The sequence below is a fragment of the Panthera tigris genome, chromosome B3, assembly GCF_018350195.1.
Source record: "Panthera tigris isolate Pti1 chromosome B3, P.tigris_Pti1_mat1.1, whole genome shotgun sequence".
Classification (NCBI taxonomy): Eukaryota; Metazoa; Chordata; class Mammalia; order Carnivora; family Felidae; genus Panthera; species Panthera tigris.
The window spans coordinates 114,510,456-114,653,169 of record NC_056665.1 but is presented as its reverse complement, the minus strand read 5'-3'; the positions used below and the strand labels follow the sequence as shown (position 1 = coordinate 114,653,169).

Genomic DNA, 142,714 nt, shown 5'->3' with positions numbered 1-142,714 from the left:
GCCAAAACCACTCCAAATGGAAAAAAGGTGGGGAGGAGGTGTCTCAAAATAACACCCATTAAACAGCGCTAACTGGTTCTAATGTGTATTATCTGGAACCAGGAAGTCCCCTAAATTTGCATTAAACACTGGTCACACATCTGCTTGCCTCAAAACAATCTGAGCGTGCTTAGTTTTTCTTAAAAAGTAACATTAATAATTTGGATTAGGAACCATATTTCTACTCAATTAGTTACTATCAAGTTTATATGTTTCTCAGGGTTCCCTTGAGAAGCAAGCCAAGCTATTCCTTCATTCTACCCAGTGAAGGTGCTTAAAGATTAGTTTCTCAGTGGACATATGCTCCAAGTAAGTGTGTGTGTATTCACCTATATATATGTGTGTGTGTGTGTGTGTGTGTATATGTGTATATATGTGTGTATATGTGTGTATATATATATATATATGTATATATTTGGGATGATGAATATATATTTGGGATATGAATATATATTTGGGAATATATTTATTTGGGGGAATATGTATTTGGGGGAATATGTATTCCCCCAAATATATATATATATATATATATATATATATATACACACACATATGTATGTATATATGTGTATGTATATATGTATATGTATATATATGTATATATATGTATATACATCCATCTCTACCAAATATACATATATATTTATATTTCATATAGAAAATATATTTCATATATTTTTACATATGTATATATTTATATTTCATATATAAAAACATATTTCATATGTATATATAATTTCTCTTCGCCCTCTAAGCAAACAAACCAACATTGAATGTCCACCAGGAGGCGCTGAGGGCGTCGCCAGACCTGCGGTACCTTCCCGGTTGGAGAGGCAGCGAGGGATGCAGCAGCGATGGAACCCGGCTTCCTTTTTTAAAAGAATCAGCGTGAGGGAAGGGAGCAGCGCTGCGTTATTTTAGGGAGGCCTTGTCGCACTCCCCCTCCCGCGTGTAGGTAGCGTCTGGGATGTGTGCGGGCCCCATGGAGAGACGCTGGCGGTGGCTGCGGTGGCAGCTGGGGCTCCTACCGCGGCTGCAGCCGTTAGTAACCCGACCCCGCCGGCGCGGGGATTGAAGACGCGCAGGGGAGAGCGGCGAGCTGCGAACAAAAGCCCTCCGCGCGGGGCCGGAGCCCGGAACGTGTGGTGAGTGAACCGGCCGGGAGACCCGGGAGCAGCGGGCACTGGCGTGGCTGGGCAGGCAGAGTTCCCGGAGCCCACCTCACTGAGATACGGTAGGGGGACTCGGAAGGATATCCAGGGGCAGGTGTCCGAGCCTAGACTGGGGTGGATTGGTGCCTTTAGCACATTCAGACTTGGAGGGCATCGGGTGCATTTGAGAGGACCCAGGCGCCTTCCCCATCCCCAGCAAACACCCGCGAGGGGTGGGGGTGGGGGCGGGCACAGCTCCTAGCAAGCCCTGCCCAAAAGGCAGAGCCAGGATCGAACACCCCTCCCGGGGAGGCCTTTTGTAATTGAGGCATTTCGCTTTGCCCTTCCATCAGCTCCGGACCCGGGTCTCCTTTGGCAGGGGGAAATCGTATGGTATATCTCATGTAAATTTATCATACAAATCACAGGGCTTCTGGGCCTAATCCCAAATAAACTTCTTCCCTAGGCAAATGGGGTCCTCGCAGCAATGAGCTCTGAGGATGAACAGGCCTCTTCTTTTTTTTTTTTTGTTCCTGCAAAGCTGCGTCCCCGGTCCCCGCCTAAGCTACAAACAAATACACTAATCCTCCCGGGAATCCTCCACTGCCTCCTTGGCCGGCCACTGGCTGCACCGCGATCTTTTCATTTTAACTTGCAGCAGGAAGGAGATGCATCCAGCGGGCCAGATGTCCTGGGGAGCCGGGCCCCAGGACCCTGCCCTGCACACCGGGGCTGACGGAGGTTGAGGCTTTTCTCCTTGCACCAGTACCCGCCCCCTCCCACCCCCCGCCTGGGTTTTCAGGACAGCGGTATTATGATTTACGTTCCCCGGGGCCTCTGAGCCTAATCCCAAAGCGGATTAAGTTGGGAGGGGGTGTATATGAATGGGGCAGACGGAACCGCTCTCATGTATTCCTCGGTGTCCCTACCTTGTCATCCGCAGAGACTCCACAAAAGGACAGGGCTCAGCCATGGTGGACCCTGTGCCGGAAGAGGAGAAGGAGGGAGCCGAGCCTGAAGGTTCAGGAGGGGACGGCGCCGCCGCGTCAGTGCCCCCTGACGCCCAGGGCGCCCAGCAGCCCGCCGCCTCCTCGGCCTCGGCCTCCGCGGCGGCGCCCCGCAAGGCTGAAGTCCCGAGCGTAGCGGAAGAAGGCGGGAGGCGGGAGCAGTCTCCACTGCTGCATCTCGACCTCTTCAACTTCGACTGTCCGGAGGCCGAGGGCAGCCGCTACGTGCTGACCAGCCCTCGCTCGCTGGAGGCCTGCGCTCGCTGCGCCGTCAAGCCAGTGGAGCTGCTGCCAAGGGCCCTGGCCGACCTGGTGCGCGAGGCCCCGGGCCGCTCCATGAGAGTGGCCACCGGCCTGTACGAGGCCTACGAAGCGGAGCGACGCGCCAAGCTGCAGCAGTGCCGGGCCGAGCGCGAGCGCATCGTGCGCGAGGAGAAACGGCGCCTCTTCACGCCACTGGGCCAGGCGGCCGCCGCCGCCTCGGGCGCCAGCGCGGGCGGCAGCAGCAGCAGTTGCAGCAGCGCCAGCCTCCCGGCCTCGCCCGCGCCGCGTGCCGCCCGCAAGGCCTCCTCCAGCCCGTCCCCTGCTCGGACGCAACCTCCGCCCGCGGGTTCGCGGGCAGGTAGGAAGAGCCACTCGCTAGACTCGCTGTCCCGCCGGCGCGAGGGCGCCCTCAGCTCCGAGTCCGGCGCGTCGTCGTCGTCCTACAGCGGGGAGAGCCTGCGGGAGCTGCGCTGGCCTCCGCGGGCCTCGGCCAGGAACAGCTGCCCAGCGGGCTCCGCGTCCTCCGCCCCCAACCCTCTGGGCCGCCCATCTGCCCTGGCCCTGGTGCCGCTCACCGGCCGCAGCTTCAGCCTGGGCGACCTGAGCCACTCGCCGCAGACGGCTCAGCACGTGGAGCGCATAGTGCGCCAAGTGCGCGCCGAGCGGGGCCTGCGGGGAGTGCCGGAGCGCGACCGCAAGATCGCGGCGCTGATGCTGGCGCGCCACCAGGAGGAGCGCCTGCTGCTGGAGCAGCGCGCCGCGGCCCACGGCCAATGGGAGCAGCAGCGCGTGCGCGCCGAGCAGCGGCGGGAACGCGAGGAGCGGGAGAAGCAGCGCGCGCTGGAGCAGGGCCGCCGGGCCTGGGCGGCGCAGGTGGAGGAGCGGCGCGGCCGCCGGGGGCGCGAGGAGCTCGAGGCGGCGCGACGACGGCAGCGGCAGTGCGAGCGCAGCGAGGAGCGGCGGCGGGAGCTGGCGGAGCGTCAGGGCCTGCTGCGGCGGGAGCGGGCGGAGCGCGCGGCCCGGGAGGATAGGCTGCGCAAGCTGCAGCAGGAACAGAACCTGAAGCAGCGGGAGGAGGGCCTGCAGGAAGGGCGCGAGCGGGCCGAACAGGCCCGCCGGGAGCGCGCCCAGCGCGCGGCCCGCACCAAGCAGCGGCAGGAGGGCCAGCTGCAGCGGGAGAAGCGGGAGCTGAGCCGGGCCGAGCGGGCGCGCCACGAGGCGCTGCTGCAAGGCCGGGTCCGGCAGGAGCGCGCGGAGCGAGAGGGCCTGCGGAGCTCGCTGGAGGCCAGCTTGGGCCGCGCGCAGGAGAACTACGAGCAGCTGGTGGAGCAGCGCGCCCGCGAGCTGCGGGAGCGGGCCCGGCGGGAGGAGCTGCAGGGCCGGCGGGCCAAGGAGACGGCCGAGCGCAAAGAGCGCGAGCACCAGGCGCACCTGGAGGCGCTGGCCCGGGCCGGAGAGCGGCGGCTGCAACACGCGGCGCAGGCGGCCGAGGAAGCGGTGCAGCAGAAGGCGCGGCGTGTGGGCCAGAGTCGGTTGGAAAAGGAGCGGGCCCAGCGCGCCAATAAGGAGAAGGTGGAGAGGGACGAAGACTGCCGCCGGCGGGAGCTACTGCAGGCCATCGGGCGCAAGCTGGAGCGCAGCGAGCAGCTGTCTCGGGAGCGGAGGAGCGCGCTGGAGAGCGCCCGCTCCACAGCCCGGGCCTCCTTCCACGTGCGGGAGAAGGTGCGAGAGGAAACCAACACGCGCTCCTTTGACCGCATGGTGCGGGAAGCCCAGCTGCACGCCAACCTGGACCGCAAATGACCGCCACCCCTGGCTGGCCAGCCTGCCACGCTCAGCCCTGGGCGGCCTCCCTTGGCCTTTATGACCAGACCGTGGAAGTCCCCCGTCGGGGCTCAGCACAGTGGCCTCGCCAGGCTTCCGATCAGAGAGGCATTGAGAGGACAGATAGGAGACCTGACAGCCCCACCGCCTTTTTAAAAACGGACTTTGTTTGGAAATGACAGAGCACAATCTTTGACCACATCCACCCTTGGTGGCTCCCGCAGCTACCCTTGCCAAGCTTCCCCATGTGTCTTTGGGATTGGAATAGAAAAAGAGTTGGGGAGAAAGAGGCTGGGTCGGGCCTGCAGGGAGGGCCCCCCTGGGAGTGACCGCCCCTTCTGCAGCAGTGAGCCCAGGCACCTGTCGCACATTGGTGTCTGAGGTGACAGCGGAGGAGGCATCCCCTCGGCTCGCCTCCATCTTTTTAAATCTGGCAAGTTGCACAAAGCGTGGAGGCCACGCAGAAAAGCACAGCTCTTCCAGCGTGTTAGGCCACACCAAGTGACCCCAAAAGCAATGGGTTCTTTGTATGCTTGACTTTTAATCTGCCACTTGAGCAAACTCTGATCTTAGTTCTGATAGTTTTTTGGTTGATTCCCCTCGGCTTTCTAGTTAGACAATCATCTGCAAATTTATGATTCATTTGTGTCTTCTTTTTTCTCTCTCTCTCTCTCTCTCTCTGTCTCTCTCTCTCTTCTTATTCTTCCAAGGGACACAAGAAATGTGTTGTTGGTTGGCTTGGTGACGCTGTTTTGGCTTTAGTGGAAGCCCCCAGCCCCGGGGGAGATGAGTTCCCTAGGCAGCAGTGTTCCACCAAATGATTCTTTCTTGCAGGGTAGTTTCAGGGGAGGCAGCGGTCTGACGCCCACCTCCCAACGTGGATGTGAGCCCATTCCTCGAAAGACAGCAGCCATGCCTTAAGAAGCAGAGCTACCTTATGTGCCTGCCCAGGCCAATCCTGCCTCAATCTCCAGCCCTGGATGCAGCCCCGAGGGTGGGCGCAGCGAGTCTGGAGCTAGGATTTCCTCTGCGGAGGAATCCTCACAGCTGCTCAGAGGGTGATCTCCTGGGGTGGCTGGGATCCTGCCGCTTTGCTGTTGAGAGTTGTGTTTGCTATTGTTGGTGGTATGTTTCCCCCTCGTCCTCCCCCACAGAAGAAAAAGAGAATGTCCCCCTCACCCCCCCCCCTTAAGTTCCTGGTTCTCTCTCACTTGTGACTTAAAGTGTTTAATCAGTCTCTCCGTGCCTCACCTTTCCCATTGGCCAGATGGGGCCATCAGTACTCTTTTCCAGGTACCTCAAGGTCTTCCGGATCCAAAGCACCGCCTCAGTATTATTTGTTGGTCTTCTTTGTGCCTTTCTTGACCTGGAGTAGGGAGGCAGGAGGGCTGCTGTTGGCCTAGCTGGTTTCTGGGAATATGGATTCCTAGTGTTGGAGGGGGCCGGGCGTGTCAGGACAGATGATCATTTAGCTTCTGGGGGAAAATACTTGCAAGTCTAACAAATTCCCATTCAGTTGTCTTCAGGCTACTTTAACCCTTCGAGTGCTTCCTTTCCATGAAGCCGAAATCAGCCGCCGCCCATATCTACCCATTGACTCTTGCCTTCATCACAGAAAACATTACTTTTTTCATTAAATCGGGACCAGGAAATAAAAGTTACCAAAAAACCAAAAACAAACAAAAGCAAGAATCAGGGTAGAGAACTACTATATTGGACATATTTCATGTATATTCTGCTGCGCAGAATTGTCCCTAAAATGTCTGATATTACACACACACATATACACACACTCCATCTGTACCCCACCCCACCCCCAACTGCATGCCAGCAGATACAAAAGCATTGTGTAGAAGGGAGCAGTATTTGCGTGTTACACTTCAGGTGTAACACCGGGAAGAGAGCTGTGCCAAGGTTTATTTCTGGAAGGGGTGGATTTTTCCCTCAAATTTTCTTGTCGGTAACCAGGTTATCAGTAGCTAGCTATAACAATTGGCATTGTCTGTGAGTCAGGGGCATTTAACTAAAGGGTTAACTGGATACTTACTGGTTCTTACCTTGTGGCCCCTGATTTCCTAGAGAGCCTTTGAAACCTTAATAGAAAGTTCCACCTAAAACTCCTTTCTTCTCAAGTATGTACATTCACTCGAGAAGGACACAGTCTGGTTTTGTGGATGAGACACTGAAAGGTACACAGGCGATCTTACCTCGCCCTTTGTTCAGTTTGTTTTCCGACTTACTGAGTGACTTTGGGTAGATCATCTCTCTGTGCCTTGGTTTCCCCACCTGTGGAGAGAGGGTCGTGTCTTTGGCCCTCCTCAGCACTGTGAAGATGAATCAGAGTCAAAGCGGTCTCTCAGTTCTATGACTTTAGAAGTGCAGGTGCAATTGCCATAAACAGAAAGGATCCTCTGATGTACCGTGCCCAGAGAGTACAATGTACTGTTGCGATCTGGGGCAGAAAAGAATGGTCTCAAAAGCCCCATTACAGCTAACTGGAATTTAAATAAAAACTTTAAGAAAATAAAGAGTCCTTCAAGAAAAACAAAAAAAAAAAAGCACATTGCAGCTCATAGTGTCGCATGTGATGCAAAGGCCCAGGTCTGAATGTCACCAAATTAGAGGTTTGCACTTAGAGAAAAACACTGTGTAAAGGAGAAAAAAACCCTTTGGATTAAAAAAAAAAATCCATAAAGCTAAATAAAATTAAATCAAAAACAGAAGCCAAACCTAGTAATGGTAAAGAATGGTTCTTCCAAATTTCAGACCACTCTGTCTGTAGAATATAGATCCATCTCTGTATTCTAGAATAAGTGGTCCTGTTGCCCTTTGAGGAGGAGTGATTTCCAGAATCCTTTGTTGGGCCCTTTATTTATATTCTTCTCTTTGAAGTGACACCAGAGAGAAGTGTCTTTTTTTCTGAAATACAGCAAGGGAAAATTGGAGGAGTGTGGGGCAGTGGGGCTGGTAGGTGAAGAAAGGCTTACTTCTCTTGATGTAAACATTCCTAACAAGTGCCCGGAATTCACCTCAGAGTGTCATGCTGGACGTTTTCCTACCATCTGGAAGATTGCAGCCCTGAAGTGGCCTCAGACCTTCACATTTGCCCTCTTGGAGCATCCTCCAGCTCTGAAAAGAGAGAACGTGAAGTGGAGTAAGGAGGAATGAGAAGGGTTGGAAGAAACTTTGGTTTGGTCCATTACCAAGGAAGCAAGCAAGACAAAACTGTTTTGGACGGAATCATCAGTGAAGCTAGCCCAGTGTCCTGCTCAGGCAGTGACCAATGCCTTCACATCTGGACAGGAAGATGGAAGTTTCCCTTCAGAAGCTCACAGACTGAACCTTCAAGGGAGCAGTAACCAGGATTCGCCAAAGGTGAAGAGTGTATGGAGTAGGGCTGGCATATGAGAATGCGGTTTATGTTCAGGCCACTCTATGAAGTCCACCAGTTATCGTTCCCTCTCCTTTAAAAAGTCCATTGAAACAAAGGGGTGCCTGACTTTGTATCAGGGGCTGTATATTGTTTACTGTCAAATCCCCTATAGCTTACGGTTTAGCACTTCACGTATAGTAAGCACATAAATACTAGATGGAGAGAGGGATAGACAGTGGGTGGGTGGTAGATCAATCAACACTTCACAGTTCTAAGGAAATCTATGAAGAATAGATCGGGTGGGCAGGCCTCCATACTTTTGATGAATTTGTATCGAACATCTGCTGTGTGCCAGGCACTTCTTTTGATACTGGGAAGACAAAGTCTGGTCATTGACCTTGGGGACCATTTTTGCTTCATTGTCCTGAGCAGACATCTATATTTACCCATTGGGCTTACCTTCCTTCCCACCCTGATATCCATCCACAGGCAGGTCTTGCCTTGAAGCACTAACTTCAAGCCTTCCAGTTTTCTAGGGAGACACCATCTGCCAACCAATCATCATTCAGTCACTGTTGTTCTCTTTCCCTTGATTAATCAGGAGCCTTGATTAATCAGGTCAAATGCATAAGGTCATGTACTTAATCAGCTTTAAATTCCAGTAAAAAGAGAGACTATACCTTCAAGGGTGTTGTTTGTCGCGATGTTAACAGAGACAGAATAAATAGTGACCGTTGAAAAAATGGTCATTATCGTCAACCTAGAGAATGAGCCTCAGGCTATGCAGAGTCCCAGATCACTAAAACAGGGTACCAGCTTCATCGTTCAAGACAAGAAACTCAACCTTCCAGAAGCGCTTCCAGTTTCAATGTTCCAACAAGATTTCTGATCAATACTAAATTGATGAGAAAGCTTAGTGAAGCAAATATCCTATTTCTTAAGACTTCCGGGTGATTGAGGTTCCCCACAGGTTGCTACGTGGACCTGAACGGCAGCTCCACTCTGCACGTCCCAGGGAAACATTTGGCAGGTGAGCATAAAGAAACCTGGCATTTCTTGACAGAACCTGGGACGCGACTTTCAGGGACCCAGTGGATAACTCTCAGGGACCCAGCGGATAACTCTCAGTTCTAGAAATGTTGTTGAGGTCTCATATGTGGTACACTTGGCTTCGGGTGTCTGGTGCGGCACCTGCAGGATTACGACCCATCACGTGCTTTAATTACATGACACTGTAGAAGGGCACCTGGCCTGCTCACCTATGTACTCTGTTCCATGGAGCTCTGGTGCTCTATGTATATGCACCTCCTCCCAGCCCCGTACATCCCTTCACATGCCCCTTCATACTGGGCCCTGGTGCTTTGGCTTCCCCTAAGTCAGGGCTGGGACAGAGGGTGGAGTGGAGTCAGTATCACACGTTAGTGTATAGAAGGGGAGGGTGGTTTCCTTTTGAGGAACAGTAGTGATCGTTGTTACTTCCTGACTCATCAAATACTGTCACGTCCCACATGAGCACAAACATAGTGTGAAGTGATTTTTAAATTACCTGCCATTTTGAAGTGTTCATGCCTTTCTTCCTCTCCACTAGCACAGTATTGATGGCATGTTTTTGTGTCAGACATGTGCACACTTCACAGGACTGTCAGAAAGACAGTAGGTCCATATCTGCTCCTGGGTTTGAGTGTGTGTATGCACACACACACACACACACACACACTCCTACAGATGTGGCTACCATACCTTCAAGGCAAAGAGTTTGGCAAAGAAGCAAGTATCTTGACTTTTTCCAGCTGTTACCTACTACTCCATGGGCCCCTCTTGCCATCTATAAAAGGAGGACAATAGATCCCACATGGTAGGCAGTTGTTAAATGAGTTGATGCTTGGAAAGCAGCACAGTCCCTGGGAAATAGCACTCAATTCGTGGATATTGTTATTCTGAACTTGGGAGGGTAGAGAAGGAAGGAATGAGGTAGACTGCACATCAGCCAGGTCGTTCTGGTGGACGCCAGGCTTTGATGGTAGCCCTTTGCAGTTGTCTGTATCCCTTGCTGTTTGGCAATCCCCCAAACGATCCAAAGGAAGGGGCTCTGGGATAATTGTTCCCCCGTAATGTGCTGTAGCCTGGGGTCGGGGTGGGAGGGATTACCTTGTTTACCAAACGTTTGGCAATAAAATTGACATCTGATGGTAATTCTCAAAATTTTATTTTAAGGCTTCCTAAATGATGGCTAAGATGACAGAATGTTTTAAAATGGGGGAAAAGGATGTTCCTGTCGTGGTGCCAAATTCTACAGTCGTATCTTTAGCAGAACCACATGGAAGAGGTTGTGGGAGGCACACTGGTACTGGCAGAAATTCTGGGATACGCCACTGTCTCTGCTGCGGTCACATGGGAATGAGAGACAGGGTCTGGGACAAGCCCAGCCTGGGGAAGTGCTGATGGGCTCATTGTAGGAACAGATGTGGGAGCAGAAGGAAAGAGCTGGGTGCGTTAGCATTGCATCATCCTCAACAAATGACTTTTCCTAAGAAGGCCCAGAAAACGCTATCCTTCCCTGCCCCACTGGCCCTGCAGACAGCCACCTGGAGGACAGCTGCAGGACTGGGCTTGTACAAGTTGAGTCCCTGTCCTGGACGTATATCAGGGCACTGACTGAGTGGCCCTTGCTGGCTCTCACTTGTGCATCAGGAACTGGGGTGCCCTCCTGCTTTGTCACATTTCTTCTGCCCTTGGACACCCTAGAGGGAGACCCCTGTGGGCCTTAGAGTCCTCCCGAGCCCTCAGAAAAATAGTAGAGCAGGCACAGCGTGCCTCCCAGGAACATCTGCTTGTTTGGCAAGTACTTGCAGGGTGAGCAAAATGCATAGCCGACGTGAACAATTTGCAAATGCCAGGATTACAGGTAGTGATAACTAAAGCATACCGAGCACTTACACTGTGCAACTGTTTTAAGCACCTAGTCCTTGCCAGGTCTCTATGAGGTAGGTACTATTATTTTCCCCATTTTACAGATGAGAAAACTGAGGTACCGAGTTTCAGTGACTTGCCCAAGGTCACACAGCTAGTATCGGGCATAATCGGACCTGGACTGAGTCTGACTTTATAGCAAATGCTCCTAACCAGTATGTTCTGTCACTTCTTAGGAATCAGTGGGAAAGATTTTTTAAAAATATTTTTATTTCATTTATTTTTTTAATAAAGTTTATTTATTTTGAGAGAGAACCAGTGGGGGAGGGACAGAGAGATAGGGAGACAGAGGATCCAAAGCAGGTTCTGTGCTGACAGCAGACAGCCCGATATGGGGCTCGAACTCACAAACCAAGAGATCATAACCTGAGCCGAAGTTGGACACTTAAACCGACTGAGCCACCCAGGTGCCCGGGAAAGATTTTTGTTTTTAATTTTTAAAATTTACTTATTTTCCCAGCACAGAGCTTGACATGGTACTCAAACTCACAAATCGTGAGATCATGACCTAAGCCAAAATCAAGAGTTGGATGCTTAACTGACTGAGCCACCCAGGTGCCCAGGAAAAGATATATTTAAAAAAATTTTTTTAAATGCTTATTTATTTTTGAGAGAGAGAGAGAGAGAGAGAGAGAGAGAGAGAGAGAGAGAGCATGAGCAGGGGAGGAGCAATGCGAGAGGGAGACACAGCATCTGAAACAGGTTCCAGACTCTGAGCTGTCAGCACAGAGTCCGACGTGGGGCTTGAAATCACAAACACCTGAACTGAAATGAAGAGTCAGATGCTTAACTAACTGAGCCACCCAGATGCCCCCAGAAAAGATATTTTTTAAAAGGGGACCCTCCTGGGGGAGGAGGCTGCTTGGGATTCTCTCTCTTCCTCTCTCTCTCCATAGCCCTTCCTCCTGCCTCTCAAAAATAAAATAAATAAACATTTAAAAAGGCAGTGCCCTCCTGGAGCCTTCCAATGCCAGCCATTTGAATCACCACCCACTTTGCCCAGATGTAAGGCCTGCAGGGAGAAAACTCAGACGTCATCCGGACTTGGTGGGTCGTGCTGGGACTGAGGGTGAGCCTGAGGCTCACTGCCTAGAGAAAAGATGAGGTTCTTATACAGATCCTAAAGCTACCACAGCTGGGTTGGTGCCTGTTCTAGAACAGAAGTTCTCCAAGGGTGGTCACAGGTCAGCAGGATCAGCATCAGCTATGCTAGGGGTGGGACCTGGCAATCTGTGATTTAACGAGCCCTGCAGGTGATTCCAATGTGCCCCTAAGCTTGAGGGCGCTGCTCAAGACCTGTGCTTTCAGGAATCACTAACCACATAAGCCTGTTTCAATTTAAATTAGTCAAATTTAAAGGAAACTAAACATTCAAGCTCTTCCGTCACACCAGCCACCTTTCTAATGTTCAGTGGCTACCCAATTGGACAGCATAGATCTAGAACATGGCCATCATCACAGAAAGTTCGATCGGGTTGTGATACTCTAGAACCTTGCTACTTCCTGTGGTCCACAGACATCAGCATTGGCATCACCTAGAAGTTGCTTAGAAATGCAGAACTCAGGCTCCATCCCAGAACTTCTGATTCAGAGTCTGCTTTTTTGCCAGAAACCCAGGTAATGCGTGCTGCTCTTTAAAGTTAGAAAACCACTGCTCTGCAAGGCAAGCCTAAATGTTCATTTTACATGTGTGGTTAACTCCCATTGGTAAATTCTCCCTACCACCTTATCTTCTTGTTTCTTGGCAACTCTTTCCTTCCTGACAAATGTGTATCATTTGGGGCTAGGCTGCCTCTTCCTAGGCCACCAGATCATATTTCACAACTCAAAGGGAAATTAGACACCTCCCATCCCTCTCTCCATTTGAATGATATGAATAAGTGCCCTCCCCTGGCCAGACATTATCCTGGGGGTTCCCACACTCCACTCATTCTGATCTTATTGGGACGGTTGCAGGTGTCAAGGACTTGGCTTCCTAACTAACCCTAAGTATGTGGTTTTATGAAAGCCGGGGGGGGGGGGGGGGGAAGCTACCCGCTAGAGCAGTTTAACAAAAATCTCTCCTTTGCTCTTTCCATCTCTGGCCTGCCAGCTGCAAGTTTTATTTTCCAGGTATTGCCTATGCTTAGAATTCCCAATTATAACTGGCTACTCCTTCATGCATAGACAAGTGCTTGTTTTCACTATCTTGTGAAGCCAGGGGATTGAGTCAGAAAGTCTGGTGGTTCACCTGCTTCTTTCCTGCAAAGGGGAATCCAGTAGGGTGGGCTTAACCTCACCTGATACACCCATATCATCCGCCAGACCAGCCCTTCCTGCGTCTTGAGATTCACAACAAAAGTATATTAGGAGTAAAGCAGTTTAATTATTTGGTACGGCCCCAGCCAAAAGCTCTGGCCTTAGTTTCCATAGCCTGCCTCTGTTGCCATAGGTGAGTCGAGAATTCTGTGTGGACCCCCGTTCCCGGCAGCCACTAGAAGAAATGGAAACAAATGACAGGGAGGGAGAGAAGTGAGCTGCTTTGGGAAGAGAAAAGGCTGATTTACGAAGGATTATTAAGTAAAAGCATCGCTACGTTCAAGAAAGGAGAAAAGGCAGTGAGAGCCTAGATATAAAAGACAAGAATAAAAAGAAGGGAGCAGAGGCCAGAGAACTCTAAAATGAAGCTGTAGGCAGAACAATTCAGGCAGGATATATATCTTGTGAGTCTGGGCATGGCTAAATAAGTCAATGTTTCAGCGAAGGGAATAGAGGCCCCTCACTGGGACCCTCTTAAAACAGCCGAAATGAGACCCAGGAGGAGAAAGGAGAGAGCAGGTGCTTTAGAAACTGATCATTTACTATTGGGGTCCCGACTCAAAATGTGTTCATAGTCCACAGACGTCAGGTCTACATAGATGAGGGTAGGCAAGCTGACTCTACGGGATTTTCCACACGTTGCCAAAACTTCTAGCAAAAAAAGAATGTACAAGGAATGAAAACATCGTATAGTTTCTTCTGCCAGTGAGTACACCAGTTAACAAATCTTGGGAATCTGTTAGAAAGTACTTTTGAGATGTGTCTTCTCTGTGTGGGCACCACAACTGATCTAGTTCCTACCTCAAGTAGCAGAAGAAAAAGTATACCAAGCTCAAGAGCAAGCCTTGAAGGGAAAGTATACTTGGGAACTTTGTGCACGTGTCGGGTAGCAGGTACATCGTTTGGTAGGTGAAGTCCTGAGATGTACCCGAAGTGCTAGAGTTTAGAATGATTTAGAAAGTAACCAATTATATTTGTTGGGCAAGAGAAAGCTGCTACTGACTTTCCTTACTGTTCTTATTGTCTAATCCTGATGACAGGTGCCAGATTGCCCCTGCAGCTTTCAGTTTGGCTGAACGATACAAAATTGTTGATAATTCAACTGTTTTTTGACCTATAAAGCCGCAAACAGCAAGGTGACTGGTGGCCTAAATGGGCTGTCCGAAGCCCCTCAGGGACTGGGCGTGGGGCGGGAGGAAGATGCCCAGATGGTTGGGGTGTCCGGGTCTCATGCAAGAATAGATGTCCCTTAAGGAGCTGTCCCAGACGGTCAAGGGCAGCCTGCTGGTGTGCACAGGCAAAGGGCACTGTGCCTGCAGGAAGCATAAATTTACATCGGCGTATCTAAATGGGAGCTCAGGTGGCCCCCCTCACCACAGACTGGGCAGCACAGGCAGTTCATTCCCTTAGAATCTGCAAAGTTTTCTGCAGAGTCGGTGGCCTTCTGTCTGATGCGCGCTCCCAGGAGTCCTGTCGAAGCAAGCTGATCAGCATGCCGCTGCCTGTCCAGAATACCAAACAGCAATGCGGGCTCCCGTCCCTCTGCCACAGCCCGCTACGCTGGCACCGGCTCTGCCCTCCAAGAGCCCTTTCCCTCCCTCCACCGTGGCTTTTCTACAAACCCACTTGTTTCCAGGTGGCAGAAATGCACCCCGCAATCCAACAATATGTTTCTAAAACCTTCTCCATGACAACGCAGGGCCATAAGCAGACTGCCGGCTCAGAGTTAGCCAGAGAAGGGCCGTGGGGGGAGATCGCTGTGGGGGAGACGGCACAGAGACAGCACAGGGCAGCCGGGGATGCCCAAAGTCAGCCTGAGCAGTCTGGGGCTTAATGTCCCAAACTCTGGGAAAGGGGTCTGGGGAAGCCGTGAGCAAATGTCTCCAGATGCCTAGCAGTGACCATTCACAAACCTTGACTTTAGTCCAGGGCAGCGTGGACTTCCTCTCTTCCTGTTACAGGTGAACAAGAGGAGAGAAATCGTGAGAATCCAGCAGAGAAGGACCTGGTTTTTTAAATGGGCTGCCACTGCTTTGTGATTGGACAAATTCTTTTTTTTTTAATATAATTTATTGTTAAATTGGTTTCCATACGACACTCAGTGCTCATCCCAACAAGTGCCCTCCTCCCTGCCCATCACCCACTTTCCCCTCTCCCCCACCCCCCCATCTACCCTTAGTTTGTTCTCAGTCCTCAAGAATCTCTTATGGGTTGCCTCCCTCCCTCCCTCCTTCTCTGTAACTTTTTTTTTTTTTTTTTGGACAAATTCTTTATAAATCTCCAATGTTCTCCAAATGATGTGTCTCACAGAGGTCGCCTCCCCAGCCGGCCCATTTCATCCCCATTTCCAGCTGATGGCATGGTGGCCAGAGCCTAAGGACCAGGATCTCAGCTTCCCCTCTCGAATATTTAATGACAACACTGACCTGGGGGCAGGATAGGGATGATGGCTCCTTAAGGCCCAGCATCCACAGAGCAGCTTTCTAGAAGACATCTTACTGTTGGCAGTTGTGTGTGTGTGTGTGTGGGGGGGGGTCAGGGCATCAGGAAAAATTGTAAACAAGTGAGAAAGCCAAACGAGCAAGGCAGGGGTGTATCTGTGAGTTGGAACTGGGGGTGAAGACGGAAATGAAACCAGATGGCATCAGTTCTCCTTTGCAACTCTGCCTGTCGATTTTGGCCTCTCTATGGCTAAACCAGGGGCAGGACCTCCAGACCTCTTGGCAGCCTTTGGCGAGGAGCCAGGTGCTTCCCCTGCCGGTGTGTACTGTGCCCCGCCCCAGCCTCCCCCACCTGTTTAAGCAGAGCCTTTACAAAGGTTTAGCTTCAAAACACGGGGTACCAAAGGCTTCCAACTGCTACTTGAGATCAGAACATACTCGTGTCAGAGGTATTGAAATCGGACCATTTGCCATCAATGAGGGCATCGGTCAAACCCAAACTCGGGGAACCCCGAGCCCTCTCTCCCCATTCTCCTGGGATTTTCAGATAGGATCAGGGTTCCCCCCCTTCTCAATTCCCCTCTACTCTTGTGAAGGCCCACCTGCTCTGCTGTTAACACCAGTTCTTGCTGCAGGGCAGGGGAGTGGACCTTTCCCTTGTGTGGCTTCCGGTGGTCACTTACTCTCCACACAAAGAGGGAGTTGACAAGGGAGTGCCCAAGGCATGTCAGCTCTGGCCGCAGCTGCTCCATGTCAAACGCATGGCCTCTCATTTACAAATTATTAACAATTTAGGGGCGCCCGGGTGGCTCAGTCGGTTGAGTGTCAGACTTCAGTTCAGGTCATGATCTCACAGTTTGCGGGTTCAAGCCCCACGTTGGGCTCTGTGCTGACAGCTCAGAGCCTGGAGCCTGTTTCAGATTTTGTGTTTCCTCTCTCTCTGCCCCTCTCCTGCTTGTGCTCTGTCTCTCAGAAGCAAAAAATAAACATTAAAAAAAATTAAAAATTATTAACAATTTCAAGACGGCCAAAGCAGAACATTGAACCATACATGGGCCTTTCTAAGCTCAGGGCCCTGTGTGACCCCATGAGTTGTTCCCCCATGAAGCCAGCTCTGCTGAATTCTTATACCTTATAGAAGACGCTGTAGCCAAACACTGGGAGATAAAGTTTCTGAAGTTTTTAAAAAAATTTTATTTACTTATTTTGAGAAAGAGAAAGAGCGTGAGTGGGGGAGGGACAGAGAGAAGAAGAGAGAGAATCCCAAGCAGGCTCCATGCTGTCAGTGCAGAGCCTGATGTGGACTCGAACTCAAGAACCATGAGATCATGACCTGAGCCAAAATCAAGAGTCAGACACTTAACTGACTGAGCCACCCAGGTGCCTCAAAATTTCTGAAGTTTTTAACATAGAGGATGATTAGGATTTTCAGAGCTGCAAAACCAGACTTGTATTAGACCAAAGAAAGAAATTCAGACATCCTATTTTGTGGTCTTTCTTTAATTCCCATTCAGATCCTTCCCAAAACAGGAGTAGAAGAAGTGGGAGTGTTTTTCTAGGACCATCAGATATAGGTGATAAGACTCAGCCTGATAAGGTGATAAGACGCCTGAACACCTTTCAGTAAGGTGAACATGAACTTTGGAATGGTGACCTTATGCCAGGTACTGTGAAACCTTGAGGGTGTGCCCAGGGGATTAATGATGCCAGAGGACTCCCCTGATTGATGGCTTATTTGAAGGTGGCCTCCCCTCCCGCCTCACTCCAAGCTCCGCTAGGGAGGAAAGGAAAGCATAGCCCCTCAGGGAGCTCAGCCCTTTATAGCCCTCCGCAAATGTGTGGGATTCTGGCTCAAACACTAGGGACAGTAAACCACTATAATCTCCTTGTCACAGTAGGGGACATGCCTGAGACAAATGTGGGGTCTGTTGCCCCACTCTGAGCTTCTCTCTTTCTTCTCAAAAGTACCATTCTTACTCCTCTTTGGCTCAAGGATACATTCCTCTGCTCTGGGAAGGAAGGAAGGAAGGAAGGAAGGAAGGAAGGAAGGAAGGGGAGGGGGACAGACATTCAGACATCTTATTTTGTCTGAATGAGACAAAAAGAGAGGGAGAAAGAAAGAAAGAAAGAAAGAAAGAAAGAAAGAAAGAAAAGAAAGAGGGGGAAGGGGGGAGAGAAAGGGAGAAAGAAAAAAAGAAAGAAAGAGGAAGGGAGGGAGGGAGGAAGGAAGAAAGAGAGAGAGGGATAGAGGAAGAAAGAAAGAAAGAAAGAAAGAGGAGGGGGAGAGAGAGGGAGAAAGAAAGAGAGAGGAAGGAAGAGAGAGAGGAAGGGAGAGAGGGAGGAAGGAAGAAAGAGGGAGAGAGGGAGGGAGGAAGAAAGAAAGGAAGGAAGGAAGAGAGAGAAAGGAAGGGAGGGAGGGAGGAAGGAAGAGAGAGGGATGGAGGGAGGGAGGCAGGGAGAGAGGAAGGAAGGAAGGCAGAAGGAAGGAAGGAAGGAAGGAAGGAAGGAAGGAAGGAAGAAAGAAAGAAAGAGAGGGGGAGAGAGAGAGGGAGAAAGAAAGAGAGAGGAAGGAAGAGAGAGAGGAAGGGAGAGAGGGAGGAAGGAAGAAAGAGGGAGAGAGGGAGGGAGGAAGAAAGAAAGGAAGGAAGGAAGAGAGAGAAAGGAAGGGAGGGAGGGAGGAAGGAAGAAAGAGAGAGGGATAGAGGGAGGGAGGCAGGGAGAGAGGAAGGAAGGAAGACAGAAGGAAGGAAGGAAGGAAGAAAGAAAGAAAGAAAGAAAGAAAGAAAGGGAGGGGGAGAGAGAGAGGGAGAAAGAAAGAGAGAGGAAGGAAGAGAGAAAGAAAGAAAGAAAGAAAGAAAGAAAGAGAAAGAGAAAGAAAGAGAGAGAGAAAGGAAGGGAGGGAGGGAGGAAGGAAGGAAGGAAGAAAAGAAAGCACTAATAAAAGCAGCAGCTTCTAAGTGCTGCCAAGGCCAATGCTCTTGGGAAGTGTCTTCAAGGAAAGGCTGGCTGGAGGCCACAACCCCAGCTTTCAGAGCAGCTGCCGAAGGCTTCGTCTGTTGGACAGTGCATGCTTCCGTCTACACAGTGACCAGAGAAATCCACCAGGGCTGCCCCGCTCCCACCAGACTTGTAAACAGACCACCATAACTGTATGGAAATTGAAAATAAATTATAAAAGAATTTGCACACTTTCCCAATTAAATTCGATGTGTAGATTTCTACAACCCCCTACCCCTTTTGCCCAGGTTTTCAAAGTAAAGGTAATCCAGGAAGGGTAACTCCTGCTATACCTCACAGACCTACCCAAAACACCACCACATCTCATGTTTGGGTGAAGGTCACCTGACGACAGGGGCCACGGACTGGGATCTAGCACTGGGCTGCACTTTGGGAAGTACTTCTTCCTGGGGCCTGGCTTGGCTCACTGGACAAGGAAGAAAGTACTACTTGTGTTTGAAGATGGAGAGAATGGGGATTGTTCTTCAGTTTTGGTTGGGATGAAGCATGAAGACGAGCTTAAAATCCCTGTAGGTGAGAACCAGGGCCGAATGAAAGTGTATGACACCACCGTTGATCTAGTCAACATTTACCAAGCGCCTACTGTATTTTAGATGATGCAAAAAAGGAGCAGGTAAGATTGTGGTCCCTGCTTCAAAGCGCTCCTAGGCTGGACCGGGTGGGGTGTGTGTGTTGCAGGCAAGTCAACAAGTTTTCATAGGATTCTTGGATGTGGGCTCCAGTGAGAGCATGGGTGAAAGCTCACAGGAAGTGCTGGTCCAGGGAGAATCACAGACAGCTTCCTAGGGAAGTGACATCTAAGCCAAGGTCTTAGAGCGGAGCACAAGGCTGAGAAGAGGCTTATTTTCTTTCTCTTATGTCATAATGCATAAGCAGCCAGGTGGTCCAGGCTGGGTAGATGGTCCCGTGGCACAGGTTTTCCAGGGCCTTGCTGCCCTGGTAGACAAAAATTCTACCTTACCTTGCCATCTTCTAGGATGTTTTCATCACTTGCATGATCAAAGTTAACTCACCAGCACTACCTCCACATCCCAGGGAATAAGAAGACACAGAAGGCTGGGAATGCAAGCTGGTGCAGCCACGCTGGAAAACAGTGTGGAGGTTCCTCAAAAAACTAAAAATAGAACTACCCAGCAAGTGCACTACTAGGCATTTATCCACGGGATACAGGGGTGCTGTTTCGAAGGGACACATGCACCCCCATGTTTATAGCAGCACTATCGGCAATAGCCAAAGTACAGAAAGAGCCCAAATGTCCATCAATGGATGACTGGATAAAGAAGATGTGGTATATCTATACCATGGAGTACTACTCAGCAATCAAAAAGAATGAAACCTTGCCATCTGCAACCACGTGGATGGAACTGGAGGGGATTATGCTAAGTGAAATTAGTCAGAGAAAGACAAAAATCCTACGACTTCACTCATATGAGGACTTTAAGAGACAAAACAGATGAACCTAAGGGAAGGGAAGCAAAAATAATATAAAAACAAGGAGGGGGACAAAACAGGAGACTCATAAGTATGGAGAACAAACTGAGGGTTGCTGGAGGGGTTGTGGGAGGGGGGATGGGCTAAAGGAATCTACTCCTGAAATCATTGTTGCATTATATGCTAATTAATTTGGATGTAAATTTTAAAAAATTAAAAATTAAAAAAATGAAGGTTATTCACTTCCAAATTAAAAAAAAAAAAGAAGACACAGAAGGCAATCAAATCCCTCTTGTAGACGTTGCATACATCACTTTTGCTTCCACCTTACTAGCACCTAGCACTAGCACTCAGTCATATGACCACTCCTAACTGTAAGGGAGCCTGGAGAATATAGTCTCTAAATTGCCATCTGTCAAGCTAAAACTAAGAGGAAAAAGAAGAGAATGGACACTAGTGGATAATTAGAAGCTTCTGTCACAGCGTAGAGAGAATGGTCTATGCATATACCACAGTCAAGGGCAAGAGGCAAAAGAGGGCACAATGGACTTGGGGAGGGATGTGCCATGCACTATAGTAAGTACCTTATCAACATTATTTCATTTAAACTTCACAGTCTCCGGGCGCCTGGGTGTCTCAGTCAGTTAGGTGGCCGACTTCGGCTCAGGTCATGATCTCGCGGTCCGTGAGTTCAAGCCCCGCGTTGGGCTCTGTGCTGACAGCTCAGAGCCTGGAGCCTGTTTCAGATTCTGTGTCTCCCTCTCGCTGACCCTCCCCTGTTCATGCTCTGTCTCTCTCTGTCTCAAAAATAAATAAAAAACGTTAAAAAAAATTAAAAAAAAATAAACTTCACAGTCTTACTGAAAAGAGTGTTGCCATTTTTATTTTACAGAAGAGGAAAACGAAGGTCGGAGTGGGTAGGGGATTTTCCTAGAGTCATGCAGCTGTAAGGGTGAAGCCAAGATATTAATCTAAGTCCACCTAGCTCCAGACCTTCTGGTTTCTCCCTGAGGCTATATTTCCTCTCTGTAAAGCTACCTAGTAGGTAGCAGAGGCTATGGAAGACTCCAGGAGTCACTGGCAGAATATTGCCAACGGTGGGGCCCTGTAGGGAGTGAATGAAGACCAGGGGGCAGGGAGGGGATTGACAACAGTTGGCAGGTGAATCCAAGAAGCAACATCTGATGAAGCCAACCTTTTTTGAGTCTAAGGGAATCAGTGTTCAGATTCTGCTTTGAGATCAAATTATCCTGAGTAGTTGAACCCTAGAATCAAGAAGCCCAGATACGAGGATGATCTCTATCCCAACATTGGATGATAATCCACAGACATCTAGTCCAATTTCCCCAAAGCAGGATCCCTGCTACGGCATGCTTAATGGCTGTGCATCATTACCAACTCAAATATTTTGAGTTTGGTAGGGAGCTCACAACCTCCAGTCAGCGCATCTGTCAGGAAAACCTGGTCCCCTTCTGAACGGTCCAGCCAATAGGAAGATGGATTCCACACAGGTGCAGAGGTTGGGTGAGGCCCATCTAGCTGTTGGTATGTTTAATCCATCAATCCACAGAAGAACTCAGGGAGAACAGGGTTCCATCCACCCAAGGCCAAGGTTGTGTGAATTCCTACACAGAGCATTTCTGTTCACTGTCCTTGTCCTAGGGCCTCATGAGATAGAGACTGTGAACTGATGTCTGGTAGTGTTTCTAACCCCCAGGAAAGTTAGGCATGTTCATTAATCCTTTCACCCGTAGCCTCACAACCTCAACCTTGAATAAAAATCACTCTGAAATTTGCAATAGATTTGGTCTATGAATAATTCAGCAAGGCTCTCAACTCAGGAAGTATTCGGTTTCTGATGCTTTTTAACCTACAGGAGACAGTAGATAGCACGCCTTGGGGAAGCATCTGCTTAAATTTGAGTGAGTAGATGGGAGGAAGGAGGGAAGGAAGGAAGGAAGGATAAAAGGAAGGTGGACAGGGAGGGAAGGAGAGGAGGGGGAAAGAAAGTTAGATATAGAACAGATTTCCTCCTTTGAGTAATCTTAGACCAAGGACTTTAGCTCATGCCCGGTATCAGGCTCTGGGGGAAAAGCTGTAGTCAGGTTGTGGGAGCTCTTGGGTGACAGGCACCCTGCCTCCCAGGGCAGCTGCAGAAGTATAATGCCTGAGTATGGAGCTTATCCATCATGGAGTGGTGACCCCAAGCAGGAACCCAGAACCAATGTGCAAAACTCCTCCTGGAATGCCCAAGGCTACAGGACCATCTCCCCTTTTGGCTTGGCATTGTCCCAAGACTAGAAAGGATGGAAGGAAAGAGATGGGGACTTGGGTCCAAAGGCTGAGCTCCAGTCCCAGTTCTACCTTTCATGGCAGTAGGACCTTGGGTGATTCACTGGTGTGTGATATGAAAGGATAATGGGATCTGGCTAGAGATCTCATATCCTCCAACCCCAAACCATCAGAAGACAGACAAAATGCAAACTATTACTGAAGTGTACCTGCTCTGGTGGACCAGGCTGCCCCGTGTAAGGGGGCCCTTAATGTAGGCTGAGGGCTCACTTAAGGAGCCGTTTTTCTTTTCTCCTAAATCCCAGAATGACTTAGCATTCCCATAGTAAAGAAAGGTGAGTTCCACAAAAAGCATGCCAAGGAAAAGTGAGCTAGAATTTCTGTCCAAGATTCATGCAAAGGAGGTTCCTTCTCCATCCTTCATGTTTACCCAAGGAGGAAAGTCTCTGGGCATGAAGAGGAGTCCAAGGAGGCACCCCTCCCTGTCATGTAGGCCTAGAGCATTACCTCCTTCCCTGGATACCCAACCAGGCCTACCATCACCCTATTCCTTAGGGAAGGGAGAGGAGAGTAGACAGGGCTAGGCAGAGTGGGGTTTCAAGTTTCTCTTGAAACCAGCATTCTCTGACCACTGTTTCTTCATCTTTAAAATGAAAATTGTAGGGTGCCTGGGTGGCTCAGTTGGTTAAGCATCTGACTTTGGCTCAGGTCATGATCTCATGGTTGGTGAATCTGAGTCCTGCTTCAGGTGAGCCCCGCTTCTCTCTGTTTCTCTCTCTCTCTCACCCTCTCTCTCTGCCCCTCACTCACTTGCACCCTTTCTCTTTCAAAAATAATAAATGAAATGAAATGAAATGAAATGAAATGAAAATTGTAAAGGCACCAGCCCTATTCCTCATGGCTCAATAGCTGAGCCAATGGAGGTAGACATCAATGGCAAGGAGTCTCATTAATAGGGGTTATCTTCGTTGAGGCAGCCAGTCTCCACTTCGGCAAGCCCTTGCTGGACTGGAGATGGACAGTGAGCCGATCCAGGGAGCAGCGGGCTCCCTGGAGGGGCACACTGTGTTTGAAATCAGTCCCTGTCTGCAAGCTGCCTAAATGCTTGTTGGGAACGAAACACCCTCTTGGGACCCCTTGAGGAGCAACACTCCATGATAGACAATCTGGTACAGGTTCCGGTAGGTGGTTGCAGGGAGGTGGTTGTATGTGTGTTTCAGAAGAGTCCCATAGCCTCCTCCTCCTCCTGGCCTCCTCCTTCATCTCGAGCCCGGAAACTCAAACTTGACCCCACCTGTACTTTTGCCAACCATGACCCCACCTGTACTTTTGCCAACCACTCCGCTGGGGCTGAAATGACCCAAAAAGCTGGGCTTTGTCTTTCTGTGGCTCTTGGCAAGAGAGGGCTCATTTATAGGCGAATATTCAAAACATTCCAGCCTCAATGTTTTCCTTAAGAGCCTCCCGGCAGCCCGTTGCCATGACAACCGTTGCTGACCCGCCTTCAGGAAGCCACGGGAGCCGAGGAAGGATGTAGTCCTCCTGCCCCTGCTGCTCCTCGACATTGCTCACCCCATGATGCCACAGTCCTGGCAGGTAGCACTTCACACACACACACACACACACACACACACAAGCAAAGACAAGCAGAGAGAGGACCAACATCCCGGTGGCAGGGTCTCCAGTTCTAAGCCCCGAGACCCGGTCCCTGTGGCTAATAACTCTGATTCAGAGTCTTTTCCAGCCTCATGAGAGCCGATACGTTCTGTCATGGCAACAAGAAGGGTCCTGATGGGCCCTCCCTCTTTGCCGCTGAATTCTTCTCAGCTGCCTCCCGTCCTCTTTTCCAGCCCCATCTGAAGAAACGCCTTTCCCTCTCTATCTGGATCTGCAGAGCTCTAAAATGGAGAGAATGTACGTTGCTCCCAAATTCTGTTCATCTAGGAAACGTTAGAGAAGCAAGAGACAGTGGGGGTTCAAGGCATACCAGGAAGTCAGGAATACCTCACAGAACTCCGACAGACATGGTTCACATGGAAGAGAGGTAGCGAGACAGAAAGGAGCCGGCCCACAAAGGTGGCCAGAGAGGGGAGACAAAGTGGGGTGCTGTGCCAAACTGGGCATCAGGGCTCCTCCCGGCACTCACAGCCACCCCCGGGGCTGCTGCCAACAAAAAATGCATTCAGTTTCCCCTCAGGTGAGAGGCAGGCATGGACCTAGAGTCCCTCCCTTTCCTAAGGATTTCCCTCCAATATTAGGCCTCGGTTCCTTAGCCCTGACTTACAGGCTTTACCCTGAATACCAAATAGAACAAGCTGTGTGTGTGTGTGTGTGTGTGTGTGTGTGTGCGCGCGCGCGCACACACACATGTGCACGTGTTTGGAAGGAGAGGGAGAGGCTTTCAAACAAGTGGCTTAGAAATGTCCCATCAGACACAGTGAGCGCAGTGAGCATGAGCACAACCACTGTCACTCACTCAGGGAGCATTCACGCAGCGCAGACCCTGTGCCCTCTTCATCAACACGATATAGTGTTTGTACGAAGCTTTAGAGTTCACAGAGCTCTTCCTTACTTCTGCTCTCTGGGTCCTCCCCACAACCTGTGAGGTCGCAAGGACAAGCATGACGGCTACGTTTACATTTGAGGCGTGTACATTTACAACGGAGAGATCCAATGCCCAGAAATGTTAAGTAATCTGCCCAAGTCACACAGCCTGTAATTTGGTAAAACCCAAACTCCTGCACAGGACTTCAACTGCCCCCGCACCATTGCTCTGTTCTGTACCCTGGAGGCTGGAGCTGTGCATTCCTCATCACTAGCATAGTCTACTGAGCCAACAAGCCCGTCCCCATCCCCCACCCCACCCCCGCCCCAGCAGGCAGAGAGGCAGAATCGGCAGTGCTGAGTGATCGGGCTTTATAGGCACTCCTGAAAAATCTCTTCTTCCCAAAAAGATCTCAAGTTGAAATTCACGGTTTAGGATAAGCACCACAACTCCTTTAACTTATTAGCGCCCATGGGTCACTTGGTCTACCAAACACTGATTCCCAGGGGGGCTAATATTCTGAGTCATGAAGCATCTTCCTATCCTGTGATGGGCCTGATGTTCAGGTCAGCATCCCCAGAGACATGATGGCAGGACAGGCAGGTTGGTGTTTTTGTTTTCTTTGGGGAGGCTGTGGGCTGCTGGGACTCTCCCCCATTTCTACAGGGTTGCTCATCATGTATAGCAAGACTACTGGTTGCTCCTTAGTGTTCATATTCACCTCTCACCCTGGGTGCTCAGCCAGACGACATGTCCCTCCCCTGCAGGGGATGAGGCCATGTGACTGAGTTTCCACCAACTAAATGAGAACAGAGGTGCTCTGGGCTACTTCCAGGCACAATGGAAATTCGTATGGATTGATGGAGACTGTAACCCCAGGGCAACCTTGGAAGCCTCCGGTTGGTAGCGAAAGGTGACTGTCATAGAGATCCCTGAATGACATCTAAAGGACTCTCCACAACGAAGCTGAACAACCAGGCTCTGGACTCTTATTCCCTGTCATCTCCCTGGCACAGGACAGAGCTGGGCACATAGTACATATTATCCAATTTACGACATCATGGAGTATAAGGCATACCATTATTTTATACACCACTAAGAAATGAAAAGTGCTGCCAATCAAACGATGACGCTATGCTTTCACTCAGACTTTTTATTTTACACTTCTTGAAAAAGTCCTTTTAGATTGGATGAGTCATAGATTTTCATCGTAAATCACTCTTGTGCATAAAAAATGAGAAACAGCAGTGAAAAAATGGGCTAAGGTATTTCTAGAGTTCCTTCTCATTCCAAATCTGACACCTCGTTGACTGAAAATCACAATGACCATCTTTTCTCACATGCTGCTATCTTCTGAGGCTTCAAGAGTCTTGATGATGCAGCATTTCTCAAAAGAATCCATAAAAGAACTAAGTGTCATGTGTACTGGGCCCTGCGGCCAGCTTTATAAATTCTGTGGATCCAGCTGTATCACAAGTGCCCCCAAACATGTCAGATTCACCACTTTCCCGACAACCATGTGACTCTTACTTACTAAAAGCACACTCTGCGGGGCGCCTGGGTGGCTCAGTCGGTTGAGCATCTGACTTCATTCAGCTCAGGTCGCGATCTCACGGTTCGTGAGTTCGAGCCCCGCATCGGGCTCTGTGCTCACTGCAGCTCAGAGCCCGGAGCCCGCTTCGGATTCTGTGTCTCCCTCTCTCTCTGCCCCTCCCCAGCTCATGGTCTGTCTCTCTCTGTCTCTCAAAAATGAATAAACGCTAACAAAAAAATGTTTTTTAAAAAAAGCATGCTCTGGGGCACCTGGGTGGCTCAGTCAGTTAAGCTGCCAAGTGTTGATTTATGCTCTGGTCACGATCTCACAGTTTGTGAGATCTCTCTCTCTCAAAATAGATAAAATAAACATTTTTCTTTTAAAAAGCCATGCTCCATGAGTATTTTGGAATTTTTTTTTCACCAAACTATTGGCATACAGTCTACACATTTTGATGATGGGATGTCTGATGTCTGCAAAGGCAATGACAACCTCACTGAGATTGTCTTGTGGTCAGCAGCAATCACGAGATGCTATCAATTTAAAATATATCCCAGGGCGCCTGGGTGGCAAAGTCAGGTAAGTGTCTGACTTTGGCTCAGGCCATGATCTCATGGTTGGTGGGTTCGAGCCCCGTATCAGGCTCTGTGCTCACAGCTCAGAGCCTGGAGCCTGCTTTGGAGTCTGTCTGTCTGTCTGTCTCTCTCTCTCTCTCTCTTTGCCCCTCCCCAGCTCACACTCTGTCTCTGTTTCTCAAAAATGAATAAACGTCAAAAAAAAATTAAAAAATAAAATAAAATATATCCCAATTTCAGGGGCACCTGAGTGGCTCAGTCAGTTGAGCATCTGACTCTTGATTTTGGCTCAGGTCATGATCCTGGGGTCGTGGGATCAAGCCCCACCTCAGGTTCCATGCTAAGCATGGAGCCTGCTTAAGATTCTCTCCCTCTCTCCTTGTGTCCCCCTCCCCTACTCGTGATCTCTCTCTCTCAAATTAAAAAAAAAAAGTCCTAAATAATAATGTAACATAAAATAAATTAGAACACATAATAAGGAGTCCTGAAATAGGACAGATCTAGCATTGGTTAACTCAGTGACGACTCAGTAAGGACCAAGTCTCCCTGCCATGTTTCTAGAGGCACAGCTGCCATCATGGTCACAAATTGGCTGCCTTATTTCTCAATTTCATATCTAGACATCAAATGTCCAGTGGACAAAAAAGGATTACATCTTCTCTATGACTCTAAAGGTAGAAAAGCCTGTATCAGAAGTCCTCCAGCAAATTTCTCATCTCATCAGCCACCCTGGGTCACATGTCCACGCCTAACGCAATCCCCCACAGAGAAGTGTGATCCCCAGAATTACAGAAGGGTTTTGAGAGCATCTAATTCCACGCCTCATTGTACAAAGCTTGCCCCTCTATTAGGATGAATCACTGTTTCTATAGCATCATCCTGGCCTCTAGAATCCCAGCCCAGGGGCTTCCCATTGGCTGCCTCTGCATCCCAGGGAGGATGCTTCTGTTCCAGAGGACACTGTACTGGGGAGCGTGGGGGAGGGCAAAGGAGAATGAAGGGCAAGAGACTGCCGGCCTAGAAGCGGTTGGAGGCGGCAAGCAAAGGCCTGGTTACTTTTCAAAGTTCTTAGGATGAGAAGCTCCAACCCTCAGGCCCTGCTATCTTTGACTAGCCAGCCCTTCAGAATGGAAAAATCCTCGGGAAACTGTCCATTACCAAGCAGCTGAGTCAATCCCTTAAGAACCTATAAAAGAAAAGATCTGAGTGCAGACTCTGGGGTCTAGAACAGAGAGGAGCTCAATATATTTGCTGAAGAAAAGAAGGAAGAGGGGCACCTGGGTGGCTCAGTCAGTTAAACATTCGACTCTTGGTTTTGGTTCAGGTCATGATCTCATGATTCATGGGTTCAAGCCTCACATCGGGGTCCTCACTGACAGTGGAGAGCCTGCTTGGGTCTCTCTCTCTCCCTCTATCTTCCCCTGCCCCGCTCACTCTCTCAAAATAAATAAATAGACTAAAAAAAAAAATTAAAAAAAAAGAAGAGAGAAAGAAATGGAAGGAAGGAGGGAGGGGGAAAAGAAGGAAGAAAGAAAGAAACCCACTAAAAATAAGTTACATGTGATTATTTACATATTTACCTTTAATATTTTACATCTCCATATATGCTAGAAAGAATACTGGCCATGAACTCAAATGCCTAAACTTCCACTTAGAAGCTGTGTGACCTTGGGCAAAACTCCCTTAACCTCTGTGGGTTGCAAGGAGAGGGATGTTGTGAGGACAAAAAGGAGAAATCAGTGTGAAAGCACGTGATGTATTACAGGTTTAATAAATGACGGCTCAAGCGGAGACTTTTGTTTCCTATCTTAAAGGGGAGAACAACCAGGAGATTCATCACCAGTAATGCCCTCCCCCTTCTCAGGGAGGCTTAGCTCACTTTCCCACCAGATTTTGCAGGCCCAGCACAGAGCATGCTGCCACCTGCTGGGAAGACAGGGGAAGTGAATTCCAAAGCGTCTTGTCCTACCAGGCCATTCTGAGGAACAACCTGGAAAAAAAAAAGGGAAGCACAGGGACTCAACCTCCCCTCAGCTGCGACTCTCTTATCCTTTATGACAGTCAGGGCCCTCATCGTTGGCCAACAGTTTCTCAGAAAAGTAAGATTTCAATCCATTTTTTTTCTTTTTAAAAGTGAGTCTTAGGATATAATGCAGCCTTAAAAAGGAATGACATCTGATATATGTTACACTGTGAATGAATCTGGAGGACAGTTATGCTAAGTGAGATAAGATGGTCACAAATCGATAAATACTGTATGATTCCACTTTTATGAGGTATCTAAAGTAGTCAAATTCATAGAGACAAAGTAGAATGGTGGTCGCAGGGGCTGGGGGGAGGAGCAAACAGGGAGTTGTTTAAGGCACAGAGTTTCAGCTTTGCAAGATGAAAAGTTCTGCAGATTGGGTGCACAGCTATGCGAATACACTTAACACTTATGAACTCTACACTTAAAGATGGTCAAAATGGGGGGGCGGCGCCTGGGTGGCTCAGTTGGTTGAGTGACCGACTCTTGATTTCAGCTCAGGTCATGATCTCCTGGTTCGTGAGTTCAAGCCCCGCATCAGGCTCCTTGCTGACAGTGCAGAGCCTGCCTGGGATTCTCTCTCTCTCCCTCTTTCTCTGCCCCTTCAGCATGCTTTCTCTCTCTCTCTCAAAATAAATAAACTTTTTTTTAAAAAATGGTGAAAATAGTAACTTTTATGTTATGTACATTTTACCACAATGAAAAAAATAACAGTAAGTAACAGAGATAATAAGCGCACAAGGTAAGTGCTTGACTTCACACAACGGAACCACAACAAGTATTTGTTGAATGAAGATGGAAAGAAGTGATGCTGACAGATGGTCTCAGACACCAGGATAAGCATGAGAATAGACATCTTTCCTTTCCCAGGGTGGCCTTCCCAGCGACTAATTAGTCACAATTGCCTTTTCTTTGGGATGATAAATTAGCTGTCTTTCCTGTTCTCATCTCAACACTAAAAGCTTCTGACAATGGCACTGCATCAAGTGCAACATGAGCCAGAACATCCTTCCTTCCTGCGAACTGTGTTTTTGTGATCAGTGCTGGTGGCGGCAGCAGCCATATTTCTGTTGATTCTGAGGCTGCAAGTTCCCAGTTCGTAGAGCTTGAGAACTGCGAGGGCTCTGAGCAGCCTCGTGAGATTTCTCTCCTACCTAATAAAAATATATACATATTAAAAACGTTTTAAATAGTGACTTATTCAAAGCTACAGAGCTGAGACCTGACCTTTCACCATTGGAGACCCCCATCCCCAACCCCCCACAGCAAGCAGCCTGTGGGACAAGTCCCTAGAGGAAAGTTTCTCCTGTGGTCAGTGACATTCCAAGGCCCATCAGCCACAGTTCTTGCCAGGATAACAGGACAGGTTGAGTCTGTTCATAGCAGGACCCTCAGCCTAGAGGCAAGGATTAGATCCTCCTTTCGGGAAAGTAAGACAGAGCGCAGAGAATGAGCCCCCAAATGCGCTATCAGCTGGCTCTGTGTGGCTCTGCATTCTCCTGGAACCTGAGGTGGAGCCTCCTGCCTTTTAATTTTTTTTTAATGTTTATTTAACATAAAATAAGTTTTTGATGTTTATTTAACATTAAGACAGAGTGCGAGCAGGGGACGGGCAGAGAGAGAGGGAGACCCAGAATCCGAAGCAGGCTCTGAGCTGTCAGCACAGAGCCCAACGCCCTCCTCACATACCCTGCGATCATGACCCTAGGCGAAGTCAGATACTTAACTGATTGAGTCACCCAGGCGCCTCGGGCCTCTTGCCTTTGAGCAACCTGTCTTGACTCACCTTCTCCACCTGATCACAGAGTCTCACCCAGAAGCAAAGACAGAACACCCCCTGCTCCTTGCTCTCCAGGGGTGAGGGAAGTAAAAGAAGTCAGTAGCTTCCCCACCAAGAGTCAAAGCCATAAGGTTTCTGAATTTGGGGAGCCCTTTGCAGCAGCCTGGGGGTCTGAGCAGCCCCATCCTGGCTCACCACAGAAGCAGAAGATCCCCCAGGGATGCTGGCCTTTATCTGAGGGCTCCAGAGCAGCCCCCTTTGTCTGGTGGGTTTAATGACTATCTTCCAGTTAGACCAAATCTGACACAGGCTGGCTCCCTGAGACTTGAGCAAGTCAGTTCCACCATCATCATTTACTGTGTGCTCCAAATTTTACTCAGATGGTACCTGGATCACCCACAAGCTGCCCAGGTCATGGTGAGGTGGGTGGAATAGGATGGTGGGGGGGGGGGGGGGGGAGGAGGCAACAGTTACATCTCTCCAGAGACAAATACAGGCAGTAGATCCTTCTCAGGAGCTGGGAGCTGGGAGCTGGGAGCTGGGCAGTGGGTCAGGACCTGAGTATTTAACAGATCTCTTACCCCGTCCATTAACATACTGTTGGGGAACAGCATTACAACCAGGATGACCACAGAACTATCACACAAACTGGGACATCAGGGACAACAGAAAGGGGAGTCATTAATAATTATGCTGGGAAACAATACAAACCAGGACACTCCTGGGCATGATGACAAATAACCATCCCCAGTGAGGAAATATACCAAATAGGAGGAGAATCTTGTCATTACCATTTCTTGCTCTCTCTTACATGATTACAAAACAAAACATTAACCTCTCCTCTTCAGAGGAGGCATGATGTCAATTTCCAGTGGGGGTACTGATACCAGCAAGTCATAAAACTAGGTGTGCTTTGTCTCCCTGAAGTCATTCCCATCCATGTGGTTTACTCCCTTTGGTCAGTGCTCAAATCAGAACCAAATCCAGCTGATAGTCCTCGTTACATGGGAACAGCCAGGACCTCGGGGTGGGAAGACAGATTTTTCAGTTAATTAAGAAGCCACTTCCAGGAGGTGCAGCAGTGGGGAGTATTTCCCTCTATGTAGGGGAAACGTGCTTGCTTATTAAGACTACACGCAGGGAATTGCACAATTCCACGTTTGGCCTGCAGGGGGCAACATCTCTCTAGCAATGACCAGACTACAAGCCCTCCTGCAGGAAACACATTTAATTGGCCAAGGAATAAGAGTTTTATTAAAAAAAAAAAAAAAAAAAAAAAATCAGATCAATACATTTCCAATAAGTAATTCCCACTGTGATATATTTTCATACAGAGATGTTTCTCTTTTTCTATTTACAGTGTTAGGTACAAATAAATACTTATGGACTGATCAGTTTGTTGACAATAACCCAGACTTGCCCAAGGCATGGAAAGTACAGGGTGAGATGGTAGGAAAGAAACTAGGGATAGGTAAATGTGCGTGGAACAGCACTTGCCTTCCTGGTTAATAGCCTGCCTGGGAGCAAAAATGCATTTGAAAATTTCCAAAAGGTCTTTCTCCAAGAGCAAACCATTATTAAACTAATTCCTTTACAAACAAAAAATAAAATGGTAATCTGGATTTTATACATCTTCCTCATTTCAAAGTCCACCCTATATACATGTCAGATAAATGAGTTCCAAGTTTATGCAGGTTCCTACGTGTTTAAAGTTGTTTTTTTTTTTTTATTTTTAAACTCATCTTTTTCAGATGCATTGTTTCTAAGTGCCTCTGTCCCTGTCTCCACCCAGATTCCACAGACTGGCTGAAGCCATCACAGTCCACCCAGGACTTGAGTTGGGTCTCCCTTAGCTTCACCAGGCAGCCTTGAGCACCGAGCAGGGCACCCCGGGCCGGCCTGGGCTAGATGGCCAGTAGACACGCATGTATTTTGAGGGGGAGGCCAGCACCTCTGCCGGAGTTTGCCCTGCAGCCATCTGTGCACCACTCCAGACTGGGCACCTCGCTCTGTTTGCCAAGCAGCAGAGAATCAATGCCTTTAATACCACCAGCATCTATGAGCACCCTGATCCCAGGCAGACCTCCTTTTCTGGAGGGACGAATGGATTTAGGCAGCTTTGGAGGATGTGGCTAGGAGGAGAAGAGCAGAGCAGACTATGGGTGAGGGACACACCCCACAGACGACCCACAGTGTGTTTCAGCTTCACCCTAGATGACACAGGGCCAACCAATGGCTACTGGCATTATTGCAGGGCCAGGCCCCCATCTTCCAGGGTCACATTGCTTCACTGGATGAAGCCTCTGCAGGGAGAGGAGGCAGCAAGGTGGCTAAAGCGGGGGCGGCTCAGAGGGAGACACGTGTGATCCCACGGACCAAGGGCCACCACAGCCCGAGGCAGCTGTCTTCCTACCCAACCAGGAGCGGACAATGCAGTAGCCAGGGCCACCCTGTCCCACACCCTGAGCTTACTCCTTGTCCTCCGAGAGAGCCCTCAAAATGGCTGCTGGCTGCAAGATCCCAGCCAGGGCCCTAGGCACACATGCAGGAGGGATATGGGAGTGAGTGGGTAGCCCGTCAGCCAGGGCCCAACCTCAGGAGAGGAGACACCGTGGCAAATGTAGTATGCACAAACCCAAACGTCACTGTGTTAGGTCCCTCTCTTCCCTGCCCCACGATGTGGTAAAAGTAAGGGGCCTTGGCTGAGGGATGTCTATGGGTCTCAGAAGCAAAGAAAGGGTTAGGAACCTCAGGGGGAAGCAGGTATCAAGGTGGGGAGGGGAGTCCTTTATACACAAAGACAGGGAGGCAGCATCACAGGGAGTTGGAGTGGGCACAAGTGACAGCTATGGGCCCTGCCCACCCCAGTCCCCAACCAAAATGTCTCCACGTGCAGCCAGGCCAGGCCCCGCCTCGCCTCACCAGATAAGCACCAGGTGACAAGCAGGCAGCACCCAATTTGGGCCTGATTGGGCCTGACGTAAACCCAAGAGTAGGTTTCCGGGTGGGGGTGAGGGAGGTGCCATCCCTGTCCTATGAAGGTGAGGCCGGCCCCCAGGTGGGAGCGCAGAGGGGAGCAGAGAGGTGCCAGGTAGAGTCCGACCTCCCCCTGCCACCTCCTCCCGCCCCTATCCACTGAGAAAAGACCTGGGAGGCAGGGGTGGAGCGCCCATCACTTTCCACCCCGGGGAACCACCGAGGGCGCTCCTGGCTGGTTTGCCATGATGTGATAGATGGATTCTCGGAAGCGCTGGTCCCGGCTGAGCCTCTTGGCCACCTCCTTTAGTTCCTCCATGTTGTTGGCATCCAGCTGGGAGGTCATGAAAGACTGGGACGGCTTCACTGGGGAGACGGTGGCCGTGAGGCTGGGCCCAGGCCCCAACCCCAGCCCGCCTCCCTCGCGCCCCAGGCCCCCGTCCGGCGGGCTGCTGCAGCCAGTTCCAGGCCGCACTGCCGGCCTCTGAGCTGGACCAGCCCTTCCCAGTGCCCACCTTCCTGCCTTGTCACCCTCGGCCTCTGACCACCCCCACCCCGGGAGGGCACGCGGACGGCCACACTCACTGTCATTCCAGGACGTGCTGGACCGGCGCCGGTGGAAGCGGCAGCTCTTGATGCGGCGAGTGGCCGCCTTGTGGATGTAGACGGAGTTCTTCATGATGACCGGCATCTTGGCCTCCAGCTCCGCGTTCCGGATGCACTCCTCGAAGAACCCTGTGCGCGCAGTCTGGCTGCGTCCTTCCCGCCCGCCGCGCGGCCCCGCCCCGACCCCGACCCCGCCCCCGTGGGAAATACGCCCACCCGGCACAGCCCCTGCCAAAGGGGCGGGACTTCGAGCCACGCCCCCACCGGAGGCTACAGCCCAGAGGGAGCCGAGCGCCGGGGACGTGCCGGCGGCGGGGGTCTGGGCAAGTAACTCCAACCCTATCTATGGGTCACCTAATGCACACCAGACCCCGTTCCGGGCTCCCCGGGGCCTGCACTCCCGCAGGGGACGAGCCCTAGGGCTGGGGGCGGGCACCCGGGGCCGGGGCTTACTTTTCAGATGGCTCACGTCAGCCCGCATCCTCTCCTCCTTCTCCTTGTTCCGCACCTTGGAGTTAAGCCCTTGTTCCAGACTCCGCAAGGCCCCCTCTGCCTCCCGCAGACGCCTCTCCAGGTCCATGCGGACCTTCACCTCAGCCTGAGGGGGGAGAGAAGAGAGAGAGAAGTGGGGTCCTGGGGGGCAGCTGCCGTCTCCCTGGAAGCCTTCCCTGATCACCCCTGGCTCAAGCGGGCTTTCTGGCCTGCGGACTCGGATGGAAGTTAAGCACATCCTGCCCCGTGTCTTGCGCCCATGACCAGGTGGCCTGGACTCAGTCCCTGCACCCGGCAGGTGTGTACCAATGATGCCCCCCACCCAAGCAGCAGGCTCACTGCTTCCCCAAATGGTGGCTCCATCGCCTGCCCCTGGCGGGTCAGGCTGGCACAGATCATTCAGGTAGCTGCCCGGTAAGGGATGTGTGGGAAGGTCCACCCGCACAGGCTGCTCCCAGCAGGCCCAGGCCAACCTTGAGCTCCCGCTCTGCCTGCTGCTTCTCTGCCGTCAGCTCCTGCAGCGAGTTCTGCAGCGCCTGGGACTGGCTCGAATAGAACTCGCGCTCCTCCTCCAGGGCCCGAGAGCGCTCTTCGTTCTCCTTCATCCTGCCCGGGGCAGAAGTGGTGCTCAGTGCTCACTCGCCAACGGGCCTTTCCAGTGGGAGGGCAGCCCCTCCTAGAGACCCGGCTGGAGAAACCCCGAGACCCAGAACTTTCTGGGGATGCGAGGGGTGGTGTGGTTAAGCGAGGAGAGCCCCCGCCTGAAGACTGGAGTCTTGGGTCCAGGTCTTGCTAGTTCTGTGACCTCAAGAAAGTCCTACAAATCCTCGGAGGCTCAGTTTCCTCATTTGTGCAAAGGGGCTTGGAGGACCTGCCCCGCCTGCCACAAAGCATTGTTAGACCGACCTAATGTCTGTCTGTATGGTTCATACCAGTCCAAGAGACCATGATCAGGTCGGCTCTAGGTAGTGAAAGTTTTCTTCCCATTTGCCTGGTGGGGAAACTGAGTCCTAGGCAAAAGGAACTAAGTGACCTATCTGGTCAAAGCCAGCTAGAACCCAAGAGTCTGGATGTGCAGTTCAAGGGATGTTATCAAAACGGGACTCAGGGGTTGAAGGCCCCCTTACCGCTTCTCAGCCAGGAGCTTCTCCTCCAAAAGCTGCTGCATCTTTTCTTCTATCTGCCTCAGGTTGCTATGGAGACCCCCATTGGGAGGGGGCTGCTCACTCTGATTGGCCAGTGTCTGCAGCTGGTTCTCATTCTCCTCCAGCATAGCCAGGGTTTTCTTCTTCTCTATGGAGAGTTCCTGGCATGGATGGGGGGAGGGAAGAAGGGAAATAACCTAGTTTAGGTTTTCCAACATGGCTGCCCTCACCTGCCTTTCAGTTTCAGGGAGGGATGTCCTTATCACTCAATCTTCTATAAGAGACACCGTTGGGGGTTGGGGGGGGGCACCTGGGTGGCTTAGTCAGTTGAGCATCCAGCTTCAGCTCAGGTCATGATCTCGCGGTCTGTGAGTTTGAGCCCCGCGTCGGGCTCTGTGCTGACAGCTCAGAGCCTGGAGCCTGCTTTGGATTCTGTGTCTCCCTCTCTCTGCCCCTCCCCCACTCATGCTCTGTCTTTCTCTGTCTCAGAAATAAACATTAAAAAAAAAGAGAGAGACACCCGTGGAATGCAAGCAGGTGCAACAACTCTGGAAAACAGTATGGAGGGTCCTCAAAAAACTAAAAATAGAACTACCCTATGACCCAGCAATTGTACTACTAGGCATTTATCCAAGGGATACAGGGGTGCTGTTTCGAAGAGATACATGCACCCCCATGTTTATAGCAGCACTATCAACAATAGCCAAAGTATGGAAAGAGCCCACATGTCCATGGATGGATGAATGGATAAAGAAGATGTGGTATATCTATACAATGGAGTATTATCGGCAATCAAAAAGAATGAAATCTTGCCATTTGCAACTACGTGGATGGAACTGCAGGGTATTATGCTAAGTGGAATTTGTCAGAGAAAGATAAAAATGATATAACTTCACTCATATGAGGAATTTAAGAGACAAAACAGATGAACATAAGGGAAGGGAAACAAAAATAATATAAAAACAGGGAGGGGGACAACACAGAAGAGACTCATAAACATGGAGAACAAACTGAGGGTTACGGGAGGGGTTGTGGGGGGGGATGGGCTAAATGGGTAAGGGACAGTAAGGAATCTACTCCTGAAATCATTGTTGCACCATATGCTAACTAATTTGGATGTAAATTAAAAAAAAAATAAGTTAAAATAAAAAAATAGAAATAAAATATCCACCAAAAAAAAAAAAAAAAAAGACACCCCAAATATCTTCCTTCTTCCATGGAGGTAAAAGGCCAAAACCAAGATCTCCTTCCTCACAAAGAGGCAAGGTTACTCCTCCACAGAGGGACTCAGGGAGGAGCTCAATGCAGCTTCCAGTGGAAGTGGCACCTACTGAAACCGGCATCCAAGGGCACCGTGACCTTCTGGGGTCTTTATTCCCCAAGGGCTGAGTGAGGGCATGTGTTGGGCTCATATGAAAAACACTCAAAAGGAGCCAGCCCTAGAACAGATTTAGATGTCCTCGTCATTTATCAGGCTGGGGTCTTGCACTACCCAGAAATTCTAGAGTTGAAACTCTCCATGAGAACCATCTCTCATGATGTGAACTGAAAAGAAAAACAAATAAAGGCACCACAGACTAAGCCTCTAGTCAGTGGAGAGAGAATAGAAACCCTTGCAGCCCTCAAGGCAATTCATGAATTCAGAGTAAACATTAGCGCTGTGCCAGGCTGCCGCTAGGTGCTGGGCTGGGAGACACTTTAAGACACAGTCTAGCAAAGTTCACCGCTTAGAAGACACAACCTAGTGTCCCATAACAAGACGTGCAAAGTGCTGCCGGAGCCTGGAGCTCACAGCAAAACCTTGCCTAGAAGAGTCAGGGAAGCTTGGCTACAGTTCTGTTGGAGTTGAGTCTTAGTAGGATGGATGAGTTCTCCAGGCAGAGAAGAGGTGAAAGAACATTCTGTGTAGAAGGAATAGCATGGCGGGGCGCCTGGGTGGCTCAGTCGGTTAAGTGTCCAACTTCGGCTCTGGTCATGAACTCGCGGTTCGTGGGTTCGAGCCCTGCATCGGGCTCTGTGCTGACAGCTTGGAGCCTGCTTCGGATTCTGTGTCTCCCTCTCTCTCTGCCCCTCCCCTGCTCATGCTCTGTCTCTCAAAAATAAATAAATGTTAAAAAAAAATTAAAAAAAAAGAAGGAATAGCATGGGCAAAAATGTTGAGTCTGAAAGGGGTTGGCCTCATCAGGACAGACGAGCTCAGTGGTTTGGAGTAGGGGTCAGGGTGTCTTTGTGCAAGGTGCAGAGGGGCAACTCAGGAGGAGCCGGGAAAGAGGGGCTGGGAACAGTCTGTACTTTGTCCTTGACACATGCCACTGCCTCTCTCCCCCTCACAGTTTCTGTGGTATCAGAGGCAGGTGACATACAGTTAATTTCCCTTCATGCTCAATTTCACCCAGTAGCAGCTAAGTGAATGAGCCACAAGAAGGAAGAGGTGGGTGGTCCCGCCGCCCACCCTAATCAACCCTCCATGTGGTATAAAGATATAAACTCTGAAGAAGATGGATTTCCCAAGGGCACAGTCACAGCAAGGCAAAACTTGAGTTTGCTTCCATGGGTCCTGCTTTAGGCCTCCCGTGCTCTCTGGTCCACAGAGAAGAGACCTTTTAGATCATCACTCCATCGGGCCCCGTTCCCCTTGTGGAGAACCCTCTGGGGGAAAAACAGTATCACGTGGTCCAACCAAGCAGCCTGCCTCCAGGCCCACCAGCCCACCAGTGGCCCCTCACCTCCAGCGTCTGCTGCAAGGACTCTGTAAGGTGCCTCAGCTCCTTCTTCTCTTGCTCCACACCCTTGAGGCATCTTGCGGTCAGTTCTAGCTCCCTGCAGGGACAGAAGGCTGGGTATGGCAGGGCCCACCCCTCCCAATCCCCTCTGCACACAGAAATGCTTCTGCTTCACCTCCCGACATGGCTCACAGGGGGCCTTGGAAGGCCAGCCCCTCTCTGCATGGCGGGGTCCTGACAGCAGCTGTAGGAACCTGGGGCTGAAAGGAGGAGATCCCGGCCAAGTGGGGTTGACGTCACTTGCTCCAGGGACACATGCATCTGTCAGGTGGGATAAACCCAGGACCCCACAGGCAGAGGGAAGCAGTGGAGAAACAAAGGGAGGGGGCCTGGCCCCACCTCCTTTCTTCCCTGGACAGACCCTGCCAGTATCCCTACTCCTCTCACATGGGTCATGGCTGAGGCCCTTCTCTGGGGTGACAACCCCTTTGCTGCTTTCTTAACCAGCCTGGGCCACCTCACGCCTTTACCCCTGGTTTCCCTTCCTCCTGCTTGAAATGCCTTTCCCTTTTCTCCTGCCCAGTTTCCTAATCCTACCCATCCTTCAAGGCCCCGCTCAATTGAACCCCTCTTCATGCCCACAAGGATCACATGTATACCTTAATTCCTAGGACACAGGGAGTCTGCACTGTGGTCCCTAGTACCTGACTATATATTATCGTGTGGATGTTTCCTGGGTGTTAGTCTGATTTTCCCAACAAGAGTGTAAGATCCTGCATGGTAAGATAAGGGGACTTATCCTCTATTCCAGTATCTGGCACAATTCTGGAGATAAGCAGGTGCTTGGCTATTTACTTGGTAAGATCCTCAGTATTTCTCCCTCCCCAAAGTGCTTGTCTAATTGACTTCCTTTTATAAGGCTGCTGCAAGAAAAACCTTTGTGGGCTAACACTGATTATCAGTAGTGATGAGGAGGAGGATGCCGACGACGAGGACAACCACCGCCATCAACAGCACCCAGAGCACTGGTCTCCAAATTCCTGGATCGGCTGAATCAGAATGACCCAAAGAGCTTTTGTAAAATATAGATCTCTGGGCCCTACTTTCCAGAGATTCTAATCCTGGTGTATGATTATAATGTGCAACTGGTTTGCAAAGCATACACAGGACTAAAGATCCCGAGGGACATCGTTAGCCAGAACGTGACGGGACTGTGCAGGCGATGCTGGGGGGTCTTGGCTAACAGCACCTCCAGGCCGGCTTGTTCCCCTCTGCCTCTGGGTAAGGAAGGCTTGACAGAGGCAAGAGGGGCTTGTTGCTTGCGGGGGACGCCTGTCGGCACCTGCTGGTGCCTCACCTCCAGTTCTCCAGTTCGTGTGGGGTCTACAGCTCCTTCTGGGCTGCCCCGAGGCCTGGAGCACTGGGAAGATAGACCCAAACCAAGTCATCAAGTAACGAGACTCTCCTGGGCGAGACCTCTCCAGGCCCGATGGGAAATGCGGGTCCTAATGCCCTGCCCCAGGCGCACCTTCCTCCCGCCCCCACCACCTTTTGATCTGCTCCTGCTCCATTTTCAGCTCCTGCACCACCTCCTCGAACTGCTGCTTCTCGGCCTCCAGCACCTGGTTCAGGCGCTCAAGCTCCTGAAGAGAACCAGAGGGGAAGAGAAGAGTCATGGGCAGCAAAGGGCTCCTGAGGTCAGGAAGCGTCCCTCTAGTCCAGGGGCCCCTATGTGATGTGGTACAGTCTGGGCCATAGGCTGTCACAGACTTGGAGTTAAGTCCTAAGGAGCCCTGGTCCCACTAGTCGATACACAGTCTCAACAAATCCCCAGTCTGCGATGGGTGTGGCCTTCTCAAACACACTGAGCATGCTCAACACCGTGGCGTGTGCCTGGAGGTGATGATAATTCTAGGTGTCTACTCTGCTGGGCAACTCCAGTCACTAACCCCCTCAGGTAGGCTGGCTGGCTCTCAAGCCCTGGAGGAAAACGTGGTGGGTGTGTATTTCCATTAAAGAGTCCTATGGGGCGCCTGGGTGGCTCAGTCGGTTAAGCAAGCGTCTGACTTCGGCCCGGGTCATGATCTCACGGTCCGTGAGTTCAAGCCCCGCATCAGGCTTTGTGCTGACAGCTCGGAGCCTAGAGCCTGTTTCAGATTCTGTGTCTTCCTCTCTCTCTGACCCTCCCCCGTTCATGCTCTGTCTCTCTCTGTCTCAAAAATAAACGTTAAATAAAAATTAAAAAACAAAAAGATCCCTAGAGTGACATCTGTCAAAGGTGGCAAAGAAAAGCCAGTCCCGACCCAAACAATCAGAAAATTTTATTCTCAAGGCTCTAGGAAGCAGCCAGCCTAGGTGCCTGCAGCTTCCCTTATACTCAGCCCTAAGGGAACAGGAGAGCCAGAAAGCCCAGGGCGGGGCCCCAGGGCCAGACTAGTTTTGTCAGGAGGGCTGGTAAGCACAGGTATGTGCCCTCCGAGGGTCCGGTTTTCCTGGGCTGCAATGGCAGCTGGGGTTGCAGGGCACCCTTCAGGCGAAGCTTAGCTGGCAGCATTTTTGTGACACCCGCTTTGCTCCTCCACATTACACACTGTGGGAGGATATTATTCCCAGCACCTCAGGTGCCGGCAGGCCCTTGCTATGCCTCCAAGAACCAGACAGCGAAACGGACGCTCCTAAAAATAACACGACAAAACAATCAATTGGCTTTTCCTCTCCTTCCTCCCCATGTCCGGCCCAGGTATGTGTGATGAAATGCTTTTCCCACCTAAGTCAATAACTGCATGTGTCTGGGCAACACATATGCTGTGTGGCAGTAAGAGAACAGACATCCATGAATCAGAGCCGTCTATGGTCAAAGGGGCCTGAAAGCACTTCAGTCTTCATCAGACACTTGAATCCTGGGATCAGTTTTCCTGCCAAGAGATGGCCTGGGCTCTGCCTGAATGGCTGTCATGACGGGGAATTCACCCCCTCTTAAGACAGCCCATTTCATTCCAGAACAACCTGATCAAAACTCTTCCTTCCGGGTCCGACCTCAGATGAGCCCTCCCTGAAAGCAACAAAGACAAAAACATGGATGAAGGACCGCAGATTTTGCCGAAAGTTTTGTGGGGCTCAGATGAGAGGGCTGAATCTCATTTATGGAGCAAAACTTCCGTTCAAAACCCCCGTAGCCACCTCCGTCCTTTGCACAGACTCTCCCTTTGGCAGCTGCCTTGCTGCCTGGAACTTGCTGTCCTTGGTCATAGTGTCCCCTTAAGCTCTTCTCCTCAGCCACGAAGACTGAATACCCCTAGCCAGCAAAGTAAGAGCCAGTGAACAGCTCTTAGCAAAACAGACGACTGGCAAAGCCAAGGACAGGCGAAGCCTGAGTGTCCCAGGTCCACCTAGGGGAGGGGGTGGCCCGTTTCATCCACCTGTTCCATCTGAGCCCAAATCTGCCTCCTTATAACCTCCGTCAGTGGGCTGACCTTCTGCCCTTGGAGCCACAGAACAAGACTGATCCTTTTTCCCTTCATGTGTTGGGGACAGTTTTCTGTCCCCAAGTCTCCTCTCCTCTGAGCCAAATAATCCCTGTTCGCCATGCTTCACTGCATTATTTCTAAGTTCCCAATAAAAGCAATTATGCTTTTGAAAAGAATGCAGGCTCCTGAATGATTGGAAGACTAAATACAGTGGAGGTTCTTCCCAATTAATTTACAGGCTCATGTGATCCCAATAAAAACCCCAATGGGATTTTTAAAAAATAGTCTCATTCATTCACACATGCCACACATAGTTATTGAGTGTTTAATAGGCACCAAGGACCTGCCAGGCTCTGCATTGAGGATGTGAGAATGAGCAAACCCAGGCACGTCTCAGTTCTCATGGAGCTTACAGCTCAGTGCAAGAATCAAAAACTAATAAAATAATCACACACAAGAGTATCATTACAAACCAAAGTATGTGAAGTGCAGGATGGGAACACGGTTCTTTGTAAAGCTGTCTTGGACAAGAAGTAGGGAACGATTGGGGGGTGGGGTGGGGAGCAGATTTTTGAGCCAACATGTGAAGGTGCATAAATAGCGGGAAGAGGAAACAGCATTCCAGGAACAAGGATCAGTATGTGCAAAGGCCCTTCAGAAACCTGCAGAACCTGAAAGAACCAAGATATTTCCACACCGCTGGGCCCACAGTGAGGGTGAACAGCAGGAGGGAAGCTTGACCACACAGCGCCTTGGGCTATGCTGCGGATTTTGTGGTTTTCCTGAGCCAGAACAAACAATGAAGGTTTTGAGCAGAAAGTAGGGGATGAAGACGGGCAACGCAATCCGATTTCCATTTTAAACCATGACTCCAGGGGCGCCTGGGTGGCGCAGTCGGTTAAGCGTCCGACTTCAGCCAGGTCACGATTTCACGGTCTGTGAGTTCGAGCCCCGCGTCAGGCTCTGGGCTGATGGCTCGGAGCCTGGAGCCTGTTTCCGATTCTGTGTCTCCCTCTCTCTCTGCCCCTCCCCCGTTCATGCTATGTCTCTCTCTGTCCCAAAAATAAATTAAAAAACGTTGAAAAAAAAAAATTAAAAAAAAAAAAACACCATGACTCCAGCTGCAGTGAGGAGAAAAAGGATGAAAAGGGGCCAGGAGGGATACAGGGAATCCGGCAGGGGGTGGGGGGAAGCCACTGCATTAGTTCAGCAAGACCTAATAGTACTGTGAACTTGAGCGAGGCGGTGAGATGGAGAGAAGTGGCCAGACAGCTTCTAGAGATTTGGGGGTAGCTAGCAGAACTTGGGGGTGGAGTGGGAAAGGGTGAGATGGGGAGGACAGGATGAGGCACAACTCTCAGGTTTCCAATCTGCACAAACAATGGGAGGAGGTGAATTCCCTGAGATAGGGAGCGCTAGACCATCAGCTCTTCTGGGGAAGATCGTAAGTGGCCTTGGACGTGTTAAGTTTGCAGTACCTTTGAGACATTGGCTGGAGATGTGAAGCCAACGGTTGGATAGAAGGGGCTGGAGCTCAGCAGAGAGAAGGGACTGCACCTGTCAAGGGGGAGACATTTGCACATACATAGTAAATGAAACTGGGGGTGTGGTCTAGATGGCCTTTGGATCCAATGCAGGAAGAAGGAGGGGTATGGGGGGGTACTCTCTGGGATGGGCAATACCACCTTGTAGGGTTCATGGGAGGATAATCTGGGCTAATCCACGCAAACTGTCTGCCGCATAGTAAGTGCTTAATAAACGATGGATAGTATTATAAATTGAAGCTGTGTAGTATCCATTCAAGAATAGACAGCAATTCAAAGGAATGGAAAAGAGAATTCTGAAACAGATTTGGTATATGATGATAATGACAATGATAGCACTCGCTGTGAGTTTCCTGTTCTAAGTACTTTACATGTATTAATTCGTGTAATCCTTACAACAGCTCTGAAAGTGAATAATATTTTTGTCCTCATTTTATAGATGAGACAAGCAGAGGTACACAAGGGTCAAGGAACTTGCTCAAAGTTACACATGTCTTCATCCCTCTTCCCCACGCTGTAGCTAGTCGGTGATGGAGGGACTCAAACATGGGCAGTGGGGTAGAGCGAGATGGAAATGTCCACGCACAGCGGCTGAGAGTGGAAACTGGTACAAAATTTCTGGAAAGAAATTTGTCAATATGCATCAGGAGTCTTAAAAGTTCTTGCCCAGACTCCATGATTTTGCCCATAGGAAGGAACCTCTCCTAAACAATTAGATAGTAGGCCACGATTCATGTGTGCAGAGGTGCTCACTGTGGCATAATTTATAATAGTGAAGACAGCCTAGGGTTGCCTGGCTGGCTCAGTCAGTAAAGTATCTGACTTCAGCTGAGGTCATGATATCACGGTTTGTGGGTTTGAGCCCCACATCGGGCTCTATGCTGACAATGCAGAGTCTGCTTGGGATTCTCTCTCTCTCCTTCTCTCTCTGCACCTCCCCCACTTGTGCTTTCTCTCTCTCAAAATAAAGAAATAAACTTATACAAATAAAATTATAATAATAAGAAGAAAAGAAAACAGCCTAGATGTCCAAAAACAGAAGGTGAGTTAAATGAAACATCACGTAGGATGTATCAGTACATGGTCATCAAAACTGATGTTTTCAAAGAATGTTGAATGACATGAAAAATTGCTGAAGGTACAAATGTTAATGAAGGTATAATGAAAAAGCAGGCCATAAAATGGAATATCTGCTGTGATCCTATTTTGTTTAAAATATAGGGGCGCCTGGGTGGCTTAGTTGGTTAAGCGGCCGACTTCGGCTCAGGTCATGATCTTGCAGTTTGTGAGTTCAAGCCCCGCATCGGGCTCTGTGCTGACAGCTCAGAGCCTGGAGCCTGCTTCGGATTCTGTCTGTCTGTCTGTCTGTCTCTCTCTCCCTCTGCCCCTCCCCTGCTTGTGCTCTGTCTCTGTCTCTCTCTCTCTCTCTCTCAAAAATAAGCAAACACAAAAATAAAAAAAATATATATATATATTAGAATATATATAGAGAAATATATATATATATTTCTCTAAAGACTGAAGAAAAACACCAAAATGTTGGCAGCAGTTGTGTCAATTGTGGGATTAAGAATAAAGTTTGTTTTCCAGGTGTTCTGCAAAGAGCATGATTTCTACCATTAACAATAATAAAAAAAGCTACACATGGATGAGGGCAAAGAAAGAGAACCTTCTTTCCAGTCGCTCACTTCTTTTCTACCTTTCGATTTCCCTGTGTGACTCTTAGCTAACACTGATGTCCAGGTGGAGCCTTAGAAGACTGATGATAGCCGGACCTGAAAACCTGAAGCGGCCAGAACCTTCTGTTCCTGTGGCCAAGACGGTACGAGAGCTTGCGGCAACCCCGTCATAGGTTGAGGTCAGCCAGGACCCGCTGCAGCTAAAGCCTCTTCCACCATCTAGTGCTTGTTCTTCTGACTCCTGGGCCTGACTTAAGTTGCAGGAGTACGGGGTTGGGAAGAAGTCACTAGAAGGCAGATTCCTGCTCAAGGAAAGGAAGAGTCTTCGAGCCACAGAGCAACAAGGTGAAGAATCCCGCCAGAGGTCGTGAGTTGCCCATCACAGAAGCAAGATAACATCCATCAGGGAGGTGAGCAAAGAGCCTCCCCTTGAAGTGACAGGTTCTTCCCAACACCAAGGGTCTATGTTCTGACCGGGAGCAGCCTGGGGGGCAAGATGCCTGCCTAATGGGCCCTGGGCATTTCGATTTCCTAGGTGCCTACCCACATACAAGGCTGAGCTCTCTGAGTTCGGCGAGAGAAGGAAAGGTAGTCGGGCTGCCCTCCTCCAGGGATGAGAGATGAGGTCACAAGGAGCCAGGGACACTTGAGGAAGGGCTCAAGGAAGGGCATGGCCTTCTGGCCCCGGGGCAGATGACCCCAGGCTGGCTCACCCCGTGCTCTCTGCTCATGCCTCCAGAGTCCCAGGCCCTCCCTTCCACATGGAGGAGGTCGGGGCCGCATCACCGCACAGTGCACATCTGCACGGGCCCTGCCCGTCCACAAAGCACTCTGCTGCCTTTGATTTCATCGAGCCTCACAGCGACCCAGGAACTAGGCAGCCACAGCCATCAACTCTTATCAGAGCATCACAGATAGAGCAACTGAGGCTCAGAGAGGTTAACTTACCCAAGGCCACACAGTCAGTGATGGAGCTGAGACTCCAATATGAGTCTCCGGGATCCAGACCCTGAGTCTTTCTTTAGGCCAGACTGCCTCTTAAAGATCAGAGAATCTTCATCTTATCACTGGGCTGTTGTACCCGAGGCCTTTCTAAGCGGCCCAACGCACACCCAGACAACCTCTGAGCCTCGCAGTGGAGATGGGAAAGATGCAGGGGACAGGAAGACCCATCATATGGATGAGCAAGTCAGGGAAGCAGTGATTTCTGTTCCCGATCTGCAGCGCGCAGCTGACGCGGGAATACGGACCTGGGCACGGCCCTCTCCCTTTCCGCCCGCTCACAGCAGCCTTCACGGGGGATCGGCTGGGCCCGAGTGAGTCTCGCTCAGATCTTGTAGCACCAGACCAGGGAGCTCACAGCTGACAGGCCTCGCTCCTTCAACGTGCTACGGCTTTAAGTGAGGCCTGCGTGCGGTGGGTCTCCGCTGGCCTCATTTCCTGGCTAAAGACCTAGATAGAGTGTCTAAATTTTCCTCCGGCTGACCGCTGCCCCAGATTTAGCCTCTCTGATGGATAAGTCTGTCTCTCTCCCTGCCGGTGGCTGTGTCTGTCACTCCATCCCACCCCCTGGCTTCCTCAATTACCTGTCTTTAGGTTGCTGACAAGCCACCAGAAGGCTCCCTTGTCAAAATGGCAGAACCGTGTGAAGAAAATGCCAAGACTTTAATGCGGGACCCAGATGAGAGCGTGGAGGCACAGACGCCCAGACGGCACGGCTGTGAGAAGGCTCAGTGCTGTCACCACGCCAAGCCTCAAATCCATGGAATCCTAACGCAAAGCCTCCATGGCTTTGGGGGTGTGTTTCTTGTTTGTTTGGGTTTGGTTTTTCCTGTTGTCGTCAAATGACGAAATGAGTCTGAAGTCCAGCTGGGAGAATACACGGGCAAGAAGATCTGGTAAAAGTCTGAAGAAGGAAAATGAGGCCAGATCGTCCTACTAGATTCAAATCAAGATGTGATGTGAAATGACAAGAATCAAAAATGTTCGCTCCGTGAATCATTCCACAAACATTTGTCAAGCACTCATCCTGGGCCAGGTACGGTCTTGGGTCCTGGGGATATTCGGGGTGCTGCAGGGACAGGATGCTTCTTGACAGTAGGGCCTGTCTCAGAGCCCAGTGAAGGGTGGTTGGGAAAGGTGGTTCGCAAGAGAAAAGTCACAGAGGGAGGCACTGAGCCCAGGCAGATGGGCCCAGCCCTACGGGCACAAGAAAAAGCCGACTGGGTGAAGAGAAGTGGGCTGAATCAGGCTCTCCTATGGGAAAGGCACTTTGCAGCTTCAGGCCTCAGGCAGTTGACACGTAGAATGGGCCCATAATGAGTAATAACATGATTGTGACGCTAACAAACACAGATACTCACTGAGCACATACTATGTGCCAAGTGCTTTATATATAACATCTCACTTAATCTTCACATCTTAATAAGACGGGTTCCATTGTCTCCACTTTTCATGTAAGAATATTGATGTTCAGGGGTGCTTGGGTGGCTCAGTCGATTAAGCAGCCGACTCTTGGTTTTGGCTCAGGTCACGATCTCACAGTTCATGAGTTCGAGCCCTGCGTCGGGTTCTGTGCCGACAGCGTGGAGCCTGCTTGGGATTCTCTTTCTCCCTCTTTCTCTGCCCCGCCCCTGCTCTTGTTCTGTCTCTCTCAAAATAAATAAATAAATAAACTTAAAAAAAAAGAAAGACTATTGATGTCCGGAGAGGTTAGGTAACTTGTCCAAGGTCACACAGCTAGAAGCGTTGAAGGTCAAATACAAACATAGGCGGCCTGGCTCCCAAGTCTGCCGTGCTATCCCCTACCTTACTGTGCCCTTTCAGGGGTGCTGATGACACTTCAGAAACAGGCAAGGCCCAAGGCCGCTCGGAGATTCCAGATGAAGTGGACTTCAGTGGCTCCCCAGTGCAGGCTGCCTCTGGCTAATGCTTGGCTTTTTTGGAACTTACGTTGTGTCATTTAGAGGAAGAAGGAACCCCTGAGTTCATCCAACCCAATCACCCTCGTGGTGCAGAAGTCCCTCTACGGAGGCCATCCCAGCTTCCTGTGAAGATCACCGGTGATCGGCAGCTCACTACTTACCGATACAGCTTATACAATTTTGGGATGGCTTTCTCGAGAACGTGGTCACCTACCCTTTTTACTTTTGTCTCTGGCGACTGGCAAGAACAAATGCTCTCTGACAAGAAGCCACAGCAAGTCCCAAGCACGGTCACCTCACGGTGCCCCTGCTCTGCCCGTCTGACTTCCTGGAGAGTTCTCTGGGTGCCTTGCTCCCCTACATGCATCCCTAATGCCAGGAACACAAGCCAGTACACCTTGGCTGTTAAGGGGCCCCCGGAGCAGGGGCCGCGGGGGAGGGGCAGCAATTCTGAGCGGCCTCGGCCTCCGTGTGCCTACCTCTCTCTGCTCCCTCTGAAGGCAGAGCTCTTCGGTCTCCTCCATCAGTTTGTCTGCAAAGCAAGTGCGCACGCTCTCACGGAAAGCTCAGTCCGGCTCCGGCCTGGAGGGGGCCAGGGCCTTCCAGTAACCTCCTTCACTTCCAGGATCTCCCAGGGAAACGGTTTGTCATGTCCAGGCCAGCCAGCAGGCAGAGCCAGCTCCTGAGGATAGAAGCTGACATGCCGGCCGCAGCCACTACCTTCCTCTCTGGTCCCTGTCCCCGCACAGGGACGGCTTCATCTTCAGAAGCTCGGGGGGGGGGGTGTCTGCACCCCTAGAAGTGCTGTTAATTGTGCTGCTCCCCTGCACTAGTGTCTGGCAGGTGGGGGGTGCAGGTTCTGGGGCTATAGGGGGGTTCTGAAGCAGGCAGAGGGGACCCAGAGCCGAGGCCCTGGGTGTCTAAGGAGGTAGCAGGGGAAAAGATCCCAGGCAAAGGATCAAAGCCCCAGTCTCACCTTCTTCTTTCCCAAACAGAGCATACTTGTCAGCCAGTCAGGGGCACAGGGTCAGGTTGAAAGTGGGCCAAGGGGGTGGAAGTTTGGGGCAAATCCAGGACCCGGGAACCCAGGGCAGGATAACATCAACTCCATTCATGGGGCCCTTACTGTGTGCCTGAAACAAATGCTTACCGGCACGTTCTCATTTCCCCTGATCCCCAGGTCCCACCTCCCAAACCTAGGGACTATTCTCGTGACCCTTTTCAGGATGAGGAAATTAAGGCTTACAGAGGCTACCCTGTCTGGAGACACGCAGCTGATAGACAAGTGACAAAGCTGGCCCAGAGGTCCTCCTGCCACGCTGGCCAAGAGGACACAGGTTACACCATACAAGCCTCTACCTACGGCTCCTGGTAGCCTGCTAAGCCCTGCCCCAGCTCCCCTCCTCCGTCCTCCACCGAGCCCCAGCTATAACCCCGGCCCTGAAGTGCTACCTAGGGAGCCTCAGCTTCCAGTCCATCCCTCCAGCCAACCTAAATACTCCTGCTTCTCCTTGGCCAACTGCAGCCCCTGGGCCTCCAGGCTTTTGATCATGGCTTCTCCCAGCTGGGCATTCTTCCAAGTCCTGGGGAGGGAGGGCAGATGGGACAGAGGAGAGAAGAAACACAAAATCGTTACAACAGAAGGGGAGAGGAGAGGGAGACCGTGCATGGCGTGTACTCGCCCATCCTGTCTCCTCCAGAATCGCAGCCCCGTTCACTCTGGCTCCCGTGGCTCTGGCCGTGCCACCAGCATCGATCAGTTACAGTCCCCGGAGGCCAGCCCAGGCCGCAAAGTGGGCCACCGAGGACTGGGCCAGCAGCTTCGGAGCAGGGAAGAGATTGCTTCCCAGGCTGCTTTCTCTACCACCACAGGCCACTACCTGGCACCAGGCCTCGTATGGGGCATGCGCAGTGTTATTTGTTGAGCTAAAAGCATGACCCAGCAGGTGCCGGGACAGGGGTTCACATGTAAATGGACCGTGTTGGGCCGGAGGTTTCTATGATCTGGACTCTGATTTACAAAGCACCCGCTCCAATCTATGCTAGGATTCACTGTGGACCTGGGGAGGTGAGATGGGTGTCAGGAGGCAGCCAAACCCTCCTAGCGGTGCTGGATTTGCTCCCAAGAGTCGGAGACAAGTGGTCTACGTCTGCCACCTGTGACTCCAGACAAGCAAAGGTCACTGGGCTCCAAGCCCACCTGGCAGACCTCTCAACCTGGCCTGTTCTTTCTTGCCCACTCTAACCAACTCCCACAGCCCATCCCTCCAGCCAACCTAAATACTCCTGCTTTTCCTTGGCCTTTTGTGTTTCTTCTCTCCTCTGTCCCATCTGCCCTCCCTCCCCAGGACTTGGAAGAATGCCCAGCTGGGAGAAGCCATGATCAAAAGCCTGGAGGCCCAGGGGCTGCAGTTGGCCAAGGAGAAGCAGGAGTATTTAGGTTGGCTGGAGGGATGGACTGTTTCCAAGACGGCCCAGACAGTTTTCTCCCTCACCCTGCCCTTTTCTGGGGTCCTCAGTTCCCACTAGGTGATCAGGGTGGGCCCAGCCCATAACCATTCACTTCCTGGACGTGCCCCCCCGCCTATGAGTACTTACACCTTCCCGGACTCCTGTAGCATCTCCAGCCACTGGGTCTGCTCAAACTCGGACTCAGCAGCCAGCAAGATGTTCCCCTGCCAGGAAGAGGAACCACGGGTGTACCTGAGAGGAGCCCACTCTTGGGATGCCAGAGGCTGCCTGCAGTCTGCTCCTCCATCTCCTCCTCCATCCACCGTCCCGCATCTCTATGACCCTGACACCCTCCCAGGCCAGGCCACCGGAGCGGTTGCCCCCAGGGAGCCTGGAGGTTCCCAGGGAAGCCGGTCTGCCCTGCTCAGTCCAGGCTGAGAGGAGAGCTTTACTCACATGGAAGTCCTGGTGGGAGATTTTCATGGCATAGGGCATGCTGGGCTCTTCCTTGGCCTCCACCAGGCAGCCTCCCAGGGGGATGACTCCCTGAGAAAGAATGAGAACAGGCAGCCCCCCCCCCACCCCCCACACATCACTTAAGGCCTCTGGGAGCCCTCAGCCAAATCCAGGTCCTGCCAAGGGCCCCAGGCTGGGAGCCAGACCAGAACTGACTCCTAGAAGGAAGAGGAAGGACTGGGGCAGGCTCGGGGCCCAGGAAGAGTCGTAGGGGGCAAGAGTCCTGTGCCCCAAGAAGGATTCATTCTCCAGACTCTCTGCTAGACCACAGCAAGAAAAGAGACTGTCTTCCACCCTTGCAGGACACCCTCCCTCATTGTCCCCATGGGGTCCTACCCACTGTGGCCCTGGGGAGAGGCTGCCTCACCTTAGGGTGTATATTGAAGTATTTATTGGTTTCGAAGTTCTTTTTCTCGCTTTCAGAGTAGTAAAGAAGAAAGCTCTCTTTGATGATGAAAAACCTACAGTGGGTGGTGGGGAAGAAGGGGCAATAAGGAGGAAAAGGGTGAGGTGTCTTGGGACAGAAAGGCCTCGGGGGGCCCAGCACTCACGTAGAGAGCCCGTGGGCTCACCAGCTCAGGCTCATCCTCACCAGCTCGTGTTCCACATCTGCGCAGAGGCCCTTGCCGGCCAGCCACCCGCCGCCATCGGCAGCCTGACCCTCACACCGGTGGGCAGCTGGACTGGGAAGCCCACACTGCCTCCGTCCTGCCGCACCACCACCCTTGGCACAGGAGGGCATCTGTAGTCCTTCCCCTCGGGTACCTTCATCCCCTGAGCCATCACCTCCAGTCCCTTAGGGTCCACCCCAGGAGAAGGGGGAGAAGGGAGAGAAGAAAGCTCTCCCACCGCATCTGCCCTTCAGCCTCTCTGCCCTAGGAGAACAGAGCCTAGAAGCCGCCCCCACCCCCACCTCACTAAGAGATTGTGCATAACTCCAGGATGGGTCTTCTGACAAGGAATCGTGAAACTGACACTTGAACCCAACGTGTGGACCAGGCTGGCGAGGGCAGGCCTGCAGCCTCCATGTGACGCCAGCACTCCCTTTTGTCCGCGTGCTTCATGGCCTCCTTCTGGGACTCACGTCTAACTTAGGACTTCTGGGACCTGGTGCTTTCTGACTGTTGTGGAGGCGACCGCCTGATGCCAACGTGCAGAGCACTTGGACCCAGCCTGGAGGCTCTCCTAGGACTGATGATCGGAGCTGACCGGAATGAAACACCAAGTACAATTCCAGGAAAAGATCCAACCAGGTCTCAAAACCCTGAGGCTCAGGGACAACCACGGCGACTGGCCCCTTGCTCCCAGGGCCCCCGGGAACACTGCTGTTATCGAGGCAGGATCAGGGGAAGGGGTGGCCACCAGAGCCACTCAGAAGGGCTGACAGGAGCCGGCAGGGTGACTCTCTCCCCTGCTCCGCATTCAGTAACATCGCGTCGGTAGCTTAATATCAGTCACAATGGGAGCAGTTACACCAGGAAAATCATCAAATGATACAAACAGGGCTCCCCCCACCCCCGAGAGAGCCAGTTGTCAGCCATTTACCGGCACACTACTGGTTGGAGGCCCCCTCTTGTCAGGGGCCAGAAAAATTGCCGGAGGTAACAGAAAGCCGGTTTATCTCCGGAAGTCCATCAGCCCCGGGATCTTTCCTGAGGCCACAGCTGCTGGGGGAGGGTCCCCGGGACAGCTGCCACCTCACCTCCCCCAGGAAAGAGAAGCTCAGCTTTGTCCTTTGGCGCGAGCCTCAAGCCAACCCTTGTTCTTTATTTGCACCGACCCTCTCGGCCCAGCCGGATACCGGAGGGAGCTGCGGACTTCTGCTCATGCCAGCTCTTCCCCCAGGTCTCTCTGTCCCCCAGGGAGAAAGGACACATAGATACCACCCTCTGCAGAGCTGCGGGGACAGTCTGGGCCGGCCAGCACCTGACCCCCGCCCATCCTCTCAGCTTTCCCACCACTTCTGCCCTTCAGCTTCTCTGTCCCGAGCCAATACCAAACTCACCACCCCCATCTCACTACTTTTTGCATTGCAGTTGTCCCTGGAAAGCCCTCCCTGTCGCTTTTCATCTGGCTGAGCCCTTCCTTGGTGACCAGTCCAGCCTACAGTGCCGTCTGAGCTCTTCCTGAACTTGCTGACCGGGCGGTGCACTTGGCACCCAGCACCAACATATCCAGGTGTTCTTCTTGTCCTGAGGAGATGCTGGGTTCCCGGGGGGCAGGGCCACGCCCCCTGTGACCCATGGGCCAAGGGAGATGCCCCCTGCCTGTTTCAAAGAACTTCACAAAGTAGTTAAGAGCATAGGCTTCGGCATCAGACCGACCTGCCATTTCTTGGCTGAGGGGCATTAGGCGGGTAAGCTCACCTCTCCGAGCCTCAGTTTATTTACCTATGGAATGGGGATGAGAACACCTATCTCGTCTGTTATTTTGAGGACGAAATGAGGTTCTGCTCATCATTCTGCCAATTCCCAGAGGGCCCAGGACAGGGCTGAGTGATGCCTTCCCATGCTCTGAATATGCATCGCCCTAGGAAAGCGTGAGACAGACCAGCACAGGGTTGCCTCCTAGGGCCCTCCTCCCCTCCTTTCAATGGCTTCTGAAATACTGTGATGGACTGAACTGTGTTCCTTAAAACTCATATGTTGAAACCCTAACCCACGATGTGACTGTATCTGGAGAGGAGATCTCCAGGAGGTAATTAAGGTTAAGTGAGGCCCAAAGAGTGGGGCCATAATGCAATAGGACTGCGGCCTTGTAAGAAGAGGGGGCTTGCATTCGCTCTGCCACATGCGGACGTAGGGGGAAGGCAGCCATCTGCAAGCCAGGAAGAGAGTCCTTACCAGAATCTGACTGTGCTGGCACCTTGATCTCCAGCCTCCAGAACAGTGAGAACACACATTTCTGTAGTTTAACAGAACAGTTGAACAGTTTAAGAGACTGTTTATCCCCATCTATGGTATTTTGTTATGGGAACCCAATAAAGACAAATACCTTCTTGCCTTCCTGACGCTTCTGGAGACCCCTCCCCACTGAGGGTGAAGCATTGTGCCAGGGACTTGGTTGGGGAAGGGAAGGATGTGACCGGTAGGTGATCACATGACTCACAGGCAGGGAGAGAACAGGGGCTCTGGAGTCAAACAATCCCCATCCTTCAAGCCATGGTCTCAGGCAAGCTCCCAGTCTTGCTGAGCCTCCCTTTCAAAGCTTCTCTATAAAATAAGGAATGCATGTATATGTCTCTTGGGGGCTGCTGTGAAGATTTATCGCTGAGTTCCTACTCTGTAGCAGGCAATGTCCTTGGTGCTAGTGATAGAATTGTGGGCAAGAGAGACACAAATCCCTGTCCCCATAGAGCTTATACCTGAGTATGTGTGGTGGGGAAGCAGGCAGTAAATAAATAAGAGAGAGAGGCCATTTACCAGATGCTAATAAATGCTATAGAGAAAAATAAAGCAGGGTTAAGTAAGTAATGGGGTAAGGGGTGGCGGGGTCGGGGGTAGGTTTCAGGTTTCAATATTAAACAGGGTGGTCAGGGAAAGCCTAATTAGGAAGGTGACATTTGAGGAGAAGAAAGATGTTCCAGGCAGAAGAGCCACAGGTGCAAAGGTTCTGGGGTGGGAAGTGTGTCAGGCCCTGGAAGGAACTGCGAGGCTATGGTGTTGCTGCAGCAGGAGCCAGGCAGAAGGCGGCAGGATCAGGTCACCGGGAACACCAAGGGCCCACACACCATGCATGCCAGCCCAGCCTCATTCCAGCTGTTCTCAGCTTGGTTTGGGTGGGGGTTAGGGTCAAGGGAGAGGAGCTGGCATGAACCTGGAGGAAGAGGGTGACTCCCCGGCTGGCAGGGATGAGTATCGCCCAACAAAGGGCACATTTGGCAGGCAGCCTTCCAGGTCCCAAAGAGCCACCTTTCCTCATAAACCTGTCTCAGTGACAGCTCACTGCTCCAGGATTCTCAGCTTCCTCTCAGCAGGTGGGGGCCCAGGACCCGAGTGCCCCTGCACAGAAGGGCACCTCGTCTTCCTGTCCCTTTCGTCAAAGTCCCCTTGCTCCCAGACAATCTCATTCTGACTGCAAGCCAGAAGCCATCTCCTTCTGTGCCCTACAAGTTGGCCGGCTGTGCAAGGGCTGCAGGTAATCCCCACTTATTCAGCTGTTCTCCTATGTTGGCTCCCCTGCGAAGTGTTCTACATGTACCGGAGTATTTGATCTATGTAACAATCCTGGAAGGCAGGACTCTTGTTCCCATTTTACAGATGAGGAAACTGAGGTGAAGTAATGTGTACAAGGTCACCCAACTAGGGCAGAGGTGGGGCTGGGATTGGAACCCACAGACCACAGTCCCTGCTCCTATTCTGCATGTGGAGCCGCTTCCCCGTTCGTTCGTGCCGGCACCCGGGCAGCAAACCAGTGGGCCAGGGGCCATGGTACCATGGCGGGGCTAGCCAAGAGTCAGTGCTCTGCCACATAGCAGCTGTGTGATCGGGGCAGGTCACCTGATCGCGACACCTCAGGTCCAGGTGTGACTGAGGATAATAATAGTAGCTATATCTCTTAGGGTTGTTGGGATCATTAAATCAGTTTGGTCTCACAAAGACTTAGAATATTGTGTGACATGTGGTAAGTATTCAGTGAACATTTACTTTTATTACTGCTATTATTTATTATTACGTTTGGTGTCTGCAGCCACCTCCCCTGGCCTCCTTTCCCATTTGCACTCACAAGGCTCCTACCGGCTGGCCTGCTCCTGTCCTGCAGGCACCGGGCACTTTCCTGCATCTGCCGCTCCCTCCTGTCTGAAGCCGGCCCTTCCGTCCAGGGCCACCTACAGTCCTGGGTGCAGCTTTGTCTCCAGCCCTAGGCCCCTCCTCGGCAGCCCCACGAGGCTGAAGTGCAGCCCAGAGAGTGTGAGCGTGGGCAGGGGTCTGCAGGGCCGGCTGCCTTCTCTCTCAGGCCCTAAAGAATAGTATTTTCACGTCCAGCTTAAGGGGCGTTTGCAAGGTGCCAAGACGCTCACTTTGCTAAGTGTTTCATTGTCATTTTTTTTTTTAAGTTAACTTATTTAAGAGAGAGCATGAGTGGGGGAAGGGCAGAGAGAGAGGAGAGAGCGAGAATCCCAAGCAGGCTCCCTCCCCACCATCAGCGAGGAGCCCGAAGCGGGGCTTGAACTCGGGGACCGAACCTGAGCCGAAAGTCCAACCAACCGAGCCACCCAGGCGCTCCTGCGTTATCTTTTTAAATCTCTCACAGCCACTCTAAGAGATGGGGGTATTTGTGTTTCTGTAGCCTGAGGAAATGGAGGCACAGGGAGATTAAGCAGCTAGTAAGAGGCAGACTTGGAACTCAGTTCGGTCCACAGACGCAGCTTGTGTTCTCAACTGCGGTGCTCTGGACGCCCGGCCCTGCTCTCCACTCCATATGGCCCCTCCCGGTCACTCATCACCTGAAATTGTTGGTCCTCCTGGAGCCCTTCCCCGTGGAGAGACTGCAAGCCGCTGGTCAACTCAGTGGGGCGAACATTCACGAATCACCTGGTAAGGCCAGGCGGGGCCCTGGGGCTGGATGACTCCCTGCCCTCGAGTTGCTTAAAGTCAAATGCAGGCGAGAGAGGATAGAAATCAATAATTAAAACGAACAGCTAATGGAGCTCCTCCTTTGTGCCAGGCACCGTTGTGTGTGTTAACTCATTCACTCCTCGCATCAGCTAGGTGAGGTAACTGTAGCCTAGAGACGTTAAGTAATATGTGCCCCAGATCACACAGCTGGTAAATGGGGGAGCTGGGATAATTACAAAGTACCAGGATGCAATGCACCACTGTAAAGCACCGAGTACCCTGTGACACTGTAAAGCACCAGGATCCCTGGGACACTGTAAGCACCAGAGGAAGCTACAGCATTGGAAAGCACTGGAATACCCTGAGACATTGTAAAGCACCAGGATACCCTGGGACACCATAAAGCACCGGGAGACACAGTGACTTGCAAGTTTGTATGGGGTACAGGAAGGGTGCGGACCAGGGAGGAATGAAATGGTTTAGGTGTCCAGCCAAGGGCATTCTCGGAGAGGAGGTGACAGCTTGAGCAGGGTCTTGAAGAATGAATAGGAGTGTGTTAGGAATCTGGGAGGAAGCCAAAGGGGGAGGGGGGCATTCCAGGCAGAAGGAACAGCATATGTAAAGAACAGTGTGTTCAAGGTTATCAAAATATGTCTGGGATTACCGGCAGGTAAGTGCAAACAGGGTGGGCAGTGGTGTGGGGGGAGGGGCAGTAAGGGGACCAGAGCAGGGTGGGGCTGCTTCTTGCTGATGAGGGGAGCTGCCAGCTTAGGTGGACAAGGTGGAGACAGGTGCCACCCAACACAGACAAGGGGACCCTGGAGGGATTTCCTAAGCTTTGCCTCTACCTTTTACTCCCCTCCTCGGTGCTCTGAAAGTGACAAAGGCTCAGCCAGAGCTGGATGGTCAACACCGGCCTCGCGATCAATCCAGCTGAAAGTGAGAGAACATGCCGCTTAGGCCCACGGGTCCTTCCTGAGTTGGGCAGGTCCTGTTTAAGACAGAAAGGGATCTACTTTGCTGAACTTATTCTTTGGAGATGCAGAAGCCAAGCATGGGAGTGGGGACTGGAAAGGGTCTTGGAGCACAGAGAGCAATTTGGAGTCAGGGGAAATCCTGGAGGGCTGTGGGGAGGAGGGCTTATGGGAGAGCGCAGAGGAGAGAGGACCCAGAGAAGATGTGGGAGTCTGGGTCCTACAGTGTCTAGAGACAGTGGTGAACAATCCCATCTCCGCTGATGGCAAGATGGGGTGCCTGGAAAGCTTGAGAAAACAGGGCGCCAGCACTCAATGAGACAGCGTTCACACTTCGGTGATTTAAATGCCTCTTCCGCCTTTCTCACTGCCAAACCTTCTCTTCAGCATAGTCCACCAGACTCACAGATACCTTGTGTGAGAGGCGGGTGTGGCCATGTGGCCACGGGGTAGGGTGGGGGAGAGAGAGGGACCAGCTGAGTTCGTGCAACAAGGACTGCCTACAGTGGACGGCACGTTCCTCCATAAACAAGGAAACAAGAGTTTAGAGCCTCGTGAGGAACACAGAAGCCCGGGTGCTGGTTTGGAGTTCCTCGGGATAAAGTTAACTCACTCTCCGGATGGCAGCGAGAGTCCAGTAAACGTGAGAGCCACCCATGGGTTACATTTCTCAGGAAGGTGGCTATCTAGCGTGGCTGCCCCTTCTTCCCCAGATACAACCTTCCGGAAGAGGACCAGCACCCAGTCTCCCTTATCCCTCAGCCTTTCAGGCATTGAGAACAAGTGTGGGTTTGGAGCCAGGTGAATCCTGGAGCTGGGAAAGGACAGCTTATCAGAAGTCCTTTTCAGAATTGATAGAAGGGTCGTAGAAATGACACAGCCCTCCCCCCCCCCCCCCCGTGTGTGTCCCTTTTTGTTCATTCCGGGTGGCCTGGTATGCTCAGGGAGTGCTCATCCTGGCCTCGGCCACTTGTGTGGCATTAGGTCTGAGGTGGTAGGACAACAGGAATCCTACCTGTGAAGGGCACGAGTGATGACAAGTTAGGGTTTATGCAGAGCATCAAGCCCAAGGGACTTTTAAAAAATGCTAGTGCAATTCTTCAGACAATACAGTAAAGACAGGGTTAATCTATAAAACAGATCCTAGTGCAGAGGCACTGGGTGAAATGGGCGGAGCCTTGGAGCCCCTCCCTGTGCTCCCCACTCCCTTGTGCTAAAGTCAAGGCATCTCTAGAGTCATCCATGGAACACAGTTGAGAAACCTCAGTGTGATCCACCCCCATTTTGTAGAAGATACACTGCCGGCCAGTGAGGGGAGATGTTGTCATCCCTCAGCCTGGCCCATGAAGCTGGTCACTGGCAGAGCTGGGACTGGAACTCAGAGCTCCTGCTGCCAAGCCTCGGTTTACTTTCCGGCACAGCCCCATCTGCTCTCAAAGGAAATTACTTTGTTATTTCCAAGTTCTTGACATAAGTTAGCTGAAGTGTCCTGCTTGAGGCCTGACCCCTATGCAGGTGGGACTCATTTTCAAACAGGACATCAACAGCCACTAGGGACTGGTCCTGGGGTTGGGGATGGGGGATATATGACTTGTTTGTATGAACTCGCTTAACTTTGGGAGGCTTAGTCCCAGCGAATCATTAATTCAGTGAAGCCTGAATTAATATAGTTTCACTGTACAGCTGTGAGATTGTGCCCATCTCCTTAGCCTAAGGACTCAGTGGAACCTCGATGTCACCCCCTCAAAAGGGGCAAGCGTCGTGGACAGAAGGATCTGGGGAGATCCCGCAGCTGCCAGCTTGCCCCCTCCCACCATGCTGTCGCACTGGAAGAAGTGTGGAGAACACAAACTGATTATAAAAAGAGGAGTCTGCGGGCACCTTCCAGCTGTGATAAAACAAGCAGAAATGCTACAGCTGTGTTCGTGGGACACCTCCCACGGCTGTGCAGAATTCCATGTGCGCCAGAAAGCGAGCGCAAATCCCAGCGTCACTAGAGGCTGAGGCTGGTGCGTGGAGGTGACACACAAGGCTCTTCCCCTCAGCCCTTGGGGACAGCTCGGTATTGCCACGTCACCTCTACAAAACGGTATCTTGGAACCACGGATGAAACTCCCAGATCCCAATTCCCCGTGGGAAGAAAGTCTCCCTGGATCTTTTTGGCATGATGACCACCATCTGCACAGATGATCTTTCTACATCCGGGCTGGTTATAACCTGAGATGTGGGAAATGTAGCACTTAGTGGACACTAAGTGAGTCTTAGCTCCCTGAGACGCAGACCCACCAATGTTCCAGGAGCGTGAGCATTTGGTCTGGTAGGACAGCGTGCACGTGAGCTGCTGCTGGGCCGGGTTCGGGACCCGCTGGCCACCTTACATGGGGGAAAGCAGGAACAGGGAGGAGCGCAGAAGCTGCAGGAATTGGCTGGGCCTTCCTCATCAGGGTCTCTGGCCCTGGCATTTGTTCAGGGGGCACTGGGGGGAGGGACAGAGGCCAGGGAGAGATTGCACCCTGGGAAGGCTGGCCTGCCTGAGGGACTGGCCCCACTTCGAGCTGATGCTGGCTGAGGCTGAGATGCCCTCCATGCCTTTCCTCCCTGTCACTGAGCGGCCAGGCCTCTGCATCTCCCCCACTCACAAACTAAGGAGGACAGAGTCATCAATCAATCTTACCCTCTAGACACCTCTCCCAGCTTCTTATCTCTTCTAACTAGTGTTTTGATTCCTTTCCCCTTTTGATCCCCACGGTGTGTTGGGGCGGGGAGGGAGGGGGAAAGCTGATCCTTTAGCTCAAGGGCATCTTCCCACCCCAGGAAGGGCAAGGCTGCTCAGGCAGTAGGGTTTGAAGGCACAGGTCCCGAGATGGGCCCTGAGCCTGAGCGGAAGAGGTTTTACAGAACCCAGCTGGCCACAGCCGGTTCCATCTTGCCCATCCGTTATTTATGCAGCTCGGGAGACTTTCCAGGCCCCCTCCCCTTAGCTGCCCAGCTAGGGCATCGATCGCCCTAATGGCAAGGCTCTGCAGTGGCAGGGCTGGGCTGCCCCCTCCCCAAGCCTTCCTGTGGCCGCTAATTAGCTGAAGTCCAGAGACTCCATTTCACAAATGGGGAGGCAGGGCCCAGGGGGCCCTGTTGGAAAGTGGGAGGGGACTAAGTTTAGCATCATGCCTCCCCCACCCCAAATGACTGTTAGTTTTTTCCTGAGCCCCAGGGGAGGGGGAGCCTGTCCAGTGGCAGCTCCAGAATTACAGAAGGGGGAAAGGTGACAGTCTCCTCAGAAGGGGGCTGGAGTACTTGACCTGAAGCTGGCTTTGCAGAGCATGTACACTGTTCTGACTTAGACTGGATGGTTTTTGAGTGGCTTTGGGGGCTGCTGATGGAGAGTATGGAGTGGAGGTGGGGGGCGGGGGGCTAAAACCTCCCAAGCCTCCTTTGGCTCCACTACCCTGCTTTGAGCTGGGAGCCTTTGCCCCTGACTCCTCCCAGCCCTGGAATCAACTGTGGGTACAGGGCCTAGGTCCCCACCACTGTGGGTGAGGAGGGCTAGGAGACATATCCTGGAGTTCACAGGCCCCTAGCATGTACTAGGGATGCGATCCGGTGCAATTGGCTGGCAAGAAGAATCCTGGAGGACAAGACCCAGACTCAGTGTAGCCACCAGACCCAATGGAGAAGGAGCAGTGGCTGCCTGGAGGCTGGAGAGGGGAGCTTCGTGCTAATGGTACTTGAATTTACAAGCAGCCTTCCCACCCCACCCACCCTACTAGGCTGTGCGGGTAGAGACAAGGCTGCTCCTGGCACTCAGGAAGTGTGTCTTAGCACAGCCCTGGAAGCCCCTCATAAGATGCCCTCCGAGCTCCCCCAGGCCTCCTTTTAGGAGAGGAGACATAAGTTTAACTTTGGAGGAATGCAAGTAACCTATATCTCATTAAATCCCAGAAAGAAACCTGGCAGAACCAACAAAGGTATGTGAAACTAGCTATGGAAAACGTGGAACACACCCCCCCCCCCCACACACACACCTCCTTTCGTTCTATGTATGGTCTTGTAGAAATATTAAATTATTAATCCAAATAGAACATCAGAACCAACCACATCTCTGTGATCTGTGATCTGTAGTTCTGGAAACATCTAAGGCTCTGCTTCAGGACAGACTCGTAGTGGGATGGGAAAGAGAATCTAGACACACTCCTAGTTTCCTGGAGGGGTCATGCCTTCAGGGAGAGGCTGGATCAGGATTTGAGTTCTACAAACCATTCTAATAGCAAGTCTCAGAACTCAGATTGATTGGCTTGAGGGTGGAGACAGTCCAGAAGGTAGCCCATTGCTCCTGCAACCAGCATTGGGAGCCTCCTGCAAGTTTAGGGCTGTGAGCCATTCCCTCAGTACCTTCCTCCAATAAGGAGCCCCTTCTTCCTCCAGTACCTTCTAGGCCCATTTATAAGTGGAAAGTGGCTACTGACTGACATCTGGTGAGTCCCCTCTGAGTTGGGGACTGGGAAGCTGGTCTGAAAGACAGGGCTGGGGCTGCTCTGACCCTCTCCACCACCCCTTCCAACAGATCAATCCCCTCCCCTCCCCCCCTCAGTCTCTGTGCCTCTCTACCGCAGCTCAGTCCCTCCTTTCAGGCCCCTGTGTCTGAAGCACTGGGCACTCTTTTCCCTGGGCCCAGATTTTTAAAAATTAGCTCAAGGGACAGTCGGAGGGGTTGCCAAAATTATGCCACCACCAGTACGTACAGACCCTTCCTGGCCCTTCCTCTCTCCCCTGGCCTGAGCCTTTCCGCAGGACCATAGGTGGAGCTAGCAGTGTGCACAGGTGAAGTAGGGGAGAGGGGTAGGACACAGGAACCCCACCTCTAAGCCGGATGCTAGATGCCTGGTGGGGGGTGGGGGGGAGGTTGTGGAGATGGAATTGTCAGTGGGGATCCCAAGAGGATATCTTTGGCTGGAGACAGGGCTTCTCCCTCCCCAGGAGAATCTAGCCCACCTTGACACAGATGGTCTCCTACCATGGCCATGATCTCTTCCGCCCACACCCTACGTGCCCACTGGGGCTTATATCCATTCCACGGAGAATTCCCCACCGCCCCCAGGCCAGCTCGACCATTAACCGACAGAATGACCCCAACCCCGACCGAGATCAGTATCTTCCAGGGAGAGCCAGGATTGAGTGAAATGGGGCGAGGCCAAGGTCACAAAGGAAGTCAGAAGCAGGATGGTAATATAGAGGCCGGTACGGGGTCCTTAGGCCCTGGGCTCCCTCCCCAGGCGGTCCTCACCCGGCGCGGAAGGCGCACTCACCGCCGGGACCACTTGGCCGACGGCCTCCCGAAGGGCCGCTTCCACAGCACACCGTAGAGCTGCACTTTGGTGCTGATGTCCAGCGCGTCCGAGTCAGTCTGCTCCAGAGACGGCGAGGGCGACACCGAGTTGGACTTGGACGTGAACATCCTGCCTCGGCAGGACTGCCCCGGGCCCGGCCCACCCTCTCCCCCGGGCCGGCACAGACGCTGGGGCTCCGGGCGAGGGCGGGCGCGCGGCAGAAGGCTGCGGGGAGGCGGCGTCGGCCGGTGGCTCCGGGCTCCGGGCGCCGTCGGGGCGCGTCCCGGCCAGCGGAGACGCGGAGCTGCGGGGGCCGGGACCCGCCGCCGGAAAGCGCGCGGGGGGGGGGGGGAGCGCGGCGCGGAGGGGGCGCGGGGAGCGCAGCCTGCCGCTCGGCCTCGAGATTGGGGCGGGCCCGGCGGGAACCCGGCGGGGAGGGCCGCTCAGCCTCCAGCAGGCAGCATCTCCCCCGGCTCCCCGCGACAGCCCCAATTCTGGTGGCCCCGATTGGCTGGGAGGGGCAGGTGAGCTAGCTGGAGGCCGGCCGCAAGCGCCAATCAGGGCGGGCGCCGGCTGGAGGGCCGGGCTCCGCGCGTCCGGAAGGTCCCGGCGGGTCGTTCGGCCCGGGATGCGGCCGCAGCCTTTCCCCACCCCCACCCCTCGCGCCCGGCTCTCCCCCCCCCCCCCCCCATCTCCACCCCCGTTGTCTCTGGCGTGCAGACAGGGCCTACACAGAAACTGGGAACTCGTGTGCTTTGTGATGGGCTTGGAGTCTCTCTTGGAGACACCTACTCGGTGTCTGGGTAGAGGAGAGCAAAGAGCAAGGGTTTGGTGTCAGACAAGCGGGCTCCGAATCCCAACTCAGTCCTGCGGCCCCGAGAAGCTGCGGAGAGCCTTGCTTCCCGCACCTGTAAAGCAGGGATGCCAGTGCCTCCTCGGGCAGGGCGCTGGCCAGGAAAGACTTCAGTAAGTGCCCGAAGCGCCCGCCCGGAGAGCAGGTTCCCTGCCTTCCCCGCCCCATCAGGTGGGTTCCGCTCGGCACCGCCGCCTCCGCCTTGCCGGGATCAGATTCCTTTTCCCAGAACTTGGTCGTCTGCGTCGGCATTTGGAATTCAGTGCCAGTCCCGAGCGTCAGTGCAGTTTGTGTCCGTGATTAATCTGCGCGCCGGGCGGGTGTTCCCGGGCGCCGGCGCTCCAATCACATCCGCTCCTCTCTGTCTCCGCTCTGGGCCACCGGCTCGCCTTCACGCAGAGGCAGACGGCAGCCCAGCCCCTGGGGACCGCGGGCGGAAAGGCAGCGCTCGGGAGGCGGGGGAGTGAGTTTGCGCAGTCGGCCCACTGGACAGCCCTGCGGTCACCCTTCCCCAAGGCCGACGAGCCACCTCCGCGCCCTGGAGAAGACCACTCTCCCCCCTCAGGGGGCTCTGATTCCTCCTTTGTTAGAGAAAGAAGTCGGTTTGGAACGGAAGTTTGCGAATGGGTGGCCTCAGAGCCACGCTGGTTTATGGATATACTTTATTAATTTGCCCAAGTAAAAAATTATCTTTCGTCTTTATCTGAGGAAGTTTCCTTGTTAACTGTGTACGCAGAGTAACCAGCGCCCAAAGTAAGATGCAGAACATTTTCCTCACTCCAGAAGGATCCCTCCTGCACCTTGCCCAGGCAACTGCCATCTCTCGCCCCCTCCCAGGCAACTACTTTCTCTTGCCAACATTTCTACACCTTAAAAAAAAATTTTTTTTTTTTTAAATTTTACCACCTAAAATGCTTTTCTCCACAGACCCACCGCCCCCTATTGTCCTTTGCTCACTCGCTTTTCTCATTCGTTACCTGCCTGGCTCCTCCCTGTAGCCATTTGACTTTCTGATCCTCAGTAGATGCTCCCCAAGGCCTTCCCAGGTCTAGCAGTCCATGAGTCCACTTAAGAAGGGGCCTCGCAAAGGGCGCCCACACCCTCCCCCTAATGAACTCTGGAGTTCCCAAGCCAAGGCAGCACCCCCTGGTGCTGGCTGTCAGAAGGGGCCCATCCGGATTCCCTTGGGCCCCTCATGGCTCACATGCCCCTGCAGAACATCTCAGGTCCAGGCTTAATACAGGGCTCAGGGCCTGGGTCCACCAGGTGGAGTGGGACAGGACCAAGCAGATGACAGAAGCCCGTGGAGAGTGCAGAGTGGATATCTCGCACGCTTTGGGGCTCTTTGGGACACTTGTGCTATTGCACGAAAAATTTCTGACTTTGGGAGTCCTGCTTTTTCCCAGACGGAATCAAGAAAACTTGTGTTAGGAGCCCGTGGGGTGGAATTCATGGGTCAGGGGTACTAGGACAGGACTTCGAGAATGCAGGTGACAAGCAGGAAGAAAAAAGCTTGCGTAGGCATCGGTTTCTCAAGGGAAGGTGGTACCAAGGGCATGTGACTTTGGGGGCGAGCTGCGGCTGGGAGACTGCGTTTGCCGTGCAGCTAGCAGTATCCACACTGGCTGCAGTGGCCGTGGCGGGAAGGGGGCACACAGACAGCAGCGGCAAGGGCTCTGCGGCCCCAGCTAGCTCTCTCATCAGCGTGCTTCCTCAGCATGGTTTTGGGCGGCATTCCTGGTGGCTTTACCTCCGGGCAGGCCTAGTTCTCTAGCCCTGCCAATATCCTTTTAATATATTAATTCCTTTTCTGCTTAATCAGGTCAGGACCAGCTTTGGCTGCTCATGAAGGACCAGTGATGAGCTCATGAGCCATAGGAGGGAGAAAGGCAGGGTACCTGGAATCATCCTTAAAGGAAACCCTTCCCCAGGAGAAGGGCAGCGTGAGCCCAGATGGTGTCCGGGAAAGATTTGGTGTTTTTACTGGAAGAAAGAGAGCACAAGTGTCTTCAGTGGTGAAGAGAAGGCAGTCTTTGCCCATGCCCTCTACACACAGGACACCTGAACAGACCTTAGCTAATGGTGGTTGAGGCCGGGGGCTTGAACTCGTGAACCATGATATCATGACCTGAGCTGAAATTGGACGCTTAACTCACTGAGCCACCCAGGCGCCCCAACATGATTTTTATTATTATTTTTAATGTTTATTTATTTTTGAGAGAGAGACACACACACACACACAGAATCTGAAGCACAGAGCCCAGCTGACGCAGGGCTCGAACTCATGAACCGTGAGATCATGACCTGAGCCGAAGTCGGACGCTTAAACAACTGAGCCACCCAGGCGCCCCAACATGTTTTTTTAAGAAGTACAACATGATTTAATACATGTATATATTGGAAAATGCTTACCATTGGGGGGGGGTATCAGCTGTGGCTGTGAGATTATGTTCCCCATGCAGTGTTATTAACTATAGTCATTATGCTGTACGTCAGATCTCCAGAACTTACTAATTTTATAAGTTAAAGTTTGTACCATTTGACCACTACCTCCCCATTTCCCCCACCCCCAGTCCCTGATAATCATCATTCTACTCTTCGGTTCTATGAATTTGACTTTTGTTTTTTTTTTAAGTTTATTTATTTTGAGAGAGGGAGAGTGGGGGAGGGGCAGAGAGAGAGGGAGAATCACAAGCAGGTCCGCACTGTCAGCGTAGAGCCCGATGCAGGGCTTGAACCCACAAAACTGCGAGATCGTGACCTGAGCTGAAACCAAGAGTCGGACACCCAACCGACTGAGCCACCCTATGAATTTGACTTTTTAAGACTCTACACATAAGTGAGATGGTAGAGTATTTGTCTTCCTGTGTCTGGTTTATTTCACTTATCATAGGGTCCTCCAAGTTCACCCATGTTGTTGCAAATGGCAGGATTTCCTTCTTTTTACGGTTGAATAATATCGTGTCTACATGCACTGCATTGTCTTCATCCATTCATCCTCCTTCCACGGTCACTTGTGTTGTTTCCATATCTTGGCTGTTGTGAATAATGCCACGTCTTCAAGATACTTATTTCCTTTGGATGTATATCCAGAAGTGCGGATTGGATTATACTTTTTTGCTATCAAGTTTTATGTGTTCTTTGGATTTTAATCCCTCATCAGACCAACGATTTACAGATAGTCCTTTCCCATTCCACACGTTGCCTTTTCGTTTTGTTGATGGTTCGCTTGCCAGGGTTTTGGTTCGAGGTAGTCCCACGTGTTTATTTTTGCTTTCGTCGCCTTTGGTTTTGGTATCTTTCGGTGAATCTTCATTTCGTAACGACACAGTGGTGGTTTGGTCCTCGCGAGACAATACCACTCCTGGCTTAGGTATCTTCCCTGAGGGATGATACCATATATTTTGCCCCTTAAAAATCACCAGAGGGTGTGTTTATATTGTACGTAAGCACCTCAGCTGGCACCTGGACTAACAGCCCTACCTCAGTACCGTTATGTCTATTTCAGTCCCTGGCCCATTTTCTGATCAAGTTATATTGAGTTATGTGAGTTCCTTATATATTTTGGATATTAACTTATCAGATATATGGTTTGCAAACATTTTCCCCCTTTCCTTAGGTTGCCTTTTCATTTTATTTCCTTTGCTGTATGAAAGAACATACATTATCATAATGCGTTGCTTTTATCCACAGTCTGCAGGCTCATAGGATAGTCACCATTGTTCCACGAGACAGGTGTACCCATCACACATGGCTAGCCCATGGTAAGGAAATGTGTGAATATTGACTGGGATCCAGCTCTCTGATCTTACACTTCAGCCAGAGTGAGCCAGCCACAGTCTTCCTTAACCCACTCTAGTCAGGAATGGGCAGGCATTCTCACATGGGAAACGGCGACAGGGGCCTCCCTGGAATCACATCCTGATTGGGCCCCCAAAGCTCCCAGCAACCCGGACAAGAGCGAATCTTCCCATGGCGCCACCCCCTCAGTTCCCAGCCCTCTTTGTCCCCGACCCCACTCTCAGGCAGGCAGGCCAGGCAGGTGCCAGGGGAAGGACCCAGGAATGTTCCTATTTTAGGTTCCCTGAGCTGCCCTGACACCGGTGTCAGCCTGATGGCTGGACCCAGCACAAGTATCCCTAAGGGGCCAAGAGGCAGAAGAGGCAGAAAGATCTGGGCTCCAGGCCAGGCCCTGCTGTAGCATCAAGTCTCTCTCATGGAATCTCTTTCCCTCCTCCAACCCTAATTCCATCCCTCGGGCTCCTGTCCTGGATTCCACAGGTTATGGCACTAATTCAGCCTAAACGACACCACCATCCCTCGGGTTATCTTGGCCTGACTCCTGTGGACCTTTGCCTCTCCTCCCGTTCTAGCGCTGTCTGCCTGCCTTGTTTGGAGTTGTCCTCTGTGTGTGTGTGTGTGTGTGTGTCCCTTCCGGGCTGTGAGCTCCTTGAGGACAGAGTCCAGGGCATGTAGAAGGTGCTCAACAAATGCTTACTGAAGCGATTTGTCTTCCCTCGGCCCCATTCAGGTGCTGTGATTTCTTGTTTGTTTGCAAACCAAATGGAGCCCCAACCCCTCAGGGCCTCAGTTTTCCCTCGTGAGAACAAAACAGAATCTGTGGTGTGGTTGACAATGTCTGAGAAAGCAATCTTTAGATGGCAGGCTTGTTGCCTGCTTTTAGTGTGAAGACGGGTTTAAATCCAGGCCCTGCCATCCGTTGTGTGAACTGAGGGCAATCACGGGGCATCTCTGGGCCTCAGTGTTCTCTCAGTCCCACTGGATGTCTATCCCTTCATCCCAACCTGCTGTCCGGGCTCCCGCTTCTCTTCCCCCCACATTCGGCCCCAGTGCCCTCACGCCCATTCTGATATTCTGAGAAGCCACCAAATTTTCACAGCTCCTTTTCACTTGCCGTTCCCTCAGTCCAGAATGCTTTTCTTCTCCTCTTCCCCCAACTCCTGCTTTAAGATTCAGCTCAGATGACTCATCTTTAGGGATGCCGCATGAATCGTGTTCCACTTGGACTGCATTTTCTAAGGCCAGGCATGAGTCCTAGGCTCCTTTACCTGCCTGGGGCTTGGCTACCCCTCCCCCTGCCCCCAAGGGAACCCAGGAAGGGGGAGGTGGGGTACAGGGCGCCACACGCATGTTTGAAGCCAGTAGGCCAAAGGTCTAAGGGGGTGGGGAGCCAAAGGAGAGTCTGTGCGGGCGCAGACCAACCGCCCTGTGTCCAGGCACCCCGCACTTGAGATGCCTCAGCTGGGAGTTTCTTACATTGACCAGATAGTTCTGTTCTCATCAGCGGTTGTTAGGCTTTGGCCCTCTCTCTGCCTAACAACTGCTCACACCCAGGGTTGCCAACGTAGAAGTGTTTCTGGGGGTGGCCCAAAGGCCTTGCTGCCCTGCCAGCCTGCCAGCTGCTTCACAGCACTAACAAGGTCCCCTGGCATCCAAAGGCATCGCACACTGCTCAGGAACATTGAAGGTATTCAATGCTCCCCCTCGTGGGTGCTGTGTGGATTAAAATGTATACATTAAGTTGGCTTCCAAGAGGAAGTTCATTTCATTGGAGGAGAGGGGATGTGTTCAGTCTGGCCAATAGGCCTAAGGCCATTTATTGTTAGAATCGCACACACTCTCCCAGAACGTGTGAGCAAGAGCCAGCGTGCCGGCTTTTCATCTGGAAGAGAATTAGCAGTTCATTGGGTCAGAGGCTTGGGCCCCAGCATTAGCTCCATTTTACTTGATGAAAGCCCTTGGGCAAGTGACTTAGAAACCCCCGAGGCTTCGTATATCAAAAAGGGGTCCTGCCAACTCTCAGCATCGTGCTACCCTCGGAATGTTTTCTCCAGGTCCAAGAGCTTATGTTCTTTTCTGGTTTCTCCAAATACCAAGCGAGAGAACAGAAGGGAGGGTCTACTCACATGCCTGCCCCTCCTGCTCCTACCTGCCCCCTCGGGACAGGGGAACACCTGATTCACCCAGGGGCTGGAGGGCTGGAAGAGGTGGAGGGTGACGACAGAGGTTCCGTGTTCCGTGATATGTCCCCTTGAGTCAACTGGGGAGCAGAGGGGACAGGGCTCTGGGGGAGGGAGAACCACAGGCTAGAAGGAAGACTGAGCACTTACCTGGTCCTCTGTATGTAACTGTAACTAACACAGATGTGTGGAAATGGGGGTGGGGTCTTTGAGCCCCAGCCAGGAAGTGGGGGAGACAAGCAGGGATGAGGGAGGAAAAGTCGCCAAGCCCCACCTTGAGATGCCGGAGGAACCTCTGGACCACCGTGCCCGTGAACCCTCCGCCTGGTGATAGGAAGTCAGAGGCCAGCCGGGACTGCGCCTGGGAAGGTTGGAGGGGAGGCTGCAATCACAAAGACCCCGGCTGGGCCCCGTTATCTGTGGGACTTTAAATCTGGAAGCACAGATGTCAACTAGGGGACCGACAGGTCCCGCGCACCACCCGCGGCTGCCTCCCGTTTGTCAGCCAGCGGCACCTTCTGTGAAGAGTCCACGTTCTCTGTCGTGTGCCACCAGGCCTTTGCCACGAAGGTCCTCCTGCCCCGAGAACCGTTCCCAACGCTTCACGGCTCATTCTGCTCCACCTGTGAGTTCAGCGCAGGCCTCGTCTCCCCCTGGCTGTTGTCCCAAAGCCTCCCTCTGGGTTCCTCGCCCCCCGTTCTCGCAGCCTCCCAGTACCCACCTCATTCTTGGCAACCGTGTTTCCTTGTCTGAATCCCTCTCTGAATCACACGCTCTTTAAGGACCGGGAGCCATCCCTCCTCCCTTTTGAACACTCGGCACTCGTGAGGGCCCCCGTCTGTAGGAAGGGTTCACTTGACGCTGCTGAATGAAGAGGTAAGGCTCAGCTTACAACCCGTTCCACCTTCTGGAGAATATAGGATCTATGCCCTCCTACACATGACAGCCCTTGAAGTCTGACAGTGGCTATCAAGTTCTGCCCCCGAGAACATTCCAGACGAAGGCAAACATCCAGTTCCTTCGACACCTCCTCACATGCCCTGGCTTTCCATCCTGTCTCCACTGGGCTCCCTCCTCTCATGGCTCTTGTATTTGTCGGGATCCCTCTATAAATAAGGCAGTCAGAATGGGACACACGTTGTCCCTCATGTTCTGACCCAAATTTACAAACTGGGGAAGCAATGGCTAACATCGCAACAGAAATCAGTAGCTGAGCCAGAAGTGGGATCCAGATGTTCCGGTCCCCCATCCGTCACACAGTACCTTACTAACATTAGCTGGTCGTGGATTAGGAACCCAAACCCAGTTAACTTCCCACCTGTACACTCAGCCCCATGCACTGACTCCTCACCTCTTTGCTGACTCCCAAACCCTCACCTCCGTGTGAGCAAGGGCAGAGCTGCAAGTAAGGCCAGCAGCTGGTCCTGCCACCGATTAGGGAGACAGCTGGTGCCAGGGAAATGGGGGGCGGGGGGACCACAGATTAGAAAGAAAGTGCCTCCTTGGCACACCGATTCATTTAACAACACGTATCTACTGAGAACCTAGCTTCCTGGAGCTTGTATTTTGGCAGGGAAGGACACAGTAAGGATATATATTATAAAGCAGATTAAGAGATGACCAGTGCTACAGGAAAGGAAATAATAGAATAGGGTAAAAAGTACTGGGACACGGTGGGCAGATTAGTTTTAAGCAGGGTGGTCACAAGAGGCCTAACTGAAGGAGGCTTTAGACCCAGACTGGAAGGATGCGAGAGAGCTAGGGGAAAGGGCATTTTAGACATAGGGACGGGACACAAGGTTGCTTATTTCTGACATTATAAAAACTACACCGTAGGATGCTGCCCTAGCTTGTGAAGAACTAGAAATGAATTTACAAATTGCACTTCCATTAAAATCTCTATTTCCAGGGCCAGTTGGTCTCAGCCTCTGTATTCTCATAGAGCAGCTCTGCCCTTTGAAATGAACCCACTGCGATTGAGATCTGTTGCCTGCTTCTCTTTTCTGGGAGCAGGCAGCTACCTTCCTAAGTAATATTTACTAACAACCACGGCAAAGCAAAAATAAAAGTCAATGAATTAGTATGTCTGGGGGCACCTGGTGTATTGAGTCCTTCATCTCCCTTCCCCCTTTCCTTAAGGATATCATATAGTGGGCACATCTTTCTCTGGCCTTCAAAGATTTTCATTACCTTTTCTGATGTTCAGATGTGGGTCAAGTCTAGCCATCAAACAGAGAAGCAAACTGCCAAGAGAGGAAGTAATGAGCCACTCACATAAGGTATGCACTAATAAAAATTTAATATCATAAAACAAATCAGAAAACAGCAAAAAAAAAAAAAATTTTTTTTTTTAACCATTCACAATTAACGTGGAAAGAGACAAAATTATAAGGCAGCCATCCATGGAATGATTTCATGTTTACAAAGGATCCAGAAAAGGGGACATTTAAAATCACTCTTCAGGCTACTGAACCAGGGGAACTGCAGTTTTATCCCATGAGACTTCCAACTTGCTAGAAGACGCTATCAGAAAAAAGACCAAAGCCAAGTTCCTTGTGTTTAGGCTGAGCATATCTAGAGAATTCCCAATGGTTGTCTCCTTTCCTACAAGTCACAAATTTCCCTCAAGTCTCCTGAGGCGATCGATCTAGATGTCTCAGCTACAAAGGGGGCTACATCGTTGGCTTTAAGTTCATGGCATCTCCCAACAGTGCTCTCGGGATCATTCTGTTTTGACCAGAAATCTTCGACGGTTCCCCCGTAGATCACCTTGCGCTGCAGTGGTTTTAGAAGAATCTGGTCATTATTCTCAATCTCCCAAGGGGCCCAGGAGCCATGTAGGCAAGAACATTCTCTGGGGGCTTGTGCTGTTGGCAGACAGCTCCCGTGTTTAGTACCTGGCTACCATGTGTCTGAGGGGCATAATATACTCCGATGTGGGGGTGTCCTCGTGGCTCTAATCCTCCAACAAGAGAAACACCAGGAAGTGACCCTTAGAAGTAGGCTGGTAAGAAACACACTTCCATGGTCTCCTCTTTACAAAGAACTGACCCCTCCAAATGACCACCTCTCTCCGTTTTCTAATAATTCATTATACAGGAACACAGCTGACTCGGCTGTTTTGAATAAGGAAGTAAAAAGGTAATGGGGGGAAGAGAGAACACAGAGCCTCTGCAGGTGGTACCGTTTCCAACTCGCTACACTCCGGTGCAGGAAAGCCACCAGACCCAGAACATCGCCGCTTCGGGGAAATGGGGACTGATATGCAATTCACTGGGAAACAAGTGAGGGGAATGGATCAGTAGTGTTTTTCAATTTAATTTGCCATTTAAGAGTGCATCTGGAATCTGAATAAATTGATCCCTACCAAGGAAATGGAGTCAAATTGCAATTAAGATTAGCTTTGGTTATGAGGAAGGACCATGCTTTTCATCAACTGCATCTCTCTGGTAGCCAATAATTCCATCTGTAATCATGGCAGCAGCTTAAGTATTGCCAACGTTTTCAAATGTGTGAGAGCGTTAAGGCATCTACATCTAAAGCGGGAGGCAGTTTTAAACAAGAGGAAAACAGAACTGAAGTGTGCCAGTAAGCGACCACTGCTGTGGCCTCTTCTGGGACACTGCCCACCACGAGCAAGTTCTTCCCCCGGTGAAGAAGGCCTCTGCCATGCTGCTTGGTCCCCTGCTGCCTGAAGATGCATTTGAGCCCTGTAAGGTTAGTATGGCTATTTCTGCCTGCTGACCAGGAGACACAGGAGTAGTTCCTGAGGCAGCAGCTTTAAAATCTGGGGAAGCCCATAGCTTCTGAGAGCTGACAGGCCTTGAAAGGTTTGCTTGTTACTGTGAGGTCCAGAGGGGAAGGCAAATTTGGAAGTCTGATGGTTCGATCCTTGCCAGAGTTCAAGGCCCCACCTACCCAGCAAGCTATTCTAGCCACACTTTTAGTGATGGCAGGGCACTGCTGCAAGAGGCTTTGGCCAGCAGAACGAATTTCTCATCATTTCTCATACAACAGTATGGCAGAGAGTGCTGCCATCCACACCAGGCCAGACACTAAAATGTACTATTTATTTAACAAAGTAAATGTCCAGGGAGAATCAAGGCAACCATGACATCTTGAAGGACCACATGAAGCCCCAAGACTCTTCATAAGTCAGAGATGCTATCAGGAAAAGTCACTCAGACTTTCCATGCTGTACCTTCTGCTGGTTTTAAGCGCATATGCAATGGCTGCAGCCACTATACGAAACCGCCTCCTATTTATGCTACTTTGGTCTACAGCCAGCAGGGGGCTCTCGAGGTCTATTTCCATAGCTGCTGACCCACTGACAAATCTAGGAAGGAAATAAAGAAATTACAGGCATGCTGGCATATACGTCATATAAAACATTTTACGGACTCCTAAACCCACTGCCCTGAAGAACACGGTCTTGGTTCCCTCTTTCTATAATGTGTTTTTGAAATGGTACAGAAAATCAAAATAAATTAATGACACAGTATTATACACTGAGTTGATAACACAAAGTTTTACAGGGACTTTGGCAAACACGGAAAAATCATCCTAGTTTGTTAAACGCTTTTACTATCTCAATTGTTTAAATTACCAGAATATTAGTGACCGCATCATCTCACGTATGAGGAAGTGACATTTTAAGGGCTTAGCAGAGTTGCATTTGACACAAAAGTGACTTCATTGAAGGGAATAAAGTAAAGAGACAATGTCATCTTCATCATCACCGTTCAAGAAGTGGTTGTCCTGATGAGAGTTCAAGTCACACAAATCCTAACGTCGCTGTCAGCAGTGAGCAGCACATTAGAGGGAGGGGGTGCTGGAGGGGAAAGTCAGGAGGAAAGCACGGAAAAGATGAAGAGACAAGAGACAAGAGACATGATTTCAATAAGCTTTAAATCAAGAGGCAAACAGTTCCCACTTGTGATACATCGTGACCGTCTTCATTGCTGCAGGTGCTTATGTGACGCTGACCTAGCACTTCCCACGGGACACCGAGTATTCTGCCGGAGGGACTGCCGGTCTGCTAAGATAAATACTTAAAAAGAAAAAAAAAAAAAAAGGGACAACATAGGTTTTGGTAATCTCAATTTTAAAAAGATTACTACAAAGATGTCAGTCACTATCCAAATTCACTTAAAATGAATACCCCTCAATTTCAAAAGGTACTTTGGGATCTGACTGCTCTTGAAGGAATGGCTGGGGGGCGGGGCCCTGAACCTACCAGAACTTGGCTCCTCTGTATGAATGCATTATAGGCAGGTATGCTGCAAAAGAGAACTTAAGAAGAAATACTAGTCACCTCCTCCGATGCTAGTCCATCTCTGTGGCTCCATTTGATGGAAGGGCGGGCCCTCTTTAAAGAGGCAGATGTGAAAGGAGGTGTTAAGTCTCTCCAGACACCCCCTTTTCAATGGACAGCTCTCGAGTAAAAAGTCAGCTTTTAAGGTGTCTTGCCGTCATTTTCCTGACTCTTGCCCCAGGTAGATGACAATTCTCTTTAGCATCTAAGACAGTGGACATTATGACCTTGATCAAGGCATGTGGCAGAGATGCTAAAGCACCAGTCTTACACGGTGAGAACCATGTTAAAAATCAATGGATAAAGTAAGCGGCGGAGCCTCTAAACTAACAAAGAGATTTAGCTTAATTACAGAACACTGTACTTTCGTAATTACTATTTCATCGTGAGTATGAAGTTCTCCACTTTTCCTTAAAATGAAATTCCATCTTCCCTGAGAATAGGGGTTAAGAGAAACATCAAAACTCAAAACGCCAAGGGCCCTTTAAAAAACAACACAACGGAATGTCCACATCCAGCCGCGGTGTGTCGTTTCTCGTCTAAAAGCTTTCCGTTACTCCAGGTTTTAATCTCACCTCCCTCCGGACTCTAGGAACACAGGTGGAGATGGGCAAGGTGAGACAAGACACCGAGGAAGTGAGCAGCTGTCACGCGCTGGCTGTTCTCACCGGATGCTGGACAGCCACGGACTGAGGCTGGAACCTGACGTTTAATGCTGGTGTCCTACTGACAGGATGAGTGGGATGAGGCAACCGAGAACCAGGGCTGCCACCTCCAGGCGGCTGAGGCCCCTCCCGCCAGTGGGGTCAGGTTTGTGACTGTGCCCCATTCCGCCCACCTCCGGGAGGACATGTACTGTGGCAACATAAAGAAATGTCCCGGCAGAGAAAAGCATGGCCACTCCAGTGGCATTGACCTCTGAAAGGGCTTCTTTACTGCTCTGTGAATCGAGAGAAACAGAAAGAGACAGAGAGACAGAGAGACAGAGACAGAGAGAGAGAGAGAGAGAGAGAGAGAGAGAGAGGAGAAGAAGGAGAAGAACAATTAAAATTCAGAGTCAGGAAGAAGTTCCAATTAAAAAAACACTCTATTCACAACTGGTGCACTATGGGACACTGGGGACATCTTGAGATCAGAGCAATTTTGTGATTGATGAGAAGCTTCCAAATAAGGGTTTAAGACTATTGATACTGTACACAATTGTTTCTTCAAGCAAACATCAAGTCTGGATGAACAGGTCTGGCACGTATTATTCTTACAATGGAATCAACGGCATTATTAATGCAGATATTAAATTTCGTACATTCACTCATTTATTCTACTAATAGTTAACAAACATCCCCTATACACCAGGCTCCAGGCCAGCTGTTGAGATACAGTGGTAATCAACATCGAGCACCTGCCATCAGAGCACATCTTATAAGCTAATCTTGACACAATTAATTTCAACTTTTTCTATTAAAAAAGTGGACCCATGGACTACAACAATTAAAAATTTAAGAAAGGAGCACGCCATAATGTAACATGTAACCCCATGCCTCCAGAATTACACCTTTCTGTCTAAAGTTCTAAAGTCTTTGATCGATGATCAATGAAGTGATATATAGGGTAATACTTAAAAGGAACTATATACTGACTGAAAGAAGAAAAGCCTCTTCAAACGATCAGAGAGGGTTTTTATGACACCTCATTTGTTAGCAATCCAGATCAACAAACTTGATTAACATGAACTTAACCATGTTTTGACCACCTCGTTTCTCATATGTTCCTTTTAATATAGTTTTCTTGGGGGGTGCCTGGGTGGCTCAGTTGGTTGAGCGTCCGGCTTTGGCTCAGGTCATGATCTCGAGGTCGGTGAGTTCGAGCCCATGTCAGGCTCTGTGCCGACAGCTCCACAGCTGCTGTGGAGCCTGCTTCGGATTCTGTGTCTCCCTCTCTGTCTGCCCCTCCCCCACTCCTGCTCTCGCTCTCTGTCAACAATAAATAAACATTAAAAAAGAATTTAATATAAGTTTTGCGGTATCAGCTATGAACTGAGTGACACTCAGAAGAATCAGTGACCTTCAGAGAGAGTATGGGAAAGCAGTTCCATGAACGAGCCCTAAGTCAGTCTGGTGCTAAGATTCTCCTCCTGTCACCTGCCAGCTGACACTGAAATACAACAGGTCAATGAGACCCGCAGCCCCAGTGGACGGAACTGGAAGACAGGGAAAGGTCCAACTTGAACAGCAGGGGAAGAATACCCAGGCTCAGAACTGACAAGCGACAGACACGTTACTTCAAGTCTGACGTTATGTTCAGCGCAATGGTAACTGGATATTTAGTATGCGGTGATATGAGAATATAGACATCTCTGCTCATCCCCTATTCTCCTCAAAGCTGCCATTTGCTTGTCCCTCACTCTTCACGTGCCTGCTTAAACATTAAATATGTACCGTGGCTTATTATACATCTGTCAAATAAAATTAGTGGGTCTGGTTAGGCTTAAGTTACGTTATTTGAAAGATCACGTATATGTGCAAATGTTTTCGGAATTGAAGGGGAAGACATTTTCAAATTAAATGAACAGGAAGATGTAAATTTATGAAGGGAATGCCTTGGAATTGAGATGTTTACCTTGTACTGGTTTTTACTCGTAATTTCATTTTTATTTATCATTTTATTTTTGAGACAGAGAGCGAGCAGGGGAGGGGCAGAGAGAGGGGGAGAGAGAGAGAATCCCAAGCAGGCTCCGCATGGTTAGCGAGGAGCCTGACCTGGGGCTTGAACTCACTAACCGTGAGATCGTGACCTGAGCCGAAGTTGGATGCTCAACCAACTGAGGCACCCAGGAGCCCCAATTTCATTTTTAGTTTGAGAGAGTAACTTAACTGAGAAACTCAACATAAAAGACCATAGATTCTGGTAGATCACAAAAAAATTGGATATGTCTAGATAAACTAGAAATGAATAAGACGTACCTTACTTAGTCCTAAGTATGTCACCATGGCCATGACTGGTGCTGCAAGCGCAAACACCAGTAAATGTTTTCTGATTCGATTCCGTTCTAGGCCAGCGTGCATTAAGAAGGAAACCAGCCCAAAAGCAGCTGGTGCCTGGAAAAAAAAAATTAGTCCTAAATACTCTTAAAGTATGGATTGCTTCTATATTATGAAGTATATGTCATTGGACTGAATTCTCACCGAAAAAAAGAGGCATGGTACCAAGACTGAACTCTGCCTTTTAGGAACTAATGTTCTAAGCTAAGAAAATATCCTATGCGTGTGTGTGTGTGTGTGTGTGTGTGTGTGTGTGTTTTAGACAGTAGGAAGAGAGAAATAGTCAAGAAAAGAGTATAAAAAAACAAGAATATTTACCAACAAAAATTATTATAAAATACAGAAATCTGTAGAGAATTTAATAATTTGTGTATAGGACCATAAAAAAAAATCCCTTCCATCTAGTCAACTGTCTCAAACGAAGGGCAATTATGAAAATAGCTAAAAATATTTCCCCATTCCAGGAAAATGTTAATGACCAAAGAGAAATTTTAATTGTGAATATATTCAATATCAAATCTTTCACTAGGATTCCCCTTACCTTATGTAGCATTATTGCCACAAACACAATCAATTGGACGCTAGTCTGGGAAGTAGAGGCTGCCGCTCCTAAGGCAACACCGTCGGCTAAATTTGGAAAAAACGAAACATAAAACATTATAAATACAACAACAACAGCATTTATACTAGTGTCCTAGTCTTATATGAGTTTTAGAGTCAAGTAGACCTGCATTTGATTCTGGGAAGTTTCTCTGACCTTTCTCAACCTTAGTCTTCTCATCTCTAAAATGGGTTCAGTGAAGTATGTGTTCTTTGGGTTTTCATGAGGGTTAAATGAGATAACATTTGTAAGCTGCTTAGCACCTGGCCCCAAATATTCAATGTATCAGCTGTTATTAGAAAAGTATGATGCCAGAAAGTATATAAAGTATGTAAGTATATAAAGTATAAAGTATCATAAGGTATAATCCACTGATTAATCAAACTGTAATAGCAGAAATAGCAAAGATTATAAAGAAAGCAACTCTGCATCTTGTAGATGAAAAAACACAACATAAGAACACTACAACTTTACAGAGATGATTTATACGTCAAAAGTAAACACTGGCTGGCTGGCTGGCTAAAGTTTTGTCAGATAGGCATGTTCTGTTAGCAGGTCCAAGTAATAGCATGCCACATTTCACATGCCTTTGTCCTTTCCAGAATCCCACTACTGGGACTGGTCTTTGGTGATCATTCTAAGGCATGCCCAATTAGCAATGCTGAGCCTTCTGCATTCTACGGCCCACCTCTGCCTCAACTGGCGCTTTAGGTATACACTAAGCAAGAGGGCTATTCAGTATAAAAGTGTCAAAACTCTTTTCCAGATGAGGTTCTAGGGCAGAGGTCAGCAAATTTTTTTCTTAAAGGGCCAACGAGGAAATATTTCAGGTTTTGCAAGCCATTTGCTCTCTTGCAGCACTCTGCCATTACTGTGCAAAGAGCCACAGGTAAGATGTAAACAAGTGGGCATGGTTGTGTTCCCAAAAAGACTATTTACAGGCACTAAACTTTATTTTTTTTATTTTTTTATTTTTTTGGATTTTATTTTATTTTTTTTTCAATACAGGCACTAAACTTTAAACTTCATGTAATTTTCAGGTGCCACAAAATATTTTCAACCATTAAACAATATAAAAACCATTCTTAGCTCGCAAAACCCTGACACTGAGTATGCCAGGGTTTATACTTGGGTTGGAGAACTTCATCATGAGACCCTCTCCCTGAAGGCCAGCCCAAGAGCTTTCATGGGGGTGGTCCCTGGGATGTAAACACTAAACTCCCCATGGTGCACCAGAAGAGAAAGGGCTCTCTTTGCAGTCCCACCCTACCTGCAGCATGGACGACCAGACCCAGCGTGGTGGTGATTTTGGAATTGCTGGGCCTTGCTGTTTCTGGATCTGAAGTAAAAATAAGCGAGTCAGTCATTAAGCAATGTGAAACAGAAACTGTTAGAACACTGTCCTGGAGGTGGAAGAATTCTTTGAAAGCTCTTAAAGTAGATTGTTTTCCTCCTGTCTTTCCTCACGACTGGCTTCAAACACTTAGAAGTTTCTCCTGTCCTGAAAGAAGTGGGCAGGAGGGAACTCTTCATCTGCCCCAGCCTTCCCTGAACAGACAATACGTAACCCCTAACTGCCTCAGCTGCCTTGCACCGCTGAGCGCTCCGGCTCTCCCTGGAAAGTACTCTGTGGCCTCTCCTCACTTCTCTCCAGACCAACTGAATTGTCACTGCCTACCTGCTCCTCTCCCCGGCCTCCTGAAACTTTAGCTTTATTCCAAGACCAAAATGTCTATCATGCTTGCCCTTCTCCACTTAATCGCCATCATCCTAACCTAAACTTTCATCAACTTGAACCTGACTTAGCAACAGGCTCCCAGCTGGTCTCCCCTAGCTCTCATTTCTCCCTCATCTGATTCATCTTACACATCCTTGTCGGAATGCTCATCTCTGAATCACCACCCTTCTGGCGTGCCAGTTAACTAGCTAAGAATCTGCTGTTTATCAAACTCAGTCCAAACTGCTCCATTCATAGGTTCTTAAGCTCTTTATTAACTGGTGTCATCTTATTTCTCACTATTCAGTCCAGTTAAACCAGCTTCCTTAACACCTTCTAACAAAACATTCTCATTCTCCCTTCCTCAAATCTCTCGTCTTTAATTCTTGGCATGTGCATAACTTCTCAGCTCCTCAGTCCAAAACATAGCCATTGTTCAAAGTCAATTCTAGGACTACTTCCCTTAAGAAAGAATTAAAGATCAATTCCAGCTCAAAAGGCTCCCCTTGCCTAGAAACCAAGAGCTCTAAGTGCACATACTACTTCAGTTTCTTCTATATCACCACCTGAGATACGCAAAACTGTTTTCACTCAGATAGGTCTGATGTCCCCAGACTGACTGTAAACTGCACAGAAGTGAATTTTCCACTTCTCTCCATTCCCTTTTCACATGTCTTACAGAATGTCGCACAGCAATGGAAACCCAATAGCTGCTTAATAAATCCTTACTAGAGAGGGAAGAAAAACATTTCTCTGTATGAATGTTACTGCTATAATAGGAAATATACCAGCAAGTCAATAATGTCCAAACAATGTAAAGTTAAAGATGAGGACATCAAAATGCCAGATGAAATGACAGATGGACATTGGCCAAATAAATTCCAAGGGATTTAATTTTCTGGGGGAACCCAGCACATAGGAAGAATGGTTTACAGTGGGAAAAAACACATACAAGTAAGGTAACATGTTATCTTTTTACTAAAAATAAAATTATCTTTTAATTAAAATACTACAAGGAAGGGAAGCTAAAGCCCCAGATGGTCTGAGACAACAAATATTTCAATATCGCCCCAAAATGTGAAGAATATCATATTATACTGTGTGACAAGTTTGCTTTGACTTTTCTAGTTATAAATAGCATCTTAAATAAAAATTAGAGGCTTTACAATTAAAACGCAGTTTTTATAAATCTATAGGAAAAGACTGCTTTAGCATAAATTTAATAAATGAATTTTTACTGAGATTTAACAATAGATAAAACCCTGCAGATAATTGGTAAAACCAGATTACTAGATACATGAAAGCCAGCAAAAACAGTGACTTCAAAGATAAAACAGGAAGAAGAATAAAGGAACACATGCTATTTTTAATTCTTTGTATAGTATCATAGGGCACTAGTGGGCCTTTAAGTGCATTTAAAATCGAAACTGACAAGAATCGCAAAAATGTCACCGAGGCCACTGTGGGCAACTATGTAACGTAGATGGAATCAGATCCCATCCAACCAGAGGGTGTTTCTCATTTGCTATTTGGTAAAAAAGCACACAAATAAAAGCATTTACTTCTAAATCAACTTCCCAATACATATAAGACCATTAAAAAAAAGTGCTGAAAAATACTGAAAAGAAACAGTAAATGCAAGATTAACAAATGAAACAAAAAATATCCTTGGACTAAAAAGGCTAAATTCAATTCCATGAATTTTGAAAAAAAACCTTTTATTTGGAAATAATTTCAAATCTTCAGAAAGTTTTGACATGTTAAAAAAAACACTCACACACTCCTTTCTCAGAACGACCTACTAACATTTTGCCCCATTTGCTTCATTATTTGTGTTCATGTTCTTTTTCTATCCATACTACACACACACACACACACACACACACACACACACACACACACACAACTTGTTTTCTGTACCATTTCAAAGTAAGTTGCATACATCGTAACTCTTTATCCCTAGATATTTCAAAGTATATTTCCTTAAGAGAAAGGACATTTTCTCATATAATCACAGCACAGTTATCAACTTCAGTAAATCTAATATTGATACTTTTTTCTAATCTCTCTTGCATATTCTAATTTGTTAGCTGTCCAGGAAGGTCTTTCAGAGCATTTTTCCCTCCCAGGAAGGATCCAGTCTGGGATCATATATGCACTTACTTGTTTCTCTGTAGTTCCCTTTAATCTGAACCATTTTCTCTGCCTTTGACTTTTGCGACATTGGTATCTTTGAAGAATACACGTCCCTTCCCTCAGCCTTTCTTGTTTTTTAACAGACTGATCCTTCCTTTTTGGGTTTGTCTGATGTGTCCTTAGATTATGCATTCTGAATACAGGCTGAATATGCACGCTGAATACTCTACAGATGCTGCCTCTCAGGATGTCACATCTAGACGCACAGAATGTACATCTGCTGCTTACTAGTGGAGTGAATTTTGGATTATATCCTGGACACTGTGAACGTTATCTTGTGGACACTCTGAATTCTATTATATTCCTCCAAAGAGTGTTGCTTTTGTGTTGTGCTTTAAGTAACTTGGTTTAGCTCAAACTGCAAAGTCTGTCTTCTGGGCAGCTGCTCAAATCCTGGTTTAGTTCTCTCATCTTTAGCTGAGTCTGCCCACAAAAGAATGGTTCAGGGCCTTGCCAGACTTGGGTAGAATTTATACATAAAATGTGGGGTTGTACCTTCCAGTGGCTGTAGTTACCCTGAACTCTGTCCTCTGGTTCCTTAGGCCTGAGAGACTGAGTTTTCTATCAGTTTTAGCTACCTCACTGGGCACTGATTGCTGCTTAAAAGCAGTAAAAATAGGAACTCACCCTGTTCCACGGGTTGACTCCCCTCCAGAATTTTCCTGCTTTGGGTCACTCTCCAGTGTCTTTAGGTAGTTTTTAAAAAATATATGCCCAAGAAAAAAAAAATATATATATATATATGCCCAGAGTTTATAATTATCTGTAAGGAGGCTGGTCTGATGGGAACTTATTTGCCCACATTGAAAACAGATGCCAGTGACATTAGTGTTAATCATCTGGTCAAGGTATTATTGGATTTCTTCGTTTAGTTACTTCTTTTTCCTTTGCAACTAATAAGCAAATCAAAATTCATCTCCTAGATGCAATATTCATTGGTGATTCTGGCCTGAGCCAGTTTTTACTATGAGGATTGCAAAAATGATTTTCTAATGCCAGCACCCTTTCCACATTTACAAGTTGGCCTTTAGCAACCTACTGTAAACAAGCATCTTCCCTTCTCCTTCTCTCTCTCTCATGTGGATGTGCTCACTGATCCTCATGTTTTCAATGGTTTATACTTCGTTACTATTCTTAATTATATTGGAGCTCAAATTGTCCTATATCTGGCCAGTGGGAGCCCCTTCAAGCTGGCTCTATATTCCGTGACAAATTTCCATTTTCTTCCTTCCTATTTTTTTTTATTTTTATTTTTTTATGAGCACTAGATGTTCCAAGCTCATTTTGTACTTACCCTGCCCCTGTCCTGGAATCAGCCATTTCTCTGAAGAGCCCTGGTATGCTCATTGCTAGTGAGGTGTCTTTACTTCTAGGCCCTCTCTGCAGACAGAGCTAAGACATACATACATGTATACATAAACACACACGTATATATGTACACATATACACACATATACACATATACATTTTAGAAATCATGAGTCCAATAGCTCCAATTCCAGTCCATCCCTACAGAGGTTCTTTCTGGCCTTCCCCCATTTCATATTTGTATGTCCCCTCTTCCACAGTGAGAACTCTGGTTCCACCAACATCAACACACTTACTCATTTGCTCAATCCTAGAATACACCTAAAATAGTTTCAGAATTGTTTTCACCTATGCCATTACAAAAAGCAAAGCCTAATAAAGAGTTCAGTAATTGTTTAATGCTTCTTCCCCCAACTCCATCCCAAACTAAAAATAGTCAAACATTACATTCATAAGTCACTTAAATTCGTTTGTTTTAAACCCCTTCAGTGTGATTGTTATTCATCCAAATTACAGTTCATCTGCTTTAGTTAGCTTCCCCTATCCTTGTTAATTTCATTTTATTTTTTGAATATAGGAAATATCAACATGTTTCTAAAAGTCAAAGCTATATTAAACAGGCCTGCCCAGGGAAGTGTCATGCCCTCCTGAAACTCTGCTACCCTATCCTACCCTGCACCCACTTCTTACACGTAACTAACCGTTGTCTAACTGGTCTTGTTTTATTCCCCCTTCTTTCTTACACAAAATGTAGTATATGATGGAAACTCATTTACATTTCAGCTTTTTTCCCCCCCACCTAACAATATCTCCTAGAAACCTCTCCCTATCAATTCACAGAGATCGGATTCCTCACTCTCTTTCACAGTTACCTAGAACTCCATTATATGCACACATCACACTTCATTCAACCAATTTCCGTGACTGGACATTTAAGTGGTATTACAGTGGTAAATAATGTTGTACTAAATAATCTTGTGCATGTGTATTTTCATAGTGGAGCTATATTATCAGGAGCAATTCCTACAAATAGGACTTTGGGGTTGAAGGGTAAATACAAGTGCAGTTTTGTTACATATTGCCAAGCTCTCCTCTGCAGGGGCTGTACAATTTTGCATTCCCACAGCAATAGACGAGAGTGTGTTTCACCGGAGCTCTGATAACAGAGTGTATTGTCAAGCTGTTGAAGTTTTGCCTGACAGGTAAGAAATGATCTTGGCAGAGTTTTGATTTGCATTCTTAAGTGAAATTGAACATCTTTTCATATGTTTAAGGACCATTTTAATAACTTTTTATGAACTATCTGTTCATGTCTTTTGCCTGCTTTTCCACTGATTTTTTTGTAGGCCAAGGATTCTTAACCTGGGGCCCACATAGAAGAACACAGGTAGAATGTAGGGGATGCCTGTGACCTTAACGTGGAAAAAACCCTGCATTTTAATTTTTACTAACCTCTAACTGAAATCTATTATTTCCTTTAATTGTGAACATAGACAATATGCTACAAGATCAGCACTACCTATACTCTATTGCCAATAGTAATCAGATAATTTCATGTTATTTTACAGTTGTAAATATCTTCATATTCTTGCTTTCACTCATCACTATTTTAAATTTAAGGGCTTATAATGCCTCCACATTGCATGATTACAGTCTTCTTGTCTGTAGATGCTCATGTGGCAAAGCTGGGCAACTCTCCGGTGACTCTTCACCTACAGTCATTCAGGCAACTAAACAGCAAAAGTCATGGGATCTCTCACTGGGGACCAAGATATCTATGCTGCTTTCCAAACGTTCCTATCTGCAAAGTTCTCTGTCAGTGTATTTGAAAAGAGATATTTATAAATTCCTATATCACCAAACCCCAAGAGTTTGATGCAACTCTTCCAAATTTATTTTTGTCATGGATCAGAATTTTTTTTTTATTTAATACAAACCATATCAAAGATGCTGACCTAGCCAAAGATGAATTCATTGATCTTAAGACAAAAAAGTTACTTGGCTGGCTTGTTGGTGGAGCATGTGATTCTTGATCTTGGGGACGTGAGTTCAAGCTCCATGCTAGGGGTAGAGTTTACTTTAAAAAATAAATTAAAAAATTATTTTAAAAATTTCTTTAAAAAGTTACTGTATCTGGAGTTAAATTTAAAGTCTTAGAGAACTGTAGTTAAGAGAAGTTTAGCTTTCTTTGGAAAGCAAGCTATGAATGTGTTTATTTGTAAGAAAATATCTTTGTGAATCAGGGTTCTCTATACTAGTAACCATTAAAACAGAAAACCAAATCAACTGAATGTTCAACATGACACTCTGTTGCCTTGTTAAAGCCCATCTCACAATTTAAGATTTTTAGCAAGCTAAGCAACAAAAGCTGTCATGCTGATGTCCTAAAAAATAAAATTTAACTCCACCTTGCATATGATTTAAATATATTATATCTTGTTAATTAATGCATCAATAAAGAAGATACACATTACTATATCATACATTTGTTTTTAACGTTTTAGAACTATATTTCAATATAACTGGGCTTTCTCTGCAATTCTATGCATTATGCTTTACACATTTAAAAGGTCCACAGGCTTCAGAATGCCTAAGGGCTCCACGGCACAAAAAAAGTTAAGAATTTCTGTGCTAGACTCTCAATGAGACAGTTTTAAGATTAATAACCCACTGAGCACTCGCTTGTGCCATGTCACAACTCACTAGCTCCCCCAACTGAATAAAATGTTCACCAGAACCCAAGAAAGACAAGAGTTTTCAGCACTAAATAAGCCCATTGGTACATACTGAATTGTTTAATCATCTGTGACTTTCTAAACTGCAAATTTATTGCACTGCCCATAAAGCGTTGGGGCCACTTACCATCAGTAGAATGCACATGGGAGCTGCCAATCTGGTCTACGAGCAACATGAAAACGAAGCCCAGAACGAGGGAAACGCCAATGTAGGCATGCAGCTGTGTATGGTCATGGCTGTGCTCATGTTCATGGACAACTGGTATTTCTGCTTTGTCTGATGCAATAACATTCTGTGTCTCACTCGCTTGGTGGTGCTTACCTAGAGTAGAATGAACCATAAAGAGAAAAGGTTGCCCCCCTTGAAACATTTTCACATAGAAGCTTCCATTCCTCTGCATTTCAAGCCCTACTTACTTTACTGCAAAGACATCTACTTCCTGTATCGTAATCCAGCTAATCATAAACTCCTTTTGGCATGTAGACCTTTTAACTGCCCATTATTCTCAAAACCTAGAAGTGGAAGCAAATCACCAAGCAAGAAAGCAGTCATATTCCCAAGTGATATTGTCCTCTTTCCTGGCTGAGAAATTCCTGCCAATATCATCAGAAACTACAGTGAGTTTTACTCTGATGAAAACAGGTGAATGAAGAGCAGTAATAACGAAAATAATTTTAACGAAAATAATTTTAACGAAAAAAATAACGAAAATAAATTTAACGAAAATAATTTTAACCTAGGTGTGAAAATGGTTTCACACCTAGGTTGATCTAGAAATTGCAAATGAAGAGTAAACTGAGTATAAAAATTGTGTAAGTTTTATGAAAATATATTTATAAGATATAAATATAATATTTTCTAAAATATAAAATAATATATTCATAAAAAAATATCAGGAGGCAATCACTAACTAGAAACCAAAAGGGCAGAGCAGTTTACGAGGCACATCCTTCAGTCTAAATTCAGTTCTAGAAATACAACTGCTGAGATACTCCATATTACAGGAAGTGGCACTTGGACAGGTAATACTTCCTAGTTTATATTCAAATATGACACTCAAAGCGTAAATGCTTCAAGGCCAGAATCCTGATCTTTGCTGTGTTTCATGTTAACACATTAGACATTCTTCATTCATACTTGGCTTAAGCATTTTTACCTTTGATCAAAGAAATTACTCGTTGTAATTTTTAGATCCTTGTAATATTTTAGATTCTGCCTTCTTTTTTAAAGTTTATCTATTTGAAAGACAGCGAGTGCGTGAGTGCGCACATGAGTGGTGGAGGGGCAGAGAGACAGGGAGAGAGAGAGAATCCCAAGCAGGCTCGGCACTGTAAACGCAGAGCCTGATGTGGGGCTTGAACTCACAAACCATGAGATCGTGATTTGAGTCAAAGTTGGATGCTTAACCGACTGAGCCACCCCTGTGTCCCTGCCTTAATTCTTTATTTAGAAAAAAAAATTTTTTTTTTAATGTTTTTATTTATTTTTGAGACAGAGACACAACATGAACACGGGAGGGGCAGAGAGACAGGGAGACACAGAATCCGAAGCAGGCTCCAGGCTCTGAGCTGTCAGCACAGAGCCCGACGCGGGGCTCGAACTCACAGACTGTGAGATCACAACCCAAGCTGAAGTTGGACGCCCAACTGACTGAGCCACCCATGCATATCCCTGCCTTAATTCTTTAAAATATATTTTTGAGGGGCACAAAGCACATGCTATCTTAAGATTAAAAACAAAAACAAAAAAACCCACCTACATATCCATCTAATTCCTGAAGGATTTTTTTTTTTTTGGTTTTCATAGCTGTTTTCTTTGTTTAACCTTTTAAAAAATGTGATAAAATATACGTAATGTAAAATTTACTTACCATTTTAACCGTTTTTTAACGTTTATTTTGAGAGAGCGTGAGTGTGGGGGAGGGGCAGAGAGACACAGAGGGAGAGAGAGAATCTCAAGCAGGCTCCTTGCTGTCTGCACAGAGCCCAAGGCAGGGCTCGACCCCTTGAACCGTGAGATCATGACTTGAGCCAAAATCCAGGGTAGGACACTTAACCGCTTGAGCCACCCAGGTGCCCCTTAACCATTTTTAAGCCATTTGCAGCATTAAGTACATTCACGCTGCTCTGCAACCATCACGATCATCTATCTCCAGAAATTTTCATCATCCCACGGTAATTTTTTAAGCTGGAGATTTTTTTCTAACACTGATTTTGCCCACTTGTTTTAAATTAAACGTCTAAATCTCTCTAAAAAATAAAAATTAAAAAAATCTCTCTAAAAAGCAGCAACAACAACAACTTTACTGAGATATAATTTACATACAATAAGACACATGGGTTTTCGCAAGTGCCAAAACTCTAGTAACTACCACCAGGACAAGATACCAAATATTTAAAAATCCCAGGAAAGTTCTCTTATGCTACTCTGAAGTCAGTATATCACTCCTGGTCCCAAGCAAGCACTGATACGCTTTTGTCCCCAGAGGTTTTTTGTTGTTGTTTTTTTTTTCCACCTATTCTAGGATTTCGTATACATGCAACCATACAAGATGTACTCTTTTGGGTAAGGATTCTTTTGCTTAGCATGTTTTGAGATTTACCTATGCTTTGCATGTATCACATGCGATTTGTTTACCCATATACCTATTGACGGACATTTGGGTTATTTCCAATTTTGGTCTACTATAAATGAAGCTGCTATAAGCATTCAGGTACCAGTCTTTCTGTGGATACACGTTTTCTTTTCCCTTGGGTATATACACAGGCTTGGAATTGATGGGTTGTGTGTAGGTTTAACTATGAAAAACTGTCCGTTTTCCAGTTTCCAGTGGCTGTACCATCTTCCATGCCCAACGGCAGTGTAGGAGTGTTAGGTGCTCTGTGCCACTGGCAACATTTGCTATTGTGAGGCTTTAAAACTTCAACCATTTTTACATACATGATCATGTCATCGTCACAAAGTTTTGCTTCTTTCCAATCTTTATGCCTTTTCTTTCTTTCCCTGGCCTTACTGTGGGCTAGGATCTGGCTAGAAGCCCCATATACGATGTTAAATAATGGCTGGGAGGACATGGCCTTGCTTTGTTCTAAACTTTAGGTGTCTTAGCCGTAGGATTTTCAAATATGCCCTTTCTCACTAAGGAAATCCTTTCCTAGTCTGCTGTGATTTTTTTTTTTTCACGAAGGAGAGTTTAAATTTTTTTTTTTTTAATTTTTTTAATTTATTTTTGAGAGAGAGAGAGACAGAGCATGAACAGGGGAGGGTCAGAGAGAGAGACGGAGACACAGAATCCGAAACAGGCTCCGGGCTCCAAGCCGTCAGCACAGAGCCCGATGCGGGGCTGGAACCCACGGACCGCGAGATCATGACCCGGGCTGAAGTCGGACGCTCAACCAACTGAGCCACCCAGGTGCCCCAGGAGAGTTTAATTTTGACGGGGCGCCTGGGTGGCTCAGTCGGTTAGGCGTCCGATTTCACCTCAGGTCATGATCTCGCGGTCCGTGAGTTCGAGCCCCGCATCGGGCTCTGTGCTGACCACTCAGAGCCTGGAGCCTGCTTCCAATTCTGTGTCTCCCTCTCTCTCTGACCCTCCCCCATTCATGCTCTGTCTCTGTCTCAAAAATAAATAAACGTTAATTTTGTCAAAGGCTTTTCTGTACCTGTTAAGGATGATCAAATGGTTTTTCTACTTTATTTTGTTAATATAATAATTGAAACCGGTTTCTGGATATTACTCTAAACCCTGCTTTGCATTCTTGGGATAAACTCCACCTGGTTAAGATGTGTTATCCTTTTTGTATATTGCTGGATTCAGTTTACTACCATTTGGTAAAAGACTATTGCGTGTACATGCATGAGGGATACATTCATGAGTGATTGTTGTCCTGTAACATCTCTGAATCTCACTGGTTGTGTCATCTTCAAAAATGAGATGGAATGTTCTTCCAAGACACGGAAAAGTTCTACTTCGGCCAATACATTTCCATTTTATTGATTTAAACAAGGTCTTTGACTATCAATTGTTATTCTGATATTAATGTTAAGTCGTATTTTTAAATGACTAAGTTGAGGTTTATGATGGTTTTTAGACTTTTAAGACCATGACCCATAGTAAAAAATAAATTTTTTTTTATTTAAAAAAAAATTTTTTTTTAACGTTTATTTATTTTTGAGACAGAGAGAGACACAGCATGAACGGGGGAGGGGCAGAGAGAGAGGGAGACACAGAATCGGAAGTAGGCTCCAGGCTCTGAGCCATCAGCCCAGAGCCCGACGCAGGGCTCGAACTCGCAGACCGCGAGATCGTGACCTGAGCTGAAGTCGGACGCTTAACCAACTGAGCCACCCAGGCGCCCCAAAAATAAATTTTATTTACATGAAAAACTAACTACAAAGTTTCACAAAACAGCGAAGCTTCAACTGGTTAACGCACTCTTCCATTTCTTTGTCTTTCCCTCCCTCTTTCTTTGTCCCTCCATCAGGTTTTTATTTTATTTTTAAATTTATTTCTTTTGAGAGAGAGAGAATGAGCAGGGGAGGGGCAGAAAGAGATGTGGGCAGAGGATCCAAAGTGGGCTCTGTGCTGACAGCAGTGAGCCTGATGCGGGTCTCAAACTCACGAACCGAACCGTGAGATCATGACCCGAGCAGAAGTCAGATGTTTAACCCACTGAGTTACCCAGGTGCCCCCAGGCTCTTTTTAAATCCTGGTTACAAGTCCAACTCGCTGAATGTATTTGAAGACTCACTTAGTTGCTACTTTTAGTTTGAAAGCACTACTGGAGGTGGAGAGACTCAGGGGAGAAATGGATGATTTTGGAATAAGGAGCATTTTCTAGAAATCAGAAGCCTGGGCTGCAGTGGTCAACTAAAGAGAGCTGAACGTCAAACAGGCCTAGGAGAAAAAGGTGGGCAGGCTGTGTAAGAACCACTCAGTTCCTTACACAAACAAACTTGTTAGCAGTAAGGGTTTTAAGCCAAAGAAGTGACTGAAAATTCAGAGAGGAAAAATAATTAAGTTTGAGAAGCAGTCTAAGACTCTTGAATTAGTAATGGTGGACAATTAAAATGTAGCCTCATGGTACCATGACTGTATTAAGTTTGTGAAAATCACTGAGCCATACACTGCCCATATGTGTATAACATACTTTTTTGTAAGCGATATTTCAATAAAAACGAAAAAATTCAAAATGCAGTACTCTGAGGCCAATACTGAGATGGTTGCCCTCATCATTTTTCAAGTAGGTCTTCTTTGCAAGCTGAGAGACTAGTTTTGCATGGCCTCGAGAATATGAACTAAATCATCTTAAAAAAAAAAAAAGCTACGTAGCGACAATTTACAATACTATCTAGAAAGATGCTACTGGCGAGGATCTGAATGATTACACTTTCATAAGGTGCCCACTTAACACCTAACTGGGCTCTCCTCTCTGCCTCTGCCTGTACTCTGCACACATTAGTGAATCCAGGGGCTCTCCATTCTGCCTCTCTTGGATAATCCCTTGTCTTTGGAGACTCAGCTCATCATCTCCTCCTCCTTGAGATTTTATGTCCTCTTCTCTTCATTCATACGTAGCACACTAGGCATCTCTCTACCACAGGTCCTACCTCACGATACCAGAATTCAGACATCAGCAAACTATAGTACAGGGCTGGTGCCTATTTTTGTAAATACAAATCGCACTGGAACATAGCCAGGCTCATCTGTTCACAGATTATCTATGGCTGTTTTCATGCTATGACACCAGGGTTAAGTAACTGCAACAGAAATCATGTGGCCCACAAAGCCTGAAATATTTATTAGTTGGCCCTTTACAGAAAAAGTAAGCTAACCCTTGCTGTCATTGATTGTTATTCATTTTCTATTGGCTGTGAATTCTTGAAGGCTGGGGCTATATCTTAGATCTCTGAACTGCTAAAAATCAATAGAAGGCCAAAAATCTAGCAAATACTCAACAAACAAGTGCTGAAGGCAAAAAATGGCCTTCAATTCTATATTTTTTTAATGTGGCATTTCATTTCAAAAGTTATGGCAATTAGGGGAGCCTGGGTGGCTTAGTCGGTTGAGCATCCGGCTTCAGCTCAGGTCATGATCTCACAGTTTGTGAGTTCGAGCCCCGTGTCAGGCTCTGTGCTCACAGCTCAGAGCCAGGAGCCTGCTTCGGATTCTGTGTTTCCCTCTCGCTGACCCTCCCCCACTCATGCTCTGTCTCTCTCTGTCTCAGAAATAAATAAACATTAAACAAAAAATAAAAAAAAAACAAAAGTTATGGCAATTAATAACTTCTTAGATAAAAAGATTGAAAATTTTTTTTTAAGATCTATTCATTTTTTTTGAGAGACAAAGAAAGAGCACAAGCAGGGGAGGGGCAGAGAGGAAAACACAGAATCCGAAGCAGGCTCCAGGCTCTGAGCTGTCAACACAGAGCCCGACCCAGGGTTCGAATTCATGGATCACAAGATCATGACCTGAGCCAAAGTCAGCCACTTAACCGACTAAACCACCCAGGCGCTCCTAGATAAAAATATTTTTTAATGGAAATAAAATATAATCTTCTAGTCTGAAGATAATTATGCACGTGTCTTTATAAATCCAGCTGTAATAGGTTAAGAGATAAATACACTAAATTAGGTTACAGGTTGTGCCAAGAGTTTGGGTATAGTCATACTATTATTTGTGAACAGTTGCATAATAATTTTTAAAGGCAATTACTTTTGGGGTGTCCATAGCCCTGAAATGTCAAGCCTAATTACAACGTTCAAAGGATAGCCAACATCATTTTATTTTATGAGGTATAACTATATCAGAATTTTAAAACTTAGGTGAGTATAAGACCCTTCATTATCTTATTCCAACAATGTTTTTAAAAAAATGAAATATAATTAACATACAATGTTATATTAACTTAGTGCTCACCATGGTAAGACAGTTACCATCTGTCAATGTTATTACAATATTATTGACTAAATTCCCTATGCCATACTTTTCATCCCTGTGACTTATTTTATGACTGGAAACTTGTACCTCTAAATCCCCTTTACCTATTTCACCCATCACCCCAGTCACTTTCCGGCTGGCAACTACTAGTTTGTTCTTTGCATTTAAGAGTCTGTTTGGGTTCTTTCGGGGGTTGGGCGGGGGGGAGGGGGCAGCACCTGGGTGGCTTAGTTGGTTGAGCATTTGACTCAAGTTCAGCTTAGGTCACGATCCCAGAGTCATGGGATTGAGTCCCACCATCAGGCTCTGTGCTGAGTGTGGAGTGTGCTTAAGATTCTCTCTCCCTCTTTCCCTCTTCTCTGCTTGTACTCTCTAAAAATAAGAAGTTTTTTTTTGGTTTGTTTTTTAGATTCTACATATAAATGAAATCATATTGTATTGTCTTTCTGTCTGATATAGTTCACTTAGTAGAATACCCTCCAGATCCATCCACATTGTTGCAAATGGCAAAATCTTATTCTTTTGTATGGCTGAGTAATATTCCATCACACACACACACACACACACACACACACACACAAAATCTTTTTTATCCATTCATCTATCAATAGACACTTGGGTTGTTTCCATATCTTGGCTATTGTAAATAATGCTGCAATAACCATAAGGGTGCATGTATCTTTTTGATTTAGTTTTCTTTAGGTCAATACCCAGTAGTGGAATTACTAGATCATATAGTATTCCTATTTTTAATTTTTCAAGTAACCTCCATACTGTTTTCCACAGTGGCTGCACCAATTTACATTCCTACCAACAGTATACGAGGGCTCCTTTTTCTCCACATCCTCACCAACATTGTCTTTTGATTATCTTTTTGATTCTAGCCATTTTGACAAGTGTAAGGTGCCAACAATGCTTTCTTAAAATAATTTTGGAACTTTTCTTTTGTTACTGCTTAAGAGTCAAGTTTATGAATCCTAATAAAACTGTCTTTATAGTTATCACCTGTTTTTGATATAAAGTAGTAGTGAATAAATTGATCAGCTATCTTATTGTGCAGATTGGCATTGAATACATTTTGTATTTCCCCAAACCAAAACAACTTTCAAGGAAAATCTTGCTGCCGCTGATGATACTCATCTAAACGTGCCACACACTCTGGAAGTAAATTAGAGAAAGATTTCCAACATTTTTTGAGCAATCACTTTTATAAGCACCTAATTTCATGGTTATAATTTTGAAGGGGTTAATACTTATTTTGATGTAAAAATTTAGCAAATAAGTAAAATATCAGCAACATATAGTAAATATTGCTTGAAATAAATGTGCTATTGATTGAGCTTCTCATAAAAGATCTGAATGCTTATCATTCACGTGGAATTTAGCTTTATATAAAAACATGAAATACTTATTGGAATATATACAATGGTAGGCATTATTGGTTTTATTTGCAAACATTAACCAAAAAACAACCTTTTTCATAAACCCTTTTCAAAGTGAATGATAATCACCTTATTGGTACATACACAAATTAGTAATGGAATCCAGATACTGAATATCAATACACTCATTCCTCCTTCTACTCTGGACATGAAACTGAACCTAACAAAAACTGGGATCTCAAAATAGTTTAATTTTAACTTAATTAAAATATATTAAGTTGTATCTATATGTTATTCATGAATGAGCTTTCAGGTTAGTATGTCTCATTACTCAGGACACTGGCTGGTAATTGATTAGCCTGAGACTTGTTCCACATCATACTCCTTGCTGCAAAGTACGCAAACCAATGGTGTTATCCCTGTATATTGCACATCAGACACATATTTCTCACGCCACTAAAAAAGTGTTCTGCAAATCATTATGGGCTTCTTCCTCTAGATATTTATATAGGAATCTTTCCAGTAAGTTCCATCTGTATGATTTGTAGCCTGTAGCCGTCCTTTGTCACAGACATTCATTGCATTAAAGGTTAACAGAATCAATTCACCCTTTAAGGAGATTCGTTGAAGCTCCTTCTTCAGATTAATATGTACTTCTACAAAAGAAACAAATTTTCAGGTAATCTGGCTTTTTTTTTTTTTTGAAATGATCTCCAGTTTTCATTTTGGCCTTTGTTGTTTTTAATTTCCTAACATTTACTCATGCCTTGCAATATTTATAGATCTATATTATATAGTTTTTTATTTCTGGCAAAGACAAATAGTTATTACACCTGATGTGTTTTCAGTAATAAGGGCAGAATAGCTTCTGCTTATTGGTGACATGTTCTATTTCTCATGTAAAAGAGAAAACTTGATCACAATCAAATGTATACAGCTGATGCTTTAAAGGGATGTTAGTTAACGTATCTTTGGTCAAAATATTACTGTGCTTTTAAAAGGAAAAAAATCTCTTTTTATAAGAACTCTTCAGCAGATAAACGCTGCAATGGTGATTTTAAATTCCTCGCGACGTACCCCATGTAGCACAGCATCATCATTAAGAGGGTAGGCCTAATTTTTTTCCCGTGCTGATAGTGCTCTTGCAAACATGGTGAACATTCCCAAAACGCGCTGGACTTGCTGTAAGAGGTGCGGCAGGCACTAACCCCACAGAGTGACACAGTACAAGAAAGGCAAAGGTTCTCTTTACGCCCAGGGCAAGTGGCATGATGACAGGAAGCAGAGCGGCTATGGTGGGCAGACTAAGCCGACTTTCTGGAAAAAGGGTAAAAGTACAAAGAAGCTTGTGCAGAGGCTTGGATGTGTTGAGTCCAACTGCAGATCTAAGAAAATGCTGGCTGTTAAGAGGGGCAAGCATTCCGAACTGGGAGGCGATTCCAAGAGAAAGGGCCACGTGGTCCAGTTCTAAGCTTCATATTTTGTTATATTATGAAGAGAATCAAATCATGAGGTTACATTCGCTTCATTTGGTTGCAATTAGCCTTTTAAGAGGAAAGTAAACTAGTGCCATCAGTTAAATTCTCCCTGTGGGGAAATTTATGCTAAAAAAAAAAAAGTGTAGGGTTCAGAGTAAAGACTGTGTTCAAATCCTGATCCTGACACTTACTGGCTTAGTACCTTGGACAAGTCGTTCAATTCCCTTGTGGCTTAATGTCCTCGTTTGCAAAACAGTATCTGTCTCAGAGGGTTGTTGTGATAATTAGACAATATATCTGAAGAGCTTCACATTAACACCTGGCATATGCTAAGTGCTCAGTAAATATCCAGGAACATAGGTATATATCAAATGGAATTTGGGAGATTCGTTTTTAAACATCTTATGTTACATAGTTGACCTGAATATTGGTCAGAAACAATAGTGAGTAATAAAACAATGTGGGGGGCAGGGAGGGAGAAAAAGTAGAGATCAGACACTTTAGCAGAAAGACTAAGAAGTAGAAGAGACAGATACCAGTCCACAATCATCCATGTTTCAGAATCCTGAGGATAAAGTTTAAGAGTTTTAAAGAGACAGAACAAGAGTTAATTAAATATAACAGATTTACCTTCCTTTTATTTAAACGTAGAGCAAAATGACAAAACCATAAGATGATTGTATTTCTCTAAAAAATCTGGTATGTGGCATTCACTGACAAATTAGTAAAATAATCTACATTGAGCCATTTCTGGTAACAGTTCCGATGACTATCCTAACAGTTATGAATAATGTATCAGGTTTATATTTAGGTTTTTGACCCCATAGCCTGCCTTCCTCAATGTACCAATTCTCATGTTCCAAAAAATTACGGTGGCTTCAAATCTAGCCCCACAGTAAGCAAGCACTGAAGTCCTCCATAAACCATCTTCTTAAAACTTGTTTCTGTAGAAAGACAGTCTTCTCATACAAATGCTGATCTAATTCCAGTGATTTTAGAGCTATAATTATAGAAAAATATGTGAGAGATTCCTTTTTACATTAATTAGTATTTAATAATGCTTATTAAAGTACCCTGGCACTTGGTTAACACAGTACACTGAGCTCTGAAAAAATATCTGTTAATTATCATAATTATAAGGTCCACAGAAGAACTAAACTATAGGCTGTGGTAAACATGTACACAAACTCCTTTCTTGAAGTTGGGAGAAAAGTTGATTTGATCTACAAAAAGAAAAAGAAGAAAAGGGTGGGGGAAGAAAATGATAAAGTAGCAGAAAATAAAGCAATGTGAGCAAGCTCACCAGAGTGCAGAGACATGTGGGAAATTTGGAGATTAAAAGTTTGAAGTTAGCATGATGGTTAAGCTACTTCAAGAAATGTTCACAGAATCGGGTATTAATATTTTACTTTTTAAAAAGAATGATGGGGGTGGCACCTGGGTGATTCAGTCGGTTAAGCGTCTGACTTCGGCTCAGGTCATGATCTCACACTTCGTGAGTTCGAGTCCCGCATTGGGCTCTGGGCTGACACCTCGGAGCCTGGGGCCTGCCTGCTTGGGGATTCTGTGCCTCCTTCTCTCTCTGCCCCTCCCCCACTCATGCTCTGTCTCTGTCTCATAAATACACTAAAATAAAAATTTTTTAAAAATGACAGGGACTTCTGGAGCCGGCTAAGACGGAGTAAACCTATTATAGCCTCAGTTACACAATGATTACTACAAAAATGGAACAAAACACACAAAGAACAACTACCTAAGGACTAACAAATGTAAACAATAGCAAGAGGAGAGAGGGCAGCAAAAACTTCAAAAGAAACCTTGTCTTTCTGGCCAGAGGACCAGGGAAAGGGGCTGCTGAGAGGTGTTGGTACGGAGGGAAACCACCCCTCGTTTTTCTTTCCCAGCCCTACCTTGAAGGTGGTCCCAGTTGCAGAACGGCATGGCAGCAAGCCAGGTAGTTACAAGCCCCAGAAAAACCACATCTTTCTGGCAGGAGTGGTCTGAAGAGCATGGGGGGGGGGGGGGGGGCGGGAGATTTGGCTATTCTGTTCTCTCTTTTCTCCTGCCACTTTGGCCTGAAGGTGTCCCAAGTTACACAGAAGTGTGCAGTGACAGCAGAGGCAGCTAAAACTCCTAGAAAAACTCCATCTTTCTGGCCAGAGAATGAAGTAAATGGGCCCCTGGAAGCCAGGGAGTGTGAGAGGAATCCGGGAGAGGAAAGAGCTAAGAAGGGTTCCCTTCACAGTGTGTATAAAGGCACAAGTCCCAGACTCACCCCTGAGCTCTGCAGGGATGGGACATACCCAAAGCAGCATTACAAAGGCTTTGAAAACTGAACTAAAATTAAAACCATCACCCAAAAAGGCACCACTGGTTTCACAGTCTGAAACCAACCAGGCTAAGTGACTGCTAAAACAAAAGAATTACATATTCTCTAGAGGATTTTGAAAGGACTCAAAGTCCCAAAATATATTATTAAAAATGTCTAGAATACAACCCAAACTTGTTTGACATACAAAGAAACAGAAAAATTTCACCAATTATGAAGGGAAAAAACAATTAACCCAACTCCAAGACAACTCAGATACTGGAATACTCAAGACTTTAAAGCAGCTATTATAACTACACTTTCATCGGTAAAGGTAAAAAAACACTTCAAATGAATGAATGTCATTTGAAGAAATAGAAACTATAAAAAGAAACCAAGTAGAAATCTTAAAACTGACAAATATAATATTTGAAACAGTACGTTCACTGGATGGCTCAACAGAAGAGTGGTGATCACAAAGGAAAGAATCAGTACCCTTGATTACAATGGCAGAATTCAATAGTATCAATAGAGACCACATGACTCACAAAGTCTGAAATATTTACTGTCTGACCCATTACAGAAAAAGTTTGCTGACCCCTGGTCTAAATACACCAATTAGAAGACAGACAAATTGTCAAATCAGATTTTAAAAAATATAATTCAAATATATGCTCTTTACAATAAATCCAATTTAAAAATAGTGAATGATATACGTTAAAAGTAAAAGGATGGGCGCCTGGGTGGCTCAGTCGGTTGAGCGTCCGACTTCGGCTCAGGTCACGATCTCACGGTCCGTGAGTTCGAGCCCCGCGTCGGGCTCTGGGCTGACGGCTCAGAGCCTGGAGCCTGCTTCCGATTCTGTGTCTCCCTCTATCTCTGCCCCTCCCCCGTTCATGCTCTGTCTCTCTCTGTCCCAAAAATAAATAAACGTTAAAAAAATTAAAAGTAAAAGGATGAAAAAAGATATACCATGTAAACACTACTCAAAAGGAACCTGGCTGGAGTGGCTTTGTTAATATCAAATAAAGCAGACTTGAGAACAAGAAACATTTATCAGGAATAAATAGGGACATAATAATGAAAAAAGGTCAACTCACCAATAAGACCTAGAAATCCTAAATGTGTAGTAGGTACCTGACCAAAAAGCTTTAATATGTATAAGGCAAAACAGAAATCAACAAAATATAAAGCAGAAAAAAAATGAAATCAAACATGGTTCTTTGGGGCAAAAAAATTTAATGAAGACATTAGAAAAAAAGGTTACTATGAACAACTATGAGTAATTTTTAAAAAATTCTTTAATGTTTATTTATTTTTGACAGAGAGAGAGAGAGAGAGAGAGACAGAGACAGAGACAGAGCATGAGTGGGGAGGAGGGGCAGAGAGAGGGAGACACAGAATCCGAAGCAGGCTCCAGGCTCCAAGCTGTCAGCACAGAGCCCGATGAGGGGCTCGAACCCACGGACCGCGAGATCATGACCTGAGCCGAAGTCGGACGCTCAACCGACACAGCCACCCAGACGCCCCTGACTAATTCTTTAACTTAGAAAAAATGGGTAATTTGAATGGTCTTATGTCTATTAAATAAACTGAATTCATAGCTAAAAACCTTCCAAAGTAGAAAACTCTAGGCCTAGATAGTATCACTGGTAAATTCTAGCAAACATTTAAGAAAGAAATATTTTTTGCTTTTTTACAGACTTCCAAAATGCAGAAGAGGCAACACTTTCCAACCCTAAGAGACCAGCGTTACTCTGACAACAAAACCATACAAAGACATTTTAAGAAAGAAAAACCACAGGCCAATAGTCCGACTGAACAAAGATACAGATACCCTCAACAAGATATCAGCAGATTGAATCCAGTGATGATAATCTACTAACAATCAAGGGGGGTGGTATACACAAGTCTAGTTCAACATTTGAATATCACTGTAATTCACAACATTAAGAGACTAGATAAACACTTGCAACAAACTAGGAATAAAAGGAGAAACTTCCTTTTTTTTTTTTTTTTTAACATTTATTCATTTTTGAGAGACAGCACAAACGGGAGAGGGGCAGAGAGAGAGGGAGACACAGGATCTGAAGCAGGCTCCAGGCTCTGAGCTGTTGCACAGAGCCCGACATGGGGCTCGAACTCACGAACTGTGAGATCATGACCTGACCCAAAGTGGGGCGCTCAACCGAGCCACCCAGGTGCCCCAAAAGGAGAAACTTTCTTAACTTGAAAAGGAAGTCTTTAAAAAAACCTATAGCTAACACTATACTTTTAAAAAAAATTTTTTTTAGTATTTTTTTATTTATTTTTGAGACAGAGAGAGACAGAGCATAAGCAGGGGAGGGGCAGAGAGAGGGGGAGGCACAGAATCTGAAGTGGGCTCCAGGATCTGAGCAGTCAGCACAGAGCCTGACGCAGGGCTCAAACTCACGGAGTGTGAGATCATGGCCTGAGCTGAAGTCGGACGCTCAACTGACGGAGCCACCCAGGTGCCCCAAGCTATCACTATACTTAATGGTGAAAGACTGAATGAGAATAAGCCAAGGCTGACTACTTTCATTCCTAGTAAACCTCATACTAGATAGTCTAGCCAGTGCAATAAGAAAAGGAAAAAAAAATTTAAAAGACTGTTGGAAAGATAAACATTAAAGTGTTTCTGGAAAGGAAAACAATAAACTGTCTCTATTCATAGACGATGCGATTGTTTAGCAAATCCCAAAGAATCTACAAAAAAACTCCTATAACAAGTTAGGTTTAGCAAATTTCTATATACTAGAATACTGGAAATCAAAATATTTTTACGGTACCATTTACAATCATACTAAAAACATGAATTATTGAGGTATAAATCTAACAAAATACCTGCAGATCTGTATGCTAAAAACCACAATACTGGGGGTACCTGGCTGGCTCGTTGGTGGAGCATGCAACTCTTGATCTCAGGGCTTTGAGTTCGAGCTCCATGCTGGGTGTAGAGATTACTTAAAAAACAAACAACCAACCCCCCCCCAAAAAAAAAACCCCCAAAACAAAAACAAAAAACAAAAAAACCATACAAAACAGGGGCACCTGCGTGGCTCTGTTGGCTAAGTGTCCGACTTCAGCTCGGGTCGTGATCTCAGTTCAAGCCCCGCATCGGGCTCTGTGCTGACAACCTGGAGCCTGCTTCGAGTTCTGTGTCTCCCTCTCTCTCTGAACCTCCCCCACTCACACTCTGCTTCTCTCTCTCTCTCTCATTCTCTCAAAAATAAATAAACATTAAAAAAAAATAAAATAAATAAAACAAAAACGGACACCTGGGTGGCTCAGTTGGTTAAGCGGCCGACTTCAGCTCAGGTCATGATCTTGCGGTTTGGGAGTATGAGCCCCGCATCAGGCTCTGTGCTGACAGCTCGGAGCCTGGAGTCTGTTTTGGATTCTGTGTCTCCCTCTCTCTCTGCCCCTACCCTGCTCACACTTTCTCTCTCTCTCTCTCTCTCTCTCTCTCTCAAAAATGAATAAAATGTTTAAAAAAATAAAAAAAAACAAAAACAAAAAACTGTAACACTGATGAAAGAAATCAAAGGCCTAAAAAAATATGGAGATCTATACTGCATTCACGAATTGGAAAATACAGTATTTTTAAGATGTCAACTCTCCCCAAATTAAGCTTAGATTCAACTCAATCAGAGTCTCACCATATTTTGTAGATACTGACAAGCTGATTCTAAAATTATTTAGAAAGGCAAAGGAACTAGTTTAACCAAAACAATTCTGAAAAATAAGAACAAAGTTAGAAGGACTCCACTATCTGATGTCAAGATTTGCTATAAAGTTATAGTCATCAAGACAATGCTGTATTGGCAAAGGAAAGACATGTAGATCAACTGAACAGAATAGAGAGTACAAAAATAGACCAACACAAGTGCGGTCAATTGATTTTTGACAAAGCTGCAAAGACAATTCAATAGAGAAGGAATAATCTTTTCAACAAATGGTGTTGGAACTACTGGACATCCATCCATATCCAAAAAAATAAACCTTCACACCATATTCAGAATTAACTCAAAATGGATCATGGATCTAAGTGTAAAACCTAAAATTATAAAACTTCTAGAAGAAAACCAAAGAGAAAATCTTTGTGAACTTGGGTTTAGCAAAGGGATTTTAGATATGACTCCAAAGCATAATTCATGAAAGAAGGAATTGATAAATTGGACTTCATCAAAATTAGAAACTACTCTGTGAATGATACTGTTAACAGAATGAAAAAATAAGCCAATGAGTAGGAGAAAATATTTGCAGATCACCTATCTGATAAAAGACTTGTATCCAGAGAATGCCTGGTAGCTCAGTCAGTAGAACATGTGACTCTTTCATCTTGGGGTCGTGAGTTTGAGCCCCACATTGGGCCTAGGGCTTACTTAAAAAAGCAAAAAACAAAAAAATAACAACTTGTGTTTAGAATATATACAGAACTCTCAAAAATCAATAATAAGAAAATTAATTAATTAATTTGAGACACAGAGAGAGAGAGAGAGAGAGAGAGAGAGAGAGAGAGAGAAAGAGACAGTATGAGCAGGTAGAGGGGCAGAGAGAGAGAGAAAAGAATCTTAAGCAGGCTCCAAGCTCAGTGCAGGGCCCAAAGCATGGCTCGATCCCATGACCCTGGGATCATGACCTGAGCCAAAATCAAGAGTCTTAGACACTCAACTGACTGAGCTACCCAGGCACCCCAGAAAACACAATTTAAAAAATAGGCAAAAATTTGAATCATAAAGAACACATAATAAAGATAAACAAGCAGATGAAAAAGTGTTTAACATCATTAGCCATTGGGGCATCCAATTCACAAACTACTAAGGGTGTGTTCAATGTCAAAGATGTCAGAAGAGAAGTTTTAAGAATTCTTCTCAGGGTAGAATTGTATGGTAAATATGAACTATGTTCAGGAAAAAAAACCCCACTAGGCTTCTCCTTTCAACTCTCCACGTCAACAACATCTCTCAAAGAAGGCCCTCTTCTCTCTCTCTCACCCTCAAGAATATCTTCATAAAGTGCATGTACTCCTTCAGGCACGATGACCGCCAGCGCAGTTCCACAGAGAAGACCAGCACCCAGAACAGTCACCAGCTTTAGTCGCTCCTGGAAAGAAAACATAAGAAACTGTTGAAAAGAGGGGTGCCTGGCTGGCTCAGTCAGTTAAGCGTCCGACTTTGGGTCAGGTCGTGATCTCGTGGCTCATGGGTTCGAGCCCCCATCGGGCTCTGTGCTGACAGCTCAGAGCCTGGAGCCTGCTTTGGATTCTGTGTCTCTCCCTCTCTCTGCTCTTCTCCCACTTATGCTCTGTCTCTCTCTGTCTCTCAAAAATTAAATAAAAAAAAAACAAAATAAAAACCCCCACTATGATTCTATTCATGGATATAGAAACTCATGATGTACTGCCATGAGGAAAAAGCTGATGGCAGACAATATGCAACGATAATCTCCTATTTGTAATGCAAGTATACATAAGTAGAGTTAAGTATAAATTAAACATTAACAAATTTTTGACTTTATACTTTATAAACATAATATGTAACATACAATTTGTAAAACGTATTCATAATTGAGCTGCAACGAACACGTAGTACGATGAAAAAAATGTGCTTAATTAATTCAGTACTAAAATGTTCTATGGATATGACTCAAATACCAAAAGCTGTAGATATTTAATGTATACAACTTGATGTGTATGGAGATACGCATATACCTGTTAAACCATCATCACAATCAATGCCATAAATGATCTACGGTTTTAATCCAACCTAATCTCGATTTTTTTCTTTCCACCCAGTTTTCTTTGAGAGATTGCCTCCCAATATACAAGATATGTAAGATTACATTTCAAAGTGTCTTGAAGCAGTGGTGTGCCCTATATGGCTTCCTGGAGTCTTAGCAGTATGAAAAATGATTTAAAAAACTAAAAGGGGGTAGTATGTATGTTGTTCATGAAAATGTTTTAATAATTAGTGGTGTGTCATGTACATGCTTCACTTTTCTGTTTTAGTTTCCTTTATGAGGTGAAGAAAAATAACCATCTGTATTATCTCTGTTCTCCTACTAAACCTGTGACTCTGAGGTTAGGGGGACAAACATATGCACGTACAGACGTATACATACTGTGTCTGTGGGAAAATGGGTTCTTAGTTGAAAGGCTGGTTGAAGCATTAAGACTCCTTCCTTGTTTGGGAGGAAGGAAGGAATCTAGATCTCGTTGTGTCTCCAGTGAAAACGGGGAAACTACAGTTGCAATGTGAGCACCAGCTAATACCTGCTATGTAGCAAGAGGGGAAACCCCCTGCTTCCCAGCACACAGGCCAGGTGGGTCCTTCATACATTCAGGATGGCCGTTATTAGCTACTTATAGATACAGCATTCTGAATGCATCCAGTAGTAGGGGACACTGGCTTGGGAGGCAGAAAATGGCCCCATGTCCAAACTGGTTCATAATTCAGTACCTCAGCTTTTCTTCTGTAAAATAAGAACAGTTGTCCATGTCTTATATAGGAGGCAACAGGAGAAAGTGACTGAAGCATTTTGGAAAAATGACACCAAACAACTGGTGTTACTATTTTAATATTTAATACTGAGCTATTCTAAGAGTTTTTGTCTTTTACAAGTTACTAAGCTCATCAAAGCACTGTTAATCACAGCATTCATTTGAGACAAACTGTCAGAGCACAGAGAACACAAGACAGAAAAACAGCTCTATTCTGTGTAGAAGGGGACATGGTTATGTGAGTCAGTCTTCTCATTTTCTCCAACAAATTCTTAAAAGTCACCTTTGTTTTTTAAAAAAGGTTCATGAATGTAAAGTTTTACTTCTAAGGAAGGACAAGAATAATGGTAAACTGAACTGCACTGAGCACACCATTTCATTTTAGGGACTTGCTTTCAGAACTCCACGAATCAAACTAGCGAATACATTGCTTGGGGAAGAAAACTGTCCTGTCAGCATCTTGACGTTGACCATGGTTGACTCTGGGAAATGGAAATGAAAGACGCCCCTGTAGTGCAAATTAAGGGAAGATGAGAAGAAATGAAACTGATGTACTTAAAAGAGCTGATCGCCCTCAAGAATTACTTGGGTGGCAGCTCACATCATACATAAAAATTGATTCCTGATGGATTATACCTTAATATAAAATCTAGCACTCAGAAACTTTTAGAAGGAAGAATATCTGTGCAGTTTTGGTGTTGGCAAAATTTTCTTATCAAGGACACAAAAAAATTCCACATCAGAACTTAAAACATTTGCTGACCCACTAAGAAAATGAACAGACAAGCTATATACAGGAAGAAAATAGCTACAATACATACACCTGTAACAGACGCTGTGGGCACACTGTCCACATCAACCTCCTTCAGGTTGGAGACACCTGTTCCCCTAGCCACGGGGAGTGTTGCAGTCTGATGAGACAGCTGAGTCCCTGTGAGGACCTGACCTTGGGCCAAAGAGTACTGACAAACCCCTCCCAGGGCAGTCCATGTCCCATGACGAGTCCACTGGGTTGTATGGAGGGAGGTACAGAGCCAGGTCTCCTTGTCTCCATTCAGGAAATCTCTGAAGGGCCATCCAGCTTCAGAGCCTGCTGCAAGGTGAGCTGAGGCCTCTAATATAACCGAGTAACAGTTCAACTTCTCCATCTGCTTAATCCTGCTCGTTCTTCCCCAGGTGTTATTCCCCACAGTATCCCCCAATAAACTTCCTGTGTGCAAATCTCCTCCTCAGAGTCTGTTTTCTGGGGAACCCAACCTAAGATACTGATAAAGAACTTCCACAACTCAGTAACGGGCAAAAGCAAACAAAAAAACCCACACAACAAAAAATGGGTAAAACACTGAACAGCCACTTCACCAAAGATATAGGGATGTCCAATAAGCCCATGAAAGAGTACTCAACATCTTTAGTCACCAGGAAAACGCAAATCTAAATTACAAGATACCTCTTTCCAGCCACTAAAATGGCTCAAATTAAAGGCTGACAAACCTAAGTAATGGCAAAGACACAGAGCAACTGGAAGACTCACGCGTTGCTGGTGGGTCCATAAAATGGTACAACCACTTTGGAAAACCATTAGTCTCATATCAAGTTAAACCAACAATTTCACTTTGGGTATTTTCCAGGAGACATAACAATGTTCACAAAAAAACCTGTGCAAGAATGTTCGTAGACGCTTTCTCAATACTAGGCACAATCTGGATCAGATGTCCATCGATAGGGGAATGTATAAACTAACTGTGATATATTCATACGATGGAACTCAGTAACAAAAAGGAATAAACTACCGCTACATACAGCAACCTGAATGAATTTCAAAAACACGTCCTGATGTTTGAATGAAAGAAGTCTTACACAAGAGTTACTTACTGAGCCTATTTATATGAAATTCAAAAGCAGGCCAAACTAAGCCTTGGCAAAAGAAATCACAACAGTGGTTGCCCCTAGCAGATGGGGGTTACTGGGAAAATACAGTGGCAGGAGGGATTAACTAGAAAATGGCACCAGGTTATTTCTTTTTTAGGATGATGGAAAGGTTCTAAATCTTGACTGGAATGTTAGGTACATTTGTTCACATTTGCCAAAATTCATCGAACTATTAAGATTGGTACCTTTTACTCTACAAAATTACAGATCTATAAAAATTACCTAGGTAGTAATTTACTCAGCCAGGATCCTTGAAAGGATTCATTTTAGAACCATTCAATTTTAACAAAGCTTCTTCATGGCAACTCTCTGAAACCAAACTCAGAGTCTATGTGGGATACTAAAAGGCATTTCCAAATTTTTTTCTTTTTCTTTTTTTTGAAATTTATTTATTTTGAGACAGAGACAGCACAAGCAGGGGAGGGGCAGAGAGAGAGAGAGGGAGGGAGGGAGGGAGGGAGAGAGAGAGAGAGAGAGAGAGAGAGAGAAGGAATCCCAAGCAGGCTCCTCACTGCCAGTGCAGAGCCAGACATGGGGCTGGGACTCACAAAACTGTGAGATCATGACCTAGGCCAAAACCAAGAGTTGGACACTCAACTGACTAAGCCACCCAGGCACGTCCCCAAAATTTTTTCTTAAACAATTCATCTGTCATTCAAACATTTCTTAAAAATCATTCATCACAATTTTATGTCAATGACTGCATGGAAAACCCAGTAGTATTCACAATTCTGGACCAATCCACAAATTTACTAGGCATTTACCAAGTGCTTTAAAATATTCTACATTGGCTCATATGAAGTACTACATTGAGACAAGTTATAAAAAGCAGGAGCAGAGGTGAGTTCTTGAGGCTCGCATACTACAAAATTAAGACGCAGGTGAAATTTAAGATAACTGAGGGATACATGCCATCCAGAAGAACTTAGATATCTATGGGCATGAAGAAAAAGACCTTCAAATCAATAAAGTAAACAAAGAATTCTCCTAAAATGTTGCCTTTTAAATTTTAACCTATTTAAAATAATCTAATGCGGGCCGCCTGGGTGGCTCAGTTGGTTAAGCCTCTGACTCTTGATTTTAGCTCTGGTCATGATCTCACATTTTCTTGAGTTTGAGCCCATGTCTGGCTGTTTGCTGGCAGTTCAGAGCCTGCCTAAGATTCTCTCTCTTCCCTACTCTCTCTGCCCCTCCCCAACCTGTGCTTTCTCTGTCTCTCAAAATAAACAAACTTTAAAAAAATAAAATAATCTTGGGAATGCAAGCTGGTGCAGCCATTCTGGAAAACAGTATGGAGGTTCCTCAAAAAACTAAAAATAGAACTACCCTACGACCCAGCAATTGCACCACTAGGCATTTATCCATGGGATACAGGTGTGCTGTTTCATAGGGACACATGCACCCCCACGTTTATAGCAGCACTATCAACAATAGCCAAAGTATGGAAAGAGCCCAAATGTCCAATGATGGATGAATGGATAAAGAAGATGTGGTATGTGTGTACACATACACACACACACACACACACACACACACACACACACACACACACACACAGTGGAGTATTACTCAGCAATCAAAAAGAATGAAATCTTGCCATTTGCAACTACGTAGATGGAACTGGAGGGTATTATGCTAAGTGAAATTTGTCAGAGAAAGATAAAAATCATATGACTTCACTCATGAGGATTTTAAGAGACAAAACAGATGAACATAAGGGAAGGGAAACAAAAATAATATAAAAACATGGAGGGGGACAACACAGAAGAGACTCATAAATATGGAGAACAAACTGAGGGTTACTGGAGGGGTTGTGGGAGGGGGGATGAGCTAAATGGGTAAGGGGCACTAAGGAATCTACTCCTGAAAACACTGTTGCACTATATGCTAACCCTAATTTGGATGTAAATTTTACATTTTTTTTTTTTAACGTTTATTTATTTTTGAGACAGAGAGAGACAGAGCATGAATGGGGGAGGGTCAGAGAGAGAGAGAGACACAGAATCTGAAACAGGCTCCAGGCTCTGAGCTGTCAGCACAGAGCTCGACGCGAGGCTCGAACTCACGGACCGCGAGATCATGACCTGAGCCGAAGTCGGACGCCTAACCGACTAAGCCACCCAGGCGTCCCTGGATGTAAATTTTAAAAAATAAAACATAAAAGTAAAAAATAAATAAATAAAATAATCTAATATTTTTAGATATTCTTCTCTCCAAGGTGAAATTACCCATAATTCCATTCACTTATTTCTATGGACAATATATATATATATTTTTAATGTTTATTTATTTTGAGAGAGAGAAGAAATGAGAAGGGGGGGAGGGAGGGAGGGAAAGAGAGAGAGATAGAGAGAGAATCCCAAGCAGGCTCCACACTCCGTGAGATCATGACCTGAGCCAATATCAAGAATCACTTAACCAATTGAGCCATCCAGGCAACCCTATATGGACCATATTTCTAAATATATTGCAATAGATTTCGTAAGAATGTCCCAAAGGCCCTAGTAAGCTTGAAAACACTTGCATTTCCATGTGCAGCAAAATGTCATTACAAGAAATCATGGTAAGTCTTTAAAGCACATAGTCATGAAATTACATCTCTTTTTTAATCACGTATGAACAATTAAACGCTCAGCTGGAAGAATATGAAAGGGAACTTGGTCCAAATCTTTAGAAAGACACAACAAAAATTGTTTATTTTTATTTTATTAATCTTTAGGTGCATACTTTAAAAAGAGGGATACTAGCTACCAAAGTTATTGACATAGAATCCAAGTTTAAGAACTCAAAGAAAATGTAAAAAATGATCCTCTCTTGATAACACGGATGAAGAACCAAAGGCCAAAGGTGAGAAATAATTTGCTCAAGATCACACGGCTAGGGCTAGTTAGTGGCAGGAGCATGATTAGATTTGACAATGCACACTGTTGCCCTGTACATTCGAAGACAATGTCCACCACATGGCACAACACATACAGTCTGGGAGCGCCTGTGTGGCTCAGTCTGTTGAGCATCAGACTCTTGATTTGGGCTCAGGTCATGATCTCACGGTTCATGAGATTGAGTCCCGAGGTGAGCTCTGCGCTGACAACACGGAGGCTCCCTGGGATTCTTTCTCTCCCTCTCTCTCTCTGCCCCTCCCATGTGTGTGCATATGTGTGTGTGTTCTCTCTCTCCTTCAAAATAAATATGTAAAAAAAAAAAACCATACAACCCATTATCTGAAAAAAAGATAACATGCAATTGTACAACCTCTTTAAACAGTATGAGCCGGAAGAATCCCTCAGCAACATCAAGAGGAAAACCAAAATTATAGTCATATTTGTTCTCTATTGACAGTTTCTAAAGGTCCAGGGCAAAGTAAGAGGAGGACAACGTAGCAAGCTTTTCCTAAGGTTTTATTTCTTCAATGTAGAGGACTATTCTTTCTTCTGAGATTATGCCCTACCTACTTTTTGGTCTTAAAATGTCCTTTCTTTTAAAAAACCATCTGGTGACAATAGTTTTTGTTTTTTAGTGTCTCCACTTGGCAAAATTAAAAACAAGCAATCTTGTGTCAATCTTCCCTAAATTCAAAAGTATTACCAGCCTGGGGCTCAATTAGTTAAGTGTCCAACTCTCGATTTTGGCTCAGGTCATGATCTCACAGTTTCATGAGATCAAGCCCTGCATCAGGCTCTGTGCCAAAATGGCGGAGCCTGATTGGGATTCTCCCTTTCTCTCTTTCCCTCAAAATAAATAAATAAAAACTTAAAAAATATATATATTACTGGACCATGAAACCCAAAAGCCTGGAAAACCCTGACTTGCAGTGTAAACATGAGGTCTGTATTATAATACATAAGCAAATTTAGAAACAAAGAATTTGAGAAATTGTGAGAAGAGATCAAGGTAAACATGAGTAAAGTCAACTAGTTTTATAGTACTTTCTTAGAGGAAAGACCAAGCAAGCTAAAATAACTGCATTATGTTTTAGTTCCTTTTGAAATTAAGTAAAGCACATTTACCAAATGAAGTTAAACATCCACTGAGTACTATGTTTGTCCTTCCCTCCCAAAATTGTAAGTTCTATGAGAGAAGGGATTTTTGTTTTTAATTTACTGCTCAACGTTCAGCAGTTTATAGGACAGAATCTGGCATATACCAGATTCTCCCTAAAAATTTATTGGAAGAATGAATTAAATGCCCGGCACCATGCAAAGCACTAGGGACTGGTACCCCCCATGTCACTGGCTCTAATATCAACATATACACAAATGCAGTGGAGCTTCATCAGGCCTGGGAAATAGGCCTAACATATTCCTTACAAGTGTAACCATGTCAAGAATTTTCAGTGGTTAGCTGCTTTAGAATTTATGCTTCGGCTCAAAGGGTATTCAAGTACATATAATAAAGAACCATAACAGGATTCCATCAAAGCGAACGTGAGGTAATGTTGTCATTTGTCTCATTAATACAACTACCTGAAATGACACTTATTTTTTTTTCCCCAAGGAGCTCAAAACCTTGTTTAGTCACCATTTCAATCTTCAACCAGGCAATACAGAGATTATTTACCCTCCACAACTTTTATGAGCTTGATAAATGTCTGCTAACCTTCTCAGGGTGACTAATACTACAGAGGTAACACTTCTGATGAAAAAAAGAACCAGTAGTCAATCACTGCCACTGGTTATAGTTTCCAGTTTTATTTTTTACTAATTTCTTAACTACCTAAACTATTTTAGATGCAATCTGATTTATTTCAAGCACTAGAGACGTGGCTCCATGTTATCTGTATAGCTGTTATTTTTTCACAGAGCTTCACAACTTGAGATTCAATCTCAAAATTGTATATATGTCAAAGTTAAAATGCCAACAGGTTCTCTCCTTTGCTTTTGGTAAATCACTGTTAGGATGTACTTAAATGAAGAACTACAAATTCCAAGTGTGGTTCAAGATAAAAAGAGAGTGCCCAAAGTAATAATTTCTGTCAGAGAAATGACGTATTTGCTCGAGAGGCAGGAACCATGCAATGCCATTGGCTTTACGTTATTTCATTTTACAGTTTCACAGCTGCAGCCTGACTGAGCCAAAGGACTGACCAGATGTATTAATTAAAACAGCTTGTATTGAATGCCATTAACTATCAGTGTAAAGCTTGGAAGTCAGTTTAATTTTCTCGGCAGACACCAACATAGTTAAATGGTTTTTCTTCACTGCTCATAGAAACAGTCAAATTATTTGGTTTGATGAAATATAAGCCACTAATTTAAAGCTTTTAGCATTTAAAAGTTTATTTCAATGCCCCTTGTACCATGCTCATTTTAGTACTGACAGCATCAACTATAGTCTCCGAAAAAATTCAAGATGTGTCACTTATTATAAGACTACTCCCTTCAAAGCTCTAGGCACTGCAGCAATGAAATATCCCAAGTGCAAAGTACTACTGTTCAAGCAACAAAGGCCATCTTTATATTCTTACACACAAACCTACTTCAAGGAGGGACTTCCTTTAACTTTACGATATTCACTTTAACTGCTATATTACCTGCTTTTAATTGTCAGTAACAGATGATGAAGAAAACTTAAATATGAACTTTGTCCTTCAAGTCCTTACAGCCGAGACTAGACGCCCAAAGGTTTCCTGCTTCTAAGTTGCCGCAGCGTGACCCTGAGCAAGTTCAGTGTCCTCCTCTGTTAGAAGCGCACATGGCACTGCCAGTATCACCACGTAGGTGCATGACATCAGCTCACTCAGCACAGAGGACCGTGGGCACTTATCTCCAACATCATTAGCAGCACGCATAAAGGGCTCCTAGGCCCCTCCTTCGCAAGAATAAGAACTCAAAACCTGGATACTTGGGTAAAAATTCAAGCAAACGAGGCTCCAAATCTGCCATTTTCCCAGTGGCATACAGGCTTCCCCTGTCCTAATTCATTTGACATAGAGGTAAGAACAAGCAATACTTTATTAATGCCGCTTCCTCCAACCTTGGAAGACAGGACTAATTTGTTTTTCTTTTTGAGCAGTCTTTTCAAACATAAAATAACTAAACATAAATGGAAATCCCGTAAGACTGTTCAGTGTGACTACAAAAACAAACACAAACCAAAACCTGTTGGGAAAGAACCTGGGAAAACACCAGAACCTGGCGATATATGTATTATTAATAGATAAGAAGTTCAGTTGACCTGAGAAAAAGTAAATAAAGATACATTTTTCTCTATTAAATTAGCAAAGTTTTAAAACTTAACAATAAAAATATTCAATGTTTGTGAGAATACAGTGTCATTTGCATTTGTTGGAAAAAAATGCATTAAAAAACCTGGTAATACAGATTGAGAACCTTAAGAACATTTATGCCCTTTGATCCTGTCATTCTACTTCTGAGGAAATACTCTGAACTATGTTCATAGCATTAGACACAAAAATGTTTATTCCACACTATTACCATGGCAAAATTTTGAGAACAAATTAAATATATAAGAATTTCTATGCAGGGGCGCCTGGGTGGCTTAGTTGGTTAAGTGTCCAACTTCGGCTTGGCTCATGATTTCATGGTTCGTGGATTTGAGCTCCACATCGGGCTCTGTGCTGACAGCTCAGAGCCTGAAGCCTGTTTCAGATTCTGTGTCTCCCTCTCTCTCTGCCCCTCCACCACCTGTGCTCTGTCTCTCTCTGCCTCTCAAAAATGAATAAACGTTGAAAAAAATTTAAAAAAAAATTCTATGCATAAAATAACTGAACGTAATGAAAACATTAAAAAATGCCTAGAACACAATTTTAGTAATAGAATGCTTATGTTATACTACCAGGTAAAAGAAGGGAGAATGCAAAATTATACATAAACCACATAATTAACCACGTTAAAAATGTAGACAAGTAGAAAAAAAAGAATGGAAAGAAATAAAAAATGTTACTAGTGATTCTCATTGGACAATGTGATAATAGATGATTTTATTTTCCTTTTACAGATTATCATATTTTCTAAATTTTCACAGACAGCCTGTATTATATAGCCATTCTTTTCAAGGAAAGAATTTTTGTTCATTTATTTAGCGGCTATATAAATAGCCCCTTTGAACTTTGTAAAATCAGTATGAGCTTAGTTTCCTCATCTATAAAGAGGACAAAAATTCTTCCCTTTCAAGGTTACTATTAAAATCAACACAGAACTTAACACATAAACTTACACTGTAGCTATTATTACTATTATTGCACTGTGGTCAGATTAGAAAGCACAATGCCCTTAATGTGAACAGGGAGATGTTTTCTCCTTTATTAAATGGTTCCAAAGGACTGCACTTTGATGTTTTGTAATAGTTCGAAGTGTTTTCCAGTCTCCCCCTCTGGTTATTGTGTTACAATGTGTCTCCTCTCCTTGCTTCCCCCACACCTCCTAGTCTGCTACTTCTAGTTTTCCAAGAGCTTAGAAATCAGTCCAGCCCAGAAGTTCTAGACTGGCAACTCACAAACATGGGCTGTTTGGCCCACACAGTGATGTAACAATATTTGATTCGGTAGCCAAAATGTAAAATTCAGAAAATTTCATGAAAAATCCTGACTTCCAGCTTCTCAAGAGGAGGAAGATTTGGTGACACCAAGGCAGGGGTCGTCAAATGGCCCAAGTTCTTCAGATGACCACAGTTTCCACTACTCCCTAATGACTTCCAGACACTGACACTGAAGGTCAGCTACCTCACATCATGGCACTTGAACTGCCTTATCTTCCTCCAGGCCTGATTCACTGTTCAGTCTTAGTAGTTATTCGATTTTTATCACCCATTACACAGTTGTATTAGTCAGGGTCCAATCAAGAAAGAAAAATCATAATTTGAACAGAGAAAGCTTAAAACTGGGGATGGAATAATGAGAAATGAGCTAATAAACGAGACCTCTAAAGAATGTAAGAATAGCAGATAAAAGGAGGAGTGTCTACTGTAAGACTGAGGTAAGGGTGGTCAAAGAGGTCCCATGTGGACTGAAATCCAAACCCTGCTGGAAGGGGCATGGCTGGGGCTCAGTGAAGAGAGGTTAAAGATTCTGGGACCAATTTTGGGGTGTGTGTGTGTGTGTTGGGGGGTGAGGGGTTCCCCACATCAAGCAATGCTGGGGCACAGCTGGGTGTCCCACAATCCAACTTAGTTCTAACATTATCTGCTGGAGACATCAGCTCCCACAGGTTAAGGGTTCAGTCCTACAAGACTGCCCCTCACCTTCATGAAAGAGGACTTCAATTACCTCCATTCTAACTTTCTAACTGATCAAGTTCTTCTTTCCAGGTTATCTCTTAACTCAGACAAAAGACCCTGAGGGCCAAACATCCCCTGAAGGGAACTGAAACCACCCCCTTTGAAACTACCCCCTTGAGAGCAATAAAGGGCTGCCTAGAGCCAGCAAGACCCTGTATAACTGACCCCAAGGCAATGACTGACCTGATTATCCTGCATCTACCCATCAGGCCTTGCCCGACATTTTCCTATAGAAACCTGAAAGTATTTTTGGCCCTTTGGAGACAGTTTTGAGATGCCAGTGCACTGTCTTCCCAGCGCTGGCCTCGCTGAAATAAATTCTTGTTTTACCACCTCTCATCTCTCTGCCTTTGGGTTTGGTCAGTGGCCAGTGGCAAACGGGGTGCTCTTGCACCCCTGCGCCCTGGCTACATTCAGACACTGGTGCAAGTCCAGGTTTGTCAGCTGTGTCTGACTGGCTATAAACTGGAGGTCCCAATGATCCCCTCTCCTTGGATTTGGTTAACCTGAGACAGCAGCTCACAGAACTCAAAGAAACATTTTACTTACTAGATTAACCAGTTACTTGTAAAAAGACAGAACTCAGACATAGCCAGATGGAAGAGATACACAGGGCAAGGTATGGGGAAAGGGCGATGAGCTTCCATGCCCTCCCCAGGCGTAAAACTCTTCCAGCACCTCCATGTGTCAATCGACCTAGAAGCTCTCTGAACCCTGTCTTTTTGGGGTTTTATGGAGGCTTCATTACCTAGGCAAGATTGATCAAATCATTGGCCACTGGCAGTTGATCTCACCTCCAGCCCCTCTCTCTTCCCAGCTGGGAATGAAGGTTCCAACCTTCCAATCCCTCAGTTGGTTGGTTCCCCTGGCAACCAGCCTCCAACCCTACGTTAACCATGGGCGTTCTAAAAATCATCTCATTCACAGCCAGAAGATACCTTTATGGCTCTCATCACTTGGGAAATTCCAAGGGTTTTAAGAGCTTTGTGCCAGAAACAGGAAGACCAAATATATACTGATTATAAGTCACAATATTACAGGCAGAGAAGTTTCTGTGGTGCTACACTGGTGGAACTTGCTGGAAATCTGCACTCTTGGCTGTTGGGGAAAGCCGTTTATGGGAAAGTGTCTTACTGGAGAGGCTCTCCGGCAACACTGCCAAGGGGAAGTGCTGCCAGTGAGAACTGCTGGGTGCTGGGTGCCGGAGAAGTATGTGCTCAGCGGGAGTCTGGGTCTTGAAAACCTGCCTGCAGGAGCTGGGCCCTGGAGAAGCCTTCCAGAGGCCTGAGAAGTCAAACATATGCACTGCGAGGAGCCTGCAGGGGAAGCTGGGCAGCCTGGCCTATAAGAATTGTTGCCAGAATAGTTGCCTAGGAGCCTGCTGGGCAAGCATGGACCAAGAAGGAAAAGCCATTCCTCTTAAATTTCTCTCCAGTATCCCCTATTGACAAAGTACGATGTTGTGCCAGCTGGCAAAGGAAAGATATTTAAAGGGCCCAGATCCATTTCTGCAGAGTGGTCAACGGAGAGTGAATTTGGAGCTGAGAGGCAGTAAATTGATAACTGGCATACTAACCCACTAGAATTACAAAAAATGATACACAGAAGTGACAGCCAGGGACAGTCAGTCTACCTATTTAGCTAATCAGAGACTTTTCTGATCCTTTAGACTAATGAGGTTTCCGGATGGACAATTTCTATATAACAGAGGTGCTACCAATATTCTCCTTCATCTCTATCATAATAGCCAATATTTTTTAAGTACTATGTTAAGCATGTTCTACTATAATTGCTTTACATATACTAATTCATTTAGTCCTCACAACAATCCTATGAGATAGATACTCATCTTACAAAAGAGTCATAAAATGTCCAAGTAATTTGCCCAGGCTCACAACAGCCAGCAAATGGCAGAGTCACTATCTGAATCTAGTAATTTAGCTCCAGAATCTGTACTCTTAAACATTATGCTCAACTGCTTCAACACAAAACCTATTTCATTGTTTCTTTCTTTCTTTTTTTTTTTTTTTTTTTTTGCTTTTAGCATCCATCTTGATTCCCCAATTTGCCTTTGTCAAATGCATGAAGAATTAATGAAAGGAATATGTAAGGTGTAGAAGCTAGGGTATATTTTTTGGTTACTAGAAAACTGACCCCCAGTGACATACAGGGCTTGCAACAGATACTTAGATGTAATTATCCAGTAGTTAACCCCAAGGCCTCATCACTTAAAAATCCATATAACTGGGGCAGAAGAATTTCCAGACCAACTGCTACCTAGTTCTATTTTATTTCAATAAAATTAGACATTCAATACTAGTATTTGAGGCAGACTGAGACTTCCACAATTCCATCAGGTTTTAAGAAATACCTGTACTACATTTAGCATTACTACTTATTACCTGGGATTTCAAACTGAACTACAGAGGATCTTAAATCTTGTTATCATTCAACAAAGTTGCACATCTAAATTCTTCAATAACAGGAAGGGTTAAGACTATCTCATACAGAGGCATTCTGAATTCATTTTAGGTCTTCTTCCCTCAAAAACGATGCAAATTCTTTTTTTTTTTTTTTAACGTTTATTTCTTTTTGAGACAGAGAGAGACAGAGCATGAACGGGGGAGGGGCAGAGAGAGAGGGAGACACAGAATAGGAAGCAGGCTCCAGGCTCTGAGCCATCAGCCCAGAGCCCGACGCGGGGCTCGAACTCACGGACCGCGAGCTCGTGACCTGAGCTGAAGTCGGACGCTTAACCGACTGAGCCACCCAGGCGCCTCCGATGCGAATTCTTGAATATCACAATTTACAATTGACTTGATTACGAAGTATGAAATTAATTTTGGACAGTTCAAAATGGGAACTGCTTCAGATTCTAAGTTGGCAGGTGTCAATTTAAGGGCATTTAGGATATATTCCGCTCTTTCTTAAAGGTTTCAATGCTATTTGAAGGTGGTTTACCTCTGTAGTTTCAATTCTGCTACACTGACAAAGCACAAGGCAGGAGATGTACTGTGGAAGGTAGAATGTCCGTGATGTGAAAGATATTCCTAACTTGGGGATATCTCCTAATGGAGGTAAAGTTAGTGGTGTTATGATGTTCCTAATTTGGGGAGCTAAGGTGCCAATCTAGACCCATGGTCTTTCATTCCTTCTTTACAGTGTTCATCAGAAAAGAAAATATCTAACGGTCAAGTGCTTTGGACTGGCAGTCAAACTGACATAGTTTCAAATCCCACCTCTACCAGTGTCTACCACACTCTCCAAGCCTTGAGTATGCACATTTGTAAAGTGAGGTATACCAGTACCTATCTGTCTCCTCTTGGAGATTAAATAAGATACCGCGTATAGGTGCCTGGCACTTCACAGAAGGAGCTCAATAAGCATTAACTATTATTAATATTATTAAACAGATAAGTTTCAATAGCACTTATCCACATAATATCCTAGGGAAAAGAAAGCTTTTCAGGAAAATATTGGACCAGATTTTATCTAGTTTTTATTTGATCCAAACATTTTTATCAAGCAAAGACACTTATGAAACAATAATCTTCTAAGACATAATTGTTTTCCAGGTATGGGTAGAGAGAAAGCAAAGTGTAAACTGTTTGAATTTAGAAATGAAATTCCAAACAGGCATCACATTTATTGCATTACCTGAAGAGAATAAAATGTTAATATACCAGACAATGCAAAAGCCTCTAAAAATACCACTTTGTCACATCTATTTCAAAAAGAACCAATTGTCAGAAAAGCATGCTGAACAAATTTATTCCTTAGACACAAATGTCTGTTTTGTTGGTGACTCAAAGTCCCAAAGATACTTATCATGAATGAGTTATGATAATTAGACATAAAACTTTTAAACACACGAAAAATAAAACAAAGCTTAAAATGAGAACTAATGAAGAAAAAAAAGGCAAATACTAAGAAAAATACTATAAGGCAGGCAGACTAGAGAAGGCTTGGTCTCTCCAAATGGAACATTCATGGTGAATAGGAATGCCAATCCCCAAACAAGACCTTTCAGATTCCAAACAAAAACGCTGAGAAGTTTCTGTAACTGGAGAATGGGATGGAGGAATTCTATTAGGAGTCTGTTTCAAAATAAAGTCTTAAAAATTATAACTTAAGGGGCTCCTGGGTGGCTCAGTTGGTTAAGCATCCGACTCTTGGTTTCGGCTCAGGTCATGATCTCACAGTTCAGGAGTTCGAATCCTGTGCTGGGCCCTGCGCTGACAGTGTGGAGCCTGCCTGGGATTCTCTCTCTCCCTCTCTCCTTGCCCCTCCCCTCCTCTCTCTTTCTCTCTCAAAATAAATAAACTTTAGAAAAAATTATAATTTAGAACAAAGTTCTAAAAATGAAAACCTTGAAGAAGTTTTCATAATCTAAGGAGTATAATCCTCAACATTTTCTAAAGTTCTTATTATGGCCTAGAATACAGCCTCGCCCTTATATTAATGCATTACATCCTCACAACAGTCCTATAAGGTCATTTAAAAGGAAAGATCTGGCTGTTAAAAGAGCTTGTTCAAAAAGCGACACTGATTTTGAACTACACTACCTGTCCCAGACAGTTCCCGGGGCTTGAGCGCATTACTGGTCATCTTGAATCCCTTACTGAAGTGAGAGCAGCACTACTTTCAGCTGCATACCTATGGGTTTATACGATTTTAACACAGGAAGAAGATGGCATTATAACCCAAACCGGTCTGCAAAAGAGAAGTGTGAAACTGAGACAAAGCCTTCAGCACACTGTATATGATAGAAACATTACAATTATATAAGTAATCGTATGCCTCTTCAATATGATTACACTGCATTTGGGCTTGTAGTTCATATGCCTTTTTTTCCATTTCATTTTTTTAGTGTTTAATTTTTTTTTTATTTTTATTTTTTCAACGTTTTTTATTTATTTTTGGGACAGAGAGACAGAGCATGAACGGGGGAGGGGCAGAGAGAGAGAGGGAGACACAGAATCGGAAACAGGCTCCAGGCTCCGAGCCATCAGCCCAGAGCCTGACGCGGGGCTCGAACTCACGGACCGCGAGATCGTGACCTGGCTGAAGTCGGACGCTTAACCGACTGCGCCACCCAGGCGCCCCAGTGTTTAATTTTTATAAATATATTGGTCTGCAATAGAATGGAAATTAAACAAGACCAAAAACTAGTCATCTACCAGATAGCTGGAGGAGCACTGCCTTAGAGCTCTGGTGCGAACAGCTTGCTCTCTGTTACCAGCTCTGTGGCAAAGAGGAGACGTGCTCAGGTAAGTAACAATCCTCAGATAACCCATCTAACATCTCACTTCGGTCATGGCTGTTAACTTCAGTCATCAGTCAGAGCACTTGCTAAGCTGGGTTAATTCCAGGTAACGTTAAGTTGTAGGCTCTTCACCTACTTACGTAGCGTTTTCCTTTAGAGCCAAAGAAAACTGCTCGTTACCAACTGAATCTAACATCGTAAGATAGTACTAACCTAGTGGTTCCAACTCCTTTACCAGACGGGATTTCATTTGTGTAAGGCATGCTCTGGCCTTCTTTACAACTTTAGTTTTTCTCCTTCCCATACGCTGAAGAACAGAGCATCTTCAGCATCAGTTGCTCATAAGTATTTTCAAGATTCAGAGATTTTGGGGCACCTGGCTGGCTCAGTGAGTTGAGCATCCAACTTCCGCTCAGGTCATGAGAACGTGACTTGTGGGTTCGAGCCCCACATCGGGCTCTGCGCTGACAGCTCAGAGTCTGGAGCCTGCTTCAGATTCTGTGTCTCCCTCTCTCTCTGCCCCTCCCCCGCTCGTGCTCTGTCTCTCTTTCTCTCTCTCAAAAATAAGTAAACATTAAAAAAAAAAAGGAATCAGAGATTTTCCTTTCCTTCATTTTAGAAATCACTTAGACATAAAGGAAGCAAGAAAGAAGTTAGAAAAGCATCAAGAAAGTTGGTCTGGGGGCAAGGAATGCCGAAGACAGTGATGAGATCACTGTCACATAAAGCCGGATGGTCAGATACAGCAGGTAGGCACCACTGCTGCAGCAATTTTCAGGTTACTTAATTTTAACTCATTTCTAAACACTAATTTTGCCATAATTAATGGGTTTTTGAACTTTTATTCCTGTCTGAGAAATTCTAAGGGGAAAATACTGTATTGAATAAAAGCAGCAGCTAGATTAAGAACATGAATAAAAAGCATATGTTTCCATATAGATGAAAGTGAACTGTAAAATAAATTAGATTGGTCTTTTTATTTATAATAATGCTAGTCTCTAAAAAAAGCCAGATTTCCTTAAAAAGTAAAGTTGTTCAGGGGCTCCTGGGTGGCTTAGTTTGTTAAGTGTCTGACTCTTGATTTCGGCTCAGGTCATGATCTCACAGTTCGTGGGTTTGAGCCCCCACGTCCGACTCTGCGCTGGCATCACGGAACCAGGTTGGGATTCTCTCTCTCTCTACCTCTCTCTCTGCCCCTCCCCTGCTCATGCTGTCTGTCTCTCTCAAAATAAATAAATTAACTTAAAAAAAATTTTTAAAGGAAAGTTGTTTAGCCAGTATAGAAGCTTAGGAACTATTTTCTAAAGGTAGAAACTGCTTCCCAGTCTCCATGAATGAAGTTTAGTTTTTACACATTTATCATCTCACTAGTTTCATGATACATCAATACATAATAGTATAATCTGTCTAGAAAAAATGCTTAATTTCTAGAAGATAAAAAACATCAGTTGAATTCTAACATGTCTAAGTTATATATAATTTTCATTTTTATTCTACGAGCTCAAAATGGACTGTGCCTGCTGTAATAATAAAAGAATATCATGAATGTGATTTATAGCATTTTAAGGCCTACAGCTGGAAAAGACCACTTGACCATCAATTCAGATAGCCATAAATGACATGTCATACTAATTATCTTTATTAATGGCTTGGTTAATTACACCACTCATGTACACATTTCCTTTCAGTGAAAAAGAAGATAGCAGATCGCATATTGCAAAAACCACTCAAAATGGTTCAAGAAGATACTGAAACTGGAAAAGTTCTCAGCACTTTATACAAATAAAGTTTCATTAATCTCTTATTTGAAGACATTATAATTTTTGATAAATGCTACCTCAGTTACGTTTTTAAATACATACGCCAACTTAAATCTCACAAATATTAGCCCTCATAAGGCCAGTTCAACTCTAATGCAGTTAATAGAAAATATGGTTCAAGGCAGAATAAAGCAGGCTTACAAAGTACTGGACAGCAGGTGGCCCAAATGAGTGAAGCAGGCTTCACAGCCAAAGACCTTAACAATCTACCACTGCTCAGCTCTAGCCAACTACTGCCTTGAGGGAATACAGACAAAAAAAAAAAAAAAAAAAAAAAAAAAAAGCAATAACAACCTTAAATACTGTGCTAACCTAACAAATTAAGTCTGTGGGTTAGGTTTGGTCTATCAGTTTGCTCTCTCACGAAGCTCTTTCAGGACTGGCGGTGAAACTGGGCCTATTTTACTGCTGAACCCCCAAATACTCATGAAATCCTGTTCCTTCCAAATGTAATGGGTTTTCTCCCCTAGATGTCTGAGCACTGTGCATGCTGTGAGCTCTTTATGAGGAACTTATCCGCACTTTTAACTGAACAATGCTTCCACCTTTCTTCCCCACTCATTAATGTTTGTGCAAATAAGGACAAATGTACAAATTAACCAAAATGTCAAAACATATTAACAAAAATTTCATTTCTAAGTAAAGATCTGAAACAACTTCAAATATGCATTCCAATGCTCTCTTTCTTTAAAAGGAAATGTGAGTTAAGAACAATCTAGTTTTCTTATCTTCATTCGTTAGCATGAATTCATTTTTGTATTAACAAAAAACTAATTCAAAAAACCAGAAAATTTTGGATTCTAATCCAAAAAAATTACCTCTCCCCCCAAAAAACTATGCTTCATTTCCTCAAAAAGATAAAGTATATTGATTTCAATGCATACAGACAAATAATATTCCCCATTTATGTTCCTTGATAGCAATCTGGAAACTTGATTCCTTGGAACCTCTGGGAATCCAAAGAATGTTATGGTACCTCTTTCCAGGAAAGTGTGCAGAGAGTCCTAAATTTTTGTATGCAATTTCACAAGGTTCAGAGTACCCCAGGATCTTCAGTGGATCCACCCACCCCAAGTTAAGGGCTCTAGTGCCTAAAATGAGGTTTGTTTCTATTATGAAATGTTATGCATCTTTTTTTTTTTTTAATGTTTATTTTTGAGAGAGAGAGTGATAATGAGGAGGGGCAGAGAGGGAGACAGAATCTGAAGCAGGCTCCAGGCTCTGAGCTGTCAGCACAGAGCCCAACGCGGGGCTCCAACCCACCAACAGTGAGACGATGACCTGAGTCGAAGTCAGACGCTTAAGCGACTGAGCCACCCAGGGGCCCCATGAAATGTTATGCATCTTTTAAAAAGATAGTCTTTCCTACGAAGATCTTTAGCTCTGAGCTTAATTGAGGAAACCGCTTCCCTTTACAACTGTCAGTACTTCCTAGCAGCCATCCTGACAACTGACAGAAAATTGAGAATTTCTTACCTCGGAGAAATTAACAGCCAAGGGCACGATTCCAGCCACGTAACATCCCACCAACATAGCCAGAGACAGCAGACTAATGGAGATGAAATCATCCATTCTGTCCTCCTTTATTTACCCACCGCCACCAGACTACAAATTTTCAGAGGCTTCAAAGGGTGCTTAGGTTCTTAAACGCGTGTGGTGATTCCAAGACAAGTGGACTTTCCAGTTTTTTCGTTCTCCTCACCAACAGATGTGTTCACGAAACCCTTCTCTGGAACGCACCTGAAAACAGTCCTTTTTTGCTGATATTAGCACCAGAGAGAACTTTCAGCAATCTCAGGTCCCGATCCCTGTTTTCAGACGCCAGTCACTGGATTCCCTAGCGTTAACAGTTAAAGGTATGCAAAGGGCGATTTCTTCAATCGTCGGAATGGTGGCACAATGGACCCACTCCCTCCACAACGTCCCAGGTGGCAGCAGGAAAAGGAGGAAAACCCAAGCAAACTTGTTCGTCCTCCCGGCTCCCCTACCTCCTTGGGGCGGTTCTCGCCAGCCTGGGACCAGCCCACCAGTCCCGGCAAACTCTCCTCCGAGTCTAGAATGGGGAAAGAGTCCTGCAGGTCTCTACCGATGGGCTTAGGGGTTCAGCAGCGAAGGTGATACAAAGCTGTCTCTGCCCTATACCCGATACTGCCCATATTACTCCACTCCGCTGGGCCTTGACCCAGAGCCACCGATACTACAGCTGCCATGGCCGCCAAGTGGCACCTCTTCATTACATCCACTTCCGGATTGCTTCACCGCCCCCTCCTTTAGAAGAGTACTTCCGGGTTACAACCGACCTATGGCCCAGGAGTCTTACGCTACCGCCATTTTTGAATAGGGCCATTGAAAGATATCTGGAGTCACAGTCTATATCGGTGATCACTCTAGGCGCCTGTCCAATAACAAGAGTAAGGAAGACAGCGTCTTGAAAAGAAATGATTATTTTTCAAGTTCTGCAGCAATTCCCTGCGCACCCCATCGCCCTTATCCAAGATGGCTGTGACAGAGTCAGTATCCACTCTAGCTGCCGGAAATGTGTGCGCCTCTATGGCCCAAAATGCTCTTTCGCGGTGCGTTTCTGACGACTTCCGGCGGCTCCTCTCGCGGGGATTGGCTGTTGGCGGCTTTGCAGCTAAGCTCGTGTGCGGCGGCAGTGTCGGCAGCGGCTGCAGCGAGAGAGTTTGGCGCGATGGTGAGAAAGGCCCCCGCGGCTCCCCGATCCCCCGGCCTCTGGGGCGATCCCAGCCCTGTACATCTTCTCCTCGTCTCATCCAGAGCGAGCGTGCAGCTCCACGGCCCTCCTGGTCGTGGTTCGACCTTTCCCCTTCCCGCCGCGGAGAGGCAGGGCCTGGCACTAGGCCCCGGAGCCCGGGTCCGCCCTGCGTTTGCGCGCCCGCCTGTAGGCTCCGGCGAGGCGTGCGGTGTGGAGGATGCACTTTCTCCCAATTGCTGCTTGATAGAGGCAGGCGTGGACATGCTGCTCTGTCCCACCGGACTCTCTGGCCGAGTGCAGGAACAATGGCCGAGGGATGTATGACAAACCAGTTCCCAAAGCTGACAGATGCAGCGTTCTGCACCCAGCGTGTGGGCCGGGAGGGGTCGTCTTTGCTTTGTAATGTGCTTCTCGGCTATTTCCTTTTGTTTTTCTGTGCTCTGTCTTTAAGTACACATAGAACGTTTTTTCTCTTTTCCAAGATTCCAGATGCCCGATTTGGCGTTTCTCGCAGCCCTCAATCCTGTACTTACTCGTAATTTACTACTCATAATCTCTTGGGACTGAAGGCTGAAAAAAGATAGGCTCAGCTGGGGGTCTAATCAGGGTGGTAGTGGAGTAAGTGGGTATTTTGATTGTGTTTTATATTTTATTCCACCAAAAAGGAGATGCTCCTAGGGATTATGAGGAATCATGGTTACTTCCACACTTCAGCTTTCGTTTTCTGATTGCTGCAGTTACTGTTAACAAGTTATGGAGCTGTGGTTAACAGCTTTTTAAGGTTGTACTTTTTTAAATTGAGATGTTTTAGTGTTTGATTCCACATAGTTTCCCAGAGAGGACTAGGAATTAGAAGACCGGGTTTCCAGTTCTTGTTTTGTCATACTATCAATGTGACCTTAGATCTTTTACTCTGAGTTTTCATTCTCTGCTTTTTAAGTCACTACTTGGTATTGTGTTCAAATACTTAGATTAAAATCCGAGAAAGTAACAGCAGTTAATATCAACAACCCATTCTCTGTTGGGCAGATATCAGTGATAATTCCTTATCAGTCCAAGTAGCATTAAAAATTAGAATTTGTATATGAATCAATTATTGGTTCAACAATCTTAAATACTTTTGCTTTATCAAGGATACAAGTTTCAGCTTTGGATTTTTTGGGGGGTTCGTTTGGGAGGAGCATTTGAAGCTAATGAGCAAGTCGTACATAATATTTCTGTAGCAGGAGAATGATTCTTAAGAGTTCATGTGTGTGAGACTTTGAAAAAGTTAGTAAGGCCGGGGGCACCTGGGTGACTCAGTCCGTTAAGCATCCAATTTTGGCTCAGGTCGTGATCTCACAGTTCATTAGTTCGAGACCCCACATTGGGCTCTCTGCTGTCAGCATAAATCCTGTTTTGGACCCTCTGTCCCCCCTTTCTCTCTGCCCTTCCCCTGCACACATTCTCTCTTTAAAATGAATAAACATTTAAAAAGTTAATAAGGCCAGATTATTCATTAAAGTGATTCACCTGTGCTTGGTAATTAGAATAAGGATTTTATTAAGGTAATTCTGCATAATTTTTACTGATTTAGGTTTTATAATCTTATTTTTCTATTGTGGCAAGTTTGAATATATATATGTATATATATTTGTTTTTATGTGCTTATATTTTGCATATATATTTATCTTTGTTTTTTAATAACACAAAAGGGCTTCGAAAATAGCTCCAGTAAAAAGAATGTGACTAAAACTGATTTGGGAAGTTTTATGATCTTGAACTGTTGACAGGAAGGCACTACCGCTTAAAAATAATACCCATTTTGCCTGTTTTATTAAGAGGGCATGAGCAGGGGAGAGGGGCAGAGGGAGAGAGAGAATCTTAAGCAGGCCCCACGCTCAACGCAGAGCCATACAGGGGCCTCAATCCCACAACCCTGGGATCATGACCTGAGCTAAAATCAGGAGTTGGACACTCAACCAACTAAGCCACTCAGGGGCCCCAAATAATACCTGTTTTGACTACAGCTTTGTAAATACAGTTTTTTGTTCTTAGTTTTTAATCCTTGTCTTTGGGTAGTAAGTATTGAAAATAGTGAGATTTGTCAGAGGTTCATTTTAAGGTGTAAGAAGTAACATACTGAGTAGCCGTTTCCATATTTTTATTCTCTTAAGTAAATTAGTCATTTAATTTGCATTAGAGTAAGAACAAAATTAATGTAGTAGCCATTAGTATGGCTAATGTACCGAGCAGGTGCTACTGCAGGAATGCTAATGTGGTTTCTATAAAATTATTTTCTTCTCAACATGTGGCCCATTGAAACTACTTTTTTTGAGTAGGTGGCTTACAAAAACTTCTATGTAACAAATAATCTAATAAACTGCTTTCTCTGGTTTATAATCCCTATTTAACAAAGGCCTTGACTGTTATGGTCATTATAGGTCAGAATTACCCTTCATTTCTTGTCACCAAGTTCTATTTTTATCTGAAATCCTCAAACTTTTCATAAGAATGAGTTCTTTTTTTTTTTTTTTTTAAATTTTTTTTTTAACGTTTATTTTTGAGACAGAGAGAGAAAGAGCATGAATGGGGGAGGGTCAGAGAGAGAGAGGGAGACACAGAATCTGAAACAGGCTCTGGGCTCTGAGCTGTCAGCACAGAGCCCGACGTGGGGCTCGAACCCACGGACCGCGAGATCATGACCTGAGCCGAAGTCGGCCGCCTAACCGACTGAGCCACCCAGGCGCCCCAAGAATGAGTTCTTGATGGAGAGGGAGGATTATGAGCAATTCCTTTACCTTTTTTTTTTTTTAAGTTATTTCTTTTAAGAGAGAGAACCAGCAAGGGAGGGGCAGAGAGAGAGAGGGGTACAGAGGATCCAAAGCAGGCTTTGCGCTATCAGCACAGAGCCGGATGTGGGGCTTAAACTCACGAATCATGAGATCATGACCTGAGTTGAAGTCAGATGCTTAACCGACTGAGCCACCCAGGCACCCCCCTTTGCTTTTTTTATTTTTAATGATGTTTTTCTTTTCCTTTTTTTCAAATGTTTATTTATTTATTTTGAGAGAGCTCACGTGTATGCAGGTGCAAGGGGAGGGGCAGAGAGAATCCCCAGCAGGCTCTGCACTGTCAGCCCTAAGCTCCACTCGACTTGGGACTTGATCTCACCAACTATGAGATCTTGACCCAAGCCAAAATCAGAAGTCCAGTGTTAACCGACTGAGCCACCCAGGCACCCCCCTCCTTTGCTGTGTATGTAGTGTTCAGAGTACTGGTTTTTGGGTTTGTTTTGTTTTGTTTTCTTTTGTTTTTTTGTTTTTTTTGGGGGGGGGTGCCTATCCAGAAACTCTAGGCCTTGTCTATTTCGGTGTTGATTGTTAAAAATTATCATTTCAAAACATTTTGGGGGGCCTGTCATAAAGTATTTTTGCGACCCAAAAATAATAGTACAGCAGAGGAGAAGGTTGTCATTATTTTGCCCAGGAGGAGACAGGGGGTTCCTGTACTACTGGTATTTAGTGGGAATAGGCCAGGAATGCTGCTGAACATCCTGTGGTACACAGGACTACTTCCACAAGAAGGACCCTTCCAGCCCAAGTTGTAATAGCACAGAAACTGAAATAGACCCACTAACGAAAACATGTCCCCTCAGTGAGCATGCGGTGGAAGATGTTAAGTCTATTTGCTATTCTTCAGGCATATTCACATTTGTCACAGTGTGATCATCTATTTTGTGTGATCCTAGTGGTTAAAAATACAGGATTTTGAGATAGCATAGGCTTTTAAGGTGAGTCACCTACTGGGTGAATAGTTCAGTGGTTTCTCTAGGGTAACGTTAACTATATATATTAATTTTGTGCTGCCAGTTTATCTTCTGCCTTCACGTTGGAGTCTAAGCCACAGATAAGATGTAACTCCACTGTTGTGCTGAGATTGGAAAAAGAACATAGATCGATACAGTGCTTGCAATCACTAATAGTGTTTCACTTTTTCTCTCCTTTTATCAGCCCACATCTGATATTTTATTAAGGAACTTAATAGGGCTAAAGATAGAAAGTGACCAGTGGAGATAGAAAACCTAAGTGATCTAGTTGGGAAGAAAGATAGGAAAGAAAAAACAGTACAGGGTAGCTTAAGCTGAATGCTTACAGGCAGTAAGTACAACAGGAGTTCAAGAAAGCAGCCATTAAGGACTGAGAGACTGAAGAGACCTTACAGAGAAGCCGTCCATCTTCCTTTTTTTTTTTTTTTTTTTAATGTTTATTTCTGAGACAGAGACATAGCATGAGTGGGGGAGGGGCAGAGAGAGAGGGAGACACAGAATCAGAAGCAGGCTCCAGGCTCTGAGCTGTCAGCACAGAACCTGATATGGGGTGCAACCCATGAATTGTGAGATCATGACCTGAGCCGAGGTCGGTCGCTCCACCGACTGAGCCACCCAGGCGCCCCAAAGCTGTCCATCTTCTGACGCTGCACTTGTATAAAGGCAGAAATGTAGGAAGAGCACCCTAATTAATAGTGGGTTTCTTTAAAAATTTTATTAATAGTGTTTTAATAACCATTTGTGTCATGACTGAGGGTTTTATATCATACTATGAATTTCTCAAATATGAGTTAGAAACTTACGTTGATATCACTTTTTCCCCTGTAGTCTCACACCATTTTGCTGGTACAGCCTACCAAGAGGCCAGAAGGCAGAACTTACGCTGACTATGAATCTGTGAATGAGTGCATGGAAGGTGAGTTTAAACACTAGTCAAGAGTTTGCTTGTTTTTTCCTGACATTCACTGTAGACCGTGTCTCATTTAGGAACTGGGCTTATTTTTCCTCCACATTTCTTGAGTTACTAATTTGAACGGGGAAGGAAGATATTAAGGACCATATTTGTTGAAAGTTGAAACACTGATTATACATATTGTCTTTCTGCTGCAAATATTATTTTACCTTTTTTTTATCCAGCTCATCATTACAATGAATGACTTTCTGAAGCCTCCCATTTTTATGTTGATGTTCTTTGTTATGTTAGGTAAATATCTTACAGGTATTCTTTAAGTATTCTGGTTAAACTCCAGCACTATAGCGGTAAGGCAGGCTCTAGGGATGCCTTCAGAACCTATTAGTCCGCTCATTGAACAGATAAACATTAAAAGCTGTTGAGGTTTGGTTACAGTCCATCAGTGTGTTAGAAAATAAAAATTATCTCAGAGAATAAAGGCAAATGGAACCAAATAAGTATAATTTATTGTGCATTTGATAAATTGGCACCACCCTGAAGGGAATAGTGAGTGTGTCTTTACTCCATAAACCGTTAGGTGAGAGCCCATAGATCGGATCGTCACAAATTGGATTCATCCTTACGTTTAATCATTACATCAAGTAAGCCAGGTGTGGACATTCCGAGCCCTTTTGCAAATTGTCCATTCTTCACTTCTTCCTGTAAAAATTTTATAGTCACTGTTTTTGCTGCTGGGCATGTCCCCGAATTTGTTGATTATCCAGAGCTAACTGGATTAGACTTAAAATCTGTCCATTTAAAGCCAACAGTGGGTAGATCTGGGGGGGGAAAGCTACTGGTAATAATTAGAGACAGCTTCTAGATAGTTGGCACCAGGCCTTCCTGATTGCAGATTCTCTTAATTTTAAAAGAAGAGGAGGCTCTTGTTCTTCCCCCTCTTTAGGACCCTTCCTCTTCTGACCATGGTAAACTTTGTGCACATGCTGCCTTAGCACATTATTGCTTTACCTTATATTATCATGTTTGGTCTTTGATTCTGCGGTACTCTGCCAATCTTTGCTGATATTAGTGAAGCCTATTTTTTTAATTTAATACATTTTATTTATTTTTTTTAATTTAAATTTTTTAATGTATTTTTTAATGTTTATTTTTGAGAGAGACAGAGACAGAGTGCAAGCAGGGGAAGGGCAGAGAGAGAGGGAGACACAGAATCTGAAGCAGGCTCCAGGTTCCGAGCTGTCAGCACAGAGCCCAACACGGGGCTAGAACTCATGAACCAGAAGATTATAACCTGAGCTGAGGTCGGACACTTAACTAACTGAGCCACTCAGTCACCCCAATACACTTTATTTTTAGGAGCACTTTAAGGTTTACAGAAAAATTCAGTGGAAAATACAGAGTTCCTATGTACTCCTATAGGAGTTCCATATACTCCTGTGTTCCTATGTACCCCTCACCTCCACAGTTTCCCCCATTAATAACACCTTGCATTTGGAGTTGTATGTTTGGTAAGGTTGGTGAACCCGTTATTGATACACTGGTACATTATTGTTACTAACTAAAGTCGGCTATGAACTAAAGTCCATTATTAAAATTATTAACTGAAGCTTATATTAGGTTTGTTCTTGATGTTGTACAGTTCTGTGGCTTTTACTAAATGCATAGCATCATGTACCCATCGTTACAATATCCTACAGAATCATTTTCGCTTAACCCCAAAACCCCTGTGCTCCACCTGTTCATCCCTCCCCACTTCACCCTTTGCACTCCGGCAGCTGTTGGTCTTCCTGCTGCATCCATAGTTTCGTCTTTTCCAGAATGTCATAGAGTTGGAATCATTACTGTACGTAGCCCTTTCAGACTGGTTTGTTTCACTTAGTATGCATTTAAGGTTCTTCCATTTCTTTTTAAATTAATAGATTTAATTTTTTTTAAGAGTAGTTGTAGGGGGCGCCTGGGTGGCTCAGTCGGTTGAGCGTCCGACTTCAGCTCAGGTCATGATCTCGCGGTCCGCGAGTTCGAGCCCCGCGTCGGGCTCTGGGCTGACGGCTCAGAGCCTGGAGCCTGCTTCCCATTCTGTGTCTCCCTCTCTCTCTGCCCCTCCCCCATTCATGCTCTGTCTCTCTCTCTGTCTCAAAAATAAATAAATATTAAAAAAAAAAAAAAAAAAGAGTAGTTGTAGGTTTACAGGCAAACGGACTTGAAAGTACAGGAATTCTAGCACACCCCTTCTTCCCTTACCCCCTCCTCCCTGTTTCCTCTGTTACTTACATATCCTGTATTAATGTGATACGTTTGTTAAAATTGTAGAACCAATGCTGATACATTATTATTATTATTGAATAAAGGCCATATTTTCCATTCGTGTTGAGTCTTTGCTTTGGACATTTTTTGGGGTTTTGGCTTACGTACAATGACATGTATCCACCATTTACTGTCCTAAAAATCTCTGGTGCTTTATCTTTTTCTCCCCCCAAAACCTCTGGCAACCACTCATCTTTTTAATGTTTCTGTAGTTTCACCTTTTCTAAGATGTCATCTAGTTGGAATTAAACAGTATATAGCTTTTTCAGACTGGCTCTTTCAAAAAAAACAATGTGCTTTTAAGGTTCTTCCATGTCTTTTCATGGCCTGATAGCTCAGTTCTTTTTATTGCTGAATAATCCATTGTTTGGATATACCACAGTTTGGTTATCCATTTGGCTAGGGAAGGGCATCAAATTGCTTCCAGGTATTGGCAGTTATGATAAAGCTGCTGCAAACACTCGTGCAGGTTTCTGTGTGGACTCGAGTTTTCAAGCCCTTTGGGTAAACAGTGAGGAATGTGATTATTGGATCATATGGTAAGACTGTTTCGCTTTGTGAGAAGCTGACAAACGGTCTTCAGATGTGGCTTTACCATTTCACATTCTCACCAGCAATGAATGAGGATTCCTGTTCCACGTCCTTCACAGCATTTGGTGTTGTCAGTGTTTTGGATTTTTGTCATTCTCATAGGTATATACCAACACGTCTTGTTTTAATTTGTAGTTTTCTAATGACATGATGTTGAGTATCTTGATAATGCTTATTTGCCATTTGTATATCTTCCTTGGTAAGGTATCTGTTCAGATCTCTTGCCCACGTTTTAATTGAGGTGTTTGGGTGTGTTTTTTGTTTCATTGTTGAGTTTTAGTATTGACTTCTTTGCGTATTTTTTGGATGACGGTATTTTATCAGATCTGTGTTTTGCAAAGATTTTCTCCCTGTCTGTGGCTTGTCTTTTCACTTTCTTGATAGTGCCCTTTGAAGCACAAAAGCTTTAAATTTTGATAAACTCTAATTTATATATGTTTTTCTTCTGTTGTTCTTGGTCTTGTCATATCTGAGAACTGATCGCTTTATTCAAAGTCATGAAGATTTGTGCCTATAATTTCTTCCAAGCGTGTTATAGTTTGGGCTCTTACATTTAGGTCTCTGGGCCATTTTGAATATTTGTATAGGGTGTGAAGTCTAAGCCCCACTTTATTCTTTTGCATGTGACTATCCAGTTGTGCTAGCACCATTTGTTGTAAAGACTATTCTTTCTTCATCAAGTTGTCTTTGTGGACCCTCTTTTCTATTCCATTGATCTGTATGCCTATACATAAGCAATACCACACTTTGTTACTGTAGTTTCATAGTGAGTTTTGGAATTGGTAAGTGTGAGTCTTCCAACTTTGTTATTTTGCAAGATTCTTTGGGTTATTCTGGGTCTCTTGCATTTCTGTATCAAACATTAGGATCAGCTTGCCAATTTCTGCAACAATAGGTTGGATTTTGATAGGGATTGCACTGAATTTATAGATTATTGTGGGAAGCATTACCATCTTAATGTTAAGTCTCCTGATCCATGAACACGAGATCTTCCATTTATTTAAGTCTTTACTTTCAGTGACATTGTAGTTTTCAGTGTATGTCGTATGCTTTTTTAATTACATTTATTCCTAAGAATTTTACTTTTTGATGCTGTTTTCGTAAGTTCGTGGAGCTGTTTTCTTAATTTCATTTTCAGCTCATTTATTGTTAGGGTATAGAAATACAGTTGAATTTTATATATTAATCTTCTATCCTGCAATTTTGCTGCACTCATTTATTATTAGTTCTAATGGTTTTGTGTGTGTGTGGTTTCCTTAGGATATTCTGTATATAAGATCATGTCATCTGTGAAGAGACATAGTTGCACTTTTTTTTTTCCAGTCCGAGTTCCTGCTATTTCTGTTTCTTGTCAGATCACTTTGGCTAGAATCTCCAATACGATGTTGAATACAAATGACAAGAGTAGGTACTCTAGTGTTCCTAATCTGAGTGGGAAAGCATCCAGTCTTTCACCATTAAGTATGATGGTGGAAGTGGGTCAGTGCCTTTTTAAGATAAATGGTGAATTTCTTTCCCTGGTTATTTCCTTTGCACTTTTCATCTTTCTGTTCAGTAACTCGTGAGTGATATTCTTTGATCACAGTGTGTGTACCAGAACCAATCAAAAGCCCTAATTCGGATATAATTTAGCTTTTTAATAGATACCGTATATGCACTTTGAAATACATTTAGAAAGGGGCGCCCAGGTGTCTCGTTGGTTAGTGTCTGACTTCGGCTCAGGTCATGATCTCGCGGTCTGTGGGTTCGAGCCCCGCATCGGGCTCTGTGCTGACAGTTCGGAGCCTACAGCCTACTTCCGATTCTGTCTCCCTCTCTCTCTGTCCCTCCCTGGTCTCTCTCTCTCTCTCTCTCTCTAAAATAAATGGACATTAAAAAAATTTTTTTCTTTAATTTTTTTTTTAATGTTTATTTATTTTTGAGACAGAACATGAATGGGAGAGGGTCAAACTCACTGACCGTGAGATCATGACCTGAGCCGAAGTCGGACGCTTAACCGACTGAGCCACCCAGGCGCCCAAGAAAAAATTTTTTTAAAGGTGCTCTTACAATAATCTCTTCCTTGGTGCCAGTTTTGTTTTTGTTCTTGCATTGTATCAAAATTGGAAAGCAGACCCACAGTGTCATCACTTGTTTGAACTTTTCTGTGACAGGTCTTTAAAGTTCTTTTAGATCTAGTGGCTTGAAGTAATCATTTTATTGTTAAGGCATAATATACTTAACATTCTGGCAAATGTATGAAATTTAAAGAAATCCACTAGTGACAAAAATTAAAAGTGGTCAACTTACTGTCCTTTTCCCAGCCCAACTTTGTAAAAATAAAATATTACGGTATTGCTATATATTTGCTACTCATGCCTAAAGTTTATACAACTGTAAGATCTTGGTTTTCCTCTCTCTTAGGCGTTTGTAAAATGTATGAAGAACATCTGAAGAGAATGAATCCCAACAGCCCCTCTATCACATATGATATCAGTCAGTTGTTTGATTTTATCGATGATCTGGCAGACCTCAGCTGTCTTGTGTAAGTATCGGCCACCATATCTCTTAAGTTGTATCTTTCTGTTGTTTATCCATTTGTTTGATTTTGGTATTGGGAGCTCACTGTGTGCCTGACATTGATCTTTGCATTTTGACTACTGTGTAGTAATATTTCATCTACGTATGGCTTGTAAGTTAAGTTGGTAACATAGAGCTAATGGCACAGGAAAAGTTAATAGTTTTGCTAATTGGTGGCCATCAATATGCAGAGAGAATGCTGAAGAAAAAGTTCAAAGTCCTTCAAAGTGCTTCTTTGTTTCTTGAACCAAATAGTCTTTTTTTAGTTTGTTTTTTCCCTTAAAGTCTTTGTCCTAAAGCAGTTGGCTTTGGCTAAGATGATGCTGTTTTCATGACAAAGGAAAATGAGAGTACCTTATAATAAGATCATCTTCAGTCATCAGGTGCTTGAATATTAATTACATGCCAGATACTGTGCTAGAAGTAAATACGCTCTTGAAAAATATATAGGTCTTATTCACAGGGACTTCCTGGGATTCCTGGATTACCACTGGGGCCAGGCCAGGACTTGCTGTCTCACCAAAGATTCCTGTGGAAAATTCGCATTTCCTTGGAACATTTGAGTTTTATTTTGCTTCCTGAAAACAGTCCAGTAATTCAGGTCTGGTCTTTAGTGAAATGTATTAATAAGAAAGTTTTATTGTAACTATTTCAATATAAAAAGCTCATATAAGAGGCCAACAGGGCTGTAGGTATTCTTCTGTGTTGGCTTGTATTATCTATAGTTAATTTGCTTATAGTAGGACATACAGAAAAAGCAACACATAATCATTTAACAAACGTTGGTTGAGTGCTGACTGTATACCGTGCTTGTTCTAGGCATTGGGAATTGAGCAGTAAATAGAGATGGAAAGGATGCCTGTGAGGCTACAGAGGCGTGAGGGGGAGAGCACAGGACATGAAATTGCAGGGGCAGGAGGGTGGTGATGTCCTAGGAGCCAACTTGAAAGTATTTCATATTACTAATAGGCCAAATTCATGAGGACTGAGAATTGACCCCTGGTTCAGCAGTGGGAGTCTTTGATGACTTCCAAAGCAGTTCTGGAAGAGAGACAGGAGTGAAATCTTCACAGGTTTCAGGGAATTGAAGGTAATGGGAAGCATAAAAGGCAGCCAACACAAATAACTTTTTTGAAGAATTTAGCTTGATAGGAAAGCAGAGAAATGGGATTATAGCTGGAAGAAGAAGTTGTTTTTTTTTAATTTTGTTTTTTTAAAGGGGGGAGAAATAATGGTAAGTTTGCAGGCTGTTGGGATGATCTAGTAGAGGGGGAGAAATTGATGGCTTTAGATAGGATATCAGACATTTCATTAAATAGAGTAGGGAGGGCAGGCAGATGTGGAGAGCTTGGGGAAATTACTATGGTTGTTTTAGTTATCTCAGGAAAACAGGAAGGAATCATTTGAAATTAAGGATGAGGGGGAAGATGTTGGAGGTTTGTGAAAAGAGGTGCAAAATAATCTAGGAGGGTGAAGGGATTAGGGCAAGTTGTGATTTCTGAGGTACCTGATAATGAATTTAAGATGGAATTATTAGTCATTATGGTGTTGGGTTTTTTCCTAGTCAATCTTAGCCTGGGTGGATTACAGGTGAGGCTCTACAGGTAGAGAATCAGCAAAGATTTTGCTATAAGTTTAGGGTGTTTGTAAGGAAGTATCATGCAAGAGACTGAATGACTGTGAAACATAAGTGGGGGTTGGGGTGGGGTGGAGACAGAGGTAGGATCTGTTATAGGTCCCAGTGGGGTCACGGAGTTGTTGAAGTTGGGGTATTGGGAAGTAGTGCAAGAATGAGATGCTTGAATTTGGGAGACTGAAGGTGCTGGAAAGCTATCTGGCCAAGGGAGGGTGGGAGATGAGCTCTGGGAAGAGAGGAGTTCAAGGAACTGAGAGACCCCGATGTTGGCAGAATCATCTACTGGATGAAATCACCAATAATGTATACATTTACTTTGTAGACTTTGAGAGCAGGGAGGTTTGTTTTTGTTCACTGCTGTAGCCCCAGTGCCTTGAATAGTATTTGGCACATAGTTGGTACTGAGTAAATATCGGTTGTACAAATGCACGTCACCCTTATAATATGATTTGAGGTGTAGCTTTTTAAAATTATTGGTAATCTTCCTTTTTTCCCATTTACATTTACAGAGCTTCCCATTTACAGAGCTATCTTTGGAATTGATAGGATGGTCTCAATAAAAGTGAAAGAATCTAATGTGACTTCTCTCATGCTGAAGTTGTCTTACGTTTTGAGAAATCGTAAGGTTTTTATCTGATGAAAATATGGTGTTTTTAATACAGTTTTGTTCCAGGTGTGTTTGTTTTGGGACATTTTCACACTTGAGCTTGAACACTAGATGTTTCAGTTGGAACTTAAAGATTTTAATAGAGTTCACATGCGTGCCCTCACCTTGTTCTTCAAATGAACTACTGATTTTATTTTAAAAATGAATAGCTGTCTTATTTTATAACAACTACTTGTTGAGACATCAGGTACCTAATGCTGATGCTTTGGGATGTGGCACACATTCTCAGCAGATGGGGAGTTACTTAAAGCCAAGGATCATGTTTTACTCCCCTCAGGAGATTGTGGGTTAAGAGCTAGCTGGAGTTTTAGAACTAGACACAGCTGAGTTTGAACCCTGGCTCTGTCATTAGCTAGCCCCCCGCCGCACCTCACCCAGGCAGATGAGCTTAATATTGCTAATCCTCAGTTTGCTTGTTTGTAAAATTTAGAGAAATCTACCCACAGGACTACTTGAGGGGATCTAATACTTGCTTAGCACGGTGGTATTGAGTATATAGCAGAAACTCCATTTTTAACTAGCTTGACCAAGTCAGGGCAGGTTTTATTTTATGTTTCAATGAGTAGATGAATTCTTTAAAATTAGCTAAGAGTAAAATGATATGAGCTTCAAATTCCACATGGGAGTTAAACTATACTGTTAACTTAAAGAGGTGTTATGTTGGGTTTTTTGACTGTAAACTGTAGCTATTTAGGATTCGATCTCTAATGAAACTTTTTTGGTCTCTGAAAACTTACCAAAAAAATTTTGTTTAATGTGTATTTATTTTTGAGAGACAAAGAGACAGAGTGTGAGCAGGGGAGGGGCAGAGAGAGGGAGATACAGAATCTGAAGCAGGCTCCAGGCTCTAGCCTGTCACCACAGAGCCCAACTTGGGCTCTCGAGCTCATGACCTGAGCGGAAGTCGCATGCTTAACAGACTGAACCACCCAGGCGCCCCTCTGAAAACTCTGAGTCAACTTTAGGTTTTAAAACCATTTTGCCCATATGACTTTGTTATTTGAATATTCAGGAGAAATAAGGTGTTTTTCCAAAGAGGTCACCTATTGCCATGGTGCTTCCAATGGTAGCACATCCTGCTCCTTTCCTTAATCAGGGTTGTGACTTGGGCTGTTACTCCTCAGACCAGGAATTGAGTCCATTTTTGTAAATTGTCATGAGCTTATTGCTTCTATCAAATTTACATGGCAGCGACATAGGACTTTTTCTGATTTTTCTTGTTTAAACCATATAGGAGGAAACGAGCAATAAATAAGTTGATACTTTGTGACATAATTAAACCCTGGACAAACTGACTGCATTAATAGTAAAATTTAAGCCTGGAGGCTTGGTACTTCATATATTTGAAATCAGAATACAAATTTCTTCACAGTTCGGAGAGTGGTTAGGATTTTTTAAATAAGCTTTTTAAGTTTAAAATAATGGCCTTTTCAATATACAGGCTCTCCTTGTTTGCCTAAAGACAAAGGGACGTCTTTTCATCCTCAGTTGTTGGAATGCAGACGTACTACTCCTAATTAAGGAGACAACCTGGTATCAGTGAGGACGCTGGCTAATTTCACTGCTCAGACCCACAGCTTCTGTTCTTGGATAAACCTGCATTCATAGAACATAACACAGAAGATTCATCTGTACCAAGAGCTAGGGATTTTGTTAATGAATTTAACAGCTAATTGTCTGATTTCAAGTGCCAGTAAACAGCTGTCAACTCACAACTTGCCACAAAAAAAGGCATTATTATTTCTTCAGTTGAAAAATGGCGTGCAAGTTGATGGATTCCTAAATGTTCACAAACCAAAGTTATCTTGCTGGGGGAGATGGTTTAAATAAGTCCCACCTGGGTATAGTTCTGAAAAATTCGATTCCTTTTTTAGTTCTTTCCCAGTGTTGATGTAAATATTGTAGTCTGTTGTACCATACCCGAATTAGGCTAGATTAACCCTTATTTAATTAGGAAGCATGAATAAAGAATAATCAAAGAAAATTGTTTAATTTTTTTTGAATATTTCTCGTAACAAAAGGACATTAATAAAAATGAAAAATGTCCTTTTTTTTTTTTTAAACGTTTTATTAAGGTAGAAGGTTTATACATTTTTAATAAACCAGATTCTGACCTTACTATCCAGGGGAAGAATATACTGGTATAAAACATTCTGACTTTGGAGTTTGTCTCTCTTGCTAAAAGTTGGAGCATAGGTTTCTAACTTAGTGTTTTCATAGTGAGGAGGACTCCTGTCCAAGAGTGTTTTAAGCTTCTACTACTTGCCCAAGTCACTTAACTAATAAGTTGCTTGTTCTTTGCTTTTTCCTTATTAAAAAAAGGGGGGAGGTGATAGTATCTACTCAGGGGTTGTAATTAAGATTGAGTGAGTTGATTCAAATAAGTACTTAAAGTAATACCCAGCAATTGGTAACTTCTTAATCGTTATTATCACTTGTATTTGTATATAATTTTTTGCTGAGAAGTTAAAAAATGAAACTTCTGGCTCAAATAAAACGATAATTGGTAAATTAGATAGTTTGTTTTTCTAAAGTATCCCTAAGGTTTGTTTTGTTGTTGTTGTTGGGTTTTTGTTGTTTTTTAGGCAAACTCCATCTTTGCCTCTCTGGAATCCCTTATAGTGTTTCTACCACATGACGCACATGGCTTTGAAATGCTGAAGTGCTTTGTTTTTGTCCAATCTGTGGTTCCTTATTGTCTGCTTTTTTTATGCCTAGGCCTTAGTTTTTTAGCCCCAAAAATGATTGTATTGCTTACCCAGCTAGATTTCAGTGGTAGGTCACCTGGAATGTTTGTGCTATTGGAGTCTTCTAAGGATACACCTCTAGTGATTGTCTATTAAGCGATACCTTGGCCTCAGAAACCCTGGCGTCCCACTGGAGTTTCTTCGCTAATGCCGATCCTTGCACTCCTGGCTGATAAGAAGCTCATTCACCTTCTAATAATTCTCCACCAGCCTCTAGTGTGATTTATTTTAAGAAGCAAATCCTGAAATATAGGTTAAAAGATTTTCCTCTCTTAATCCTTTACAAAGATTTTCAAAGATTTTTTTAGTTAATTGTAACGTATATAGCAAATCTCAAGTTTGTACCAGTGTTTGGTTTTTGTCTTATTTAATCACTAAAGAAACAATAAACCTTGTAACTCTATAGGAGAAAGAACACAGTTTCTGGTCATACTGTGTCAAGAAGTAGATGTGTAACACAGCAAGCATTTAACTTAAGATTTCTAGACCTTGGTTTCTTTTTTCTGCTAGAAGATTGCACTAGGTGGTCTAACGTTCCTATCGCTTAAAATTCAGCATAATGTAAGCAGCTCTTTTATGTTTTCATTAAGTTCATGTATAAACATATACATGAGCTTAAACATATACATGGCACACCTGTGCCATCATTGGGCAATTATAATTTGGGGTTTTAAAAACACGACGATAATTGACCATTGTAACTTTGCTTATTACTTTTCTGTTCCTCAGTTACCGAGCTGATACCCAGACATACCAGCCATATAACAAAGACTGGATTAAAGAGAAGATCTATGTGCTCCTTCGTCGGCAGGCCCAGCAGGCCGGGAAATAGTTGAATTGGAAGCAGTAGGGGGATAGGGGTGGGCTTGGAACACAGGTGTGTACAGCGTGCTGTAGTGGAAGTTTTGTATTATAGGAACCCTGTTTCCATTTTGGTATACTCTAGCCAGGATTGAATGTATTAGATGAAATGTGAGGATCTTGTTCAATCTGAAACCCCCATTGCCCCCTTTCCCCCCCTTTTTTTTTTTACTTAAACATTTTTATGATAATTTAGATGGAAGTTGTTTGTCAGTTAATGTTGGTTCCAATCCTTCAAAGTGTTCATATCTTCTTTATAACATTCACTATACTAACCCTTCTTCAGGTTGGGGTGGGGGGGGTGGTGACAGTTTAGTTAAATGTCCTACAGATAAAGTCTTAGTGAAAAATGAATAAATGTTCTTTAGCTATATTTTCCCCTTGAGTGATTGTTTTTTTGGCGGGGGGGGGGGTGGTGGAGGGTCTCTGAACAATTGCATTTTCTTGCAAAGCATTATCGGTCTCAGAGCCGGTAGGCTGCCACGCAGAGAATTTGAAGAAAGCTTATGTGTGTGTTGAATACATTTCACTGTGGTTTATATGAAGCTAACAAGCTTTTACCTAATTTTTCCATTCTTGTAAGTTGAACCTCAGTTGCAACTCCAAGGTTTGTACTTGACATTGCTGCAAACATGATGAAAGATTTCCTGGTGACATAGCTTGTCTGCAGCAGCTGCCAGGTTAAGTCCTTAGTTTTGGTCACGTACTCTCTGGGAGGATCTTGGAGAGACCACAGTAAAGGACAAGATAATTTTGTTTTTAATGAACTATGATCACATTGTGACTCAAACGTACGCTGTTCTGTACCTCCAGTCATCAAGTCCGTGTACATTCCCCGATTCTGCTGTCTTCATACTTCACCGATAGCCAATATCTTGACACATTCTAAGATTGGCAGTCTTTTGGGAGGCTTTGTGACTGGCCTTCCCCATGTCCCCACTCCTACTTCTACATTAGAGCCTTAAATATTTTTCTTACTTTATGCAGAACCAGATTCTGAATTAGTAGTTACATGTGCTCACTTTTTCTGTAGAATAATGATTCTATTAGTGAAGTATCATCACTGTATCAAAGGATTATTAAAATTAGGGTGCCTTACCAACTTATGTATAGCTATGGTTAATGTTTTACTGTGAATCAGCCAGATATTAAAATGAAAATGTTCTCACTGAAAAAGGAATAGATCCAAAAGTGAGTCCAATTGTCCTATTTTTCATTTGGGCCTATCCTGCTGCTAGTATAGTTTTATTTTTGTAACAGGTGTGATCTTGGCTTCCTTTTTTGAAAAAATTCTCTAGAGCACATTTGGGAGGAATGGGACCCCTTGCTACTCAAAGACA

General features: G+C 45.8%; 4 protein-coding genes and 1 pseudogene across 11 annotated transcripts; 3 read left to right on the top strand and 2 right to left on the bottom strand.

Annotated features, from left to right (window-relative positions):
* Window positions 1-2,161: 2,161 nt before the first annotated feature.
* Window positions 2,162-4,264, top strand: CCDC177 (coiled-coil domain containing 177). Its single transcript, XM_042987804.1, has one exon. The coding sequence runs from the start codon at window positions 2,162-2,164 to the stop codon at window positions 4,262-4,264; it is 2,103 nt and encodes a 700-aa protein (XP_042843738.1).
* A 29,279-nt stretch (window positions 4,265-33,543) lies between these two features.
* Window positions 33,544-63,092, bottom strand: PLEKHD1 (pleckstrin homology and coiled-coil domain containing D1). 2 transcript variants are annotated; one of them, XM_042989993.1, is made up of 13 exons: window positions 62,927-63,092; window positions 51,459-51,552; window positions 51,032-51,121; window positions 50,723-50,799; window positions 49,616-49,707; window positions 48,604-48,656; window positions 40,059-40,153; window positions 38,514-38,607; window positions 35,770-35,948; window positions 35,116-35,248; window positions 34,604-34,748; window positions 34,130-34,279; window positions 33,544-33,910 (listed from the first exon to the last, which is right to left on the bottom strand). In XM_042989993.1, exons 1-13 carry the CDS (start codon window positions 63,073-63,075, stop codon window positions 33,741-33,743), a joined length of 1,521 nt encoding a protein of 506 aa, XP_042845927.1. In that variant the 5' UTR covers window positions 63,076-63,092; the 3' UTR covers window positions 33,544-33,740. The 2 variants fall into 2 exon arrangements, with proteins under 2 accessions (XP_042845927.1, XP_042845926.1); XM_042989992.1 differs by having other exon boundaries at window positions 33,544-33,905.
* An 8,978-nt stretch (window positions 63,093-72,070) lies between these two features.
* Window positions 72,071-125,088, bottom strand: SLC39A9 (solute carrier family 39 member 9). Of its 7 annotated transcripts, none has more exons than XR_006218952.1 (9): window positions 124,049-125,088; window positions 103,818-103,926; window positions 86,818-87,012; window positions 80,005-80,073; window positions 78,675-78,760; window positions 78,056-78,190; window positions 75,934-76,035; window positions 75,096-75,818; window positions 72,071-74,831 (listed from the first exon to the last, which is right to left on the bottom strand). XR_006218952.1 is itself a non-coding variant. In XM_042989987.1 (9 exons), the coding sequence occupies exons 1-8, from the start codon at window positions 124,142-124,144 to the stop codon at window positions 75,684-75,686; spliced, it is 927 nt and encodes a 308-aa protein (XP_042845921.1). In that variant the 5' UTR covers window positions 124,145-125,088; the 3' UTR covers window positions 72,071-74,831; window positions 75,671-75,683. The 7 variants fall into 7 exon arrangements, 4 of the variants coding, with proteins under 4 accessions (XP_042845921.1, XP_042845925.1, XP_042845924.1 ...); XR_006218953.1 differs by having other exon boundaries at window positions 72,071-74,612; XM_042989987.1 differs by having other exon boundaries at window positions 75,671-75,818.
* On the top strand, window positions 96,044-96,539 carry LOC107180861 (annotated as a pseudogene).
* A 29-nt stretch (window positions 125,089-125,117) lies between the features above and the next one.
* ERH (ERH mRNA splicing and mitosis factor) lies at window positions 125,118-141,747 on the top strand. Its single transcript, XM_007095151.3, has 4 exons — window positions 125,118-125,267; window positions 129,925-130,012; window positions 135,308-135,428; window positions 141,243-141,747. The coding sequence occupies exons 1-4, from the start codon at window positions 125,133-125,135 to the stop codon at window positions 141,343-141,345; spliced, it is 447 nt and encodes a 148-aa protein (XP_007095213.2). The 5' UTR covers window positions 125,118-125,132; the 3' UTR covers window positions 141,346-141,747.
* The last annotated feature ends 967 nt before the right edge of the window (window positions 141,748-142,714 follow it).

Excerpts from the sequence above, each read along its gene's own strand:
- PLEKHD1 (XM_042989992.1), bottom strand. The coding sequence starts at position 63,075 with ATGTTCACGTCCAAGTCCAACTCGGTGTCGCCCTCGCCGTCTCTGGAG. Across the intron at positions 40,154-48,603 it reads TTCAGAGGGAGCAGAGAGAG|GAGCTTGAGCGCCTGAACCA; the intron begins GTAGGCACACGG and ends GGTTCTCTTCAG. Across the intron at positions 34,749-35,115 it reads AGGCAGAGCGGGAGCTCAAG|GCTGAGGTGAAGGTCCGCAT; the intron begins GTTGGCCTGGGC and ends CTCCCCCCTCAG.
- ERH (XM_007095151.3), top strand. The coding sequence starts at position 125,133 with ATGCTCTTTCGCGGTGCGTTTCTGACGACTTCCGGCGGCTCCTCTCGC. Across the intron at positions 130,013-135,307 it reads TGTGAATGAGTGCATGGAAG|GCGTTTGTAAAATGTATGAA; the intron begins GTGAGTTTAAAC and ends CCTCTCTCTTAG. Across the intron at positions 135,429-141,242 it reads GCAGACCTCAGCTGTCTTGT|TTACCGAGCTGATACCCAGA; the intron begins GTAAGTATCGGC and ends TCTGTTCCTCAG.
- SLC39A9 (XM_042989987.1), bottom strand. The coding sequence starts at position 124,144 with ATGGATGATTTCATCTCCATTAGTCTGCTGTCTCTGGCTATGTTGGTG. Across the intron at positions 78,761-80,004 it reads TCTGGTCGTCCATGCTGCAG|CCGACGGTGTTGCCTTAGGA; the intron begins GTAGGGTGGGAC and ends TTCCAAATTTAG. Across the intron at positions 76,036-78,055 it reads CATACTTAGGACTAAGTAAG|AGCAGTAAAGAAGCCCTTTC; the intron begins GTACGTCTTATT and ends CTCGATTCACAG.
- CCDC177 (XM_042987804.1), top strand. The coding sequence starts at position 2,162 with ATGGTGGACCCTGTGCCGGAAGAGGAGAAGGAGGGAGCCGAGCCTGAA.